Source organism: Gymnogyps californianus, chromosome 11 (assembly GCF_018139145.2).
Source record: "Gymnogyps californianus isolate 813 chromosome 11, ASM1813914v2, whole genome shotgun sequence".
Classification (NCBI taxonomy): Eukaryota; Metazoa; Chordata; class Aves; order Accipitriformes; family Cathartidae; genus Gymnogyps; species Gymnogyps californianus.
In genome coordinates, this window is record NC_059481.1 from 2,080,698 (window position 1) to 2,223,958 (window position 143,261).

Below are 143,261 nucleotides of genomic sequence, written 5' to 3' on the forward strand. Positions count from 1 at the left end.
TTAAACATATGAAATAATATATTTTTCTTTGTTTTACAAGAAACTCTCAGATTAATGCAGCCTACTCTTCTTTGCTTTTCAAAACCTTAAGAAACAACAGTCTTACAAAACTTACACCTGCTGGAGAAGAAAAGCTACAGATTGCATCACCCTGCTATGCTGCTTGAATGTAAATGAAAAGCCCAGACAGATTTAAAGGATCATTTCTTCTCAATATGGAGAGTGCTTAGCTTTACTTGCAAGCATATGAATCTGCACTTACACCAAAAAGCAAAGTATTCTCTGCTGTGCACTGTCCAGTAATACCTTTAAAATTGCCAAATACTCTCAAATTGCTTCTATGTTACTATTTTAAGTACTGAGCCTCTTTGGTATAATGGCTTTTACTCCGCTACTGAGATATCTACAAGCGGAAAAGACAGCACTCATGATGATATAAGCAGGGTCATCTTGCCCAGTACCTTCTATATGGCATTAAACTACCCTTAATACATACAGCTAGACTGGACCTTCATGGCCAGAAGCACAAATCCTAAAACAACTTTCAGGCTGTTACTACCAAGACAAATAGGCAAAGCTCACCAGCATGCCAGCAAGCTTCATTCTGTTTTCAAAGTAATTTAATGCAGTAGCCTTTATGATACCTTACTTCTAAGAGGTTTGCCTGACCACCCAGGGAGCATGAAGAAATCCATGGTGAAGGATATGTGGAAATCACACCAAGTTAATCTTTTTTTGGGAAGAAGTGCTGGAGTGGTAGAAAGTTTAAGTGATTTGTAGATTCTCTACAGCAGTGGCTTTCAATCAGAAAGTCACACTACACAGAATATGAAACAGACTCTGAGGCACTGGAAATGTTAGCACAATATAAAACCATTCTCTTCCAGTCCTTTACCCTTCAAGTTAAAATATTCTCTGTCAGCCTCTTGAAGCACAGACACAAAGCAATTATTTGACATTAGCACTGTTGTAATTAAGACATTTTTACATCTACCTTTGTAATGAATGTAATGAAAATGGTTTTTGGAAAGGGGCTGTTTTTGAAAAACATTGCTTTGCAGCATGTGAGGAGAAAAAGCACCTTGAGAATGATCTTCAACCTTCCATTGTGACCCTAAGCCTCACTTCTGTTCAGGTAGCAGAAATGTCTCTTAAAAATTACATTTTTCTTGATTAATGTGAGGGCTTATGTCAAATGACATCTGAGTTTTCCACTGACATCGGGCTGTTGTTAAACGTTAGCAAATGCCCTATCTCTGGAATGCTAAGATAGGAAAACAAAATATCTTCTATCACAAATCACAGTCCATCTATCACACTTGATTTTTTTTGCTGAGAATAACAACTAAGATTGTGTTTATTTGCGTCCCTGTCTATTCAGGTCTTGTGTAACAACAAATAAGACTGAGAGAGGCTCTCATTCCTACCTTCTGTCAAACAATATCAAGAAGAAATCAGCTGAAGCTGGCAAAACTGTTCTGCTGTGAATTTGCTGGACGATCAGAATCATACGCAGGTTCTGCAAAGAATGACAATAGATATCGCTCAGTTTTCATGCAGCAACTAAATTAGACTGAACTAAGCAGCTGCCTACTGTATTAAAGTTAACAAAAACGTAACTTAGGAGTACAGAGAAGACATTCCCTATTTATGAAATGGTGATGCTATGCTTGGCTCTATAAAAACATGGGAAAACAAAACCAGTTCTTGTCCAAGAGGTACTAAAGCAGGCTCAGAGATGAAAATGGGTTATTATAAAACTGTATCTTGAAGAAACGTCCAAAGCTTAACCATGCTTGCCTATTTGGCAAATGTCCCCAGTGAAATCAGGGACAATGGAGGAGAGTTATGTTTGGCCACCTGTATCATATGGGAGCATTAGAGACTGATATTTCCACTTATCACAACTTAACAGATTAATTTCTGATGATATACAGGAAGATAGCGCTCAAGAACAGGGAGATATCATATGCCTGACACTGATTCAGAAAAGATAATCTCATAGAATATTCCCTTATGCTCAATGTCTTTGAGTCAGTCAAACACTGAGAGACCGTAATGCTGTTTCAGCCTACTATTACCAGTGAGATTTCATCAATGTAGGCTAAAGGGAACCTGACCCAAAGTGCTGACAGGAAAAAATGATGAATCTCACATATTTTAATTAAAGAGAAAACAATAATGTACATTACAGTATAGCATAATTTCTACACTGCACCATAATCAATCCAATATCAAAGCAGAAGTCTTTGAGGGCTGGAGAAAGAACAGATCTTTAATTTTTGTTTTAGGCTATTAGAGCAAACAAAGATTTCCTGTGTAACACTGCATGCTTCTGATCAATATTCTTCTACACATACTGATTCTGTCATCTTTGGTGAGATGGGAATGTCTCCAGTATCTAATATGACACGATTTGGGGAAACTACAAATACTTGATATCCCATTCCCTGGCTCAGAGACTCCTGGCATAGAATATAACTAACTCTCATGGAAGTTACTTGTATCCTGCTGCAGGAGATTAAGACCTCCATTTTATGTGTGGTAAATATGAGTAACTACATTAACCTTAAGCTGAAGGAGAACATTTTGTTATATAAGCACATCCCTGCTCCTATAATGCTATTCATATTAATACAAAACACAGGGGAGATTAAGCAAGTAAATTGAATTTATTAGCATTCTGCTACTTGCTTCCTAAACAGTGTGGGATTCACGGGACTAGAGGCTCCTTCTCATGTGGCACATATTCCAGGTTATATGTCAGAGGGACAGCTGAATGTGGCAAGGTGGGTTTAAGTGTACCACAAATTATACTTTTTATTGGAAGGCATAGCAACTGTTCAGTTGTGTGTCAAAATCTCATTTCATTAACAGCTAGAAAAGATTTTTCTTTACTTTAAATGTCTATATATTTGGAACAGGATGCTTTGAGTCTTGGACCTATCTATCATTAAACTCTAAGTGGTTCTAATGTGGGTTGTTCCAACTGAAATATTCTATTCTATTCTCTTCTGGCATGGAGAAAGAGGCACAGATATATTACACTAGCTAGACATATTTAGAGTCCTCTATTCACCTGCTCCACTAAGTCCTAGGTTGAACACATGATAATCCAGTAGACTAGAAAGAGAATTCAGAATTAAGGTGGGTGATGGGGAGAGAATATCCTTCTTTGAGAGTGCACAAAAGTTCAAGACATATTTTCTTCCTTCTCAGCTTTGGGGTTGAGACTTAAAGAGAGAATCAAAGGGGTATTTTCCCCTAGAAGCTCGCTGCAAGAACTGCTAAAACCAGTTAAATGCAGCCTGAGGGGAAAAAAAAAAAAAAATCTTTTTTTTTTCTTTACAAAATCTCTTCATGGTCTGGTATATGTTTGGGCAGAAACAAACTTTGACAGAGTTGTGTACAAGTCAGAAGTCCCTTCCATTATTGCTGCATTTATAGCAGTATATACAGGCTTACCTTAGGAAACATCCAGAGTTAATCAGTGCAAGAGTTAAAAAAGCAGAGATAATTACAGCTCCTGTCCATATCCAAGACTATCAGGAATTCAGTTTACAATAATTACTCTAAGTCCAGACTCTTCTCTTCCTGCTAGGGTCACTATTTAACCAGCGGTTAAATGAAAAACACAGTTGATTGAGATGGGAAATCTTGGCAATGGCAAGGACTATTTCTTCTTCTACAATCCTCATCAAATGAGGGGCATACAACAAATTGCTTATCTCCAATCTGCAATTCTCCCCTCCACCCATCTGTAAATTTGAATTAATTAATAAACGCCCTTACATTTTCAAGGTCATGGAAAATGAAAAGCACTCAGCAAAATGGATGCTCTGACAGTGAAGGGTGTTTGTGGGTGGGGTTTTTTTATGTAAATGGAAAATCTGTGAGGCAGAAGCGCCTTCATCTGTGCCATGAGTGCTAAAGTTAGAAAACTTAAAAGGAAATCAAGGGAATGCAAATAAATTATGTTTTGAATAAATGTGACCTTCCCTAGAAAAAGTCTAAGGCGTTATGGAACAGTCTCAAAACACACAACGAGGCCAAAGACATCATTAAGTCAGGGGTCTTCATGCAAATTCAGTCATGCTGCCTTTTGTTTGTCCATGCTGACTGTGGACAATCTCTGCTTTCTATCAACACTGTCTGTTCACAAAAGAACTGGCACAGGACTCTTCCACTTGTTGCACACCAGCCACACAGACCTCATGTAGATAGACTTTTTTAACATCTATATCCACCTACCTATTTAAAACTTCTGACTCAATATGAAACACTCCAGCAAATCCCATGGCAGTGACAATTAAGATACACAAACCACAGAACTACCTGGCTACTTTTTTTGTCCCATAACTAAGTGTGCACATCAACATACACTGCTATATGAGCTTCCACAGCTTCCTTGTAAATCTCAAGCATCCTCACAAATAATATAATGTAGGGAGTAAGATGAAGGTGTCATTTAGGTATACAACACTTGACAAGTTAGGAATGTCACCATTAGATAAACAGAAACAATATGGAATCAATTTCTGGAGACACACTAAAGCTGAATAACTTCTGAAAAAAGGGATAATTGAAGACTTCATTGGAGAAAATGTTTTGACTTTGGAAAACGAGAAAGATCAGCTGCTTAAAATTCTGGAAGACACTGAGCCAAAAGGACCCTTTAATTCTTGTGGTGCTTACAGGGTGGATTCTCAATCCAATCTTAATCTTGATATGGCCATTGAAGAGAAAAGAGAGACTATGAAGTACAACTGCAAATTACAATTTGAGCCTAATGCCTAATACAAGTCATCAGACTTCACTCCTACCTTACAACAATACTTGAAGTACATTCAGTCAGAAATGCACTGATTTGGTTTCTGTTTTTCACTTAAAAATGTAAAGCTCATTGCAAGGGGTAGATTTTGGCAAGGAAAAAAGTGAAACAGGATAAAACTGATAAGTAAAATTCAGTGACTGCAGTTCACAACAGCTGGGGAATGAGGTCTCCTAATAGGTGTGTGAACGTCTGACACTCCTCAGGACAGCAGAGGCCATCATACCAGAGCCCAGAACACCACATGGTCCTTGGCTTCCAATTTCTGCGTAAGAAAACTCTGAGTACATGTCCCTCAATGCTGACATATGTTGACAGAACTGGATGAAGATATTTTTGTGATGCGTACAGAACTGCTATGCAATAATCAAATACTGAGATGCTGTAATTTCATTAGCACTGCAGGATCTGGGCAGTGAGGTTGCTGACTGTCAGATCACATTCAGATGAAAGTAGGTACAACTAACTATGCGAAACGTTGATTAATGGAATGAACCTGTCAGTTAATGAGGAAGTCTCACAACTACTGAAAAAGCAACTAAAGCATAAGGTAACACTGTTTATTACAAAAATGAAAGCAATAAATCAAGTATTCTGAATAGAACATTTTCACTAACCTGTTATTTATGCCACTGTTGAGTATTCCTATTTATCCCTTTAATACAGCTGGGTAGAAGCAGATGGTAAGTTGTCAGTACCACAGGAAAACTTCCAGAATTTCTAAAATGCACCTTTTGTTGCTTATCTTATCCATTTCATGCATCCGGTAGCCTCTATTTTGTTAATACATTATTTGTCCAATTTGTATAAGTTACTCCAGTCCATCCTTTGCACTTGTGGCAAATCTACACTCACACTTGACAATAAAGTTATGGTAATATGATTTTATTGTTGCTGTTCAGCACCACTGTTATTAAAAATCAGTAATGTAGATGGCTCAGCAAAATGCCTAGTACCAAAATCAACTGTTATACATATAACAATTAATAGCACATTATGAAATCCATATTGTGCAGGAGCAGAACGGATCTCTCTTCCTGCACGGATCTCTCTGCTTCTGGCAGAGTTTCTCTAACTTATTAACAGGACTACACACTTTTGCAGGGAGAGAATTAACTTTTACCACTGCAGTCTGTGAAGTCTCAAGCAAATCTGAAGTATACCACAATGATAAACCCTCGGCACATACATAGGATTTGCTATCTCATCTCTGATGAAACACATTTTAATCTGTCAGGCTCACCTACCAGTCTCCTTCTTCTACTTTCTATTCTGTAATTTAAAAAAAATTGGCAACCTCTGTAGCATTTTACAAAAAACCCCATTTTAACCATCTTCCTATGTCTGCTCTCTGAATACAGAACTAATCATGCAATTCCCCAAAGACATCAGAATCAGCGAGAGCTTGTGTATCGGTCTTAACACAATGCTCATTTCTCGTGGTTCAAACCTTACTTTATACACATGTAAAAGCATAATGCATTCATGTCCAAAAACTCAAAGCAAACTAGTAGATCCTAGTCAAGCAAAAACCTATGATCAGAAAATTAAAGGGTGCTAGAATCGTGTTTAAGGTTCAGCATCCAAAGTAAACATGGTTGTGATTGGTACGTCTAGATGAGGGTAGCATGAGATACTGCCCAATCACGGTTAAGTTGCACTGGCTGAGCTTCAGGTCTAAATAAACTGCAGGTACTGTATACGCTACTGAGGTGCCCTCACAAAGCTGTGAAGGAAAGAATTCGTATAGCCTTTTACACACTGCGACTGGCTTTATGTCGCCCTAATAACTCCTTCTTTTCATGTGTGATTTCAATAATACATTATTATTAAAGGATTTGATGGGAGTATCTGATGCTCTTAGTTTACTTCTGCCTCTTTCAAAACCGCCTTTTGAAATTTTTGTTTTGGTAAAAGATGGAGCTTTTGTTTTCCTCCTACAGAAGCCTTTAGCACGTTTGCCAGAAATCACTCTTGGAAACTAGACACTAGAAGATGCTGCAAACAAACCATTTTCCACAGAACTTCAGCTGAATTAGGGGAAAATAGATTCAATATATGTACTCATGCTATCTTTCTCTGACAATAATATTCAGCTGCTTCTGTAGTTTCCAAGAAAGTCCCAAGTCTACAGGCCAATTCTGAATGTTTGACAAGCGCAATTTGAGAAATCCTCCTGGGGAAGCAGTGATTAGAGAAGGCAACTGGCAGCTAGGATGCCCACGCTGTATTCCCTGTTTCATTACTGATTTTTCTGGATGACCTTGTCAAGTCATTTAATGCCTTTCTGCCTGTGTTTCCCTATCTGCAAAATGTTCAGATAAACACCTTCCTTTTGAAAACACTCTAAAATTGTTTATTATGGAAATAGTTCCTCAGATGTTAATCTGGTTGTCGGGGTGTAACATCAGATGAAAAACACAACTGCCACATGACATAAATGTCAATCTAATATTTTCTAACAGATTAAACCATCGCAGTTTAAGTAATAGGTTAACCTTGCACCTGAAGGTTTTATTACAGATGAGACAGTAGTTACTCATTCCATTTTAACCTTATTCGTATCAGCCAAGCCAGCATCACAAGTGCAAACCATAAAGGTAACAAAAAGCAAAAAAATTGGCATAAACTTCTTTGTTCCGCTCAATTTAAGAAGAGTGACTATTTAGCCAAGCTTTATCTTGGTCAAGTATGTGCTGCTGGCAGTAGGCAATGCTCAGAACTGGGATTAAAGCTACTGGCATAGTACCCTCAAGCATGCAGATGGTTTAACAGCAGCTAGTGGTGACTGGCACCCCTAAGTCCGTTCAGGTCAGTAGACTCTCATGCACATCTTCCTGAATGGTAACTGGCTCTTCCATGCCCCCTCAATGACCTTTACTGGCTAATGCACGTTTTTATTGATAATGGGCCAAGATACGTACTACAAATGGAATACCTAAGTGCAGTCTTATTATGAGTCATTTCACCATCACTCTTTTTCTAGAGAAAGTGTAGTATTACATAATTCCAGGAGGAACCTAATAGCAGAGAGGAAGCAAAATGGGAAGGGAGAGGAGTGCAATTCCGATTTATTAATCCAGCTGTACAAACCTGGGCTGGCTAACAACATGCAACACACACTGAAAAGAGAGTGCTTTTTGACACTGAACACAGATCCCACTTCAGGTATCACAAAAGCACTGTTGAAATTCTGTGAAGTAAGCACAGCACCTTGCACCAAGAAATGAAAAGGCACTTTAGAGTTTAGGACAGCTTTTCTACAGGGACTTGGAACACATTTCACCTGAGGAACGATGCATGCTGACATCGTGGCCGGCTTCCACAAGCATTTCACCGAGCGCAGCAACGGACCGCGGGCGGCTACACCGCCGCCTCCTTCTCGCTGCGCAGCCCTGGCCGTGCTCCCTCATCCCCCACAAAATGGCGGCCGGGCGCACCCCGGCGTCCGCGCTTCTGCCTCCCTCGGCAACGCCAGGCGGTCCCGCCACATCGGTACACCCGGAGGCTGTTGGGAGAAGGGGGAGGCAGTAGCCGCGCTCCCCTCGGAGAAGTAGCACGCTCGAAAGGAGACGGACGGCACGGGACGGCACGGGACGGCACGGGACGGCGACGGCACGGCACGGCACGGCACGGCGCTGAGGAGAGCGAAGCGACAGCACTGGGGCTCGTGCGACCGGTCGCTAGAAAAGGACCAGCGGGAGCCCGAGCGCGCTACCTCATTGGCTCTCGTTTCTCTGCCGCCCGCTGATTGGTGAACAATTCCCCCCACGCGCCCTCTCTTCCCTCCTATTGGCTCCTGCTTCCCGCTCAACTCCTGTGTGCCGGCCGCCAGCGCGATGCTTCTCCCTGTTGTGCACCGCGGTCCCCTCAGTGCGGGGATGGCGGTGGCGGGCGGGGGTCGCGGCTCCGAGCCGGGGCAGGCTTCTGCGCCGGGCGGCGCCGGCGACACCTCCCTCCTCGGCAGCGCCACAACGTGGCCCTTGAAGCGCTACGGCCGCTTCCTACCCCCGACGGATGGCGACGATGAAGGGCAAAACGCCTCCTCTTGGAAGGTGACGGGCGGCGCGGGGGCGGGGGGGGGCTGGCTGCTTGGTTTTGCTGTAACTGGCTCCAGTGGGGTCTAGGAGGCCGCTGTGTAGCAAGCAGTAATAAGTGAGGCCTTTGCGGGTATCTTTTTGCAAATCCAGAGTTAATGCAGGAATCAGGAACACCAACACATCAGTGACACCGTAGTTAGTGGCCCACTTTTTTTCATTCCTTCCTTCAGCAGTGACCTGTGGTATTAAAAACTATAGATCAAGTTGGAAGAGTCTAGATGGTTGTTTAAAGTAGTTAAATCTGTATATGGAGTTACAATTAGTAAAATATTCTTAAATGCGCCTCCTGTCTGTGGGAGTGAAGGGAAGTTGCGTTACTGAGAGGTAAATTATACACCTGACTTCTAGCACCAACCTTTGAAACCTTTTATTTTGCACTAGAAATGGAAAATGTAGGTTCTGTGCTTACAGGGCTAGATTTTTGTTTTGTCTATTTTTTTAAAGGTTTTTGAATCAAATGAAGAATCAGGCCATCTTATCCTTACCATTGTTGTATCTGGCCATTTCTTTATTTCCCAAGGGCGAACAGTACTGGTAAGTTTCTCATGTATAAAGAACATTTCTCCTTTCATGTTAGCATCAGTATTAACTTCGTTTCCCTTCTCAGCTTCGTGTTCTCTCCCACTGAAAGGAAATTGCCAATTTTATTTTGCTCATGGAAATTCTCATGTGCTGCTTTCTCTCTACGTTTATCAGACTAATACTAAATGCATTATTTCATACTGAGGAACAGTGTTTCTTCTGTGGTTCTAAAAATCTAGATTAAGATGTAATACTAAGTGCTGCTGATGTTGAAAGATACGTGGGTTTTTTTCATCATTCTTCTGCCTAAGAAAACAGAGAAAATACACTGTTAAGAGATAGATAAAAAGGTAACTATAATTTCCTATAAGATTTGTTATGTGATCCAGCTAGTTTCTTGCCAATGACCTGTTCATATTTTGGTTTTGATAATTTGGTTTATCAAAGGGTATTTTTTTTTTATGTTGGGTAATGTGATCTAACATACAGCTTCCATTCATGGAGACAAAATAACAACTTCGAAGTTGTGTCAACTGATTTTCCTGTAGCCTGTACTTGCTTAAGCGTGACCAGCTACTAAACTGTAAAGATTTCACAATGACACTGAAGAGGTTAAAAGAAACACTCCATCTAGAAGGAGTTGGTTTGATACTCATGACAGAGAAGGCCTGTGCTGGAAAGTGGAATCAAGTGTGTTCAGTGCATATCACTGATAGTCAGTGATGATAACAAGTAGGAATTGGCTGATAAATATATTAGAAAGCTATTGCAAACCACTGGAAGATGCTGCAGTATTAAGATAACAAAGATTTATATTTTTTAAATACAGAATGTATAAGAGAGTATGTTGTAGCTTTAAATAAGTATAAGCTTATACATTAGTTTTTACTGTGCCTCTTAAAAGGTCTTAAACTTACAGAAATGTCTTGCAAGTATAGGGGGACAACCAAGGATACCCTTGAATTTTTTTCGCCTGTGAGTGTGTTAAGAATATTGAATAGATAATGAATGAGCTAACAGAGAGCTGTCAGTCTGGATACCCCTCATACAAGACAAGGTATTTGGCTCACATACTTAGTGAGGACAAGTTGAATGTTCTTGGACACGGTAAAAATGGAACATGGAAAGTATTTTAGCAGTTGTGTTGAATAAGAAAAAGGGATGGAGTAATTGAAAGTCCAGATAGTTAAAAGAAACGCAACGGAAATGAGACTTGCTGCCATCTCTTACCAAATTCTGCTTGGAATGAATCAGTGCAGAATGCACCTCTCTTGGGGCTGGTCCTGTTTTCAATATTCTGATCAGACGGCTGTAACTGTTTAGTAACTAGTAGACTTACATTACTCTGTAGAATGTCCTTGAAATAACCATATGAAGGCTAACTGAAAGTAAGTTTTAATAACTAACTAAAGAGCAAAAAAGGCACAGACAAAAGCTGTAGCCCTTCAAAGACTGCGTCTGGCAAAGACTGAATCTGGCAAGTAACCATGGGCAGATAAAAGTGTGCTGTCGTAAGGGATGAGTGCAGGAAGTATAAGAAAAGCTTTATAAAGACTTGGCTGAGAAGAGCACTTTCTTGCAGCTCTTAGGTTTAGTGGCTAGTGAAGCTTTCAGGCAGCTGCCTTGCTTGAAATGCCAGATGAGGAATTTCTGAGATCTATCAGGTCTGTTTCAGCTTCTAAGAGACACTAAGATATTGCAGTAATGATCACAGCCTAAGAATAGTGCAGAATAGAGGTGGAACAGACATGCTTGGTAAATGTGACTGAAATATAATACTGAGAGTTTAAAAGAAAAAAAAAGTTGTTTGGTTTTTTTTAAAAAAAACATTTATTTTGGCGATGCTTCTATACCAACCTTAAGGCCAACACCAACAACATTTTATTAAGTGTTAGAGAAAAGTTATACAAAACTGGTGTCATATGCATTTTAAAACCTGACTGCCAATTCCTTTGGGTGCACTTCTTCGAGTACATGTAACTGGGATCATGCTGCAGGTGTCTTCTGTGCCTACAGAAGTAAACTAGTGTGAAATGCACTGGTGCAATATGCCCTATGCCTATTTATATTTCTCAGAGATTGGAGCAGTGGCAGTCCTCCCGCCGTTCCTCTTAAACGTACTTAATTCGCTGAAAAACCTAGCAAATACCCAATCCGCTAGTTCTGAATCGGGGCGGGCATCTGCAGAACTATGTTAGGTTTCCTGTTTACAAGGGATTTGTTCCAGCACATCTGGCTTCGTTTTACTGCTTAGGCTTGTTCCTTAGGCATATGCCCTCCCAGAAATGCGTCCCTTTTCCCAACACTATGCAAGACTGATAACGCAGTGATAAAATTCTTCTTCCTGGGACAATCCCAATCTACAGGTATCTTTTCAGTCTTTGAAGAACAGTCTGTGGACTCTCTTTAGTGAAGCAGCCAGTATCATCAAACAGGAAGGTGATGCACAGGGATTGTGCTGAAAAAGACAGCACAGGCAGTGACGCTCTTAGCCAGTAGCCGATAATAGCTTACAATGCAGTAGACTCAAAGCTAGCCAGAACTGCACAGGCCACTGGTGAAATTTTGCAAACTCCTTATTGAGATGCCATATAACAAAAAAAGTTGCAATACTGTGCAGTCTGTGTTATTGCTGTAGAAATAATCAGGCTGTAGAAATGGTTCATCTCACTGGTTCTATCTCCCTCTAGTCTCCAGCTCTCAGGAGTTGTCAGAAACCTGTCACAATATTTAAACAGGCTTTGCACGACTAAGTACATATAGTTCTTTTGAATCTGTCACAGACCAAATCCTCTCACTGGGGGTCCATTATAATGGACATTTTGTCACAGAGGATAACGCACAAGTTTCTGCTCCAGAGGGAACGTATCAAGTTTGATAGAACGCTGCAATTGTTAGAATGATTCAGCTCGTGGTTATACCGTGTACGCTCAGTTCTACTTGCTGGCCTGGGCTACTGAATATTTCCTTTTTATTGCCAAGGTGTTCTCCAACACGTACGTGCTGCCTTACTTGCATTGAAATTCCCTCTGATGTACTTCCAGAACTGTTTCTTGCTATGTAGTAACTGCATCCTTTAAGTTGCTGATGTCTAGTCTTTTGATCTATCTTCTAATCCCTACTTTTCAAACCTTTTGATGTACTACAGGCTCCTGGTTTTGAGGGAACTGGATAACAATTATCGTAGCTTTGTACCTTGTACCTCTGCATAGGAACACAGTGAGACACAAGATCTGTGTCACGGGGACACCATTTCCTTCTCAACTTGAATAACTGTATTGTATTTTTGTAAAATTTCCATGGATGAATAATAAAGGGATTTTTTTCCCCTCTAACAGTAATCCAAGAATGAACTGAACTGCTAACTAAATTCAGGAACTCATTCAGTGGTGAATGTTCCTAACTTTTTTTTTATTACTGCAGCAGTAATAGTAGAGCAGGAACCCTTGCCCCACCCCAAGAATTTTAACATGAACCATCCTAAGTAAGAGTTTAAAAAAAAAGAAAGTTTTCATCTAACATCTGTAACAAAGAAAACTTATTAATTGGATGTTTTTAAAATGGGTAATATTGTAGTATGATATATTCTTACCTCTTTGGTTTAAAATTGGCAAGGAATGTAGTAAAATCAGTGCATTAATAGATACAAACTATCTTGGTTTGTACCTTCTATTTTCTTTAGGAAGACAAAAGTCAGAGTGTATCTGTTCTTCAGTGGTGTGTACGTTTTACAAAAGCCAAAATGAAGCTTTTTAGCTGCCAGCAAGCTCTGTGTTATGCTGATACTACTGTGGGTGGATGCTTTTTAAAAAGTCCAGCAAAAAATCAAAGTCACATACTGAGAAGCGTGAACTTCCAGACTCCAGCTGTTTTGTATTTCACATAGAACTTTTCTTTGTTCATTCCTCTGCAGTGAACAGTGATGTTAACTGAACTGATGCTTGCCTGAACTCGGTGCTGATCAGCTTCATAGTTAGTTTTCCGCTTAACTAATCTTGGTTGGCCAACATGCTAGTGATAGCTCCCAACGTTTGCTCTCTTAGTGAGCATGGGCCCTACGCAAAGACCTTTTTTTGGATGAAGGCATATTTTGTTGCATTGCTTAGTGATTCTTTCATCAAACTTTTTTCATGTCAAGTGATGATTTATGAAATACTAAAATACATAAACTATTTTCTGTAACATATTCTCCTGTCAGTGTGAAAACAAGAGGAGATAGCTTTTGTGTGAGTTTACTTAGTGAATCCTCTTCTTTGGTGTCTACCTTTCGTCTATGTACAACATTCACTACAACTCCATTTGCACAAAACTGAAAGAGTTGTGTAGAAATGGAAATCTTTATTTCATTGATGGTTGGATTAACATGATTCATTCTAGGAAGAATATTCAAGTGTTCCTGACTTGATGTCAAAATATTTTCTCTATAATGGATGTATTTATGTATTCTCTTAGTCCTTTTTATTTTCTTAAAGCAAGAGTGTTAAGAAACATTTTCTTTTTCTTAAAAAATTGTAGCTATTTAGAGCCAAGTGAGACTGTGACACTTCTCTGATCCGTTTCTAAGAACAACATTTATAAAATAGTAATGAAATATTCACATATCCTAACAACTTTTTTTTTAATACATACAGAAGACTACAGAATTATTTTCATGAGCAATAAAATAGTAGAATACTTAATGAATTCTCTTCTAGCAGTCTTATCAGTAATGGAAGCGGAAATACTATTTTCTTGCCAAAAAGAATGCTACAATGTATACACTGAGTCTCAGCACTTTTAAACGAGGCAGATTAGTAAATACCTTGTGCTGCATACACTGCTATGTGGTAAGGTGCCATAGGTTTGAAACAATTGATTACACTGGCTGAGAACGCTCCAGAACCGGTCATTAAAGTACTTCCATGCTACTATAACAAATAATTGTGGACATGTTCAGTTCTTCCATCAGTTGCTCAAAGAAAACAAATTATTTATTTTAATGGGTAAGCTTCTGGGGAGTGGGTATGTGTTCAAGATCACTTTAAACATTCTTTAATGACGCTGCCAGAGACATATTTGAAACTATCTTAACAACTGCTTTCCTTTAAAAATGCAATCTACTTCTTGTGATCAGCCAAATGGAATGAAGAGGAGGGTAAATGGAACTTCAGAGCGTGGAACATAAAAATCTCTGATGTATAATGCAATTCAAAGGGTGTTTTGATTTGGTTTTTTTTTAAACAAAGTTCTTCATTTGGAATTAAATTACATAACATATTTTTAGGACCTTTTTTTTGCTGCAGTGTTGCCTAACAGACTGCATATTTTACGGTAGAAAAATCTCATTCTTGCATACTGTAGATAATGGAATTTTAACAGGAATATCTCAACAGCATCTCTGTCAATTTCTGGCCATACTCTCAGGATACATCATGTTCTGTTTACCACAACTCTTATTTCCTTTCCCTCCTTCGAATCAGCACATCATGAAAATTATATTTTGGTGTTTTATGCATTGCAATTAATTCCGGTGCTAGAATTCTTAATATCCTACAAATTAAAGAAATTGAAATTGTGAAGAGGACTCATTTAATAAGATAAAATTAATCCAGAGTAATTGATTTGTGACCTGATCTTTTAAAGTGTAGACTAAATGTCCTTAGTGCCCTCCTGGTCCCCTCATGACTTCTAATAAGCTAACAGTGCTTAGGATACAGTAGATTCTAACTCATTAATTAGGCAAGCATTCAGCAGATGTCTGATGTTCTTGATGCTCTCTTTGCAGTGCCTGAAACTTATGCACCAAATTTTTGAGATGATATTCACAACAGTGCCTTGGGTAGATGAAGGTCCCTGCGCAATAAATGAGGACATTTGATGGAAACCTAGGGAAGTGAGCAGGTTGCTAATGCTGCTTAGTGGTAGTACATTGCAAAGCTAGAGGAAGGTTGTTTTTTTAGTAAAGGTCCTATGATTGCTATTTGAAAGAGTAGAAGGAAACTCAGTTTTATTGACTTATTCAGTACCACAATCGTAGTTCAAAAATTTCCATTTTCGTTTGTTTATTTTAACATGTGCTGTTGACATGATTGTTTTGGACAACCTGAATATTTTTCTGCATTGGCTTCCCCATTTATGTTTCATATAATGATACATTCCTGTTGTATAATGATTATGTACTGGTGATAGGCAGCAGTAAAGAGTTTTAAGGGGTTCTGATCTTTATTTTTCTCTTGCCCCAATTCTTCTAAACCCAACTATTGGAATAGTTTTTAAAGATTAGTGACATCTATTATTTACCCTAAATTAGAGTTTAACGTATGGTATTGATCTAGGTAAGTATATATTTTGTATCAGGAATTAAAGAAGAAATAGCTTAACTTGACTTATCAATGGGATGCCCTGAAGAGCTTTAGCCAGCTAAACCCATGAACACCCAGTTCACCTCTCTAGGTCCCTGGTCAAGTGTCACTGTTCTAAAGTGTAGTTTAGGAAGAAAAAAATTTTCAGGTTCTCACTATGAAATATCAAGGTTTGTCCCAAGTTGGGGTTTATCTTTGCTCTCCACTCCTTCAAGGGGCTGCAGTTTGTACCCATCTGGGGGAACTCTTTCTAGAAAGCTGACACCTGGCAGCACATGCTCCTGCACCCACCTCTTTGTACTTTGGCCAAAGACATTCATCGATTGCTGAGTCCCCTGGGCATGGTTGTTTCAGGGGTGGCTGCGTGTGTCCTATATTTGCTACTTCATTTAGCTTTCCTGCCTCTGTAGAGACAGAGCACTCTGTTTAATGAGTTCAACCCTGATGTGTTCTTTTCCACAATCAAACAAGCTTAATAGCAAGATTTAAGATCCGGCTTCTAAGAGATTGGGGGTAAAAAAAAAAAAATTGCCTGCAAAAAGATAATGCAGAGCTTAACATCCTTTTGTTCCTTATTCCAGTTAGCTTGCTGTCTGTCTGTCTTGGTTGTGGGTTGTTTTTTTTTTTTGGCCTTTCACCTCTTTCCACTTCCTATTCTATATTCTGCAGATCTGTTTGAGACGGCTAATGCTTATACTAAGTTACATACAGCCTGTGAAGCACACGGTTTCTGCTGTGCTCTCATCTTCCCAACGATGCTATGCATGATGCATTTGGATACTGACATGTAGCTTGGAAATTTTTGCAGGGACAACTTTCTACTTCCCGCACTCTACAAGTTGTCATGTTTGGGGATTATTTTTTTTGTCACGTTGACACTCCTACTCTCGACTCAGTTTTCAAGACAGTTCATACCGCAGCAATAAAAACTAATGTATTTGGCCTTATTCAGATCTCAGAAAAAGATACAAGTAAGGAAAATGTCTACTTCTAGGTGTGTTACAAGGTAATAATTAAGATTTGATTGGAATTATGTTCAAAGTTTAATTTTCACAACTTCTAACTTTAAGCTGGAATTACACTTTTTATTCTACAGTCATTAATGAAAGGAAGACTTTTCAATTTTTTATGGAATAAGCAGTTTTCTAATTTAAAAAGTGTAAAATGGCAACTCATTCTCTTTTGGGAAGGCAATGAGTTAAAAATGGGTATTTTTCAGATATATGCAAGCGTTTGATTTACAATCTGTATGTCAAGTTTCAAGCATGCACAGTTTCTTCTATTATAATAACCTATTAATAACTAAATCCCTATCAAAGAGGTCACCATCGAAACACTTACTTGTAAACGTTTTCCAATTTCGCTTAAGTTTTCTGAAAGCATCTCAGTTTTGCCTATTCTTTAGTGTTCCGTATAATACTTTAACATAACTTACAAGCTTTTTCAGACTGTCTGCTCTCACATCCTTATTTTTACTGTCTCTTGAGATAAGGGTTAATAACAGTCTTCTCAACTATAATATTCCTGTTCTGTTGCAGACTTTTATCAGATGTGTTAACCACATTGTGTAGATACTTGGAAATAATATTACCATTTCTTTGTTGCCAAATGAGTCACTTCTAAGAATACGCAAGGTGTTATTCAGTATAAATGCTAAATAATAATAGTACCTATAATATTAGAGGTCAGAAATGTTGGTATTTGTAACAACAAATCACACTGTAAACCTAGATAGTGAATGTTATTTCTGAAAAGATTTCTCCCTGTACCTTACATCCTCAGTGTGGTGAGTAGACCTATGGTGTGGAGTTCTGGGTAGGATGACACAGTAACAGGGCAGTGCCTCCCTCCGTCTGGGAAAATGGCAGGTTATTTAAGCCTTCCCTGCTGGTTTTGTGCAGTGTTGCAGGAGCTTGCAGGTAGAATGCTCAGAGCAGCAGCAGATCTTACCCTTCCCCAGAAAAGTGCTTTCCCCAAATCTCTTCTTTCGCCCTGCAAAGGCACCACGAGGGGTACTGTGCTAGTTTTGCTGCCTAATTGTGTCTTGGTAGCTTACCTGGGGAAATGAACGGATTAAGGAACCGTCATGGGTGCCTCCCTGGAAACTGAGCGTGGCCTTTGCAAGTAGAAGATTGCTCTGTTTTCTGGGGAATTGTGTACCATTGTGCTGCCCAGCCTGAATCAGAATGGTGCAAGCGGGATGTTGTCTAAGGCCTTTAACTTTTCTCTTCTGCCATCTTGCTTCAGTAATCAGACAGGACCGCTCTGGCAGCTATGCACTGGGATAATGAAATTCCTTTGATGTCATGCTGAACTCATCATTTCTTGCAAATGCACATTCCCAGTCTGTAGGATACCCAGCTGACTCCTTAATCCATTACATTATATGATGCATACATTCATTCTGAACTGTGAACTCTGAGAACAAACTGTTTTATTTGCATTTCATGAGCCTGTTGTAAGGGGCAGCCAAAACTGATGAATGTGTGTCTGTGTGTGTGGCATTCTGGTTTTTGTTTGTCTTTTTTAATATTGGTTGTGATTTAAGGGCAGAGTATATAATGTTTCTGGCAAAAAGAAAGTTTTTCTTCCTAAGCTATTGTTTACACATAGTTCAGTTTCATTTGAAAACATCTGTCTCATGAATGAGTGAATCCAAACTAATTAGTGCAAGCCAGCATAGCTGAACTGTTACACAAATAACTAAAAATTAATATATATTTAAGAAAGGTTAAGACAGGGTTGCCTAAAGGCCTTGCAATCTAACATAAAATGGATAATCTGTTCCTGTGTTCCTACGTTGCTTAGCACCACAGGCTTTCTAGATGATACAATAATAAAAATATTCATAAATAACACGCAATACCTTCCAACATAGATCACAGGCCTCATTATCCAGCAGCTTTTTGAATGCTGAAATGTAAAAATCAGAACAAAAGTATTGCCCAATTAATGACGGACTAGATGGCTGTAAGGCTAGATCAGCATTACTGGCTTCTCTGTCTCATGTAAGGTGTGGTCGCATCTTGCCTGCTTCCAAAATATTTGGGAAATGTCTGTCTTTGTTTTCTGCTTCAGCTTAATTCCTCTCAGGGTCCTCGCTCTGAGACTTAGATTTTTGTCCGAGATGTATGAAACTTTTCCTTTAATACAGTGTTCTTACAAGTATGATCCTGGAGAATGACAGGAGTGTATGCATGAAAGTTAATGATCCAACTTAGAAAAGCGCTGCCACTTCTCTCTTCAAATTGTAAACATTTGAGGTCTTATGTTCCTGCCCAGTTCTAGGTTGCCTTTTCATCTATATTCCTGATTAATCTTATACTGCCATCTGTCTTTGCTCATGCCCAGTACTGCTCAGCGATGCCCAACTCTGAATGTAAAGCAGCTATGGATGTTGCCTGCTCAAGGGGAACAGTGACCACAGCTGCTTTGTTCTCTGTATTTCTGTCAGCATGGTGGCAGCAGCAATCTGGAGGCACTACTACTTTTTATTTTGTCAGTGCATGCGTCCAGAGCAGATTTAGAGTCAATTCATTGTCTCTAGAAAGGCACAAATGGACTATAATCTCAATATATTGCCATGCAGTTCCCAGGATCTACCCCATGCCTAGCTCCTGGATGTTGGCAGAGATCCTCTCGACTTCGAGCGATGGAACAAGGGACAGATTTAGTGTGGTCTTCCCTAACTTCATATGCAGATTCATAACTATTTCATTGTTGACAGAAGAGAGAATTGTCATTGTTAAGAAGGATCTTATTCTGTCTTAACTCAGGCAGCCTCAAATACAGTCTGTGCTGACTGAGGTAACATGGAACAGCCACGAGGAACAGAATAGACCTTAACATGGTGCAAAATCAGGCTTATTTGCTGCTTAGAACTGAGGAAAATCTAGAGGATCCTGACTGCAATGACAATTACTGATGTAAACAATTCAACAATGGAGTTCAGTCTGAGTAGTTCTGCAGACCCGAGTTTATCTAAAACATTCCCTCCCCTTTTTCAGGTAGCTTGCTTGTGCCAGATCAGGTCTGTTGTATTGCTGAAGTACTGCACTGAGTTTTTCTGTTTGGTTTAGCTATTCTTAATTATTTGTTTCTGCTTGGCAATATACAATTAACCAAAGGTGCAAGAGGAAAGGAAATACTTCCTGCTTTGTTCTTCAGTTAATTAAACTTGAAGTTAAATTTCAGTTAATCAAATTTTGGGGTTGGAGTTGAATAATTAGGAGTACATAAATAAAAATTCCAAATGCTGTTTTTTTCCAGCTCGCTTTACCTCAGAAACAGGACATATAAAAGGATGACAACCTGGGAAATGTCAATAAAATAGTTGGTAGGAAAGTTAAACATTGCCTCCCTTTTATGACTTCTTTGAAAACACTTACTATTTTAAGGAGACAACATTTGTTCAACCTACATCTTACAGTGAAAGGAAAAACACTATAAAAATAGACTTAATATGGGAACAGCTATATTTAAATAAACACAGTTGGTGTGTATCAAAACCAGTAACTATTTGAAATGAACAGAGTAAGCACAAGTGGTCACAAGTTAAATCAGCCTAGTGAAAGAATGGGATATTAGAATTGCTTCACTAACAGCATTTTGGGGCTTGGTAGTGGAATCAGAGGAAGACCAAGTGGCAGTGGAGAAATTCCCTATGGCAGGAAGCACTAAGCACGTAAGCACGAGCAGCCATCGTACTCCAACACAAAATCATTTCCTAGGCTGGTTGGTTGTCCAGGACTCAGCCTGGCTGCTTATCCAGAGTGAGCCGTTCTGAACTGGCCCGTGTGTTTTGAGAAGGTATGGATATTCCCCTCAATATATGCAAGTTAATAGATGTTCAACGTTTACAGCTTTAAATGAGAGAAATAAGTCCTTGTGCTGAGATGAAATTCACCTTATGTTAGTTTTTGTTTATTTCACAAAAATAAATATAAATGCACTTGGTCTACTGCATTCCAAACACTGAGAACACTTACTTTCAGATTATTTGTATAAACATCAAGAATATACCCTTTCTGGAAGGGACAGTTTAAAATATTTTTCGTGCTTTATATATTCCAGTTCTACATATCCCACCTTTCTCTCTGTTCTGACTTGAGAGCCTATCCCTTGCCCCATTCAAACTCTTCTGCACTATGTATGTTTTCTGCAACCAGTTGTTTCCCTTCTTGAATGCAGTTGGCTGTACCTTACTCCTCCAAATTCAATTCTGTTTTCCTTGCTTGCTTCCGTAGTAGATCCCTTCTAGCAACTATGGCAGCACGAGCACAGCACAAGCCGATAAGCATCATAGATGGATGTCACTCCATGTCTCCTCTAAAGTACTTCTCATGTACACGAAACAAATCTGCATTTTTGTTTTTTGTACAGCCACGTACTAAGACCTCTTTGCAATGCATATGCACAATTAATGCCGATATTTTGCTGTCGCAGATGCTGCTATTTCCATCAAGTTGGCATGACTGAAATTCTTGACTTTTGACATAACTTTCTGTTGTGCACAATCGCTAGCTTAACTTGCTGATGCTTTTCCATTTTCAGCATTAAACAGTATTTTGGGGCCAAACTCTGCACAGCCACGGATGTCCTTAGCCAAATTTCAAAGTAATATATTCTATGGTGCAATTGAAAATATGACATGTGAAGTGCTACTGATTATTCTAGAAGTGTTCTACCAGTGCTGTGTTCTTAGCCTATGAATCTCATTCCTCAGGCATTCTGCTCAGTATCTTCTCCCCCCCACCTCACCCCACCTTTAATGTCTGTATACTTGTTGGGCAGGTCTATCAATAGAGGCTAAAACTGCACACCCCAAAGGCAGGGGTGCTAAAATGTCAGGTGTACAGGGAAGTAAGGGTATTTCACAGGCTTCCTTTACTGTGTCAGGCATAAATTCAGACTATATGACAAACTGACCTTCTTCAGAGACTTCCTACTATTTGACATCAGAGAGGGTTTTGTCTGTTTGTGGAAGGAGGGTGCCCTCAGCATGCCGGACACAGCCTCCTGCTCCACTGCTTCAGCAGTCTAATTGCATCATGTAGTATGGCTGGAAAACACCGACTTACCAAATAAGATGCTCTTTTCTGTTGTGAGGTCTATCATTTGCAGTTTGTCCTTCTTCGGATCCAGATTCCTTTACTAATTCTTGTAAGAGTAGAGGATAGCTTGGTACTTCCCATTGGTCACAAAGTGAGGTCTTACTCTTTTGACCTTGAGGCCTTTCACACCTTAGCAAGTCCGGCCTTGAGGCATTTTGAGTGTGCTCAGTGCAAACAGGCATGCTGCAAGTGACTGGCCCGTCTTACCTGCTGTCGGTACCTGTTTTTACAGTGCAGCAGGAAATTCTTTTCTCCCTCTGGCCTCAAATCTTTTGGGAATGATACTTGCGTGCTGTCTTACCATTCTGGAGTCTATCATAGCAGGTGTCTGATCAGCTATGTGTCTGTGATCCAGTTTGCCTTGGGTTCAACTCTTCAATGCTTTCTAGACATTCCTCTCATAGAAGTTCAATTAAAAATCTACATGCAATTGCTGCATGAGACTGTAAAGCCAGTGCCAGCACATTAAAAGAGCAGTGTCTTACCGAGGTGACTTCTTGTACCAAAATAGAATGGCAGATGATTTCCCAGCCTGGACTTGCATAAGATGGAGAGTAACTCTGGCAAAAACACACTGCTGGCGGTCCAGGATGGACATGACTTGTGGTTCTTGACCCTTAGGACACCTATGAAAAGCAGCCTATACGAAAAGCCATGGTCATTGAAAGCATTATGAGTTCAGATAAAAACAGGTAGGTAATTTCCTCCCTGCCCTTAAATTTGTTTGGTTTTTTTCTCCCCGCTGGACTTTGCTAACTAATGACTATGTGGCAGTCTGTGGAAGGTACCTTGGGGGAGACAGTCCGTTGCCTGCCTTGCAACTTCTATATGATGTTTTCAGCTTCCTGGGGTATTTTTACAGAATGCTGAGCAGTCTGTCTTGTTTGAAGAGAGTGACAGTTAATGCAACTGGAGTATAAAAACATCTTTATCAAGTTATCAAAGCTGCTGCTTGTTTACCTGAATTCCATCTGGAGAAAATGCCTCTCTGGGCCTTAGATAAACCAACTGCTGTCCCATTCTTCAGGCTTGCCTGCCCTCTGCTGCCCTCTCAGGCAACTTCATGGGATGCGGAAGAATTTAAAGCTCTGTTGCAGCTGTTTTATTATGCATTTCATGGAGACTTTCATAACATGCACAAATACAAATGTAAACTATATATGGAAATTAGCATGTAGCTTGACATAGTGTTGTTACTGGAGCTACAGATTCAGATTTAATTCCTAGTGTGGTAACAATTCTGTATTGGCAGTTGTTTCACAGATACAAAGTTGCATGTATGCCGATGACTGATCTTCACTAGGGATTAAATTACATCATGTAACTTAAGTGTGTACTTGTGAGTGTTGCATGTTTGCTGTGCGAGTAGTTTGTGTTCTGCTTTATTTCAGGAAGGCTTTTCATTAATTGATTCCCACAAGTGGCTAAAGATAGTAAGAAGAGCAGACTGCCTGCTGCTTCGTGCACAGTCCAAGGTAAGTTGAGTTGCTTTTAATATTTCTAATAGCTAACACAGTTCTGTATAAGATTTCTTAATATTGGATAAATTAAACCAGAAGTTCTGAGATACTGTGAATTGTCTAGATAAATGAAAAGATTTCTTTTTTTACTCTAGATATTAAACAAGAATGGATTGAATCATCTTAATGTCTTTTGTAACTGCTAATATTCAGGTCTTTTGGACTGCTTTCTGAGAGCAGAGCTACCCATGAGTCACACTTCACTTTGGCAAACAAAGTATCTAAACAAAGAATTGTTTAGCCATTTTGTGGCCCCTGACACCTGGCACAGTAGTGGCAGGCTGGTTATTCACGCATGTGGTGTTCAAGGCAATGAAAGGGACCTAGGTTTCTGGTCTTCCCCTCTGATCTCATGAAAAGTGGTTGGTTAGCCTTTAAATAATTAAACGGCACTTGCTTGTTACCAACTTACGTATAAATCTCAGTTTTCTTGGTTCTTAGATGAACTCTGAGAAGTTTCTTACTCATCTACACTGAGCACTCACCAGGTTTTTCAGAAACAAAGCCTGTTTCAAAATGAGAAGAGCTCTCCCTTCTCCCCTGATAGTTTCTAGGCTTTGTTGTTTCAGCAGAAACGGCTGCCTCTAGTTTAACTATCTCTACTTGACAAGAGAATTCATCTCTAAGTTTGAAACAGGAATTCTGGAAAAAGATGATGAGCCCCTTGTTCAGCAGCTGCTGGAGACCAGTTTTAACTCTTTGCCCCGTTCACAGAGCTATCAAGGCATAAAAACATCAAGTATTCTGAGATGTTCTGGCATTCTTCCCCGACAGGAACTCTGGTACAGACTGGGTTATTGTAATTGCAGATAATAGCAACATCCAGAATAGCTGAAACCTGTAAAAATTCCTGTTTAGTTGTATTTCGATCTTTTATCTGATTTCTTTTATGAAAGACGCATAAATATTTCTTTATAGGATGTTACAAACCAAACAATATAGTTTGCAGAGGGGAGAATGCCTTGCTAATTGCAAGATAAAAGCAGATGGGAGGCCTAATAAACATCGCTTAAATATAAGGACTCATCTTGTTTCAGAAGAAGCCTAGCATAATGGTGGCACTAGGAACTGCATAAATAAGTATTTTAAACTGTTTTAAATTCATGGGTTATGCTTGCCTGAAATCAAAATACCTTTGCTCTCTGATTTTTGTCAGATTCTTATAAAACGTGGAGTATCACTGAAGAAGATTATCGAGCTGTTGCAGTAATTAGTTCTGATGCATCAGTAGATCATCAGTTTCCTTTGCAGTTAATAGAACCAGTTCCCCAGCACAGTGTTAAGGGATTCTGCCGCATCTCACAAGAAACACAAAATCAACATCACAATCACTTTGGGGCTTGAACAAAGCTCTGAGGGACAGTTCAGAAAAGGAGGAACATTAACATAGTCTTCAATGAATTTGGTGCATCTAAATGTTTACTTACCATAAATTCACATGACTTAAACTGGATTTAGTGGCACTGCAGTGGTCCTGTCATACAGTTTCTCTATATCCTAAATTGTAGCTGAAGCGATTCCTTAAATGCTGGCAGTGTATATAGCTTCCGTGCTAATCTTCAAAAATACTTAAAAAAAATTCAGGAAGCCAGCCACACTGTGTAAGGGGTTACGTCTCAACCCTGCTAGACCTAAGTAAGGAAAGAGTCAAGCAGAAGCCATTTAAGCAGAGGAAAGCAAGCTAGGTTTTCAAAAACCAGTTCTTGTATCTGAGTGCACAGGGCAACTAAGGAGCATGGGCAACTAAATATTACACTACCATTTCTGATTTATCTTGTACTCCTTGTTTTTTGTAAGTCATTAATATTGCGTTTACAGTGAAACTTACTCATTTCTTAAGAAATATGATTTTAATAGGGCACTGTAGACTCTCAGCTAGCAGAATGAGTTTCTAAACTGTATTTGGAGCAGCTTAATGTTAATATACTTGTAAGAACAGAGACACACAGAGAAGATATCTGTTGCGGATCACCACTGAAACTCAGCTGTACTAGTGGAAATTGTATTCAGTGAAGCACATGAGTGTCTAATGCGGAAGCTGTACCTGTCAGATGCACGCTTGTGTCTTACGCTTAGCTGAAAGAAACACCTGCGTGGCTGTGACTGCCCTTTACACAGCTCCATCTCTAGTAATCGCTTACATTAGTCTTTGATGTGCCTCTGTATAAAAGTTTTTATATGAAAATCTGTAAACAGTAGCAAGACAAATGTTCTTAATATTTCTGTAGTAAGTCATTTCCCTTCATACAGTTTTTATTGAGCTCACCCTCCCGCCCCAGCATGGGAAGAGGTGCAAATGTGATGATCCAAGTGACCTCAAGGTTCTTTAATACTTCAGCTCTGGTATGGTTCAGATGTTACTGCCCAGTACTCAGTTTATGTTAAAACTTGACATCACCTTAGCTGAATTGGAGTGCTCTCTCTCTTTCCATAAAGGAAAAAATGTTTAATAAAGGAAAAAAATGTTTAATTTACAAAGTCTATCATCGTTTATAAATGGCAATGTTAAGTATTTAACAGTCCTGAAAAAGCACAGGGCAATACAAATAGCTGACTGAAAATGGATGTGGGGATGGTAGGGGTAACTAAAACAAGTGTTCTTTGAAAGTCTCCAAAAGGAATTCAAATTAAGATGCAGGTTATTTCCCTTTATTGCAAGGGATTCCCTTTATTGCAAGATGCAAGTTATATCCCTTTCTGTCATTTTAATGAGAACTCACCTGTCTGGCATATCCACAAATCCGTTCTCAGTTATGCAAAGCTGACCCAGTTAAGTTGACATCTTAGTTAATTAGAGGAAATGTAACTGGGCACTGGTAAAATGAGTGCTACAGTTCAAATTATTTTGACGTTTTTCCCTTTAAAAGGCACTGACACAAGCTTTTTTGCTTACAACGCCCTAAAAATCATTTTATGCATCTTAAAATAACATGCATGTAAACATACAGGCTGTCATGAAGAGCTGGCTCATCTTTGAGACAAAAATCTTTAAAGTGAAAGATGTCCTTGCGTTCCTGTAATCAGCAGTCTAGCAGCATGTCTAGTCACTAAAAAAAATGGTTTTGACATTGAAATCTCAGAAAGATGAAGACTCAAATGAGCTAGGTTGGTCCAAGGAAAACTTGCTTCGAGTACTTGAACTGTGTTTTAAACTTGAAATTTCAAGATCAAACTGAAAGTCCCATTAATTCACTCCCTAAACAAGAGCATTCAGTATGTATCTGCCTTACGTCAGTTGAATGTGCTTAGGACAGGTTTATCATGCATGACAGACTCTTCAGTCCTCCATTTTCCGTGCAGTTTGCTGGACCTCATGTACTTAATTACTCTGTTATGGTACAGCCCGACAACCTATACTGGGGGTCACAGCTATCCAGTTTTGTTTTATTTTTAGTATTATTTCGCTATTTAAAGTAATGCATTTGAGTTTCTTGTACTCCTAATCAACTGTGTTAGCTTCTATTCAAGGCACAGCAGCATTCAGTTGGGAGTGCCAAACTGAATTTGCGTGTTTAGCTACACAGAGGCAGGCCAGGTAGGTAGGTAAGGCTGGGTTTGATGCAGACAGGAACATAAATCCTAAATGGCACAGAGTTCCCAGAACTTGTAGTTTAGATTCCAAAGTTAACTTCTGCTTACTTCAGTGTCATTTCAGTTTTTGTCACAAATAACTGTTCAGAGTGGGCATATCCTTATAGGATACTACTTGCAGCAATAGTAAGAACTTAATTTCCCTGCTATACGTCTAAACTATGTTGTCATGGCAAGGTTTGTTCACTTGGCTAAATCTTTAATTAGTTGACAAGTGGCCCTGCTCACTTACCATTTTCTTGGGGTTTTTTAACTGATTTTCGAACTGGGAATCATAGTCTTCTGGTTTAGCTGCTGGGAAAAATGAAGATACAGCAGGGAAAACTTGTTTCTTTAAGTTGGTGCAGTGATTCAAAGATGTATCGCCTTCTTCCTAACTTTAACAAATAGGAATTTAATTAAATCAAAACAGTTTGAGGGGATGCACAGTTAATTTAATTTCTCTTTGGGTTTTGAGCAGAATGAATGCCGCATGTTTCGTGTGCAGTTTGGTGGAGATTCAAAAGAACAGATGCTGGAACACTGCTGCGGTTGCGTTCAGAAACTTGCAGAGTACGTACCGGTTCAAGTAACTGATGAACAAAGCCAGCAGCTCTATCACAGTCTCAATCAGCTGGCTAATGGTGAAAATCAAGTGAAGGACACCGAACAAAATGCATCAGGACTACATATAGTAAGTAAGCAAGAACATAATAGACAGAAAAATAGAAAAATAATCAACTATTAGTGTTAGATCTGTAAATGACAGATTTTACTTCTGAAGAAAGTTTTTTGCAACTATGAGACCATCTATATGAAATACAATTTGGGAAACCCAAAGTTTAGTTTACATGCAGGGAAACCTAGTCAGTGAACAGGGCTAGAGTTATTCAGGTCATCAGCTGCTGCAGCTCGCTATCATCTTCCCATTTTCTTAGTGTACCTCAAAAAAAGTTAACAGAACAATGCTCAAAAAAGTGCTCCAAAGCTCCTCAAGCTTATTGTAACATCTCTCAGAGCAATCAGATGCCTTTGTTTTGGTCTCCAAGAGGTCACTAATAACCAAAATTAATATACATATTTCATGTGATCATAGGAAGAATATTAGCAAGCATATAGAATGAGATTTATAGGTGGGGAAAAAAAAGCTTTGCTCTGAGGTTTGAACTTTCCCTTAGCTAGGGAGCCTGGAAATGAAGAGAAGAATTTATGCAGGGCTCAGGCAAACACAGGAAGTTACTAACCGTTAAAAGAAATGGCAGCAAACGCTACAGCCAAGTGTTATTTACCAATTCCCAATCAGGTGGTGGTATGGTTTGGTGGAAGACTTAGATGGTTTCTGCTGAGGCTAATAAACAAGAAAAGAGGGCCGAAGATGAGAGCTGAATAGTTACCCAAACCCCATGTCTGCAATTTCATCAGTGTGGATTTCAGCTAAGACTGCTGGGAACCACCTGGCAGACTTTCAAATACATTATACAGGGTAAGAAAAGTGATCAGAGCCATTTAAGTAACCATGAATTGTGTTCTCCTTTTTGTGTTTACCTACTCCTGTTTTGCAGTGTTAATAATTGTAAATATGCACTTGTATCAATTTGAGCTTAACCCGACACATTTAAAAGCCATTTTGGGGTAGGAGCAGAATGTTTCCCCTCTCCAAGACAAAGACCTAAGGTAAATGGACAAGGCAAAGGCAGATAGTGTTTCTGAGGGTGACCAATTCTTAAATATACGCTCTCTTGGGTATCCAGAGGATCACATTTACCAGCTCTAAAAAACATCCCTGCAAGCTAAGTTAGTCAGGAAAGCTCTTGGGTACGTGATAAAAGTATCAGGATCAAGACTGAGCCCTGAAAAAGGAATGTCAAAGCTTTCAGCTACATCATTTTCATGATACAATCTAGGAAGGTCCTACTCTACTGGACAGTAGAATCATATTTGGTAGAGAAAGTGCGGGGGGAAAAAAAATACATTGCTAATTTGACTCACACCATTTCCAGGAAGGCATATGGGAGACCTTCAAACAGCTGATATTCAAGATTTATTGTTTGTTCTTGAAGCAGATTACCTACACTTTGGGCTTTGCTCATTTCCTGATAAGCTAAAAGCAAAGAATGAAACGTAAAGAAAGTATTTCATGGCAGAATGCTATTGAACACCAACAGTCAGTATGACTGTTGGTATTAATAATGCTCTTGCTCCAGAAGTTAGACTGGAAACTTCACTCAGAAAATGGAATTGACAGCTTAGACCGTCTTTTCAGTGATGTGACCCATGGGAAGGAAAAAAGCATGCTCCTGGTGAGCGTTCATACACAGCATTTTTTAAACTTACTTCCAGTAAGTAGTTTAAAAGTTATCTTAGTTTAGACATGACAGTTTAACTACAGGCCCATTACTTCACGTCTTTCATTTTTAAAGACTTGAGCAGATGTGCATTCAGGTTCCATAAAAAGATGCCTTTTTACTGCATAAGGTAGCTGAGCACATTCTCTTCCTGTTATCTCTAAAAATGGAACTACTTCCCTTCTTGCACATACCCACACTCTGCTTGGTAACAAGCCCTTATTTGCATTTGATATTTTCTAGCCAGATGAGCCTCTACCAGATTCCTGTACGAGCCTTGGAGAAAGAAGATCTGTAACACAGCTAGCGCAGGTAAAAAAAAAAAAAAAAAAAAATCTAGTATTTAGATCCTGTAACTGAATCTCTTGGGCACGGAGAGAGAGCAAGTCAGTAAACATCTGGTAAATGTCTTCACTGAACATCAGGATGCCATCATCTCTACCAACAAAAACACAGGATCTTGTGTAACGATCTGGAGCTAGGAAATAAGCTGCAAACCCAGGTATTTCATGGTGTAATTACCCCATTTGCCTAAGGACAAACCACGCACCGAGAGCAAACAAATACCCAGAGGTCACATCCAAATAAATGGCTTTGTCACTCTTTCGACTCTGCAGAAATGACTTCTGCAGTCATAGCTTAAGTCTCAAAATATCAGTCATCCTTGACCCACAGCAAAAGATCCCCTAATTCAATTGACAGCTTCACTGAGAAGTCCGGGGTAAAGCTGTACTTAAAAATAACTAATAACTGGAAGTTAACTGTTGCTTGTTTACTGTGAATTTGGGACAGTGCAGAATGAGATGACAGAGGAGAAAACTACTCTTTCCAACCTCTGGTTTTCTGCAGCTGCTACTATGGGTCTTTCTTACCCTTTTTCCGTATTCACAGGATGATCAAGTCAATGTTTCTTCACATCTGTGGTATAAGGGACAATTCTTATGCTCCCTATTACAAATCTATCATCTCTTAAGCCCAAAAAAGCCCTTTAAACACCTCCATTTTCAGAAAGCAGAGTTCCCTGTACTCTCCTCTCAGTGGCAGGAGCTGTATTACATGCCCTGCCGTTCCGATTCCCAACAGTTTTGTTATTGTCCTTGCACAATGCAGCCAGAGTGCATCACCGAGCAAGAGTGATCAAAACCAAGGCAGTTTGCCTTTAGCAACTGTATTTTTCATGACCAACCTCTACTTTAAGAGGTAATACTAGGAAATGTAAATTAACACCAATGTTATAAACAACTTTGCTTCTAAAAACTGCTGTTCTGTGGTCCCTGTATAATATAATATATATATATATACACACCCTGCTTCGAACAAAGCTTTCTGCCAGTGAGGCCTATATTCGCTGTACACATTCATCCATCTCTCCCTTGAATTACTAACAAATTCCCTGGCACAAGATGACTCCTTGATGGAGTAGTTTCCTACATCCTCCTCTACTCGCCCCTCTACTTTTTCGTCAGCTTAACACAACTGTGCTCTGAGCTGGCATCTCCCATGCCCTGGCTCACAGGCTTGCCATGCAAAGTCTGCTCAGGGCTGAATTTCTTTTCCCCACTTGAACTTCAGAAACGCCCTTTCAGCTGCTGCTCTGAAACACTCTGAAGTTAAATTTCTCCATTTCTGCCACTTCAGGAAGCTAGCAGAAACATTGGTTTTAAGCATTCTCTTGCAGATTTCTTTAAAAAGATACTCAACAATCTTTAAAGATATTTTTCTCTGCCAGGAAAAGAGCAATAGTGCAACGTGAACCAACAATAAGATCAGCAAAAAATATTAAGGGTGGTTTTGGTTTTTTTTTTTTCCTTCCTCACGAGTCAAACACAGCTACGCTCCAGCTGTCAGCGTGCCTGGTCCATCTGCCAGTTGTCTTGCACTGTTTCGGGTTCAAGCAGCAGAAGCTAGGGCCTGACGGAAGTTAACAGCAATTCTGCCTTTCCCAGATGGAGAGGCTTGGTTTAGCCTGTGCCGCTAGTATCAGCGCATCAAAAAAAAGAGGCCAAACTAGGCATTTGAAGTTTTTTAAAGCCAAATACAGACTAACTAGCATTAGGCATTTCCCCCCAGTAACAGAACCATTCACCTTGATCACCGGCTGCCTCTGCACGTCATGCTTACCTCACCATGAAAGTAACGCTTCAGCGATTTTCTTTCCTTCTGCTCTCCCATGCAAAGTATCCAAAAAGCATCCGTAACCGGTGCTGCACTTTCAGTGACTTCAGCACAGACGGGTAAAGCAAGCGAAAGGCTGAGTGGGTGGTGAGGTCTATAGAACAGTTGCAGCCTGAACGATGGAAAAATTTTGGTACAAACGCTCAGTCGGTAACACATACTACGAATAACGCGGTTTACGACGAGCAGCAGCAGCCCTGGCTGCAGTAGGGCCTTTGAACTGTGAAGTTACGATTTCTTTAACGTGGCTTACATCCAGCAGGAAAGCTGGCAGCCGGCCACGATGAAGTTTTAGTCGAGCTGCTTCAGCCTGTTGCCATAGGAACAGCAGCGCGGAAAGGGCTGGGGAGTTGCCCAGTAACCTACCGGTCCATTAGACTCCCGCATTTCTCCAGTGTATCTAATGGATGAGAGCGGCGGCGCCTATGGATGCTGGGAGGCAGTCAGGGCTTCCTCAACCTCGGCACGTGATGTTGGACATCTTCCGCTCTGCTGCCACTAGTTTTACACTGAAAAGCGACATGATGCACATAGCTCGCCCACCACCAAGGGGAAAAGCTGGGGGAGGGGGTTAAACGGGCATGAAAAGGGTGTTTTAACTCTTAAAAAGCCCCATAATTTACTTCTAAAAGACGTCTTGCTAAATTAAGAGCTTAGACCTGCATCCTTGGCTATCCTTACACAATTCAAGCGGCAGTACATATGCTTCATACAGGATCCTTTTCTCTTACACAGAATGGATATTCACGAGGAAGCCATGTTACGCAGGAAATTGGCATTTCTGAGATAAATAATTGCAAACGAATTCAAAGTTGCATAAAAGCTATATTGGAATCGAAGCTAGGTATCAGAGAAAAAAATTACACACAGAAATCGTATCTGACTGCAAGCATTCAAACAACATTAATAACAAGGCAGGTGCATCTTTATTAAATACCGAAGGAAAACTTCAACGTAGCTGCGTTGTTACAAAAAAAAACGTGTAACGTTACCTTTTATGTCCAAGATCAGTGCAACACCTTTGTTTTTTTTTTTTTACTTTCGCAGTCTGTGCTGGAAAAGCAGTTTGAGCTCCCCCTTGCGTATCGGCATTCAGCGTGGCGTGCGCAAGAGCTGGGGCCCTTCATTCGCTTATGTCTTATGGATCAGAATTTCCCAGCTTTTGTGGAAGATGTGGAGAAGGAATTGAAAAAACTCACAGAAGGTTGAGAAATACCAGCTTATGACCACTGGAATGCACGCTCCGGGATACCCAGCACTCGGGATACACAAGCTTAGGTGTGATTAAATATTTGAAAAAGCCTCACGTGTTTTTTTGGTCAGTGTTTTATTTTTAAAAACAGGTGAATCCACTTTTTATACATCATTGCACTTCAACAAATACACAGAACACAAGTTCATGCATCTACAGTTACGCACATCATGAGAACCCTGTTAGGTCTAGTTCTACAATCTTTAAATCATGAGAAATTACAGTGTCAAACTAAAGAGTATAACTAGTTGCATAGAATATCACCATGCTGTAACATTTCGTCATTTAAACAAACAAAAAAAAAATTATAAAAGTTTGCCTGAATTGAATGTACAAGAGTATGTTGAACACATCAGTGCAAAAGGATTTGAGAATTTACATGAGTTAACAAAAAAAAAAATCACTTAAAAAGCAATCATATATATATATTTATAAACTGAAGTTTTGTTTTTGTTTTCAACTGCATTCCACCACCACCACGTCGAACCGTTCCAGCTTTTGAAGTCTGATTATAGGACACCCAAGTCTCTCTATATAGGTTAAGCCCTTAAGATAATTTCGATTTATATTACTTCTCTAAGTACCAGAACAGTATAATTCTCTCATCTTTCAGACATACAGTAAGGAATGAATATCAGCAGCTTAAAAATGAAACACAATTACTGTATTTTGGTTTTTCCCCCTCCCCCAAAATATAAATATATACTGTATAGATTTTTAAGTTTTGCTGTACTTTACAAAAAGTATCACTAGATGGCAGCAGTGCGTTTTAGAGCTTTGCCAATTTTAACAGCTACAGGAAGTAAAAAATGGCGCATGCGTGAACCAACTTACTGCTTCTAATGTTTAAATAGATTAAGGAGGAAAAAAAACAAAAAAAAAGCAACATTCACAGCACATCAAGCCCAAAATAGTTTACACCTTCTACACTGAAGCATTATTAAAATTTATCTGGCTAGGTCATCCTTACAGGAGAGGCTAAATAAGGCATGCTTTAGACAGTCATATTGTTGCTCACTTGAAAAGGAGAAAAAAAAAAACCAAACAAAAACAAAAAAATCAGACAGAACTGGAGTTCTAGAACCAAGAGTTCCAACCCTTAAATTTAGCAGGTCATATTGCCATCAGTCTCTCAGAAACTTAAAGCTCTAAAAAAGAAACGAGAAAAGGTGCTAGTCAATGCCTGGCAGCATTTTCAACATCACGTGCCATAACAGCGTGCAATCAAAGCGCTTAACGTCCGTTTCGGTCTTAAATGAAGATAGAGGCTTCCCAACCAAGGTTAGCTTCCAGATTTTAAGACTGAATGAGGAAGGGTTTGGGGGCGGTTGTGTTTTTTTTTTTAATTAGCAATAGTAGTGATTACGTAGAGTTCAACAGCTACTGGGTCGTTAAACTACCTGCGTATTTTATGAAAAAAATCTTTAGATAACCCCCAGTGCTCTTTGAAGCGTGGCAGGAAGGCTAGTGCCATCCTCTGAGCAGCTGGGAACTGCTTAATACATGGAGCAAGTTATGTTTATGCACCCCAACCACTACAGAAAAAGGAGGACTTTAGCCTGACCGTTTCTGAGACGTGTGCAAGTCATACTTACATGATAAGCATTTTTAATTTGTGTTTCTCTGGCGTAAGTTTTTATCTTTATGATTGTTTGTAGAATTGGTTTTCCTGGAGAAAGAGAGAATAAAAGAAATGCACCCAAAACCAATCACAAGCATAAGGAAAAAGGTCTTTGTACACAGTAAGTTGAACAGCATTTCATTCTTCCTCCTCCTAAGTGGCTAAAGACAACACAACTTCTAGACTTCGTATCTTGCCACCTTCTTGCCCAGTGCAGCTCACCTCCTACATCTGTCATTTTGCTTCCTAGTTTTACTGCTTCCTTTTTACAACTGAAGCAGCTTTTTTGGTTTTTTTTTTTTTTGCTTATGATATTTGTCAAAAGTGTTCGGAAAATCGGCTACACCAGGCAGTCAGGGCGACCACACGGCGCTTCAGCACAAATACCTGTTTCTAACTCCTTCAGCAGTATTTGGTTTTCTAGCAAGAACCTTGCAGACACCACTTGTCTTTACTCCAATGCTAACAAACAACAAACCAGAGGGTCCACTACCGTTAGTAACGTCACACGTAACAGCAATCCTACGTACCGTAAACTCCCATAAACCCTCAGATTAAGCTCAGTAATATTTTTTTCTTAAAAGGCACTTACATTGGCCCAGCTGGTTCATCATCTGCAGCAAGAATTCCGATGCAATCCCGGGAAAGATAAGGAAAGGAAAGAAAAAGAGAGTCAGTCTTTGCACCGTACGCCGGCTGAACTGCAAACAGCAAACCGATCTATCTACAGCATTAAAGGCCATTCCACTTGGTAGTGCAAAGATTCATGGAGTTATTTTTCTGGATTCAAGTTTTAATGGCAGGTATGTTGCTTCAATGGTTTTAGTTAACACTTTGAATGCTTGTCATGAAGAACTGCAACTGTAGCGGACAGATTGTTGCAATATGGTCAGACTCATCTTGTCCCCAAGTTCCAGTGGTTCAATCTCATAAAAAATAGATGAGAAGACAAACCAACGTTTCAGTTGTAAAATCCTGCTGGTTGTTTTCTTGCATTGATTTTTTTTTTTTTTTAAAAATATATATTTTTTTTTTTTTAAGCCATGCTTCAACTGCTGATGGGTAATTACTGGTATATACACAACAGGGTATATACACCATATGCTAGTCTTCCCCCATGGATGATACAACCTCTACAGACTCCATTTTTCTCAACGTCTAATTAGAACGGACCAGGTTAGGAGGAGGTTGAAGGTGCAATACTTGCTTCAAGTACCCAAACGTAGTCCTTGGGCAGCAGCAGGCATTGTGTGTGCGTCCGATAGAGCCCAGGGCTCAGAACACCAGGAAAAGTCAGGGGTGTTGTAGGACCTCCAGACGCAACAGACTTCAGCTACAGAAGACCGAGAGCATCGTTCTGCCTGTCTCTCTTGGCAAAACTATTCTCTTTTAAGAATTGGAAAAAAAAAATCTGCCAATGAGTAATGTTTTGCATTCGCTCTTTCATGACCAATTGAACTTTTTTGGAATTATAAACCACCTTATTTTGCTCCCAAGCTGCAGTACAGAAGACAGAAGTGCATTTAAACAGCAGTACAAAAATCAATCCAGAAAGTTAACGCTCCTGTGGAAGTATTTTGGGGGGACCGATTCAGGACCTGCTGTTTTTGGCACTCAACAGTTGCCGTTCCCACCTCGTGCTAGAGGGGTTTTTTTCACTGAAGTCTTTAAGAAACTCTCAGCAGGATTCCACAAGGGTGCTTAGTGCACATGAAGCAGTTATGGAAATTACAGTCTTAACAGTGTAGGCATCCGCATGAGCACACGCTAGGAGTAATGTCGGTCAAAGGGGACATTACTCCACCTGTACCTTCAAGGCAACGGATAGGCAAAGCCACCGCTAGCACAGACAGTGACCGGAACAAAAAAAATATTTCAAAAAAATAAAGAACTAACCACAAACCAAGAGCTTTACAGCCAAAATAACACACTAGCGACACACCAGTGTCCACAGAAGTCCATTACCAGCAACAGTACACTATCGGACAAGATACAGAGAGAACTAGGACTAGTAAGGACAACCAGACATCAATGTGCTGTTGTATATACAGTGGAGATATACAGAGACACATCAGGTACTGAAACACAAAGCACAGTAGAGTAAATCTAGAACTTCCCTCCACAAACATCTTTTGATTCACAAAAGATCTTAAAGCAGGCTGCGCTACGCACTCCGCACGCTGGCTGGGAAGAGCCTCGGACAGACGGCAAAGCCCTTCGTTCCCCCCACCCCAGATCAGTACCGCTACCGATGCCGTTCTGCTTTAAGACTCGGTTATCTCAGCTGTCTAACAAGCATCATCGACATCTTTGAGAGTTTGTTTGGCTGGACTTCAGAAATATCAAACTGCACCGTTAAGATACAAGCTCTCTCTCGCTCTAAAATAACCGTTTCTCCTTCCCTGTTAAAATATTTAGATGCCTATTTCAGATAAGTAGTTTTGTGTGTTTAAAAACAAAAAAAGCTTCACATTTATAAAGGCTGCCATCGGCTGTTTTCCTAACAAAGATCCAACAAAAATGCCTATTAGAATACTTAAGATTATATGGTGGATCACCACCACTCGTCCCTTTCCCATCTATAACCTAAACGGAGATAAAGTAAGACCGAGGAAAATGTCTCTGTGCGTTACTATCCTGGTCAGCCATTTAACTGCTGGAAAAGCATCCCCAGTACAGTACAGACAAAGACCAAAACCTTAGCGAAATCAGGGGGCAACAGAACAACAGAAAAATAAGTACAAAATTAGACTAAATAAAGATTAAAACCAGCAAACTGAAATCCAAATTAGTTGTGAACGTGAATGAAGAAGTTTTAAGAAAAAGTGTTAACATTATGACTTGTGCATTGTATAGACTGAAGCGGAGATTAAACAAACTCCAAAGCATGCAGATCTCTCACTTACCACCATTTTTTTTAAGGGTATGATGCAATTGAAGGGGGGGAAAAAAAAAAAAAAAAAAAAAAGAAGTCATAGTAACCGACAAATATCAATGTAACTCAAAACCTTTATGCCAGAAGACCTGCTCTAGTAACTGATTGTCTCTAACAGTGTGTAAAACCTATGGCCATAGAGAACATCCTCCCAGTATGCCGCTTCATTCCATTCCGCACCCGTGGGGCTCCCGAAGCTGTAATTTTATAATTGACCACACTAAACCCCTCCTTTTGCAGGAATTTCCTTTTGAACGTGGATGGGATCTGCAGACTCCAAAAACCCCACTGTTTATATAATACAAGATTAAAAAAACCCCAACCAGCCAAGCCTTTCTTGTGGGTATAGTGATTATCTGCTTAGTGTTGCCCTGAAATAGCACTTTTCTGAACTGAAAGGTTAGAATTGCTGCTGTCTTTAACGCATCGTGTAACACGTGTAATCAATCCTTCCAGGCAAAAATATCTGGACATTAAAATTGCACGATGATGACAAACAGATTCGCTTTAGCTCCTCCACTTGTATTAACTGTCTGGGAATGTAACTCATGCTTCGGCAGTCTGAGAAGTGGGCTGTGTTTTGTGCCCCCCCTTTACTTTCAGCCTTAATTTATAAGGCATTTTAGATGTTACTCAGTTTCTTTTACCTCCTTTGGAAAGCTACAGTATTTATGTTTAATATCAAATTAATCGTGTGTAGCCTTTTATGACTGGTGGAAGCTAAAAATGAAACACTAACGGGTCCTTGAAGCACTAAGATCCAAATTTTTGCATCCAAAGGGACTCTACGTTTCTGCTCGTGCTTTAAAACTTGCAAAGAAATCTACAGAGAGAGGAGTCGAGACCAGCAGCTTCAGCAAGGGTTCTCGTACTGGCACGTGGCAACCCTCAGACCTGCCTTTTCATCAACAGTGAACTGGAGCATTATTAAAATGAAACTTATGTTCAATTTCTGTTCAAATGCTCAAAAGGAAAAGCCAGCGTCTCTGGCGGCTTCGGGGTCCTGTGTTACAACTTCTATGGTCTGCAAAGCAATTTGTTGGAACTATTACAGAGCCCGCTGGGGCATTTTTATATTTAAAAGCTAGCTTAAGATTTTGCTTTCTGGGAAGAGAAAATTCGACAGTGGCTTGAAAACGTTTAAGAACATTTATAAGAATTTAGATGTGTTTGCCCAAGTTGGAAAAATGACAATTTTTTTATAAATTTTTCAGTTCTTAACTCGTACAACATTCGGAAGGCTCCACATCGAGCACTCAAAGCAGTCCACAGCCAGGCAGGACCGTGATGCTTTCTCACAAGGTAGCTGTTCGCAGGGACGCAAGCATTACAACCTGCATTAACCATTTAGGGCTGTGGTTGCACGCAAAGATTCGAAGGCGGCGTTTACCACCAGGATGCACGTTCGGTTCGGAGCAACGCTCTTCTCCTTGGCTTCATTAACAGGAATATTTTGGAAGGAGGGGGAAGACGAGGTGAATGGAGACGCTCGTCTTGCTCCATAAAGCAAACCAATAAAAATAAAGCCGTTGCTCTGAAATGGAATGAAGGCACAAACGTATCGGCAACAGAGGCTCTCTGGCCAAGACTACTTACAGCAGACTGGAGGAATTCTGATCCTATAATAGCATCTAACAAATTAGTATATAAAGGCCCAGAGGAGCCAGGCTATTCGATTACCACTGTGATACAACGATGCTTGCTCTTAGGTATAGTTGGTAGCTACACAGTCTCGCAACGTGCCTGTCTGACAATTTTCTCCCCTCGATGAATTTTAAGCGTGGGAGAGAAAAGGTGCGGGTAATAGGAAAAAAACCCCCAAATTAATTTGTTACAAGGTAAACCGTTTCAGTGAAAACATTTTGTTCTTTAAATTACTTACAGTAATAGCAGGAACAGGGAAAGTCAAGAAAAAAAAAATGAGTATTAGAAAGAATGTGGGGATATGGATGGAGCTTCTGCAGAGCCGGAGCAGAAAAACATTTATGGAAAGTCTTTGTATTAAGCTGAGAAATGAGAAGGGAAGAATGAAAAAGGACATGTTATAACCCAGTCACTTCACGGCTTTGAACTAACGATCATGTAGAATATGGATTTTAAAGTAAAAACTGTTTACATTCCTACGGAGGAATGTAGCCAAGAAGTTTTTACTTTCTACTTACCCCAGAACACACCCTTTAAAACAGCGTCTTTGCTAATTTTAAGCTATATGATCCAACAACAACAGAAAAAACACTTCCTTTAGGAATCTTGGATATCCTGTATTCAGGTCACAATGGCTGATCGCTATGTCTATCAAAAATAAGCGGCTTAAGCTATACCACAGAGGAATAAAAAGCTATTTGCTTCCTTTTATTGTCAAGGGAAGTCCAAGCAACTTGCATTCTGAGCAAAATGCATCAGCAGTCCCCTGCTGAAACCGTTTCCCATTGTACATGCAGTGATGTGCCAGCGTCTCTGGCCTCGACATGCCACATTCATGCAGCTTTCATCACCAACAGCCACTGGAAGCTGCAGGTTATTCACCCACTCTTGATTTTACAAAACCTAGCCGCTTGCTGGAAAAGGCATGTGATCTGTATATTGCTTTACCACGTGTAAAGCAAGTCAAAACTCTCATTTTGAAAGGATGCAGAAATTGAAGCGCCATCTGCCCTCCCTTCCTCCTTCCAGCACATAATTTGGATGCAAGGGGGCTCGTACCTGCGGGCAGGTTACTGGGGGTACTCACTGCACTCACCTCCCCTCCCGGGAGGGTGAGAATGCCCCTAAATCCACAGGCACGACAGCAAGAACCTGCACTGGGCATCTGTTGGTGCCATCTTTGCACCATTTCTGGTGGAAATACAGATTTCATGGGTGCAAAGCTCCTTTGTCTGCTATACAGCAGCAGGGGGGGAAAAAAAGAAAGAAAAAAAAAAAGAACAAACTCACAAATCTGAATTATGTGAAGGAGGAAATATTAGCAAAGGAGCTACTGAGCAGCCCTGTTCCATGGCATAAAAAGCAATTCAACTAAACACAAAAAAGCAAGGTCCATGCAAAAAAACCCCTGCAGTCAGGAAATGCCAAAGTTAAAGGAGCGTCCTCGCTCTTGCAGCACGGCAGCGCTTCTAGACGGAGGTAACACCTTTCGTAAGGCCAGCGAATACGTTGGAAAAGTGTCTTGTAACACACAGCCCTTTAAGCCCCCAAAGTCTGAAACCTAAGCGGCCTCACTCTGCAGCTAAACAGTAAATGGAGAAGAACGGCTCCAAATTTAACCAGGTATCTGTCACTCTACCCATCCGCCAAGAGATGAGGTAGTTGGCACGCTAAGACAGGTAATTTTTAGCCTGTGGAACACGGAGATGAGAGAAAGGGAATGAATTCAATTGGCTTTGTTTTGGCTGGCCAGGTAGAGTTCCCAAGCGCTCTGGAAAGCATCCCAGACACCTTCCAGGACAGAGATAATGTTTCTCTCCAAACAGTCACATTCCCCACTAGCAACTGGGTGCTTCTGTTCAGCATCAGTTATCAAAAGTCCTTTTTGGCACTTCTTTGTTTAGACTCACCAAAAAGGTACAGCCCTCAAGCCTTGCTTATTTTTTTTGTTCAGGCTGACGCAGCTGTAAGACCACTCACTTTTCTATGAAGTTCTTACAAATATCCTCTTGTGCGCATACAAGTGCACTGCAAATACAAACACTGAAATTACGGATCTGGTTTGCAAAAGGGCTATATACTTCTGAGGTTCGCCTGAGAAACATCGTATTCCTCTAAAAACAGTTCTTCATCAGTCAGGGTGGAGTGGGGGGGACCCTCAGGATTTGCCATCTCACTACCTACGCTACATTGAATTGGAGGATTCTTTGGAGATGTGGAAATGCGAAATAGTTCAATACAGTTCTCAAAAACAGAGCAGCAAGATGAGCAGTTTCTGGAAAGTGGCACCTCACTGAAGGCAGGCTAGTACAGCTGACAAAGGTAAAAGAACTCAAATTAAGCGTGCCTGTTATTAGTGGAGTCTGGCGCAATCCTGCTCCCGCTTTCACTTGCGCTGGTTTCGTCTGAGGGGACAAACACAGCACACCCCGGAAGGGCTGCCTGTAACTCTTGTAGGCTCCCGCAAACCCGCCAAACTAAGCCAACCCTAGAAACGATGTCACCTGGGTACTGCACGAGGTGAGAGCTCAGCGTGGGTACCAGCATCTCCCAGCAAGGCCGAAGATAAATGCAGCTCAACTGCATTTCATCCTACACCGTTATCAGTCAGGCTCTGCACGGGCTGCAGGTGTACTTCTAGACTGTCGATTTAACAGTTCCTTCAGCTCCAGAAAGGCTTTGGTTTTTCTGTATACAGGGGAAGTTACCACGTTTAGCATCACTGTTTTTCTCCAAAACTTTTAAAGAAATCCTTAAATGTCCTGCATAAGTCATCTTTGCACTAGGTCTATGCAGAAATCCTCACTCCTGAGATCCTCTCAACAGGACAGACATTAGCCAATACATCAGAAGATTCTCAAGGGGAAAGAAAGCCTGAGTGAACATGGGAGACACCTCTCCCTCAGGTGGGATCTATGGCACCCCACAGGCCACCCCGAAGCATTGCAGAAGGGCGAGACTACAGGTACAAAGCTCGCACCCCAACATTTAGGCTGTTTACCAGTAGCAGACACCTTATCTGCAGGAACAGCCAGCCTGCAGCAGGAGGATGTGCCAAGCCGAACGATAACGATCCACTAGGCAGCGGTCCAAAGAAAGATGCAAAATGGCCATCCACCCTCCGACATGGCTGGGGTTTTTTGGCTGCTTCGACCTGCTACTCCAGAGCCAAGGAAGAACATCAGAGAAATCTGGTGACTAAGGAATGTCCAGAGTTATTCCGCCGTGGCAAGATGGGGAGTGAGTGATGGTGGGGAATATGAAGGAATCTCAATGTCTAAGGAAAAATTTGAGTGGTCCAAGGACAAAATTCACATCCCAGCAAGAAGGGCCATCAGTGAGGCTACTCTGCTGGTGAGGCTACCAGTTTTTTCCCCTGTTAGCAAGGAGGCACTAACAGCTCAATCATTATTGCTGCAGCAGCTTCATATGAAGATCTGGCACAACCACAACCCTTGTCCTTAAAGCTTAACACATCAAAACCAATACTAAAAAAAAAAAATTCAGAAAACCAGCTGAGAGAGATCAAATAGTTGAGAGAGACCACAGCTGTTGCCAAATAATATTTATATTAAGTAATACGGTGTTTAGACTAGTATCTGCATGAGTTGCTGGCTCAGCTATAGGCTCATTGATGTTACCCGCTACAGCTCACTGCAGCATGCGGAGGCGGACGTATGACTTTGGAAGCAGAGAGTTTAAATTCCAAATGATAAGCACGCCATTGCATTAAAACATTAACTTTGGCATTTCATAACAATGTATTTAAAATAATAAAATTAAGAATAAACTAAGTAAAACATCCAAGTGTGGAAATCAGCAGACTATCAACGATTTCTCACATATGCATTTGTAAAATGCCTCTGCTTATAGGGTGTTTCCCACCACGATATCACAGAAAGCTTCAAATGCCATTACAGAAAATGCAGCAATATCCAAGGGAACGTAGGACTCAAGTCGGCCTTTAGTTGAGAAGATGTTATGCCGATTGCGTCTCTTCATCCAGGCAAACCTAATACACAGGTATTGACTGTGATATTCAGTATGGGATTTTGTCCTCCAAGAAAGTGGACAGAGAAAACATTTGTCCACCACCAAGGTGCATCACTCTCCAGGACTCAAGCTTAGCTGCCCTTTACAATAATAGCAGACCGAGCAAGCAAATTTAGTAACCTCAGTTACTTGGCTCATCATCTTAGACACCTCCATCAGAGATGATGAGCCTGGATCCCTCAGGCATCTGAAGAGCAGCCAGACCAGCCAGGAAAACTTCAGCCTTTGAAACAAACAGGTAGGGAACTCTTCACCTCCAACACGCGCTTAATCGCCGCTAACATGGTGGTTGCGTTGCGATCTGGTCAAGTGAAAGCCGATTTCTGTTGGATTAAGTCCATTTGAGGCTGCTTGCAATGAATATTTACATATCAAATTACAATCTGGTATCTTGTTTCGGTCCTTGTGAAACTTCATCAACTGAAATTCTGAAACGCAGGGAACTATGAACAGCCACCAAAGAGGTGAGATTCTCCCTGGCCATCCCGACATCAAAGTTAGGCCAACGTGGCATAGCAATATGGGAGACGAGCAAGAGAACATTTAAACTGTCTTTTTCAAAGTTTTCTAGGCTGGTCGAGAGCCACTTTGAGGACAGACTGCTGGCAGTATAAACCCCTTAGCAACTGTGAAGCTGTTAGTTATGCAGAGGAACATGCACTACACAGTTTAAATTTTGTTGGATACACACCTAGACCAGTCTCAATGCATGCTCTACAATCAGTTAGTAAATGCTACTCAAGTGGTTAAGATCAAAAGCTAGTTTCCTCTAGGTATGCACTATTCAAGACAGTTTTGATCTGCTACAGAAGAGATCCAAGCCTCAGCCATTCTCAGAGTATTAACGTTTATCATCTGTTTCATAGGATTACTTTTTTTTCATTCTCTGAAACATAGCTCAGGAACCATGAAGTTGGTTTTGCCCAAACTTCACAAGCAGATCACTGTTTCAGCATCTATATTTTCATCTCAAAAAGGCAAGCGTCATGCTGCGTTGTTATCAATCCCTTGTGCAGCTCGACAACAACGAGTCGCTGCTGCACAAATACACCGCAGCTGCCTTTGGAAGTTATCTACCATGCTAGGGGGCTTGTCCAACCCAGGAAGACACTAATGACTCGGTGCTTCGCGTACCGATTCAGCATGTTGCCCTCCACGTACTCTAAAGCACCTGCTCCGTTACTTGGACACATCACGTTTCTACAGCACGATGGCATACCAGCCGCTTCTCACAAGGATTCCTTGGAGAGGTTTTCTTGATAAACACTGTAGTAAGCAGCTAGGTGCCACGTCAAAGCCTGTTTCTCGATGTGGCTCTTTCAAAAAACTCATTTTAGCCTCAAACTGCCCCTTCCCCCATCTTTTAAAGAGGAAGGTATGCAGAAGAAGCTCAAAGATGAAACAGTTACTACTTTTTTTGTATACCAAACACAGTTTAGCTAATTAGTGCTACCATCAAACCTGATAATAAAAACCTAGTCTTCAGAAAATATAACTCAGTGGCTATTACACTTAGATATAGTTTCCAGAGCATTCCTTAAATACAAATTCAGTTACACACTAAATAAGAGCCCTACCCCTACTCTTTTAACACTGAAAACATGTTTTATTTTTGAAGCATCTCTGCGGTCCCAAGCCCTTTAAGTGTACCGTTTCCTTCCAAACCTGCCCAGTGTCCAATCCAGACGCCACATGGAAGAGGGAGTGCCATCACAGATTAGCGTGTTTCCAGCTCTCCCCCTGTGCTGCCCTACGCTCCTTAGGGCTGACGTGCAGGATTTCTCAGGGCTACTACAGCAGGAAAGAGACGGGAGCGCTAGATCCCTTGTGCAACAAAAGCTTTAAAGATATTGAAATAACCGCCCTCCCACCCCATAGTCTGAGATCTTTGGGAAATCCAGCGTTAGGACTTCGCACAGCACTTGGACCTTCTGCGCTTGCGGGGCTTAATGTTTGGAGAGGGAACAGATGAGAAAACAGAGAGCTCAGAGCTGAACAAACTGGGCTGCTGATCCTTCCTGCCACAAAGCCCCGCTCCGTTCTGCTTCCACAAGTTCGCTTTGCCTTTCCCCCCCCCCCCCCCTCCTCCTTACAAGTGGCTTTGAGCACACTTACCGTCTGGGACTTCATCCGGCCGCTTCCTTTTCTCATAAACAACTATGATGACAACGAGGATAACGATTTCTGCCAAGATCCCCAAAAAGGGCCAGAGGGGAGCCAAGTGGCTGCGGACACGGAGGATGGTTGTGACCGAGACAGAGCCGACCTGGTTGGTTGCGTTGCATTGGTACTCGCCAGGATCCTCGTTTATCTGTAGGTTTGTGATGCTGAGCTCAGTGTAGTTGTCTTTATTTGAAATAAAGAATCTGCCGGAGGAGTTGTTGATGTCCTGATAAGAGGAGAAAGGTGGAAGAGGAAAAGAGCAAGAGCTTTAGTAAGTTCTGGTGCCTTTTCATTTCTGTCATGGACACTAGACAAGATTTGAGGGATTCCTGCAAAGAGGCTAGTTCCTTAACACAACAGAAAAGCCTGCTAGTAGTGTATATTCTCTGTCTCTCACTGAAGCGAACTATGCTTCAAAACAACAACAACAAAATGCCAGCTTAACTGACAACCTGTATTTTAATCCTACTTTAACAGTAACAGCCATGAAATGCCAGTCGTTGTGATCATGTAAGCTACCATGTTACGTTCTCAGTCTTTTGCTTCAAGAGAAACCATTACACTCCATTCACCAGTTAACAGCAATAAAATGAAAACAGGTCCACCTAAACAGATGAGACAAGTAACAGGAGAGAGGATACATTCCCCAGCAGGGGATAAAACAATTTCAATGTAGAGTGGAAAAAAAGAAAAAGCAGTACCAGTTAAGATTATTCTACACCGCATTGGACAGCGTTTTCTAACTATTTAAGGTATGATGGCCCTAATAAAATTTTGCCTTTGCTATGTTTTTAAAAGAAACACGCACTGCTCACAGATTTGTGGTCAGGGCAGCCTAAGCCACTGACTTCAGGAATATTTAGAGAATCTGGCATTCAAGGCACCATATTCTTTCTACATTTGAAAAAAGAGACTTCCAGAGTTGTTTAAAGAATTAAAAAGGGGCAAAACTTTGACAAAGTATGGGTGTTTGATCTTCCTGAAAGTTAATCTTGGATGGATTTATCAAATAACTTCACCAGAAAGACAGCGTGAAGGGAAAGCTGCACAACACCACAGAGGACTCGCAGCACTTGGTAAGTCACTCCTGTAGCACTGTCCCATAAAAATTTAAGCTTGCACTTAACAGTGAACAATCAACCCATACTGTTATTTGCTTAACATTTTTTCTTCATCTATCAGTCAAATTGCTACCTCTCTGGCAGATCATACAGCAACGTAAAAATGGGTGGGCTGAAGGATTTAGCAACTTCCAGCTTCTCTTCTGCTATTCCAATTGCTGGTCAAGTTTTCTTCCTCACTAGATCAGTTGCTACATGGAAAAAATATGATCATTTAAACACTGTCGTGGTTTAACCCCAGCCAGCAGCTCAGCACCACGCAGCCGCTCGCTCACCCCTCCCCCCTCGCAGTGGGATGGGGAGGAGAATCGAAAAAAAGAAGTAAAACTTGTGGGTTAAGAACAATTTAATAACTGAAGTAAAATAAAATATAACAACAACAACATCAGTGAAACCCAAGAAAAGACAAGTGATGCACAATGCAATTGCTCACCACCCGCTGACCGATGCCCCAGCAGCGATCCACCCATCCCAGCCAACTCCCCCCAGTTTATATACTGGGCATGACGTTCCATGGTATGGAATAGCCCTTTGGCTAGTTCGGGTCAGCTGTCCTGGCCATGCTCCCTCCCAGCTCCTTGCACACCTGCTTGCTGGCAGAGCATGGGAAACTGGAAAATCCTTAACTTAGGATAAGCACTACTTAGCAACAACGAAAACATCAGTGTGTTATCAACATTATTCTCACACTAAATCCAAAACCCAGCACTGTACCAGCTACTAAGAAGAAAATTAACTGTGTCCCAGCTGAAACCAGGACAAACACTAATAAGTATCATTGCCACATCCTCATATTAAGTCTTGTGAGCTCAACCAGTAAAACTGGAAAACAGTTTGAGAAATTTATAACCAAATGCATTTTTAAATCACATTTCATATGTCTTGCAAGTTGTAGCAGATACCCTGAACATCACATCTTTCTGGACAGTTCATAACTTTGCCCAGCAGCATTGCAATGAGCAACTCTGTTCACACAACAACAATATAAATACCCGTTTTATACTCACTGCTGCTGAAAAATGTCAGCTTCACTCACTAATGTACCAGACTTTTGAGGAACTGCGTTTCAAGAATTTATAAGGCACCCTAAATAATATATCCCTAAACCCAAGGTGCTCGTTTCCTTCCTTTCTGGGGGTTTTGGCAAGTTAACACATGCCTGACGCCCCAGTTTTCTTACCTCAAATACTCCATTGACCTTCTTGCGCCACACCCACTCGGGATGCGGGAAGCCCACAGACTTGCAGTACATGAGTGCCTCCTGCCCCTCATTTTTATTTTCACTTCGCTTGTGGCCAGTGATGTCAGGAATAGCTACGAAACAAAAGGAAAAACTCTGTGTTTACAAGCTGCTCGTTAAAGAGAGAGTTATTTCAAGCTCTGAGAATTTGAACATAAAATAAGTGACAAGTTCCCCGGAAGCTGTTCCTTTCCCACCACTGAGCCTATCTTAACAGAAGAAAAATTGTGATTCCCATGTCTCTCCAAGCAGCATCTCAACTGAAGATCTGCAAGAATGTCCTTGAGGCTTGGTTTGCCACACAAATTGACGGACAAGGGAGAAATCTCAACATCAAACTTGAGTTATCTACCAAAAACCTACAGAACTAAGATGGCCAAGCCATTCCCCAGCGCAGGAAGCTGCGAAACATCCACGTCTCCCTCCCCACTGCTAAGGAGGTCTCTGCGACTTTGCAGTACCTTCAGCTTTGAAATAGAGCTGTCAGAGATTCTGGTTACAACTTGCCCATCGCGTCAGGACTCTGAAACGATACTGTCTTAACACGAATTTCTGAAAGCTGAGTCAAGGTATTCGTCCTTGCGGCAAGATTTTAGATTTGGTCCACAGACATGCTGTGACTTGTTACACTTTATGTGTGTTAGACGTTACAGCGACGCTACTCCTGGCTACCACTGGGTATCTGTAATGCAGCAGAAGTCAAAATCCCTCCAACATAGAATCGTTTCATTTAGCCTGTACACAAATACATATATTCTAAGGAGGGTTGCAGGTGAAGCTGGGCAACCACAAGCAAAACACAGCCCTGAATATCAGCAGAGGGTCTTCTGAATGAATTTATCTATAAATAACGTCGCTGCTCTTTGCCACGTTTGTCACAGCAGCCTGCTGCAGCCTAATACCTCACGAGAGATTACGATGGATCAATGGACTGCCCGAGCTGAACCTTCGCTTAAGCAGATGGCTTTGGTGCCGTAGTGACCACCTTTAAAGCCCATTCGCTTTCTAGCTTGCTAATTATGTCACACGTGGCCTGCTGTGTGATCGCAGAACACTGATCTGTTAATCCAGTCAAAGTCCAATCTGAATACTCCAGGAAAAGACCCCCAGGCACTGGAAGGGTCTATTCAAGGCGAGTTCCCTTTACCACTAGCAACCCCTACCGACAGGTACAGAGAGGGAGCACAGGTTTGTGACAGCTTATCTGCACCTGCAAGCTAAAAGAATTAAGCAAACTTCACAGTTCTGATCAGTCGCAGCGAACAAAAAAATAAGCAGAACATCTTGTGCAACCAGACAGCATCAGCTGAACCTGCTCTTCCCAAAACTTACATCACAACTCTTTGGGAAAACGTTTGGCAAGTTTAAGTGCTAAAGGAATTATCATATTTCAAAGGCAAGGGCTTTCCAAATGCAGAAAGCAATCCACACCTTACTCCTGCAAGATTCTTTTCGGACAGTAACGCAGCTGACTGATAACGTTGTTAGAGGCAGAATTAAAATAAGCTTCTGAACAACAGAAAAATCATGGATTGTAAGAATACTTAAGCTACAGCGTTCCTTAGTATGTGCATATTCACCTGAAAAGACACCATCAGGAGAGGCTGATCGACCCAAGCTTTTCTCAAAATGCCTATGTAAATTCAAACAGGATTTCCAACACACGCGTGAGCTTTGCAGAAGTTCTGACCATTTGCCATGTAAAGAAACATGCACTTGCTGCTTACAGAATTATTAACTCTTAGTTGCATTTTCTAAGGCATGATTTGCTCCAACTCAGGAACAGAGGCGTCAGTATGCACTGACAGGCTGAAGAGATCCCTCCACGCTGGATGCTGCTGCAGAGGATGCAGAGGCCAGTATCCAGAGATACTGCCCACCAGAAATTAAAACTAACAGCAGGACTTCTGGTAGAACCCTTAAGGATGTTAGGCCATTTTAAAATACTTTAATGTGTTAAGCATGTTCTCTTTTTTTTTCTGATTTTTAAGTAAACATCTTTTCAGCAAGGAGCTGAAAAAGAGCTCATTACCTAACAAAAATACTATGATTGTATCATCCCATAGGGAAGAAGGTGAAGGAAGTACTTGATCAAAGTCTGCAAGTATCCACACAGGCAAATAATGACTTTGCTAACAATATTCAATATACACGATCATATAGCAAGACCAATGGATGAAGCTAGACACATGCCGACTAATTGCAAGATGATGCTAACCATAACCGTGGTATAGAAGAACAAGGCGCTAGGGGTTTTGTTTATCTTTAAGAAAAGTGATGCCTAAAATGTATCTTTACACATCAAACAAGAAAACACTTTGAGAGACATAAAACATGAAAACACCAGATCATAACAATTCTCTGGTCTTGTGCAAAAAGAGGCTGCCAGGTACAGAAACTGAAGCAAGCTGGAAAGGAAAGAACATTCCATACTTGCCAAGCGATCACATGCTACCTGTGCCTACAAGGGGCAATAATACTTGAAGGAAATTAAGTTTTCAAGCTGAAGGTCTCCAAGCAGAAAATAAATCAGCTTTAGGGTTGAGTGTGCTGCATTACATCTTCAGGATACTAAGCACCAATATGCACCTGCAACATCCTTTCAAACCACTGTCTGCGGCCTCAAAGAGGAATACAACACTGATTCCAAAAGATGGTGGTTCAACAAGAAGTGAATTTCATCTCGTGATCTAGTGAAAGGCGTCATCGCTTCCTTGCTAGGCTTGGAAAGTTCTCTTTTAGGCAGGAGCTAGGTAAGCCCAGTGACTTCCCTGCGGTTTTTGCTTGCTTGAGGATGATATGCAGAGATCTCATCCAACCTAATGAAAATGAAAGGCCAGCAGAAGCAGAGCACAAGAGACAGACTTAAGGTGGCAAGGCAACGGTCCCAAAACTTCCCCAAACTGACACCGACGGGCTGTCAAAAGCGATTGCAAATTACCCCCATTAGGAAAAGAAGAAATAGGATTCATCAGCTTAAAGTTGAAGCCCCACACAGTCTCCATCTGTCAGCACTTTGTTTTTCACTGCCGTCCACCAGCAGACAGCAAGTCAAAGCAGAACCTTGCAGGGGAGAAGGGTACAGTAAGTCAGCACTCTGCAGCTGGCCCATTTTTTCTATAAGGTTGCTGATAGATAAAGAAAGAACAAAAGAGGGAAAGCTTTCTAGGACACCTTAACTTCTACTGCAGGGTGACCTAGTGTTCTCCTCCAGCCAAGAGATAATTATATTTCTTTAAGAAGAGGACATCTTCACCAGGTTATCCCAATGAGAGTGTAAGTGACAAGAATACATTCTGCTCTTTTCTTGCTGGGCACAGTTACGCAGCAGCCATTTCCAGCTCTACTAGGACAGGGACTATTTTTGTACACAGTCGGAGGGAGCGCTACATGGAATATTAATATTTCAGGCCATGATGCTAGCCAGTTTCAAGCTACGGCTGAGACATTAATTCAGTACTTATTCTACCAAACTGTTTGGCTAATCGTGTTCTGCTGTACAAATTACAATTAAAATATGGCTGCAACTGACCTCAGTCACAGATTCAGCAACAGAGTGATGTTTTCCTGTGAAGCTTTTCAAGTCAAGATTTTTCTTACACCGTTCTGCTCCAGTGCCAGTAACAGATAAAGCACAGAATGAAGCAGGTTTTGTTCAGAAAGGATTTAGATTTCACTTCAGCTTTTAAGCAGCAGAATCCACATCTCTGTTCAGATACAGCTGGCTGTGGAGACGTGGGCACAACATGCTATGTCAGCTCCTACATCAGCGAAACCAAGATAATGCCCCTGATAAAAGAAAGCAAGTTTTTTATTCTTACATTGTGAAGCAGGAAAACTAAATACTGAAGGTTTGTTTGAAAGAGCATATGGAAGAGCAAAAAGAGGCAGGGCGAGTTTAAATTAATTGCTACCAAAAAAAACCCCCAAAAAACCAGATTTATCCATTCTTGACACAAGAATGAACTTCTGATAAGCATCATTCTTTTGATAGTTTTAAACTGAATCACAACAGAAAGGGGCTTTGTGCCAGAGTAAACATTGGACCTCCATGCTTCAAGTACCCAATAGGCACAAAATAGACCGTGCAGCAACTTTCTGAATGGTATGCTTTTAATACAGCCTGGGTTTTTCTTGTCACAGGGCATGCAATGTCATTTCTTGATACATAGGAGGTATTCAGCCCTTAATTTCCAGGTATTTTCAAGATATTTTACTAGCATTACTAAAAAGGAGAGGAGAACTAATATGCATAACACCTCCACCCATGTCCCAGTTAACAAAACCCCTTCAAGTTTTCCCATTAAGAGACAAAATTAAAGCAAGGGCAAAAGCACCTAAAAATATTTTTGCATGTAAAAACTATTATGTCTTATGGGTGACCTAGTAAAAGGGCTTTAGAAGATTTATTTTTCTGCATTACAATTCTAATCCATGTCTACCTTTATAGCCTGGGCAGAGAGCTAAGACACCAAAGGTAGTGCGAGAAGGGAGAACGTGACATGCATTTTCTGTGTAATGCTTAGGATCACTCTAAGATGCAGTTGTGCTAAAAGAATGCCTGATTTCTTAATTAATTTCTGGTACAGCATTGTGAAACTGCAGCAGAGGTTTCTTAAGACAGCCAGGAGTCAAGAAAGCAAGATCTTCCAAGGCTGCTGAAATAACCACTCATTTTCCAGCCTGCTGCTTGGGCTGGAGCCAGAGTGAAAGTGGAAGAGTAAGATTCTGAGTGCAGGTATTGCATGTGAAACAAGAGCCCCTGGCTCAGCTGAAGTTAGGGGGTATAATAAGCATTTTTCAAAAGTGGTTAAGTTTTATGTCTCTCAGAAGCAGCAAACGGGACTGGTCTGAGCACTTACTATTGGGAAATCAATAGCAACTGGGGAGGATAGAAGAGAAAGGTGCAAAATGAGCGAGGGATGAGGATGGAAGTCAGAAGAATCCCACTGATGAGATAACGGCAGAAAGGCCTTATAGGAAGAGGCATTAAAAAGCTCTACCTGTCCAGGTGCACGGAAAGAAGGGAGCCTTTGATGGGAAGGCAGGGCAGAGAGAACAGACAACCTCCATCAGTCATGCTACATACATCAGTATCTTTCTTGATGCTTGTGCTACTTCTGGGCAGCCAGAGGGAACTGGAAGCATGTTCTTCCCCATCTGGTTCTCATTGCTGCTGCTCTGCACCGGACGATGGTTTGGAGTATCAGCAGACAGGAACACAAACTTGTTTCCTCCTCCTTCTCCCAAGATCTTGATAAGAGCGGAAAGATTGCAGAGGCAGAATTCTTCAGGGTTGCAATTTGGTTTTGGGTTTGTTTTTTTTTTTTTTTTTCCTTTCTTTTAATCTTCAAGTTTTCAGAGCTCTAGCATCACAACACCACAGCAAAAGCACTGCAGGTATTTCCACCATGTGGCAACAGAGCAATTAAAAAAAGCCTACTTCCAGATGGGGAGTAGATAGCACACTGCATCTTGGCTAGTGCCTGGCAGGATCATCATCACTGTTCCTGCTGAAAATAACCACATCGTACATCACAGCCTGGTTACCTGCAACGCTCTCAGCCAGCTGACTTCACTGCAAAAGCAAAGGGTGGGAGAAGAGCCCTATTTCGAGGCAGAATCTTCCCAATATCAGCATTTGCTCAGCCTGTTGTTTCAGGCTTAGAGCTGCATTCACACAATGCCCTTAACAGCTCCGAGAATTTGAGCAAGAATACTCAAAGTCTCCACCAGACACTTCATCCAAAAGCCGACTGTACGAGGGAAGCCAGACTTACGCCATTCCTGGGAATTCCGAGAGACTGAGAAACCCAGTATTTTCAACTGTTGTTATACTAGTGCTGCCCTAGTAATTCTTTTACCCAGAAAATCTGCTTTAAATATGCAAGCACACCTAGCAATTCTAACAGCGATGCTCATTTTTCTGCATTTTTATCTTCTTACATAGCACATGTAGAGATTCAGGAAGAAAATAGGCAACATTACATAAAAGGCAAATGGCACTGGTATATCCTGGATTACATCTGCTGCGAGGCATTTGTTAAAGTTGTTCACAAGTTGTCAGAAAGTCACTATTTTGGTCCACAAGCACTTTCGTATTCAGAACCATCTTTTCTATGTGCATCAGCAGTTAAAAATTGCAATACAATTAGCAATTAAGCAATTAGATTTGTGTACAACTGCTTAACCACAAATACTATGACAGCACACATGCAGGTAAGCATTAAATTACAGCATCTGCACGGTCAAATAAGATTCATGCATCACTGATACATCACATACGCCCCAATTAACAACTAGGTAACATCTCTACACATGAAATAGTATCAAAAAATCTGTTTGCTTTGAAAACTAGAACTGCTTTGGCAGAATGTGTAGAATATTTACACCAAACTGCAGGAATCGCAGAGAATGCCTTCCTTTGCAAAGTAAAAAAAAAAGCCTGTGTATCCTTTGCAACTAGCATGGATATTATTCAGAGACATTTACATCCAAGAAAATATGTGCGATACTATACAAGTTTAGCTGTATGGCTCTTCCAGGAGCAGTAACTCAAACGAGTGCTCTGATCAGGGTGAATTTATGTACAGTGCTAGGACTGCAAGGAGACTGCAAAGTTCTCTAACTTCTGCTTTAAATGCAGTCCCAATTTATTACTACATAAGTCTCCTGTCTAACTCTGTTACTTGGAAAGTATCTTTTCAGTTTAGAAGTATACATGCGTTCCAATTTCCAATTTGCTTTGCAGAAGACTTGACAAGGTACTTCCCACCCTAGACAACCCCTGGTACTTCTCTCTGCCAAGGAGGAATTCGAGGCTCATCAGCCACTCTTGTGATGCTGTAAGGAGGAGCTGGAGAATAGGGTTACTGAGTCCTGGAATTGCGACTGCTGAGCAAGTTGCAGGTGTAATACCTCCCAAGAGGGGTGCTGGAGTCATTAACTTTTAACTGATGACTACTCATTTGTATTTCTATATAAATTACCTGTGAAAAGGTGTTAGTAGGATTAGTTATTCTCCCTCTGCCCTTTGTGCCAGTACTTCAATCAGATATATTGGCTTTTCTTTCTACAACGTTAAATCCTATGTCCCTATCCACCTCTCTGCCAAGTTCTCTTGGTGTCCCTGCCTGGCACCGGACAGCAGAGAAGCCCTAAGCCAAACGTTTCTAAAAGGTCTTTTAAGAGATTATACAAAGCTGAAAAAGGTCTTAATCTATTACCAAAGTTAAATTTCCTGTCTCTGGAAGTGGTTTGTCACCCAAAGCAGCCTAGGGAAGGCAGAAAGTACTTAAGATCTTAATTAAGATAATATTAGAAGATTTAGCAATTAGAGCGTAAGAGCAGAATGCAAAAAAAAAAAAAATCCCCCAAAACAAGAAAAAAACCCAACCCACACCTATGTACCTTTAACACCCAGAAGACAAGCTCACCAGAAGTACAACGTAAGTTTGAATTCAATTTGCCGTAAGCAAGGCAGTAATTACTTTTAGAGGTGCAGTCAGATTTTTTTAATCCTAGGCCAACAGGAACTTGTGCATTTGCATGAGCATATATTTTAAATTTCCTTTTTCCTTGCAGAGACAGCTTCTGCACCAGATTTGGTTAAATACTGGGTATATTTTGATAGATTGTTCTATGCAAGATCATTTAAAAAACCTTTTTAAACTGACAGAGGAAATCAGCAAGCTTTTCTTGGTACAATATCAGTCAGAATGCTTATTTATATGGCAATATCTCTCTTCCCCAGGAAACAGTTTGTATGGTTCAAAAGATGCTGTTCTCTAGAGAGGAAAGATGGTATTCAGGATAATACTGTGCATTTGTCATTTCACACAGACTGCTGAATTACTCCCACTTCCTCACTTCGGATTCAGGAACCTGACCATGCAGTCTTCAGTGAGGCACCAGAAATTCCCAGGAAAGAGGTCAGCTTTCAGCTTTTCGTACAGCTCTGTGGTACTTAATTTAAACAGTAATGATCACAATCTAGATCAGGATAAGCTGCATCACTGGTGCAGGGATGCTAAGAAACAGTGTGAAGCATCCTCCTTCCCATTCGCTATTTTCAAATGGCAGGAGAGGAAGCTCTACATTTAAGCTGGGGATGTAAGGAAGACGGTAAGTAACGCTAACTTAGATTTCAAACAAGTTTACAGTACACCTTCATAAAACAAGCATCAGTATAGTTCCAGACGTGCATAGGCTGGTTGCGAGACTTTTTAACACATTTTTGCATGAACTCATCTGCCTTTGACTAACAAAGCTGCGACAATGCATTAATTCCATGTTCTGCAGCACATAAGGGGCAAACCATGGCTACTGCAGAGCAGCGGACCAGTAATTTCCACAGTTATTCAATGAACAAACAACTGCATTGTGGCAGCAGTTTAACACTGTATAAAACACCACCATCTCCATGTTACCTCTGTGTTCTATGTCTAACAGAAACACTGTTCTTTTGTTCGACAACTACAGTAAAACTCGGTGCAAACCTTTCACGTTTTGCAGTTTCTATCCACGATTTTAGGGTCCTCAAGATATCAGAAGACTACTAACATGCATAAGACAGAAAAAAAAACTGGTGCATGAAAGTAGAAAACCCCAGTCTGGTACAGGGCATCTGTCCTAACCAGAACCCAGGCTTTCCCAGCAACTGAAATAGTCTCTGCAGACAACAAACAGTTCCAAGCTGCCACACGCGAGATGCTGGTTCTTACTTTTTTCCTATTCAGAACAGACAAATTCAAAGTACATTGAAAACATTCAGATGGCCTCATTTACTGTGAAACAGGGAGGAAACCACAGCTGTCTTTGCATGAGCACAGACATATTCTGCAGCAATCTTTATCCTGCTGGACAGGCACGTTCTCTCGTGATAGCCAGATTTACCAAAGGAGTGCAGAAGCGTGTGCTAGAAGGTGTTTTAGTACCCTCTGTATGGACCACAAGTGCAACGGTCATATTCCCGTATCTGTGAGATCTTTCCCCTACGACTGCGTGCAAGACTTCCCCTGAAATTATAACCAAGGATCGGACACAGGCTCTATTTCATGAGGAAAGGCCTCTTGAGTTAGCTCTCTTGTACAGACATTGAGCGAGATGGCAGAGGCAGTGAAAGCACTTCACTTTCAGGGAGAGGAAACAAAACAAAACAAAAAAGAGTACCTCTCACTTCTATAGTGGCGTTGGCTATAGGAGAGTTTGAAAACACAAACACGCACAAGTATTCCCCTGACTCTTCTGCTCTGGGCTTCAAAATCCTGCAGACAGGGAGAGAACACATGAGCCGTGTTAAGTACTGTGTTAGCAACCAAAAATGAGCAGGCTAGGAGTTTATTCCCCCTCCCCACTTTAATCTTTTAACTGAATTTCACAGCTATTACTTGTTAATTCAAGGTATGCTGTACAGATGTAGCTACTTGAAATAAAGGATGTTATTTGCCTAGAAAAAGGGTGAGTTCTAGTCTGGAAAGTCAGTACCAATTTACCTGGAGAAGCTGCATTTAGCTGAAAAGCAAAGAAGGAGCCCAACACCTGTTAATTATGCACTACAGTTAGTTTGATGCAAGTCATCCTCAAGTCACTAGCCCATCAGGCAGATATCACCTCCCATTGAGAGAGAAACATGATTTGTATGTACTATCTGCATTGAAAAAAAAAAAAAAATCAAACATGGCCAACTGGAAAGCGACAGACTACAAATACAATCAAGGCTGACACTGTCATCTCATAAGCTGTTTTCTTTTTTTCATAACAGATATGAGACTGGCCCATTAATAGTTTTCTCTGATTCAGACTGGATGTGGAAAAACTGCAAAAGCTGGTCAACTCATGAAGGAAGACACCACGCAGGAATCTGCTGCCACTTAAAATTAGGAAAGACTAATGCAATAACAACTAGTACAAGGAAAAACAGATGCAAGCCAGCCAGAAGAAAAATCAGAGCTGCAATCAATGCAAAAAAAAAAAAAAAAAAAAAAAAAAAATCAAGATGAATTTATACTCGAGATGGTGCTAACTTCAGGTCCACCAGCTTTTGCTGTCCTTTGAAAAGCTTTTGGATACAAATGACTTAAAAGCTCTACGCATATCTTCTTGAGATATTTACCTACAAAAGACATCTTAGACGAGAGAAGCATACGATGGTGTGACGCAGAATTTACACCTCCACAGAGCACAGAATAAGGTGGAGTTCTCCCCATCCCTCCCTCCCTCCACTGAAAGGTTTCTTGGCTTTCTTATTATTAATTTTTTTAAAACACATTAAGTAAATAGCATGCAGATGAACAGAAACCCTGCAGAAGAGCACTGTAATAAAGTAATTTAATTACACATGGAAACTGCTTAGACACATGGAAAAAGCTGCTCCGTTTAACACAATACTTTGACTCAAGTCTTCACTGTGTTTACAGCACTTACTTTCCAGCGTTGCCAGTCAAAGTCTGAAGTTAGTTATAAAGTTAGTATGTCTTTCAGATAAACGATAATATACCCACTTTTCACAGAGTTAAAATTAAAGATTATCTTAGTGACAGAAAGAATGATCATTTAGTATCAAACATCAAAGCGATAACTGTGTTTAAACTGTAGGCAGGTAAAGTATCCTGAGGAAGTACGCAGCAACCCTGAACGTTAGTGCCTGCTGACGCTGCTGGCAAAGGTGCAGTCCTCACCTAGCTGCAACGGGACAACTCCACCCAACTATTTCCATTACTAAGCTAGCCTAAGACTCTGCAATAGTGAGGGAAGGCAGAGAATATCTGGCTTTCGGTAATAGCATCTAGGACCTTCTGACCACTGCTTTTTATCCACTAGAGTCAATGCTTAAAAGGAAGGGTGGGAAAAAAGCAAGACATTGTATTCTTTCAGTTCTACATAAGCTTCTTTTTAAAGTGTGAAACTATGGCAGCCTCTACTAGAGTATTATTACCATAAATCATTAGAGCAAGCGTAAGTGGATATGGCTGCAGTTTTATAGACAAACAAGCACCTGAAACAAGTTTGCTTAGCCAACAACTTCCCTCAATAGTGTGGCTTTAGGAAGAGCCCAGCTTTTCATAGATGTAGACTTTTCAGCAGATATAAAACCACCCAAAACCCCATTTTCTTCAGTTTAGCTCAGTAACCTGCTACTCAACTCTGAATTAACTGACGAGGAATTCGCAAAGAAATCACTACTTTTCTCCTCCAAACTATGAATGTAGACTAGGGGACAGGTCTCCAGAATGAAAGCACAGGATGGCCAGAGCCACTTCCCGGCTCCTTCTCCTTGTAAAACGATACACTACAAATAATTCTTGCCCATTTTTAATTAAAATGATGAACTAAAACCTATACTTAACTCTGAGCTTTCTGACTATAGCTGCCTTCCAGCAAGAGCAGCTACATCAAGTTTGAATGAAGAATTAGGAAAGATGTGTTCGATTTCTCATGTTGTATGAAGCAGGATTTTTAAGGTACGTAGTTTACCTTACAAATTCTGAAACTTTCTGAACGGTAAAGAACACTGAACTTCAATAAACTAACTACATTTCATATCAAAACAACACATCTTAATGACTGAAACACCAAGAACCTGAAACATTTTTTATTTTTTTTAAGGAAAATAAATAGAATGAAAAAGACTAATCAATCATGGGAAAAAAGAAAGCTGAAGTTAAATAACCTCTTTTAACTGTAACTATGTTGATATTGCTTGCATGAATTTGGTAATTCTGGATCTAAAAAAAATAAGTAACCAAATCAAGCTAGACGTTAATGAACGGATCAAATGCAGTGTGACCACATGCAACGAAGAAATGCCACAAAAAGCCTGAAACCACAATATACAACAAAGCAGCTTATAAATGAGCAGGAATATGAGGTCTACATTACAAATGCAAATTTTCCCAAATTCTCAAGCTGTCCTGTGATTGCAGCATGTTCTACCAACCCTTCATTCACTGGGAACAAAGCGACTTCCTTACAGTCTGCCCACCTTACTTCTTCCTTCTCCAGGACGGTAAAACTGAAAGCAAGTTTAATTCTTCCTTTACTGAGGAATTTGAAAGGAAAAATCCACCCTAGCTTGGAATAGATTAGAGGAAAAAGTCAGCCTTGATACTTAGTTTCCTGAATAATAATGTGCAATTTTCAGTAATCTTGATGCAACGTACCTTTTGTACCACTCAAGCTGGTGCTTTTGGACAAGACTGCTCATCAAGTTAATTGCTAGATAAGAAAGCAGAGCCTTTAAAACTCAGCCCAGTGTTAAACATTGTACTGAGGAAATAACAGGATGTAATTATGGAACTAAATGAGACTTTTTTAACTGCAAAACTGAACAGATAACGCAAAGAGAGCTAAAGTGGAAAACAAAAAGAAAAACTTCAAACACATCTTTATCAGAATCAAACACAGCTTCCATAATCCTGTGGATGAAAGGATGCTTTTGCTAAGGCACTGAAAGCCTTGAATATTTCTTAATCCTGTGCCAGTAAGGACCAGTAGTGTGGTAAGAGCCCACAGTACTCTTCTAGAGACAGAAAAAAGCCAGTTGAGTGTGTAGGCATGTTTCCTAGCTTTAGTGGAGAGACAAGGCACAGTAAACCAGATGCACTGTAATACAGTGGGCCTTGCCCAGACATAACCACCTCTTTCTGACATAACAGCTAAGTAAGAGGGTCAGAAGTGGTCTAATGTCTCCAAAGAGTTAAGCCATTCCTTAAGCCATCTTCATCTTTGCTTAACACTAAACAAAAAGTTGTATTTGCTATCCATGCTGGCATCAAGAGAAGAAAATGGAGGGGGGGGGGGGGGGGGAGGGGTCGCGCGGGGAAGCAAGAAAATTACACATACAAAACAGATCTCTGATGGCATCACTAAGCAAGCTTCATATGCTCTCATCAAGTCCATGGCAAGAAAGCCCCATTTCAGGAATACAGAAACCCTCAAAGGATTTCTGCTCGATGCAAGCCACAGTGAAACGAAAGAGGTGGCTGTACACGTTCTGTTCTCCTTCACACCCTTAGATGGAAGGTACAAACAAAGCCAGAGCATGCGCAGGTGGAACAGAGTAATGCTGAAAATGTGGATGTACTGACAAGTAAGAAGCACAAGTGATACAGCTGTACTGGTTTAATCAAGACTTGGTATCATTTCATAGTAGTAGTCTGACAACTCATCAGTAACAACTCAGACAACGCCATCTTTCATCTCCCAAGGCCAGAAAATGACTAAAACAGCTGATTTCAGCAGTGATTTATGTGCTGCATTTCCCTGCATGATAAAAATGCGCAGCTGCAGATCCATCTATGTAGACATAAGCAAGACACAGACTGCACAATATACTCAGAAGAAAACTAGACTGTGTGTCTGTGCCTATGTCCACACATCATGTATACTCTAGAGAAGAACTAAATGAGTTCAGATTGAAAAGAGAAGTTCACAGTATGTTTTTGTTGACATTATGTTTACATGAGCTAGTTGGGACAGTTGTAGACAACAATTTTTCCAGAATCGTTCTTCTAACACTATTCACAGACGTACTTTTTGTGCAGCCTCTAATGTAGATCAACTCAATTTGTCAGACCACTGCGAAGCTGGGCCAGGGACCTTGGAGTCCCAACATCCCATCGTCTATTCCAAAGCCATACGTCTACCAGATTTGTCATTCTCCAGTGTAACATGAAGATTATTCCGAAGAGACTTACTTGTATTCTGTAGTGTTCGAAGATTTTCTAGTGCCAGGGATCTCCTCTCCGTTCTTCACCCAGTAACTGGCAGAAAGGGGGCTGGGACTTGTGGTGAGGTTACACTGCAATGTGACGGCTGGACCATACAGATGAATGACTACATCCTCGCTGGCGTTGATCCTGGGCTCTGAAACAAAGGACGCATTAAATAGCAACAAATCTTCACTGGCAATTGTGCCACACTAGTCTAAAATTCAAAGGGGAATGGGGAAGGGAAAAAGACTACACAAGGAATGTCACTGCACTAATTCGGGAGACATCAAGAAAGTCACAATAAAACAGCTGACCACTAGTGAAGGCAACACCTTATGGATCAGCACCCCTATATGGAAAAAAAGATTTATTTTAGATTGTTTATTTCAATATTTAACATCACTACAGTTTTCTATGTAACATCATTAATAATTTTTTTTTTTTTTTTTTTTTTTTTAAAAACACACTACTGGCCATAATGTGGGAAAACACTTGTCCTGTGACTATACATAAGAGATCAGCTGGTCCTTCGGAAGCAACTTCCTTCTGGCTATTACATGGTTCCTCTACTTACTTTGAGGTTTAAAACAAACCCATTTTCTATATAGAATAGCCCTCAAAGTTAGACAGTCTTCTGAATAATATTTCTGGACTTCCCCCTGCAAAAAGACTAATGTCTACCTAACGAAAATATCCTACGCACACAAGATATTTCAAATAGCACAACTTTTCTGATGTCTGAAATTCAAGCAAGCACCCAGTATGAATAAGGCACAAGTCTGACGAAGAATGACTGAAAACAGTCCTTAATGCTTAACAATAAAAAATAAGAATATATACCATGTTAAAATTAGAGTCGGGAACTATTTCATTTCTAAAGTAACCTTAAACAAAAACTTTTATGAAGGAAAAAAAAAAATGTAAGCCTCATTGCATAAACAGGCCAGAAGAGTTACATACTTTGCTGGTTGCATTAGGAACTGAACCCAGGCTGTTTCACATTACAGGCTTACCTGGTAACATCAAATTCATATTTTTTAGGGGAAAGCCCTAAAGAAGTGAAAAGATTAGCATGAGGGCACTGTCCTTACATTTGATAACCACGTTTTCTCAAGATCGTGCTGATGGCTATTACTCTCTAACAAATAAGGCTGCTGAATTTTTAGAATAGTCGGAGACAAGTTTTTTCCCAAACTTGGAAAAAAGACCTTTCTATTGCAGGTCTCATGGCTCACAGCTGGTTTCAAGTATTCTGTAAAAAAAAAAAACCCTAACACAGGATGACAGAACTTAAAGGAAATTTAAGAATTCTTGCTATTAGTCTTCCAAAAATATCTAGATTTAGTATTGGCTATAGTTGCAACTTGAATTAAAGGCCACAGCTATAGCAGTCTCTACCATGTAAATGCTGCTGCGTGTCCTCTGTCTTTGATGTATTTCCTTACTTTAAAGGGTGAAATGAATTCCAAAGAGGTAGCTGTTGCCAGCTGCTCATTTCACTGACCAGGCTCCCACAGCGCCAACCTCTCTGAATGCAAGGGCTGCCTCCTCTGCATTCTGGTCAGCAGCAAAGGGCAGGATGGTGAGGAAGTCAGTCAGTAATGAACATCTTCATGATTTTTGCAAGTCAGCAAAGGATTTTTAATCCTGTAAATTTTGTTATGCCTTGTGGTAACATATTTGGAATATAAATTTAGTCACATCCATGCAGTCTTTTGGATATTCATCTGCAAAGCACTTGGAACACAAATTATGAAACAGAATGAGGGGAAGTGGAAAATACCAGTACTGTCAGAAACGTTGCATTTTTCATCACATAAAAAAAATAGATATTTTTTTTCTCCCTGCCTCTCTGGGCAATAATCTATCTACTAACAACCTGACAAAGCCATTCGACTCCTGTATATCCTTTCCCCCTTTCTTCAGCAGGCTGGCTACATAGCTTCTTTTCACAGCTATTTAAAACTAGGACTATGATTTAACTGCAGCAAAACTGGCAAGCACTGTAGTAATGGAGGGTTTTTTGACACTTCTCATAGACACTTTGCTATTATCACACATTTTCGACTGTGTTTCTGCCTCATTGTTCCCATGCTGGGAATTTTAACCATGCAAGGATCTGTTTGGGTCCTATGGGGTACAAAATTGTTTTGTTAAAGTCATACCATTACTGGACTGCCCTATATGCTTCTCCATCCCCAACAAAAAGCTTGTGTGCATTCTCAGAAAAACACTAACAGAGCTCTGGAAATATTTTTAGTAATGTGTTTGAAATAGTAATTCAGTGTCAGAACACTGATCTAGAGAAATAACTTTTGCTAGAATTCACTGATCATACTGGGTTTTGTTTTAAATGTTTCTCTTTGATGATGAAAGCAGTGTCTTCAAATCTGTAGCCTGCGATATAAATGCAGTGTTTTCCTTTTAGAAGGAGGACGCTGGCAGGGCAGGCTTCAGGCTGCTGTAACAGAGACTGCAATGCATCTAGCGAGCCCTCTTATAACAGATGCTGATGCTGCCTGTGCTGTGCTGAGACGCAACCTAAAGCGGTGATCAGCCTGCAGCGATCCTGGAAACAGAAAGCATACATGCTGCCATCAGAAAGCATTACACAAATGCTAGCAACAGGAAAAAGTCACAAAAAAATTTGAATCTAGTCTCTACAGGAACCAGAAAGTTAAAGACTTAATCCAGAAGGGTTCTGACAGTGGCAATCTTCTGGCTTTCATATTCTGTTGATAATGGACTCTTCAGCCTCTAACACTGATGAACCAGAACATACAAAAAAAGCCTGCCTGGAGCTCTAATGACTACTTCTGCTAATTTACACCTATTCTTACCTACATCTCTGCTAAGCTGATATATCCAGAAAATACTTACAGCTGTCTCAAGCTTGCTTTGCTGCAGTTTGCTGGGGCCTTTTGTGTCTGACTTGCAACTTTTTAAGTTTTAGGTTAAGAAAATTAAAGCCAACTGCAGTCTCATTTACATCTTTTACCTGCATTTATGTTACTTTAATTTGTTTATTAAAAAAAGAAAAAAAAAGGCAATTGGGCAGTCCTAGCCTGATTTAATTCTAGAAGACAAACTGCAAGTGGAATACTACTGGGACAGCGACATCCAAAGAAGGATGTCCACTTGAAAGAGCAAGTTGCTGAAGAGTCTCTTTTTAGATATCACTTAAACTGCCCATTTTATGTAAGATCAGGTTTTAAAGTTAAAAACCAAACAAAACAACCCCAACCATCAATAAGTGAAAGTCTTTATCCAAATCAGGAATGAGATAGAAGCCAGATGCTAGTTCCTAGCTGCTAACTTTTAACAATCAAGTTGCACTTGACCTCTCTGCATTCAAGTTCTGGTATTTGAGACAAGCTGTGATTTAAAGGACAGTGAAAAGAGGTTGTGCTCTTTTGATACATTTGATGTTCCCTTTCAGTGATGTTGATGTCAAATAAGGCCAGCAGCAAAATGGCCACCATTAGCTGGAAACTCCAACAGTCAGAAAATTCCCATTTCAAAGACAAATTGTGTTCACACACGCAATACAGCAGCTGAGACATTTTGGGCAGCTTCAGATAAGATGGTCTCCACCTTCCAGGGATGGCTTGGAAACCTGCTTCCCCCCCTTATCTCTGTTTCCAGCATGGTCACGCAGGAGTTTGATGTCCAAGTAGTCTGTTTCCCAAGCAGTAGCTGGTCAGATCTCTTAACATACACAGTATTACAGAGTAAAAGCAGTAAAGTATTTGGTTCAACATTTCCCCCCGCCCCCCCCCCATGAGTAAAACACAAAAGCAGAAGAATTATTCCGGGCACAAGGCACTTAGCAATGAAGTCACGATACACACTCCAGAATTAGTAGCACCAGATGCAACAAGACGATGTTAACTGGGGAGGAAGACGAAAGGTTAAGCTGCAGTCCCCGGGGCAGGTTAGTATCAATGGCCTGAGAGAGGAAAAACCCACTTTCCATATGGAGACATCTTCACAGTAATTCATTCCCAAATGGTGACTTTTCATATGAAAAGGATTTTCTCCCTCAGTAGGTTACTAAAACTGACTGGACACAAACAGAGGAGCACAGGACCACCACAGACTTGCCACACTCAACAAAAACTAAAGGTCTTAACAGGGGCAGAGGGGATTTCCAGGGGACATTACTTCCTAGAAGACAAATTTTTCAGCTTTGTCTTAAGGTACTACCATTTCCTAAAGTTACACAGTTCTTGCTGTTGTAGGTCATGGAAGCAATCTACCCATTTGGGTAGATTGACCCGTTTGGGTCCATCTTTGGGACCTCAAAAGACAAAGGAGGAATCAAGCATTAGGACTGAAAGATGAGCAGGTTTGAGCTGAACGATCCAATGCCCCTTAAATTTTCAAGTCAATCTACACCATCGGGTTCACTGTCTGTTTTTCCACGTATATCAATGTTGTTTCCGTTTTCCAGAGGGAAGGTCTCTGATCCAGCCGTGCCGACTGCAGCACCACGCTTTAGGGAGAGTTTTGGTTGGGTTTTTTTTTTGTTTTTGTTTTTTTTTTTTTTAAGGTATCCAAAAACATAACTGAGACATAATTACAGAGTTTGACATTTTTGTACCCAGACAAAACTCAAAGTGGTACATAAAAGGTTTATTTATGCACAGAGCACAATAGCAAGACAACACCTACGCTCTACACTTCGCCACCTTAGGACACTGAGAAATCACGAAAAAAGCAAGTTCTCCTGTACCTCCATGCAGCAGGCTCACGTTGCAGATTTAATTCACTCTACCTATAACTCATCAGACATTTGCTTCATCTTGTTAGCAAATGCAAGAGTTTTGCATCTTACACAAAATGAAATAAAGTTCTTCTCTACTGACTCTGACAATATATAAATTTCCAAACTCGTCTGGGACTGCTTTAAAAGCGAGCCGAATGCATAAAAGTCTTCTAACAATAAAGAACAAAAAGCAATTCTGGGTCAACCATATTCTCTGCTTTTGAAAGCTTTTCTGCTGCCAAAAGTTGCATTCTCAGATGAAAGTCATTTAGCTAAAGTTATTAGTTCAACATTGGGGGAAGATATTCCCCCCCACCCCTTTCATAGACTGGATTAGGAATAGCTGCATCAGTTCAGCGCTGCTGCATCGGAGAACTCATTAGGAACATGCTGCTGTTCAGAAAGGAAAAGAAACACCACGGCTTCATGGAAAAATCTGAACATTAAAGGTCACATGTAACTGAAAGGGAAGGGTTTGTACAGAAGCATATATGCAACTAAAACCATGTGAGAAGGCATTCAGAGAAATTCCAAGAGAACAGAAGAAATAAAAATAAAACAGTTAGACCTGGGAAGAACACAGAAACAAAATATAAAGGCACTCACGGAGAAGCCAGCATTAGGGTGGCTGGAAACCTACTACAAAACTAAAGAGGGTAGGGAAAAAACACAAATTCAACACTAGGCTTGTTTTCACACAGAAGCTATAGAACAGATCCACAGATTTTCCCAAGTCCTTTGATCCTAAGGAGAAGAGACAGAGATGGCAGACAACGTCAGCACTACAGGTGGAGCAGCAGTCTCAGGTTCAAAACAACAGGACAAGGTAGCAAAGGGTTTTGTCGGAGTAACGGGAGGGTAAGGGTCACTAGACTGCCTCTAGATACTACAGTACTACTACTGTAGGGTGCCGGACTCACTCTGAAGGACGCTTATAGTAGCCTGGGCTCGAATCCACGTTATGGAGGGATTTTGCCTCAAGTCATTCCTCCTGGGATCGTTGCTGGCCCTGCACTCGTAAGTCCCAGAGTCTTCCAAGGTAAGGCGGGTTATTCTCAGCACACTCACCCCATTCGCCCCGTAGGCAGTGTTAATGGTGACACGGCGCTTCCGAGCGCCATCCCACAGCTGTTTGAAAGACTCAGCCCGGTTGACTTCAGCATACCACCACTGGATCTCTGGAGTGGGGTTCCCAACCACATCACAGTACAGTTCAAAGGCGTCCCCCGTGAGTTTAGTTTCTGACATGGGCGACTTGACAAACCCAGCTAGAGGGAGGGGCAGCAGAAACGTAGTGACAGAGCGGCAGAAAACAAAAGATCTTACAAAGAACAAGCAATGAGGTGCAGAAAACAGAGTTAGATAAGACATTAGCATCTCCAATAACACAACTTTCATAGAAAAAGCACAACACTAAGCACTTGCGGATGGAGGCCGATAGTTTGAGAGCAGCGCACTCCCACTCAGAGTGTTCATGGGAGGCACGGCTTCACGGCATGAAGTGCTTATCCTCACCACTCCAGCGGATCCATCCGTGGCAGCTGTACTTGGGAAGCCACGGGCTGCAACGCACACCAGCTAGGAGATACCTCCAAGCCGCAGAGCGGACTGACGGGGTTTCAAGCCTTTTTCAGTTGCGTGGACCTTGTAATTGGCAAGTGTTAAGTGTTCATGGCCAGATGTCTTTTCTGTGAAGAGTTTTCTTGCTTTATATGACCTATCTACAGGGGAAAAAAGGGTAAAACCCTAACCTTCTGCCCTATGCAGCTCGCAATTGTGAACTCTGCTTTGACCTCTTCCTCCATCTATTTTGGACTTCCGAGGCAGGGAATTCCCCAAGATACAAGTGACCTACTTTCCTGAAGTAGCTGGACCACCACAGCTCCAGGAGTCTCACAACCTTCTAAGGTAAAGGGAATTTCAATGGTATATACACACACAGGCCAAAAGATCATTTGGTTCGTTAGGAAACAGACAGCATCAAAGGTACTTCAACAGACCACACGATTTTTGCCTTCTGAAACAAGATGCTGTGCTGACATTTGTGATCAGGCCAAAATATCCTTATTATGGCACGAAATCCTTCAATACTTACCAGCTTCAGAGCTGTGTTAAGAGCACAGACATACTAAATTGTCCTTCAATCCTATTTGCAAAGGTATCTATTGAAAGCAGTGTTGCCTTAAAGCTAGTCTCTTCCCCCGCCAGGCCCCCCTCCAAAACTAAAAGATTAGAATACAGCTGGCCAGACAGATTATGCAGCAAAACCCATCATACTGCTGTGTTCCCTGGGCAGCAGGACTTCTCATCAGCAAGCAGAGTTAGAGTGCCACACAGCTGATAAAACTCAGATTGTTTCATCCCTCTCCTCAAATTCACAGCTTATTTTCAGGAAGAGGATTGAAACACAATTCAACGGATTTTAGAAAACGGAAAGGTGGACTTAAAGCCTTGGAAAAATTTCTGATGCGCGCTCATTAAATAGCATTCCCCCCCACCATCGTTTGACCACGCTCATCAAACAGTGAAACAAACAGTACATTGACAGACAGTTACATGGGAAGTTTGCACTGTAGATGCATCTCTAAAGAATCATCTGAGCAAGAAAACAAGACCAAGAGTCTCTAGAGCACACACAGAAACTGTTCCTTGCTGGCACAGTCCTGTCTGAAGAGCAACTGTGCCATAGCTGCATGTAACAGCTACAAGAACACTCAAAAATAAAAAATATTAACCTCAGAAATTGTTTCAATTACAAACTCATTTGACAAGGATTCTCCAGCCTTGTACTCCAGCACTAAAGGAGGTGAGCTCTACGCTCAGTACAAATACTACAGCAAGTAATCCATTGCTGCAGGGAAAGAGGGGAAAAGCTATTGCACTAGAAGTGCCCTAATTACTAGCTGTTACAAACTGCACTAAGACCACTGTTGTTGTTTCTTGAGGTTAACAAGGATCACACGGTTTTCACACTGCTGCTTGAGGTAACAAAGGGGTTATGATCTTGCTCTGCTGGACTGTCGCCATTTCAAGGGATGCTGAACGAGGAAGACTTTGTATTCCCATAGAGGCATAAATCAAACAGTGAGACTGGCATCTATCTCAATGTGGTTTACTAGACGCAATAGGCTAAAGCAGTAGCATATGGCACAGGCTAGCTTCTTTCCAAATCTTAGTGGTTCTCTCTCCTATACTATAGCCTTTTTTCCCTACCTTCCACCATAATATTGAAACGCCACTCACAGCCAAAGAGATGACAGTAGCTCAGGGAAGACTGCTCAGAAAGTGATCCCCCTTCTACAGGTTCCCAGTTTCCACTAAAACACTGATGCACAAAGATGATGAACTCCTCTGTCGAGAAATGCATCCCTGAAGTCAAAGGCCAAGTGACTCAAAACCCTAAAGCTGCAATTCAATCCTACTTCTCCCGGCTACTAAGCAACCATTTCTGCAAGAAAGGCTTCTTACCTAGTCTTTGTGGCAGGGATGAAGGGGTGTAATTGTATATTTTAAAATAACTGTGAGCCGCACTGCTGCTGCGGCTACACAATAGACATATGTGGTATGAAAGAGTACTGTAAATCCTCTTATTAAAAGCAGTATCAGTAATTTGAATAAAACAAGCCGTCAAAAGCTTTCGGTTTTAAATCTGATTCTGCATTCGCTAAGCTGTTAAAAGTATTATAACTTTTGCACAAAGCCTAAAAATAATTTAAAAAGATTAAACTGGACAACTGCATCAAAAGGTCTCTTTAGTAAATATTCTCTGGGTTTAAGTTTTAAACCCTACATTTCCATCGGTTTCAAATCCTCTTGAAAAACAACGTCTCAGATTATGATATATTTCAATGCAACACACTCTTCATCTGAGTAACCATGTCATCAGCACAGATAACTCCATAATGATGGCAAAGAAAAAACACAAACTGGATTTGGTGCCCCCACCCCACCAAGAGATAAAAGTGCTCTTTAAAAAGGCATTCCAGTTTAGAGTAAAATCCTGGAAGGACAAATGGGAATGAAGGTGGTAGAAAAGCATCCATATACAAATTAATAAAAACTTTGCATTACAAAGGACTGGCAGCGCTATTAAAAACTCTACACAACAGTCTCAGGTTAATGTTTTGCATTTTCAGTCGTTCAGAAACAGCAAAGGCAATACATCAAACAGCATCAGTAAGTTGAGGCGATGCTTCCAGCTACTGTACATCTGCCAGAGGGCCATTTCCGATTAAGATACCTAGGCAGAAGCTGCAAAAAGAGCTGAAATCCACCAGTACCAAGCAGACATGTTAAAAACAAAAAAACAAAAAAACAAAAAAAAAAAGGAAAGAGCCAAAAAAGGCTAAATATTAAAGAGAATGCTCCCTGTTAACACAACAGCAGTCTGGAAACCGAGGTACTCCTGCTTTTTGGCAGTTGTCAGTGATTTCCATAATTGTTCAAAACCAAACAGAGAATGACACTATACAGATTTCATTGCTTACATAAGAGGCTTTCGGAGCCCAACAGTTTCCTTACTTGGTCTTCTCCAAGCACAGTACTCGCTGCTTTGTTATTACCATGTTCTGCACAATTCTAGAGCCAGGAGCATCAAAAGAACAAATACGTACCAAAATACAAACAGATCAAGCCAAGAGGTCAAGGTTTTGTTGAAGTGATTATACTATATCTGTTTAAAACTGAAAACCTGCCCTTATTTGTAATTTATAGCTGTCTTCTTTCCAAAGTGTAAACTGTAGGAAGCACTGGTTGCAAGAATAATTTTCAGCTTACAAGTGTCAGCCCTGTACAGAATAGCAGAGCAAAACTGCAGCCAACATTCAAAAGCTCACAAAGGTCAGGGCTCTTGGGAGGGTGGAGGAAGGAGGCAATAAGCCATAGATCATACCTTAAGATCTTACAGACCCATGGGAAGTAGCAGAATAGCCCAAATCTTAAGTGAATCCTTAATGTCAAATACAATAGGAATAAGCACCTTCAAGTGCTTACAAGAAAATATTCTTACGAAGTTTTGATACTGTAAATTTTCATTGTATTATTTCATTATAGTCATAAATGAGTTATTCTGCTACACAGTGAGTTTTCCTCATTAAAAGAAAAAGGTGTTTGAGTGGGAGGGTTGTGCAGGGTTTGGATATTTTTAAAGCTAACTGCTATCATGCATAAAAGACCAAGGGAAAACCTCCTGTTAAATATCCCTCACGAGGTCTTTACAAGTCTTCATGATATACCAGAATGCAAGAAAAATAACGCACCATGGTCCAGAAGGTGTAGCTATTCAAGTACACTATTATGTTTCCAACCAATTTTTTTTTTTTTTATTAATTGATGGTTAACTGCCTGAAGGACAGAATGAAGAACAAGTGGCAATAATATTAAATCACTTCTGAACTGATGTTTGTCTATCGAAGATTTGATCTCATCCACCAGTTGTGAGGATGAAGGTGAGGAAAGCAATGGACTAATGCTCTAAAACTAGAGAAACAAATCAGCCTCCACATACAATTCTGCCAAAGACTAATGAGATCCAGTGCGCAGCAGGGCTTTTCACATTTGCAACTCTGTATGTTAAAATTTGTATTGTAGTGAAGAACCACTAAATCCAGATTAAGAAAAAATGCATTCTGAAAGACAGGTGCACTTGAACTGGGACTGAGGGAGAAGCTAAGAGCTATTCAAAAGGGCAGCCAAAAATTTCCATATGCAGTAAGAGAAACATGTACAACAGACTCCCTGAGCCAGAAAGCTGGAAAAGCTCCATATTAGACAAATGTAGAGTTCAGAAGAGGAGAGTGGACAAGAAGCCTAAAGATGGAGAGTTTCAATGAGCGTAAAAGCTTAACTTCACTGCTCCTGAGCAACCTGTTTTCATTAATGAGGCTTTATCAATGAAAGACACCTTTTCAGATTAATTTTTCTTCTGCCAATATTTATGAGCTACCTGTTGGCCAAAAGCAAGCGAGGCCAAGCCAAGCTACATTCCAGCTTTGGCATATAATGAATCACAGCTTTACATACTAGCAATACCCCTTCCAACTTCACACGGCAGCAGCACCCTTTCCAACTGCAGCTATTTCCCTCATTGACAGAAGCCAGAGAAGAGTCGGTAACCAAGTATCTCTGGAAGAGGTGCGGGTGGGAGAACAAGGCTCAGCCTCTTGCTGACATGATCATGTAACTGTAGGATTAAATACAGCATACAACTATTTAACAGTAATTTTGACCAACTTCTGAAGCCTGTAGAGCAGCTTGTGTTCTACCTTGGCAGGAGCCCCCTGAATAGCTTAAAACCAGTGCTGCAATGACCAAAAAGCTTCCCAACCTCCTCGCCTGCTAGAATGAACACACAAAATAGGATCTTGATAGAGAGATCAACAATTATTATAAAATATGCTAGTGATCTACCAGTCTAAGAATATACAGAGAGCAGGACCTGACAAAATCATCCTTGAGTTGCAGAAATGACTGCGCTATTGATTTAAATATCTTCTTGTTACTGAAATTTAACACAAGATGCACTAAGCTGCAAAAGAATCAATGACAATGGAACTGGAGAAGCAAAGCAGGGAGAATATTGATCTTCCCAAGTTAAAGTCTAGTCTAAAGAAAGGGGTTTAAAAAAATAAAGCTACGTTTTGCCTTAAGAAAATGTAGGTAGGTGCCAGCTGAGGAAAGGAAATGTTAAACCAGTCCCAGCAAAGACAGAAACAACCAGGTTTAAATGAAATGCAGGTATTGCAAAGAGCCCTAACAACATAGAACAAACTAACTTCTCTTGGTTTTATGTATATCAAGCATGAAGATTAAAGCTGAAAACAAGCACAAGACCATCAACATCAAACAGGAAGAGGAGACCGTCTCAGAGCCTGCAAAGATAGGGAAACAAGAAGCTACGAAGCCCAAGAGCACAAGGGGCTGTTCGGAGAGGTTCAAAGCAGGACACACACACAAGAACATACAAAGGTGACCCAAATGAAGGAAATGCAATGTATTTCCAAGGACATTTTCAACCACAAGGAATATAGCTGTTACAAAGCAATTTTATAGTCGGGGGCAAAGCAGTGCACATCTCCATCAAGCAAGATAATGCTCCGATCTTATCCTGACCTTATCTTTATCTTGTGGTGAATTCCACTTACATGAAGAAAGAAAACACGGTTCAAAGCTCAAAAAAGAGAGTTTGCAAAGCTAGTGCAAAAATAAACCCCATTTTCAGTATGAACCCACAATACACAGATAAAACGTAGACTGCTTAGGGACTGAATGCTTTACAGATTGTCTATATTTACAGTGAAAACCATCATGTAAACAGCAAGAGGCTGATGTTTCCTATTTGTCCTATTAGCCCACCACATGGCTGTATTTCACTGCTTCTCCACTGCTCTCAGGCCTTTAGCACAGTTCTGGAGATTTTATTTCTGTGCATTGGTTGAGAGCTTTGCCTGCAATTCCACTTATTTATAGACTGAATAAAGTAGAGCTAAGCTAGCCCTTTTTTGTTTCCCTTTGTCTCTGAAAACCCATTAAAAAATTTCCTTATTAATACAGTGTAATTTATTTTTTTAAATACATGCGTTCAGGACTGCCTTTCCTAAACGGAATAGCAAAAAGCCAAATAACTTTGCCAAAGTGAAGCTTTGTAAGTTCCATAGACCAGCATTATCTCACCTGGAGCATTTGGATATCAATATGTTACTCCTGGCAAATGCCATCACCCTTGGCACAGAAGTTCTGCCACCAAAAATAGGCATTCGGGTTGAAGATTTCAGTGCGGTCTCTTCATTAAACTGCTGTCACACCTTTTTCCTAATTGGTATTCTGGATTATGCAGTCTGATTTTTTAAATTAAAATAAAAATCTTCCAACTTTTCCAAGTACCCTAGGCTCTGCACAGGTAAAATGAAACAAAGCTTCACCACCACTGGCACATGCTTCAGAGCAACTAGATAAATCGCTTGATCTTCCATAGTGGAATTAAGAAAAAAATGCAGTTATGAGGATTCAAAAGTGAAGAATATAATATAACCAGATGCAAACACTTCACATGCTCCTGAAATGCTGCATTTGTACTGTCTCGGAGACAACCACCTCCTTCCAAGGGAAGCGTGGTCCTGACACCAGGACTCAGGGGTTCAAAGTGTGGCTGGAGCTCTGCAGACAGATTGCAGTTTCAGGAAAGGGGATGAAATTAAGTGCTAGCTGTAAAGACTTCATTAAAATATGAAAGCATAGACGATCTTGGGCAGTCCACAAAGCACTTCTCAGCTGGCTTTGCTCTGCCCTCACTTTAGCTTATTTTCACCTTTATTACAGGGCACCAGTCTCACTTATCACTTGCATCAGAATACCAAAGAAAACTACAATACGAAGCTGCCCTCCTCCTCTCTCCTCTCCATTTTCCTACTGCACCCATCATCCAGGCTTTGAAAACCCGAGCACCAGGTGTCTGCTACTTAAACTGGTACTCTGTCTAATTAACACCTTTTTCTTCTTCACTGAAGGGTGTTAATTAAGCGATAGCTTTTTTGAGGGCAGAAAAAAAACCACCATCACTTTGTCAAATTATTGCATTTTTACTTCATTTAGGATGGAAAAAAGGCAACCTAATTAATGTTTAGTTTCTTTCCAATGCTCACCTTTACTAAACCAAAGTATTTGAAATTACTCAAATCTACAAAAAAGTGACAGCCAGCACACACCAGCTGGAGGAGAAGGGTGAAGATACCTCAATTCCATGGGAAGCACTAAAGCATCCTGCGTGTTTTCACCTATCATCTAGTAGGTTTGATCATTTCCCATTCTTTTATCACTAGAGAGCATGGTTTTTAATCATACCACTGATAAGAAATGGGTTTGGTCTTAATCACTTCACTGATAAGAGATGTGTTTAAGTTTTACAGCGCAATCCCTGTCCTCTTTGCCGAGCATGACTCACCAGCCTCTGTAGCACCGGTACACATTATGTGCCGCGTCAACCTTTGGCTATAGTCTCCTAAATGCACCGCACCAGTTCCATAAACTAAAAAACTGGCATTAATTTTCTTGGTCTGTTTTCCCCTGTTCTTTAGCCAACTACAGAAGCAGCTTTAAAAACAGCACTTTGACATGCGTATCAGATATCCAGATGAGCCTATACCATCTCTAAGCATATGAGAACTGGAGCAATATGTGAAATTAATTCCTGCAATCTCATCTTGCAGCTTTATATAGCTGAAGCTAGATTATGACTTGCTACAGAGGAAAACATTACCCAGAGAGCATCATATAAAATGCATGAGCCCATGATGTAGCGTTAGATTCATTTCTCAGAGAGAGAAACCTGAGGATTACTTTCTCCAGGTCCACAGACACGAGGATTAACATCTTCTGGATTCAGACCAACGTTCCTCATTTCTCTGTGCATTAGAAAACCTTCCTTAGTTTGACGTGCAAAGAAATTTATGGACAAACTAATTTCATTTGTTTGCTGAAGTAAAATTCAGAGACTCCTTAAGTAAATGGTTTCAGAGCCTTCGCTGTTGTGAGGCCATCCTGGGAATATGCCCCATGTAGCCAAGAGACACTTCTCTGCACAGATGGATGGAGAAAGGACACAGTGACCAGCTTCTGGGTTATAAATAAGAGAATTCAGACTGGAAAGGATTTCTGAAGGTTCTCTGGTCCAACTGCCTCCCCCAAATGTAAAACCCTTAGATCATGTTGAGGCCCTCAAGCTGCCCATTCATCTTCTCCCACATACATTCACACCATGGATGCTTTTATTCAAGAGTTTCCTCGGAATAAAAAAAGCAATGCTTAATTTCACACCGCAATGACTTTCAAGTGCAACTATTATTTTACGGTCACTTTTATCATACAAAAACTGATCTCAGTAACCATAATTCACTGAAAAAACGCATCAAAGCACAGTGCATAGAAACACTACTGGGTAGAAAAGACACTGGCGTGTCATAGCAATTACAGCTACGCACTTCCAATTTCAGGGAATTACTTTCACCCCAAATACTTTCTCATTATATAAACTGTCTGTGTTCAGAAACCTCTGGACATCTCTCTCATATTCACACACCATTTCATGAGTTGTGGACAGTGTTTACAATTCTTCTACTTTTGCAACAACCCCCATACCTGTATGTTTGATATCATAAGGTAGGAGACGTGAAAATAGATTCAAGTCTGGAATATCCGGCAAGAGAAGAATAGTCAGAACAAGAAATTAATATCTCCTCCCTCATTTTGGCTCCATATTGATGTCAGCCTGCTGGCCACAGTCACATTTGAAGTGTATGAGTTCGCAGATCTTTTTTCCTAGTTCTTTAGCTGGCAAGAACAAAGTTCTTCTAGTTCTCTGGTACTATAAAAAAGCATAGTCTGAAGAAGTAATGGGACTCTGACTTAGGTCTTTCACAAACAACCAGGAAACTTTGTATTTCACTTTGTTACTGGAAAAACGATGGAACAAAACTGAAATACATTCCACTTTAAAACAGTAAGCAAAGCTTGATATCAACATTTAATTGTTCTCTTTGTTAAGGATCTCTAACTTGCCAATTATTATATTTTTCTGCAAAGGACTTCAAAGGGCTGATAACTAAAGCAGTGGTTTACATGTATAAACTAACTACTCAGATGACACACGAGGAGCAGACATGAGGTAAAAAGATGCTATTTTTGCACAAGCTTGTCCCTAAAGTGTGTTCTGCAGTCTCTGTCATAGCTCATTTTCTACTGAGTGCAAGCTCTATCTTCAATTTATAGCTTCTTCCTTATCAAAGTCTGCTTTTTGTTTCAAGCCCATCTGCTTAGAGGTGTTGAAGGAGTATAAACTAGAAAGCTCCAAGCCTCTCTGCCCTGTGAGTTTCTGTATTAAAGCGATTCTCTCTGCTTTGGACATCCTGGTTGGAGAGACATTTTTAAATATCACTGCAGATAGGATATTAAAGCATTCACTTCTATAGGAAGTATAGAAAAATCTCTCTCATTTGCTTATAACGCTCAGACCAACGCTCTCCAAATAAACAATAGATCGACAGAGACATTATGAAGCCAGCTCTGATCAATCTGAAGCACGTATTAACTTGCCTGTGAAACAGTTAATGGTGTCCGGATCAACAGCAAGTCCATGCATTTGTTCAGTGCCTTAAAAAGCACATTTCTTCATATTATAAAGAAAATATTAAAGGACATCAGTCAAGAACTACTCCTAGCCATCTTTGAAGTAGCTCACATACACCTCAAGTAGCACAGAAGACAACATCCTAAACAGAATTATATTTAGCTATGTCGCATTTCAATCACGTGCTTTAAAAAAGGCAAGTCTGGGTAACTTCATTTGGCAGTTCATGTAGACCAACAACTTACATAACACCAATTAAATAAATGTGGATGACAAAGCCATTTGAGCGATTCCAGGAAAATGGCAAGTTGTTCCTCACAGAGGACACGCATCTCAATTCTGGGCAACGCCAGCAGAACACAAGCCAGTCAATATTAAAATATCTTAAAATCCCAAAGAGCTTGTCATCATCGCGTTCCTGAATGCTACATGCACGACTAGAAAACGTTCCCCTGGGCTGACTACAAACTGAAGGGCTCGGCGTTGGAGGATTGATGCAAGAGTCAAGTGACTTAAAGCAGTTTTCATTCTCTAGTCAACTGATTAGGGATTCAAAGCAGACATATAAGTGGTAATCAGGTTCACTAGGTATCCACGCTCTCCCTCTAGTAAGACCTTCAGCTATAAACTATTCTAATCTGAAGGCAAAAAATTTCCTTACCTACAGACACTTACAGAACAAGCACTCAAACTGGCTGTTGGTATCAGGCGCCCAACCTGATCACCTGAAGGAGCTGGGACTGTTGCTTGCCTGATGCTGGCATAGCGCAGGATGCCACACCAAGCCTTTTTAAAACTATGTAACTGTGTAGCAAATGCTGCTTTTGCATGCCTGGTTGTTCTAAAGAGTGCACGCTGTCAGGAAGCTGGTTTGAACGCATCAAGAAGCATTTATCACGAGAGATTTCCTTCCACGGCAAATTTGTAGACTAGTTTCTCAAAGGTTTTTCCAAAGATTAAACTTGCATCATCCTCAGAAAAGGCAGGCATTATTCTCCTGTTCTTTCCATTCATGCTTCTCCCTGGCACAACTTAGGGACAAAAAGACTTACAATGATCCGTGCACGGAGAAAAAGAAAAAAAAAAAGCAAGCCAGCATTTATTAGTTTTAATTCCTTTTTTTAAGTCACTACAGAAATATTATTGTTGCAGCTAAGGAATATACAAGAATCTCTCTAAAGCAGAAAGGCTCCTGTATATTGCCAAAAAATAATTGTTAACAACTAGGAACCCACTCCCTGGAAATAAATGGGAAGGAATTCAGCTTCACAATGCAGAAGAGCAGAGTTACAGTAGACAGCAATTTAAATTTGTTCAGTGCTCACATGTAACACAGCAACTGGAGCCTGCATGCTAAAGATCTCAACAATTTTTAAGACCACTAGCTTTGCATCAGATATTGAAAACACTATAAAATGTTGGTGAGGATAACAGAAAACATCTTGTGTTCAGATTAGTTATTTCAAATCCTCAGGCTATGCCATTAGAGGGCTAAAGGTTTAAAGTGCTCCTCAATTTTGCTTTGACCTTTCCTGATCCAACAAACGTGTGTTTGAAAGGAGACTGATCGCCTCTCTCTTTAGCATGAAGGAAGCACATACTGAATGGCAAACCTCTTTTTTCCCTTTTATGCATTCCACAGAAGTATGAGGTGCTCCATCTCATCTGTGATGGAGAAGCAGGACATTTTAATACACTGACCTTTTAAAAGAGATGCCCTTTGCAGAATTGTTGGATTATGTAACAGGTCACGCAATCTGAGGCAGGGCTGAGAACAAGTCATTCAGGGAAAAAAAAAAAAAAAAAAAAATTCCTCTATGTGCACAAGAAATGCTATTAGCAGAAGGTATAATACATTTTAGGTACAATACATTTTAAAATGTAAATTGGAGTTCAACTTCTAACAGAGCAAGATCTGCCTAATAACAATATGTAAAATACTGGCCCCATTGCAGGAGATGGGGTTAGAGGAGGGATGCTTTATGTACTTCAAAAGTTTATGCTCTCTGTAGCCAGAGGGAATTACTGCCTACTAACTGCTAACTTCAGAGTAACACGCGTCTAGCAGGTCAGGTCTTGATCTCCCTTGTCAGACAAGCTATGCAGCGTATACAAGCAGCAGTGGACAGCCCAAAGACAGGCTATTCTCCAGGAGAACACCGTTACAGTATTCCAGTTACAGGGAAGAAGAAGGCAGGAAGGAAATGTATTAGAAAGTTAGGAGAGATGCCACAATTGTTTGTTCGCCAGATTTACACTCCTTAGCAAACTGAGATATGCTTGTTCCAAGTTGCATTTTTGAATAATAGTTTTCCCCAAGCCATTTCTACAGCACAGTTCAGCTGTTCCCTATTTTGACACCTCTGTCACTCTAAAAACATGCCTTTGACCACAGGAAGGCTTTGCTAACTCAAGACATCCACATCAAGCTGTCTACCAACACTTACTGTTTGTATATAGAACGTGCCAATAGAAATAACCTTGCCCTTCCCACCGCTTTGTGCCGGTACACGCAGCTGCATTAGGGTTATGTCATAAATTGGATCCTTCCTTGGACCACGGCTTGGAATGGATCTTACATGGCCTACTGACACCGCTTACATTAGTACAAAAATAAACTTCTGAGGGCAGCTCCTCTACAGCAAATATCACTGTTTATGAGATGAAATTCAAGTTCAGTATCAGCCAAGATTAATGCAAGCCTAACTGGTGACAACCCACACTACGCATCCTAATCCACACGCAGAAATCACCTTCCTGCAGCCAAAGGCTGCTCATCACAGGGAACTGAGCCACTCGGCTGTCCTGACTTCATCCTCACGCCTCACACAAATTAGGTGCTGAAGGGCAACAAAACCCTCAAAAATGCCAGTTGTGGTTAAAGGGGTCCATTTTTGAGCGTCTGGGTTTTCCAGCTAAGAGAGTCAGCCTTACAGCTTTAAACACAGCCTAGAGCCCTCTTGGGTAGGCTCCCCTACTCCTATTTCTTTTGCAGCAAAAGCAGCAATCCAATTAAGGGCCAAGCAGATTTGGACTCTTCAAGTAGGCAGCATAAAAGGGAGCTGACATAAAATACTGAGAGAAACCTGTTCCTTTGTTCAGTATAAAGAAGAAAATCTACAAACCAACAACACCGTGCCACCAATACTAATTACAGGGGAGAACACTCCCCCAAAACTGTATCTGCTATAAGGCTTCTGCAAGAATGAAAGAAGTGAAGCCCCCTAACAGTTCACTGAGCAGTCTTTAAACATTAATTCGGAAAATCTTCTGATTTTTTGAACTCAGCAGCAGACCACATCACCGATACAATGCATTTACGCGGATAGCTTGATGGGAGTAAAAACTAGAAGCTGGAAAGGCAAGGGTTTGAGATGACTTCACTATAAAACTGATGAGATATGAAAGAAAAAAGTAGTACACAGAAGCCAGTGGCAAGATCTGAACCATCAGCAGAACTCAAGTCCAGCCTACTCAAGATACCAGGGAATGCAGGCCCACAGCTGAGATATACTTAAAAGAGTGTTTAACTACATTTTAGAGATTTTTTTGGTGTTTGAGTATAAACGGTGACCTAAACAATTTGGTTAAAATCTAATTTGAATCATCTCCCTAAACTCAAGTGAAAAAGCTACTACTTCTAATTTATTTCACAGCACCATTGAAGAGCTGTCGTACTTAACAACATGATGACAACACTAAGAAGTCTTTCACATGCTCTTGGCCCAAAGACCACATTCAATTGTGCAGTCATTTTACAACAGTATTAAAAGATTTTTTTAAAATACCTTACTAGAGACCAGACAAAAGCACTGAAAGAATTTACCCTGTAGCAGGCCTTTAACAGAGGTGGTCATGGCAAGAATGTAAGAACAGGCCAAAGGTGTAGTGATCTTCTGCCAACCTTCAAGAGTTTGCTGCTGAGGGTTTTCCTAAACCAAAGGTGATGTTTTCATTGCCATCTTAGAGCAAGTTTACATTTCCACAAAGAAATCAAAAAGCTTTATTTAGTAGTTTTCCATCTGAGAGGCAAGAGCTCCGTTTCAGTTTGCAAAAAGGAGGACAACAGCGTAATATTTGGAAAACCCTCTGGGAATTATAAATCCACTTCATTTTGCCACACTGAGGCCCCAAAACAGGAGCGCAGCAAATTAGGACAAGGCACTCTCATACTGGTACTGACTGGGCAGCCAATGTCAGGTTAACATTTGGTAGGTGCTGTTAAAAGGATAAATCATCTCTGCAGTTAGTTTGCTGCCTAGAAGAGGCATAAATAAAGGGATGTTCTGGTTTCACTGGGACAGAGTTAACTTTCTTCCTAGTAGCTGGTACAGTGCTGTGTTTTGGATTTAGTGTGAGAATACTGTTGATAACACACTGATGTTTTCGTTGTTGCTAAGTAGCGCTTATCCTAAGTTAAGGACTTTTCAGTTTCCCATGCTCTGCCAGCAAGCAGGTGTGCAAGAAGCTGGGAGGGAGCATGGCCAGGACAGCTGACCCGAACTAGCCAAAGGGGTATTCCATACCATGGAACATCATGCCCAGTATATAAACTGGGGGGAGCTGGCCGGGATGGGTAGATCACTGCTGGGGCATCGGTCAGCGGGTGGTGAGCAATTGCATTGTGCATCACTTGTCTTTTCTTGGGTTTCATTCATCTTTTTTTGTTGTTGTTATATTCGTTTTCATCACAATTATTATTATTTATTATTATTGTTATTATTATTTTACTTTAGTTATTAAACCATTCTTATCTCAACCCATGAGTTTTACTACTTTTTTTTTTATTCTCTTTCCCATCCCACTGGGAGAGGGGAAGAGTGAGCGACCGGCTGTGTGGTGCTTAGTTGCTCGCTGGGGTTAAACCACGACAAGGGACAACAATATAGGCCACTGGCAAAAAACTATAACTCCCAGACGCTTACTGTGTACCAAAAAGCCACGTACCTTATTGTATCTACTTAAAGCAAGATTTGAGAAGATGAAGATGGAGGTACAGGGAAAGAGAATACTCTAAACAGTACTGTATTCATGCATGCCCATTTACAGTTCCTGCCCTAGCTGTTATTTATAGCTCCTTAAAAGCTATTTCTCTCTGTCCTGTCATTTTTGCTCCATTGTCCCAACTAATTCCCTTCCTAGAAACCAAAACTGACTTTTTTTTTTTTCCTTCTTACTCCATATGGCTCAAGATTGGGGTCACTAATCGATCCTGGTATTGCTAAAAATAGGAGTTTCAGGAGTCTGAGACCCAAAACATTCAGCCTTGCTAAAAACTATCTTTATACCCTTAAGTGAGACCGTAAGTTGCTGCTGAGCACTACAGAACTTGCAGCAAAGTGGTGAAAAACCTGTCAGTTAAAAATTTAACAAATTAAGTCTGAAAGTAAACCATCGATACTGTATATCTAAGTCTCATATTAGGTTCAGTACCCTCAAAACCGGGGAGAGATGCAAACTGTCCCGTCTACATCAAGCAGTTTGTTTCTGGAAGTAAACAGCCAAGAAGAGAACGCTGCATTACCACACGCTGTCCTCTCTGCCAAAGTTACAGGGGAAAAAACAGGGAGAGTTGCACTGTAACCAACCTAAACACAAATACACAATAGAAGGAAATGAAAACATTTATACTACCATCATGTTTGACAACAAGCAGAAAAGCTCTCACAGTACCTAATGGCTACAGCCATGTAGTCAAGCATCATTCCATTTTGCATAATGAAAGAATTGGCACAAGTAGGATAAAGCTCAAATACTGCCAAAAATACAAGGGTCAGAGGTGATAGCACGCACGCTGGAAGGGGAAATCCAAAGGTGAACGTGGTATGATGGGTGCTAGTCATCAACAGAAACACAAACCCAAATATAGTAGAAAGGAGTGAAGACAATTTTGTGAAATGTAACTTTTTTGGCAGTTCTTAAAACACTGGTGTCAGACCAGAGACCGATGGTCATCCCCAGGCCTGCGCAAAGGGGCAAAGCTTGTAAGAGCAAAAAGGCAGTATCCCGAATGAAACAAGATAAACAGAAATAAGTGGCAGTGTCAGTTTCTAGATTATGGGGACCAAACAGGCACCAAATATACCACTTCTTAAAGTGAAATGAAGGACAAAGGGAGTGGCAACCTGAATGTATTAGTGCAGATGTAGAGCAATTGTACAAAAGCAAAGCTCTCCAAGTATAACTAAAATGTCTACTTGTTCAAATAACTGCCAAAGACAATCCTTTCACCTGCAATTTGTAAGTATCTGCACCAAGTCCTCCAGTATGCCTGAGACATACTCAGATTTTACCATTACATTAAAAATGCCTTGTTTCTAATGGGATGGGTCATATACAGTGTAGCAGACAGTAACAGCTCTGCTCACTTTGTCAGATTTTTTTTTTTCTTCTCCCCCCAGCATGAAAATGCAGTGGGGTGGGGGGAAGCCAGACCAGGCAAGCCCTAGCTTTCCAAATATATATATAACTAGGGAAGAGTCCATCCAGAGGAGAATTCCAAAGACCGGGTGCAGACTGGCCCCGAGTCACAAAACCAAGACGTTCAGCTGCTTCAGGATTTTGAAAACACTTCCCCAAGGCAACTCTCTTCTAGCGAAGTGGTAAGCCTCAACAGCAGCTAACTGCTGAACTCACTGTTTATGTAGCCTGGCAGTCATATGAAGAGGAAGAAGTTAGCTGCAGAACTTGTCTTACCATATGCAAACACTGAATAAAATGGTATCTCCAAACAATGAGCTTCCTATTTATTTCCTAGAGTCATTAAGGTAATCTATCACAAGTGTAAACTAAGCTGCCTGATAGAGTCTACATTGCAAGTCTTCAGCTACAAACTTGAGAAACAGGATAATGCCTCACGCTCAGTATAAAAGTTTGTTTATTTAGTGACCATCTGGCTTAAAACTGCAATTTGTACATCCTGTTACCACATTTCTTACTATGCTAAATCCAGCAGACTTGCTTTATATATATATATCTTTCTTTCCTCCATATCATTCATTCCTGGCTTTGTTTGATGTCAGCCTCTTAACTCTCTCCTCAAACCTCACTGGAATAGTTTTCCATCTTTTTCTGCTATAGCCTCCCCTTTCGAAATAAAGATTACACGGAACTGCACAGAGTAAGAATCAGTGCAGAACTAAGAAACATTTGAAGTTACATACTGTGATGTAAGTTTTTCCCATGTCAAACTAGACCCCCAAAACATGAATTAATATGTCATCACACTTCTATAAAAATCATACAGATACATAATACTATAAAATGTGAGAGTGGGAATCAGCTGCTTGCAACCTTGGACACTGAAAGCAAAGGAGAGAGGACGAAATAATATTAAGTTCCCTGCGAAAGTCTGCTTTAGGTAAACTATCTGTATATACAGGTTAGAATACCTCAAACAGAAATTAACCAAAGTATAACAAACAGAAATTTGCTGCCCTTGCTTGAAGATACATAGAAGACAACATCAACAATATACTGCAAAACTGTATGTTATGGATTTTCTAATTCTTTGTTCTGTCAGCCTGCATTACCTCCTGGTAACAATGATTCTAACTTGCTCAAACAGGGAATTAAAATCGGTCCATCTTCTGTAACACCATGGATTTTTAGCACCAGGCTACCGTCATCCCACCAATAATTCAGGGGAAAAGATAATCCTTGCACACACAGTAGCCTGGCTAATATTGTCAGTCTTGTGCCCAAGACAAGAGACCAGCTTTCATGGTGCCATGGAAAGCTATGTATCACACATCAAAGTAATCCCTACGTAGCATTTATTTTGTCCTTCTCAACTACAGTTCTATTAATTATCCTTTACTGTACTGAGAATTAAAAAAAAAAAAAAAACCAAAACCACACACCACAAAAAAACCAAACAGAAAACAAAAACACCCATATCCAATTCTCATGATGTCTTCCACAATCTCAAATCCTGTATGAAGGCACCTTCCGTTCCTTTCCAAGCCAAGCAACCCTAACTTACACAATCATCTCTGGAGCAATCTTCACTGCTCTTTTAAGCTCTGGACTGTAATATTAATTTTTGATTTTCCTCAAGCAAGAAGGTATCACGTAATATTTTGAACACTTATGTCAGTCATTACATACTATGTTTAGCATCACAGAAAGACAAGAGCTTCTTAACATTACAACACTTGCACCAATTTAAAAGACTAACAGAAACAGTGCAGCTGAACTCCAATTTATAACTGCATTGAAACCAGTTTAGCATCACTTAATTACTAGGAGTTTTGAATGAATGTGACAGGAATTAAAATACTTCTACATTTACAACTTGAACCTGCTAAGGTAGATTATCCTAGTTAACTACCACAAAGCTTTTCTAACAAACTACGCCAAAAAAAAAGATCCAAGAGTGATCAGTCAATATGGTATCTACTCGGTTTTTAAAAATGCACTCAAGCATCTGTTTTTTCAAACTCCTGCTGTACGCCTTCACCGAATTATTTCAGTCTGCCTTTGGTCTGCCATGATGTCTGTTGGGAGCCTACCGCGTTGCCAAAATCCTTGTCAAGCTCTTTTCTAGGCATTTAAGTTCAATTTTCTCTTTTTTAATTTAAAATATATTCTTTGTCAGTTTTACCAACCTCCCAGAATTAAATCCTTTTTTCACCCACTTTTACTGCTGAAGATTTGGACTGATTGCATCTTTTCATGCCTTCCCTTTTCTAGTCCATTATATTCCCCTTCCTCTTATTTTCTCATGTCTTCAATATGCCTGTTAGAAAATGCATTTAGTTTAGGTTTCCAAACAAACGCACAAGCTATAGGGAGAGCCACCATGATTCCTATGTGTACTCGAAGCTAGCAATAACTCACAAAATGTGGGAAATAGTAAGTAGCTACACTACTTAGCTACAGTAAGTAGCACTTTGGCTCAATAGATTTGTTAATGTGGCATTTTAAAACATGTAATGTAAAACAAGCCTATATCAGTTAGAGCAATCTAAGACCTTCTTTTTTTCTTTATTCAAACCAGAACAGGACATTCTGATCTAATTTTCCTCTACAAAAAGGTCTCACAATTCAAATCCATTTAACTAGTCACCTACTGTCTTGGGCACTTCCCTCCTCCTCATCTGGAAAATTTGTTCTTTCAGAACGTCCCTGCCCCTGCTTTTTCTTTCATATACCAAAAGGCTTCCAACCTGATATCAAAAGCTAACACAGTTGAGATAAACATTGTGTCCCTGAGACTCCATCTTACATACTGAAGTTCCAACTACACCTCCAAAGAGCAGAAGACAGACACGATGCCTCTTCCTCCCTCCTTCAAAAGCAGCTGCAAAGCAGAGATCTCTGCTATCCTACCCCATTTCAACATCAAAGCCATTGAAGGCCCTCCTATCCTACAGCTCTTCAACAGTGTGCCATTTGGGGTCATATTTACTCAACATCTGCTTCCCAGGATCAGAGCCCACTGTTCATACTTTCCCCCACGCATACACACCTTCCAGCAGCCTAAATACCACGCGGACGTGATGGTGCTGTTTTCCACTGCATTCTGAATCGGAATGGTGGAAAAAAAAAAACCACCCCGTCTTGCTCTCAAAAACCTTCTAATTCTTAATTATAGCAGAGATCTACAGCTTCTGAGACCATATGATGAACCCTTCACAGTTTCAAAAGTTACTGTCTTTTTTCTTGAATGAGTTTGCGTCAGTGCATAAGTGGTGACTTCAACCACACGGATGACCCAAATAAGCTTCAAGCTTATCAACAGGGCACGACTTTTTAGAAGTCTACAGTAGTTATCTTACTAGGGGATAAATACTTCCAAGTTTTGACACAGATACAGACATTCAATCCAGGCTTAAATTGTATTTAGTTTAGACTCAGACTCCTTCAACGCCAAAAAAAAGACCATGCAGTACAAGACATCAGAAAAGTGTTTACCTTATACAGTGAAAATAAATTTAACGTATCAAGTAAGATTTTTAAAGGCACGCAAATAATGTTTCAGATAATTATCACAATTTGAACAACTGGATATTACATTTGATATGGAGCTTTGATAACTCCCGAGTTATGTTTTAACAGCCATTCTCCCTTCTCCAACTTTATACAAGTCAGGTTGCATACTCTACAGTTAGCTGGGAAAAATGACAAGCCACTAGAATCATTACGAAATACTGATAAGCAGTTTGTTTTAAGAAGTTTGAACACATAAAGGCTGTTCTCAAGCATCTAATGGACTGTGTGCAGGATCAGATACTAAATCTGCACATTCAGCCCCCGGCTCTGGCAGCAGGAGCAGCACCTTAACCACTGGTGGGTTTCTGCGAACAATCTCAGCACAACTTTGGCGTGGGCAGAAGGCTCAGGTGCATGGAAAAGACTGGAAGGAGATCCTGCCATCACATATGCCATTCAAAACAAAGCATGATCATAGCGATAAAGAGCCTCGGGGAAGAGCTCTAAAACCAGATTACAGGTTGCTTTGGAAAGTTTGGGGGTGTGAAGCTGCTGGGTTTAATTCAACTCCTTCTGCAGTACTTGTGGAAGATGGGTGAACGGGAAAAGGCAGACAGTGCCCATGTTTAAAACATTAAAATGGAAAGATCATGGAAACGTGGACCAGTCAATCCAATTTCAGTCTCCAGAAAGAACAGAAGAAATCTGCTTGGAAGTGCTCAAAAACGGAGAAGGGCTTGGCAGAGGGAAGAACCAAGCTGTATTGCCTACCTGTGGTTTGATACAGCTTGCCCATGACAACCTGACCTCCTACTACAGTTAATAAAAACCAAAGGTGACTCCAGAGGAGAAAGAACAGACACAGTTCTCCTAATTTTAGTAAAGCTTTTAATACTGCCCTATACAAGAGCCTCATAACCAAAAATAAAATCTCATTAATGTAGCTTGATGTACCATGCGCATGTTTTTTATGAGACACAGTACATGAACAAGTAGATGGAAAACAATGAAATAAGACCGATGATGGGCTAGAGGGTCTCTTAAGCTGATAAAACCAAAGCAAGCTAAAGTAGGGGTGCACGCTCAAGAAGATAAAACAGGACTTTTGACAAATGGGGGAAGACATTAGAAGTAGGCGAGATGCCACTGAATAAGAACATCTAAGAACTACTTGGTTTAGGCAGTAAAGGAATGCAAAGTAGCAGTCCTGCAACGTAAGATCCGACCACCATAAAGGATCCCACTGGACATGAGTCAAAAATATTTTACTGTAAGAAACCATTTGTTTTGTGATGCAAACGGGAATGCCATATGCAAGACACATTGAGCGATCCTTCCACTCCACTGAATCTTGGTCTGGTCCCAACTGCAAGCGTGTCCACTTTTATGGACATCACACTCCAGAAAACGTGACTGAAGAAAATGCACAGAAAAGGACCAGGAACAGCCAGGAAAATACAACTTACCGAGAACGACCACGACAATTAACCTGGAGAAGTACAGGAAGTAATTGCTGATGAGAAGGTAACACCCTCCTCCCCACTCTAAATTGCATGGATAAAAAGAATAAAAAGCCTAAAACGACAGGAAAGCAGGTTTAGGTTAGATTTACAGAAGAACTTTCCAGCTAATAGATAAGCAGAAACAGTTTATCTAACTTTCAGTCTTAACAGTGGGAGCTGCAGCACCTCCAGCACTTGAAGATAAGAAGAGTTTGAACACTCTGGCTTTACAACCCAAGGATGAATCACAGGCTAGCACTGTCCTTTACAATGCAAGTTTTTACAATTGCCTCCTCTAAAGTAGTACTTAAAGCAAAAGAAACAGCTCATTGTGAAGGAGAGAATGCTCCTCATTCATGAATTTAACAAGAAGTAGTCTTCATACAGTAAGGACAGTTAACACTCTCAGTGTATTTCATCATTGAAAAGTAGTTCCACTGAGTCCCTCCCTTTGAACTGTTTCTCAACATAATTAAAACTATTGTTTGAAATGTCAGTACTAGCCGTTATTGCTTCTCTACCCGTTAGCTGAGATCTGTCAGAATTCGGTGCAATTTTCGAGTGTATACACGTTAGTCATATTGCTTGTATTTAAGTTTCCTACGCGGGAGTTGTAGGAGGAAGGAGAATAGCAATGGTGGGAAAGAGAACAGAACTTCAAATGTTTTCCTCAATGCTCAGCCCACACTCAGGCTCCATAAACGCGGTATGAAACTGTTTCTCAGTTTTATCTGGGGACCATTAAAATCATGTCAGCATACAATCAGTGCAAAATGGATGAGAATCGGCAGTCAGAAATAGCATTACAAGGATAAAAGGAAGGTTTTTCACTTGCTCTTTTAAGAGGAAACTTATTTTAAGAAGCTACTCTTTCCTGATTTTATGGTCATTTCTACACCGGTTTCTGCCAACAGAAAAGCCACATTCTATTTTTAGCCAGCTAGTTAGTTCCTTCTCATTCAACCAAACAGAGGATGAAGAGAGCAGAGCTAAACAAGTACCACCTACCTTAATTTGGTTTTATTTCCACTTATGTCTAGCTTTGAATAACCCAAGTAATTTTACTAAGTCAGCTTTCAGTTTTAAAAATGTGATGATGTTTAAGAATTCCCTCCTCTACACAATACACGATAAAGTCTGGTTTTAAGCGCACTTTGCCAGACCAAAGCTCTGAAATGGGAAGAACTTGAATAACTGCTAGCAGTTCAACTCACATGTTGGCGTGCTGAAGAAACACTGCGGATTTCATGGGGGCAGTCCAAGCATCTATTTTAGACAACAGTAAAAATACAGCCATGCTCCTTTAAATCCAAACACTCTAAGGTGAAAGTATTAGTACACTGAAGTCTTTATTTTTAACCAAGCAGCTGGGGAAACAAAGGTATTGCAAAGGTGAAAAAACAGCAACTGGAAAAGGCCTGTTACTCATCACCAAACAGCAAGTCAAGCACCATTCCATAAGGAGGATGTTGTCTGTTTCAAAGCGCTAAAGTGATTTGCCAATAAATACCAGTTGGAAACTACAGGTTTAACACAGATCTTCTTGACAGACTGGCTTTTTCCAGCTGTTCCTCCTCATGCTTCCTCATCTCTCTTCTAACTCTCTGTCACTTCATCTAAACTATGCTCTGGATACAAGTGACGAGCTAGCGTGCATCAGAAATGCAGCCTCGAAGAACCTGACAAGTTTCTCAGAAGAATAGTCAGGAAAAGTTAAATTTCTGACATGCAAATTCTTCTGTGATCTTTAGGTGTTTATGCAAGAGCTTTAAAAATAATCCATACAAGTGTCAAAAATCTACTTCTAGTTTTAGTAAGCTTAAATCTATAGGTGAGTGATTCAAGATATTCTGAATTACATTAATTCTGGAAAAATCACTGGCAATTCAACAGTGATCTCCTGTCAGAAGCAGAAAAAAGGCTGCTTCCACAGACACTCAGGATTCCACTGGGCATTTTCTGTCCCAGGTGAGCAGTGACCTGCCCTGCAGTTTCAACAAGTACGTTACCACTCCTTTATCGTCCTTAACTCACTCCTTTATCGTCCTTAACTCACGTGGTGTTACTGTACTTTCAACAGCACTTGGACTATCACCTTTCACTACACTGACGGCTCCATATCAGTAACAGATAACGCGGTTCTTGCATATACACTTTGGGATCCTTCCGTATACCTTCAAAGCACACACCTGTGTGTTAAATAGGTTTTGTTTTTAAAGGAGTTGTCACTGACATACTTGCACATACCCGTTCAAACCACAACATAATTTTTCTAATAACTTACGAGGAGTATACACAATTCAGGAAATGGCTGTACTTATTCTTCATGCCAAAGCAAAAAAGGAATTGTTCTGTTTCATGAAGCATCTCATTGGCCATTATTTGAAAAGAAAGAAAATTATTATTATTATTTGAAAGAAAATAGTTCCTCTGTGGCAGGGCCTACAATCTTTAAATTTGTTTCCCTCTGTTACAACAGCATTCGAATTGGGGTAAAAATTCAACAGCAGCAATAAACCTTATTCAGAAGGATTTCCACCTTTCACTTGGCTTGAAAGTGCTCTACTCCTTTCCAAGAAGATTTTCACTCACCTCTGTAAACTCCAACAGCAGTACAGATACTCAGAGTCTCCCTTACCATTTAATTGCTTGGATGACCCTAGTTAACCAAATAAAAATTAATGAGCTTTCAGGATACACCTGGGGTCTGCAGTCTTACCTCATGCCAAGATCTGCTACTGCTTGGGTAGCTTCATGTCACGAATGGAAGTCATAATTAAGACACTGAAAGGCTAAAGCCTTCCATCTATCCCCAAAATTTATTTCATTGTTGACCTCCAGACATATAACTACTGTCAAACACCAAATGTTTGCGCTGCCTACCAGCTATTTGGAATTATTATACCAGCTGCCGGCATCTGACATCTTGCCTGCTAACTCTGCGCAGGAACAGCTTCAGGCACACGACCCATTTAACTTGCTTGTCAGAAGGCTGCTCACCTCGCTCCACGCAAATACAAGGGGAAACACAGCACAGGCAGATTAACCCTGCCACGATGATGCTCAGATAGCACAGCTATCGCAGGAAGCAGACAGCATCTCTGCAACAGAGAACCAGACTTTATCCACAACTCAGCCCAACTAGCACGTTCCTGGGAGCTCACGGAAGTCAGGTCCCTAATTCCCACTGAACTCCAGCGGAATTTACCCAAACTCTTTTAGGCTCCACAAAAAGTCCCTCATATTCCAGAAAGCCTACAGTTTTCATTCATATAGTGCGGATGCCAAAGCTGCTTCTGTTTGGTTAACAGAGACAGACATGAGGCTCAGTTCTGGTTTCAGACTGCAAAATCTGCACATACCGAGGCAGTAATTCTGATCTGGGATCTCTGAGACATTATTTCTTTCATCTACATCTCTCCTATCATTGTCAAATATGCTGAAAGCCTCAATGTTTCTTCTAGAGCAAACAGCCAATGAAGCTGACTACATGCTGCAAGGCAAAATTCACCTCAATAGAGGGAAAACGCTAGGACTGAATAACAGAAAGGAAACAGCAGAAAGGAAGGAGAGAGAAAGAAGGCTGAAACGATGAAAACTTGTATGGGACTTGTACACTAGTAAGGTATCCCTTCCTTCTAGGTAAATTTTTCCCAATGCACATAGACCGGAGTCTCTTGTGAGCAAAGATCCCTGCCCTTCACAGCATTTACAGGCCTGACATTGGCTTCACCATGATGCTGCATAAGAAGCCGCTCCAGAAAGACTGTGCTTGGGCAATTCTGGAGCAGACAAAACCTGCCTTCACAGCTCGCTCTTCCATTCGGATGGCACAGTAAGACACACGTTTTTATAAGCGCTGCAGGACCTTCCTTCAAGCAGGAGGCTCACACTTGGTTAGGCCAGGCTCTTGGCCCCGCTTCGTTCTGCCACTAATTGTCATGCACTTGGCTGCAAACTCATCGGGGAGGAGGCATGCCGTGCCAGATTTAGCTCATGCTCTCCTACAAGGAAGAAAGAAGGGGTTTTTTTCTGCTTTTACACTCCTATCAGAGGACCTCTTTAGTTGCTAAGGAACTACGGTTTTATTGCATTATAAATGATTTAAGGCAGCCCCGCAGATGCAGGTTTAGTAGGCGGGAGGAGATGTTCCATTTTACCGGCAGCACGAGACGCCTCAGGAGAAGCGGGGGGGGGGAACCTCCGCGGCGCGGCCCTGTCAGCCCCCCTTCCCCTGACGGATCCGAAAACATGGGGGGGTTCCCCCTCAAACCCGGGGTCGGGTCGTGTGTGTGTGTGTGTGTCCCGGGCTCAGGGGACGGCCACAGAGGCCAGGGCCCCCCCCCCCCCGCTTGACCCTCGTCCCCCACCGTAGCCGCCCCCGTAGCAACCAGCCGCCCCCATAGCAACGAGGGCCCCCCCCCCGCCCCACCCCACCGCCCTCACCGTTCTGCGCCGCGGCGGGTCCCGGCAGGAGCGCGGCCGTCGCCAGCAACAGCGAGAGGGCGGCGGGGAGCGGCCCGGAGCGCGGCATCCTCCTGTTCCGCGGCCGGGGAGGGGGAAGCAGGAGGAGGAAGGGGGCGGCGGGGTGAGGCGGGCGGCGGCGGGAGCGAAGCGGCTCCGGCTCCGTCCTTCTCCGCCGACCTCCTACCGCAGCGCAGCGCCCGCTCTCGCGACGCTGCCGCCACCTCTCGCGAGATTTGAAAGGGGGGGGGGGGGGGGGGCGGTACCGCGCGGGGCGGAGGGGCGACGCGCGCGCGGCGCCGGGTGGGTGTGTGTGTGGGGTGTCACGCGTCACGCCGCCCGCCCGCCCCCCCCCCCCCCAGCCGCCATGTTGCCGCCGTTCCCCCCCCCGGCGGGCGGCCCCGGCCTCCAGCCCGTGTCCTCCCCTCCTGAGGCTCCCCGGGCCGGCGGCGGGCTGCCCGGGCCTCGCACCGGCGCTGAGGGCCCCGCCTGAGGCTGTGGTCCCCTCAGGGACGCTGCGGGTGGGATGAGGGAGTCCCTCCTGCTGCCCGGAACGCTGCGGTGTGAGGAGCACCGCAGGCCTCCTCCCTTCTGTTCTTCATGGGCTGACAACAGCGGCAGATACGGAGGAAGGCAGGCCAGGAGCCAGTACTCTGGCTCTGGTCATAGTCACAAGGGTAATTTAGGGGTTTTACGTGCCATTCTGTAGGGGTGTCAGAGGAACGCAAAATCCACTCCAAAGAGCTCAGCTTTAGGTCCGCGCACCCATGAAAGACCAGAATTATTTTAAACACCATTTTATCAATCCCCGCTACTCATTTATATTAAAAAAAAAAGTGTTTTTTCAAGGGCCCTGTCCTTTTTGCACAAGTAGGAAACCGAGGCTGCAAGAAGCAAAGGTGTTCGCCCCAGGTGAGTGGCAGAGTTGGGGGCAGAAAGCACAAAAGCTCACTCCCGGCTCACCGGACCTGCCAGGCGTCCTGAAAAGTGACCGCTGGTGAGCTGCTGTCTGTAAAACACGGATACCAGGTGAGATCTGTTCCTTCCACGGTGGTTGCTTTGTACCGCACTGGTGACCCCAGGCAATGGTAAGCCCAGCGTAGCTATTTAAGCCAGATTTCTGACGGCTCTCCCTCATGGGATGGCACAAACTGCTGGAGCCTGCTGCTGAACGTGAGCTCGTCGTTCTAACGCACACCCAAAGTGGGGAGATAGAAGAGTTGCAGGAGACGGTAGGACAGACCAGCAGAGAAGGATGCTGGAAAAAAAAAAAGGCAGAAAATCCCTCAAAAATAGATTTTCTGCTTTCTGCCAAGTCCTCTGTATCCAGTCTTCTGCAGGCATTGGTGAACTCACAACGCGATGGACTGGGGGAGCAGGTGCAGCACCCGCTCGCCTTGCGGTGGTAACATCCAAACCAGTCGTAATTGCTCGCACCCGCTCTACCGTGGCAGCGAGAACTTGTTTGCCCAGGGCACAGCCTGCAGCGGCTGCACAGATCGTGCCCTTGCTCCCCCGCCTCTTCCCTCAAAGCAGCCGCTTGACTTTGCATCCCTCATCCTTTACCCCGACCTGGTTATTCTCAGCTGATCGTTAGCAAACAGACTCCTTCTGCAACAGAGTCCTTTTGTTGTTGGTGTGACTCAAAGACTGAAAAGGAGGATCGGACACACCTTTTTCATGAAAACCCTGCTGCTCGCTTGAAGCCAGTGAAATCGCTGCTTGAGCGCTTCAGGACTTTGATGACGATCGCGGGCTCAGTGACGGCAGCTTCACAGGGCTGAGGTCCCACGTGAGAAACATTAGGGCATGTGCTAGTGCTGTACTAATCCTGGCTGCCCCTAACTCTCAAAGGATGCCGTGGTGCTAGATTTGATGTGCATCAGATATTCCATTGTGCCGTGTATCCTGCGCTGGAGAATTTCCATGGTGCATTTCCATGACTCACTGTTCATGCCAGCTGAATCATCTGTGACACTACTATTTGTTTTCTTGCCATGGTGCAGAAACATCCTCTTTTTCCCCCTCTGTGGAACAGTTCTGACAGCAGCCCTTGCAAACCAGAATAGGCAAAAAGATCCAGAAATCAAGGTTTCACACGGTGGTGGTGTTCTTTCTGCTCTTTGCGTGCTGTTTTGCCTGCTGAATATTAGCTCCAGAGGATTTTGCTGTAACTCTCCTTTTTGCAAACACCCACTCGGTATTAGGCCTTACCTACACTCGACTGTTTTCCAAGTTTGGAACTAGTTAGCGATGTACTTGCCTCTGAGCATGGTTTGTATCTGCACAGTAATACTTGTTTCGTAACCATGGCAGCTCACAGTGACTCATGCTGCCAGAGGCCTGGACCGAAGTTAGCAGAAGGCTGTTTTGTTTTTTTTTTTTTTTCCTCTGTAACCAGCTCAGCACACTGTTGTTTTGCTAGATCTTCTCCCCACAATTGCATAACTCACCCGTCACGTTTGCATTCCTCTGGCTCCATCCTGGGGACAACCCCGGGACACGCTGTCCTGCTTGCCACTGGTTTCACCCTGGTGCGTGCGCTCGCTGGGAGCTTTGCTCTGCCGGAACGTGGAGCTGCGGCTGCCGGGGGTTTCCCTCGAAGGCTCTGATTGGAGATGGTTACCCAGAGTGGTTAACGAAGATGCTGCACAGACTGAGCTAACCTGTGGGTTTGTGGTTGACGCAGAAGTGCTGTGAACATACAACACAAGAAAGCAAAGCAGAAGATTGCCATGGCCAGAAGAGGACTGTGCTGACATACCTGATCTGAAGCTTGCTGTTGCCTTCAAGAGTCTTGGGGGACATCAACAGGGTTCCTAGAGATCCCTGATATATATAGCGAGATCTATTCCTGCCATACTCGGGTATCCAGCCATGGCTAGTATATGGTAAAAACCTACCATGCACGAGTGCACCCTCTTGCAACAGGTTGCACTTACAGTGGAGTGGAGAAAAAGAGGATTTGCCAGCAATGGATTCAACATAGTGGCTTGGTAGCGAGGAAAGCTGTTTCTTACAAAGGCTGGTATTCCACCAGATTGAGTCTTCGCAGGCTTATGGCTGCTGTGTTTTGCTTGTGTGGCTATGGTGATTCCTGACCTCATGAGTGGCAGGGGGAACTCAGACATGTCAAAGTTTCCAAATACAGTAAAACTCAAAATCCCTGCAGTTTCCCTTCAATTAAGACCCATCTTCTTTTCACCTGGGATCTTTCAGTTTTGATTATTCACTGATTATTCCTTAGGACTTCAGCAAAAGCAGGACAGAAAATCTTGGATTCGAAACAAGCAAAGAGGAAGAAAAAAGCCATCATCCTCAGCAAATTCAGGAAAGAGTTTCAATTCTTCTCACATTGCAGAACAGCAAAGAGGCATCATCCCTTTTTTCTGTATAATCTTTGAGCCTGTCTTCTTGCAACTGGAAGCATTTAAGAGATCCTTGTCATTTTGATGTATTTATTGATACGCTTTGGCACTTGAAGAAAGCTTTGCCTCTAGAAGTCTCACTTGCAGTCACCTTCTTTTGACTCTATTATTGGCACGTTGAAACTGTAGGGTAGAGCATGAAACGCTCGCTGACGTCTAGCAGTGAAACTCAGCTATTGCAGCTGTTCTCAGGGCTGAGAAACGCTGAATAACATCGGTTAATACTTTGAGGGCGACATGCTAGGGAAAAACACAGATCCATATCCAACAGGCTCAAATCAGCTTGCAGACAGACACACGCACGCGGTGTATTTGCAAACCGGAATGCCTTGGCACTGTAAGACTGCATTGTTAAGTGCATGATCAAGATAACGCACCCACCGTGTTTGTTTTGTGCGTGCGGGGGAGAGGTGAATGAGCAAACACAATGCAATACATGTGTGCATGTATATACATTATATAAGGCCAACCAGACTCAAACTCCAGCTGCCAGCCTCCTCGCCTGCCTTGCAGCGGGGCAGAGGCGTGCAGCTCTGCAGCGAGCAGTACTGCTGGAGGTAAAGCATCCCAAAAGGTAGCTCTGGCCTTTGGGTTATACATATGATTAATGTATATTAATCTCCCCAAAGGCACAACGGCAAGCGGGGAACACCATTAACCTAATCAGATAACAGAATGGAGCCACCAGACAGAGGTGACACCCATCCCAGTGAGTGACCAGAAAGGCTCTCCGGCTCTTCTTACAGACAGGGGGGTGCTGCGCAGGGGACTCCTTACAAGCTTTCATCCTAAATAGCCGGAGAAAGATTGAACTGAAAAAGTAGTGCTCTGAGGAATGAGAGGCAAAGGAAAAGCTCATAAAATCATAGAGAAACATGCTCTGAGGAATGAGAGTCAAAAGAAAGGCTTCTAAAATCATAAGTGGGCTTTCTGAAAAAAAGAGGAAAGATCCCAGGGTAGTAATAAGAAGAGAATATAGATGTGCTTTCTTATTTTGCAGCAAGCTGGCTTTACACATCTCAACCCCACTGGGTAATGGCAGTTTGGTTATTTCGAGTAATCTCCCATCCTCCTACATGTTCAAATGTTCCTGTCAGAACCGGTCAAAATGTTTTAACTGATTTTTTTTTGCTGAGAAGAAATGTCTTTTCACGCAAAACAAACATTGTGACAGAAAGGGTAATTTTGGTCAGAATGATTCGTAATGTAAACAAAGAGTCCAATGAGAAATACTGGCATATTTGATTTCATCTTTGTTATGACAAAGATCTGAAGTTTGTCTAACCTTATTTTCTGCAGAAAAGGAGCAAGAAGGACAATAAGAAAGGAAAGTGGTTTTTTTGCCCTCTCTCTGACCCAACCCCAAAGTTTTTTATCTCAATTGCAAATTTTTCATCCAGCTCAGCCATGCAGTAATGTTTTTCTCCACCCAGTTTTTTAGGGAACTGGGTCCAATAGCTTAGTTTCCAGTTACAGACATGCAGGAGCTACTCCCTGACCTCATTATCCCGAGGAAAGGGATAACGTTATCCTCCTGCTCTCGTTTGGAGCAGCTCCATCCAGCCACAGGCAGGATGCATGGGGACAGCCATGCTGCACCCCAACTTGCTCTTGCAGGCTATGGGTCCCAGCGAGAGGCCTCCGAGAAGGCACAGGGGAAAAACCCTAAACATCTGGAGCAATTTGCATGAGGCAAAGGTGAAGTTGTGGGTGATGCCGGCAGAAGTAGACAGCAGGTGGCACCCATGGATTAGCGCAGGGCTTGCTCGAGGTGAGCCGAACCAGGCTGGGCAACGCCTGCAGCTAGGGTTTAGCTTCATCTCCTTGAAGGAGAGCAGAGAAATGGGCTCTTTTTGATTGCATGCAGGGATATCTCTGTGTCCTGTGTGGGGTGGCCTGGGGCTATTTGCCACAGGCCACTCAAGCTATTCCCATCACATTTTGTTAGCCTGAGGGACTAGGCTTGGCTTTGGTCCAGGGGTACCCACAGCAGGCAGGGGTGTTGTGCCAGGGAGCAGCAAGGGCACTGGTCCCTAAAGGATAGGGAAGCAAGGGGGACACCGTGGCTGGCAGGGAAGGACCAGCCCCAAGGTACCTGAGTAAGGAGAGCAGGAGGCAGCCAGGGTCAGCCAAGAGACCCAATCATCAGGTGTGTTCACAGCAATAAGGTAGGCTTGAGAACAAGCTGAGAAATCAATCCACAAGTCAGGATTAACCTTGGTGAGGGCAACCAGGGTCAGACATAGCCAGGTGATCCCCAGCCAGGTCCAAGGTGACAAAACAGACCTGAGTTCAAGCTGGGAAGTCAGTTTGGATCAGGAGTCAGAGCAACAGGGCCTAGAGTTAGCTACAAGTATAGCTGGGGCTGAACTAGAGACCAGCACCCCAGGGGCACAGCTCAAACAAGGACTGAGGGGCCCTGGGCTGAGCTTAAATGGGCTCCCAAGCCTATGGGCAGGTGTGGGTGGGAGTCCCGGGTGGGGCTGCTCAGGGCCGTTAGTGCCCCCAGGACCTGTCACCCAGCCTGCAGGCGTAGGTTGCTCAAGAGGTAGAAGAGCTTGTGCCATCCCCAAAGCGCTGCACACTGTTTGTTCCATCAAGGGACACCTCAGTGAGCCACGTGGTCCCTCATCTCCTCGTCAGGGCTGTATTTGGCCGTGCCACCCTGGCTCTCTGCTCTTCCCTCCTGGGCTCATGGTTCCCGGTCCCAGCTCCCCCACGACGTGCGTCTCTTCCTAAAGGAGCACCCTCATACGGGTGTCCCTGTCGGGGTGCTCAAGCCTGGTTTGGGGGGCCGGAGGCAGCCCAGTGACCCAAATGTCGATGACAGCTGTGCTATCATGGCTTCGCATCGACCGCAGTCCTCTCACTGCTTCCCCCTGGGTCCCAGCCGTGCGCAGCCAACCAGGCAGAAACGCCGATACATTTGACTAAACGCTGATGATTAAAATGAAATGAAGACGATCAGGCTTGGATCATTGTGGGGATGACGGAGGGAACAGCCTGGCCGGGAGTTCATTACCGAGCTGACAAACAACAGCCTGTGGCAGCACAGATTGCTCGTGATGGTGGGCAGTGGGGGACCACACGTGTCGCGTGTGCTGGTTATCGTATATATTGTACATGATGCTTATTTTCAGCATCCCCTGCAGGTCATCCTTTACCAGCTAAATCAAAATTAAAGGTATTAGCTGGCCTTTACAGTATGGTAAATGATATAATTAGATACAATTTTCCTAATCCTGTGTGATGCAGGTCAGATTAGGCATATAGGTTTTTCTAGCCTTAATGGCTCTCTTGGCTTTCTCTGGTCAGGCTTTCTGAGATGGGGCTGTCTGTGCTGGCCTGGGGCGCATTGATTTTAGCCAGTGATGCAATGGTTTAATAAAAGTCATTTGATGAAACCTGAGGCTTCTTTCTCCCTTGAGAGTATGACACCTAAAATAAATACCAGTCGTGAGAAATAATTGGGTCCAGCCATGCTGGCGCTAATAGGCTTTAATGGCCTTGAGCAGCTTCACTTGGGACCCCCACTCACCCACCCTCTGCCCATTGCTCCATATAAGCTCAGAGCCAGGTAATTGCTCTTGGTTTGAGCTGGAGTGTGGGTGAGTCTGTCCTAGCTTGGGCTCCTGGACTGGCCTTTCTGGGGTGGGCTCTAGATATCTCTTGTTGGTAGCCCTATCTTCTGTCTTGCTGCTCCTGGATGGACCCCCAAGACAGGCATCTTCTCTGGGGCTGCTTGGATCCTGTGGGATGTTCCCTCTTGGTGAGGTTCCTGCCTGTGCTGTGGTTGCCTTTGTCTCTTGGTTCAATCCCACTCCTGTTCCTCACTGGCACTTGGGGAAGGTGGTGGGTCTGTTGTCATTCAAAGGCCAGCTTCTCCTCTGCATGGGCACCCCTTGGTGTGGGGTCTGGGGGGCTGTCAGTAGCCTGAACCCTCGTGTCTGAGACAGGAGCTTTTCCTTGAACTTGACTTTTTTTGCCTGAGCAGTGAGGAGGAATATGCTGGTGGCTGAAATGGGGGTTTGCATGTCTCCTCCTAGCAGGTAGGGTCTTGCTAGCATCCTGCCCTGGGGCAGTGCCAGGTCTGTCTCTTGGTCTGCAAGCTGTGCCCCGCAATATAGCTGCAAGGGGCCCATTGTGCCCCTTCCCCTGGAGGTGGGAGCTCGGGCTCCCCATCGCAGCAAGCATGAGCTCACCCAGTGAGACCCCAAGGCATCGTCAGGGCAGCGAAAAGGGCCTTCTTCATGATGCGTTTGGCTGTCCCTCCTTGGGAGCTGGGAGAGGAGGGATGGAGCATAGGGCAGCTGAAAACCTTCCAGAAACTCAGGTGTGATGCACTATCCAGAAACCTTCTCCCAGGTGGCTGGGGATAGCCAAAGTCCTTGAATCACCTAGAGTAGCCAAAAAGTTATTTTTATAACCCCCGAGAACTGGATTCAGAGCTGGGGCTCTGTTGGTCAGTGCCATGCCCTGCTAAGGCCTGGAAATGAGCTAAATTGGGAGAGTCAGGGATTTCTCGTGGAGGCTTTAGGCTGCGTGTGTGTTGGGGATAATGTTTGGGCTTCAGACTTTTTTGCACCTTTGAGAAACAAAAGCAACTGAGGAAGCTGCGGTGGAGAGGGCTTGGGAAAACCACCTGGATGCAAATGCAAAGAGAGACACAATTTCCGAGCAGAAGAATTTTTTATCAATAGGAGAAAATGAACAATGGGGGATAGCAGTGAGTGACCACCAGCTCGGCTGAATATCTTCAGTATCTCACCTACAAAAGCTTGGAGGAGTGTCAATAGGGGAGGTTTAATTGATGGCAAACGTTATGGCTGGTACAGAATTAGAGATGCTCCAGACTGAGCAGGGGGAACTTTTATAGCAGTGAACAGATGAGCATTGTGAAAGATGACTATGATTCTTTGGGCGTTTCTGGGTTAGATAGCAGTGAAATTGCAGCAAAAAGCAATTTTGCTTTAATCAACTATGTAACAAAGCCCCAACATAGTAAAGAGCAGAAGGCATCAGAAGATAGGAAATTGTCAGCATTGCTGGAGCTGAAAGATAAGATTGTACTCCCTACAGCTACACTAAAAGGAGATAAATTATCCATAGGGGCAATTCAGAAAGAAAATAATGTACAATTAAAGTTGTTTGAATTACAGTTTTAGGGAAGCACAAGTGGAGGAAAAAGCCAGTTTCAGTGGAAAGTCTGAAACCTCCTTCCCGTGTGCTTTTAGAAAGCAGAACTAGTTTTGGAAAAAAAGATGATAAACTGGGCAGGGCAACCCCTAAAGAAGAGTAAAGGATGTGTTAAAAGGGACCTTATAGAGAGGTGCTAAGCCTGGGGGATGTATGCATGGAAATGGAACCAGCTCTGAGCTTGCCAGGAGCAAGAGGCAAGTCTGGGAAAAGCTGAAGAGTGGCAGGAAGGCTGGAAATCTCATCTCCGGAGGTCCTTGCCAGCAGTCCTGGCTGGTTTGCCTCTCAAAGCCTGTGGTTGGGTGGGTGGTGGAGGATGGCTGTGCTCCGGCAAGGCTGGGGTGCTAGAGACAGAGGTGGATGCTTGTGCAGCTTGCAACCAGAGGCATCTCTTCAGCCTCCATCCCCTCCCCAGGGTCTCCAGGCTCCAGCATGTGGCATTGATGCTGGTGGGCTTTGGGAATGGTTCCCAAACTTCAGATAAACCTCGGTCCCGAGGCCATGTGGCCTCTGGAAAAAGCAGATGAGGAAGGTGCAGAGGTATGTGGTCATTTCAGGTTTCTGCTGACATCTGCCCTTCTTTGGGCTAGATTTGAGCACAGTGCAAACAAACCACAGGGTAAAGGTTAAAAAAAAAAAAAGAATGCTGCTAGAGGAGTGTGTTTGCATGAGCTCAAATAACTATCCTGAAGCTAGCTGTATTCCTGAGGGGGCTTTGCCTGGGCAGTTTGCTCAGGGCAGGCAGGACCTGTGGCCACATCCCTAGGTGGGCCCTGCTGCGGGCCAAGGGGGTCTGTGCTGCAAACCTCCCCCGAGGCCCATCAAGCTGCTGCAAAAGTGTGGGGGAACCAACAGCTGATCTTCAGTTTGTTGTGACAATGTCTTTGCCTGGCTTCGTGAGCGGGAATCTCCTTGTGGGACTGTTCCTAAGCAGGCAGCAGGATATTTGGGAGAAAGTCGGTGTATCCCGTGCTGCAAGATCCCCTAAAAAGCTGACGGTTCCTCTTGCCGTCCCACCAGCCACCTGTCGAGGGGGCCCAGCTCCAAACAGATGGCAGTGGGGAGGACTGCGATGGGGATAATGGTGCGAACGTGGCATCTTGTGCATGATACATTTGACAAGTTGCCATGGGACAGCTGCAATTTATAAGCCTAAAGCATCAGCTGCAGACAAGCTTCGTAGTGACTTCTGCAGTTGCCATATTCCCTTCCTTGATGGCAGCTGCCTCTGAGGAAGAGGAGAACGAGGAGGAGGAGGATGATGGTGCTGAGATGGAGGAGCTGCTTTGGGAAGGGCTTTTCTTGGAAAGAGCTCTGTTCTGTGCAGCACAAGGTGGGCTCCAAAAATGTGTGGGTGAGTCTGGAAATGTGGTGCACTAGCGCTTGGCTTCCTGAAATCAGCTGCTGCGGGAGAGGCGGTGTGGGGGTTATTCCCTCTCAAGGCTTCATTTTCCTTTGGATCATCCCTTACCCACTGCTGTAATAACTCCTTCTCCCCTGTGACCTCTTGGGACAGCACAGATTATGGCTAGGATGGAGCAGCTGATGGGCAGCCAGGACATGTGCTGCAATGCCAGCTGGCTGCCACCCCGGGCTGCGTGTGTTGCTCTGACTCCTTCTGCTGAATTTCTACCCAAGCTGGAAGGAACCAAACCACCCCTTAGGCTTCGACCTCATTTCAGACTTAGGTAAAGTTTGCTAGTGCTTTCCTGGGGAGAAGAGGGACGGCCAGCAATGTGATCAGCACTTAGTTTCCCTAGGAAACTGGGCTTAAAAGGGATATTTGGTGTGTCTAACAGCAGGGACACTAGTGGCATCATGGTCCCTTTACTTTAGGGATGCTGCTGTGCCGTGGAGGTTTTTGCTGGAGAGGTGGGGATGCTGCGCAGGAGAGGTCCGGGCTGTGTGTCCGTCTGCAGGCTGACAGCAGGCTCTGCCTTAAGAGCTCGCACAGCAGATGGTGAGCAACGACCGGGTGGTGGAGGCTGCCAAGTGAGACCATGGCTCTGCCAGGTCCTGCATGGTCTCTGGTGGGCATCTCCCAGGCAGGAGCCAAAGTCCAAAGAGGGATATTAGGATGTAATGCAGCCTCAGACTCCCCACTGTTTACATCAAGTCAGCCCCATGGACGATTAAGGTTATATTTTGTGGGGGAATAGCATAAAGCTTTGCATTAGCTCAGTCACGCCCTGCTATAAGGTTTGGCTAACTTCACATACCTTGTAATTGTAAATAGAAGTGTTGAGTCAACCATTAAGAGTTTGCATTAAGAGTCTGTGCAGCTTTTAGGCGAACCTGGTATTTGGGTGCACACAAACTGGGAGCAGCATGTATCCTTTGCAGCTTATCTTGTGTGTAAGCGGGTTGAGTACCTAATGGCCCAGGCATGGTTTGTTCTTCACCGCTGCGAGATCTTTTGAAGTTCTGCATGGCTGGACTGTCGTGTCACCACTTTCCTTGGGACATGGTGATCTTGTCCTGCAGTGCTGCGGCTCCACTTTGGCACTGCCCAGGTATTTATTCTGCTTGATTTCCCTTGCGTGTGCACTTGAGGTTGGCTGTGCTGTTGCTGCTGTGCTGCCTACGTGGAGTTTGCTTATTGTTGCAATGTGGGTTTTTGAGTTTATTGAAGAAAACACCTTAAGGAAAGGCTTTAGAGATAAAACTTTTTTTTTCAAATCATGAATTGATGAAAGCCATAGTAAAAGTAATCTTGTTACTGGGGAAAAGAAAAGCCTTGTGACTTTTCTCTGATAAGAAAATACCTTACTAATATTTACAGATAGCTAGCCTGCTCTGAACTGAATTAATTTCCTGGGAGATCAAAATGCAGTACATGCTTTGTAACTGAACCAGAAAATGCTGTGCTCCCGTCTGCTTTTCTGTGCATGGGCAATTCGTCTGGTGTGGTCAGGAGACGGAGCCCATGATGCAGTGATGATGGGTATGGGGACACCGGGTAAATGTGCTTGCTAGGGATGATGGCAAGCAGGTAGGAGGTGGCCACGTGGCAGTGTTTGGAAAGCTGCATCTGGTGGTTGTCATCAGAAAGTAATGAAAGCTGTGGGGGCTAATGGGAGTATCCATCAGGTAAGAGGGGGAAATGCATGGATGTGACCTTTGAGATATCCCTGCTGTGAAATTCCTCCTGCTTCTGCGATGTGAAATTTGGGAGGGAGCTGTCAGTGCTATGGGACCTTCACCCCATGTTAGGGTGGACTCTGCAGCTTCCCATTTCTGCCCCCACCTCCGGCTCAGTCTACATTAAAGAGGACACATAGCAGGACCAGAGCTGGGGTGTCCAGTGGTCCCGGTCACTTGCAGGACAAGGGAGATGCCTTTTGCAAAGCTATCGGTGCTGGACTCAGGGCATTTCTCTGACCTCAGGTTTTGCAAGTGCAATGCTCCTGCCTGCTCCCTTCCAGGCTGGCACCCACAGCCTGGCTGAAGGAGGATGAGGGGGGACAGGCCCTGGCTATCCTGCTATGAGTGTGGCTCTGGGACAGCAGAGGATGATGTGGGGACAGATGAAGGCTCTGGCGATGCCTGGAGCTGAGCACAGAGGGGCAATGCCTTTGGGGGAGCAGTTCTCATATTTCTTAGATTTGGGAAAAAAAACCTTTTTTCCTTCTTCATACTGTCCTTGCTAGCTGTTTGGATGAATCCCAGCCTCCCGTAGTCCAGTGGGACTGCCAGAGAGCAGAGGTGGTGGCTGCAGGAGAGGTGCTTCATGCTGTAGATGCTGATGGCCGCAAGGCTGGGTGGAAGGACCGGGGGCTGCCTGGGAAGGATGTGGAAACAAAGGGGGAGGAAAGGAGGAGGGAAAAAAAGCCTCATTTTCTATGTCGGGGGAGGGGAAGTCCTCTCCAAGGGCCTGGTGCACAGCTCAGCCTAACAGCTTGCTCTTCATCCCTGTGTGCCTCAAAGGCAATGCAGCTGAAACAAAGAGGAGCCTTTTCATCCTGCAGTGTCTGCTCCAAGGCAAGCTGCAGGAAAACCTCTGCAAACAGGGCAGCTTCATCTTCCTGCTCCTGAGAGGCCCTGTGTGAAGTGAGGAGGCAGGGAGTGATGTGGTTTCAGGGTGTCGATGGCAGACAGAAATCCCTGGAGCCCAGATCTGGGCAAAAACCCCTTAACGTGCTCCGGCTCTGCTCTGGGGAATGGCCGGTCCCACCAAGGATCTTGCCTGAGCTGTGCCCAGCAGAGCAGAGGCAAGGTCTAGTGAAGGGATCCAGTGCAAGGATTGCTTCCACCACTGTTGCAAATTTAATGCCATTTTAAAAAATAAATACCCTTGGGCCTGTGACTGGGAAGGCTGCGTGGGCTTGGCTGACTGCCGGGCACAGCAGGCAGATACCTGCCCTTGGCACGCACATGTGTTGGGAGGGTTCTCCTGATACGGGCTTTCGTAAGCATTTTCTGGGGGGTGCAGACCCCCGTGTTGTGCGGTAACCCTGTGCTCACTCTCCCTCATTACCCCTTGCAGATCCCTCAGGGCAATTTCACAAGAGTTTGGGCAAAACTAAGTAAAGGTTGTTGCAGTGCTGGCGCCTTCCCGACTCCCCAGGGCATGCTCCCATCCCTTCCCTTGCACTGGGGCTCCCCAGTGTGAATTTGGGGTGCTGATCCCAATAAATCGTTAACTTTTATTTGAAAAGTCAGCAAGATTGGTTCATCTACAGTTGTGGGAGCATCAGCACTGGCAACCCAGACCTCTAGCACTTTCAGCTGTTGCCATCCTGGGTCCCATCCAGATTTTAGGACAGATAAAGCCCCCCTGAATTTAGGGGGGGAACCATTTGTGGTAGCTGGTCTGAACTGAAGGACAGATGAAGGCTCTGGGCCTCCATTTTGAGCATCTCCTGGTGGTGGGGACTTGCTGGGTCTGTACTTGGGAAGGAGAGGTGACAGGGCTGGTGCGTACCTGCGTGCCACCCAGGTGCAGGATCAGGGCTTGGCCAGGCGTGCACCCGCATCTGGGAACTCATCCCATTTTTGCTAGCATCCCAGTGGGGTAGTTCTGCATCTGGAGTCCATTGCTGGGCTCTCTGCTTATGAATGACCATTGTGTGATGCAAAAATGCTGAGCTCTCTCCAAAGCAGCCTCCTGCCACACGCACTGACCTAAAACATCTGCGCTTGGGCGGTGGCGAGTGACTCACCGTCCCCAGCCCCGACCCTGCATCTCGGGACGGCCACATCCAAAGTGTTTCAGCTCTGTTCCCGCTGAGTGAGCGGGATTGAGATTATCCAGATGCAGCCTCATCAAAAAAGGCTCGGGAGTCCCAGGTTAGCATTGTGGTGATTGTTTTCTCTTGGGACTGGCTTGTTGCTCTGCCTCTTGGTTCAAAGCAGCCTCAAAACCCCCTTCCTGCTCCTCCAGATCCTTTGCTTTTTGCCACCGTGGTGTTCCTTGCACTTGTTTGAGGCTGCAGTGAGAGGAGCCAGAGCTGTTTTCCATATGTCCAAGGATCCTGCAGTAGAGTAGCTGCAGCCGCGCACCCACAGAGATAATGCAGTTACCACTCTGTGGATCCAGCTGATGTTCAGTTCCAAAGTGCTCCAAAATGGATGATCTTGGCAGCTTTGGGGGATAGAAATCTGCACGTAGCCATGGTGGGATTCACCCTCCACCCCATGCCTTGTACTGATTCAATCATGAAGACGTGTGCTAGATCTCCTGTGCCTCAAGGAAATACAGGAGATCCTCCTGGGCATCACGTATTTGATTTCTACATTGTTAGCAGTGGGAAACTGCTGGTGCTGTGCAGTATTTCCATGCTGTTGATGGGAAGGAGAAGCAGCCATGCAAGCCTCCCTGGGATGTGCAGAGCTGACCTGCATGCTGCGGACACCTTGTCGGGAGGCTCTGGATTTGCGCCGGCACCTCCGTCCATCCTCTCTGGTTATCCCTCCTCCCCTTGATCAAATTCTGGCTGAGCATGAAATTAAACTTGCAAATTGCAGCCCTTTTCTTTGCCTTTCTGGTTTTTTTTTGTCATTATTATGCACATTTCTTATGCACATACCTTGGGTACTGCAGGGTTTGAGGAAGGAAAATTAGCCAAAAATAATCATTTGGGATGGAGAACATCTACTATTAAAATTCCTCCCCGGAAGCCCTTTCATTGTTAATTATGAGCAGACTTGCAAGCAGCATGGATTTTAATTTTTAGCTAGTTTTGATGTTGAGAAATCTGCCTTTGTTTCCAAGCTCCTTAGTTTTTACTTTTTTGTGTGTGTGTGTTTCTATTTAACACTAAGAAAGCTCCCAGTGCCGAGATGCTCACTTTGTACCTTCAAAGACTAACAGGAGCAGAGTTGCACTCGCAGTTAAGATATCAAAGCTGCGATGCTGCTTTTATCATGTGAACTGTTGGGAGAAGGGACAAAGTGATGAAGCTGTGATGGTGTGAAGCCCTGCCCTGGGCAGTGCTGGGAGTTTGTGTCTCTTTTGGAGGGAGTCTTTGTGAAACCCTTGGGTTCCACCTGCATTTGTGGGTTGCTGAGCTTTGATGCTGGAGATGCCTATGGACCTATTGCTCCTGGGAGAGGGAATCATCTCATGCAGAAGGTCCCTGCAACCCACCCCTGTCTCCCTGCTGCAGCACTGGGGGCTGATGGCTGCATCTTCTCCATCAGCCCCCAAAAAAGGATGGGGACAATGTGCTAATGGGGTTGACATGGCTCATGTCTGGTCTGCAGGAGCTCCTCAGCCAGAGCTAGCATGCTCTGGGATCACACAGCCGCTCTGCACATCCAGCACTACCCACGCCAGGCTGGGCACGGGGGGGAAAAAAAATCCTCTTGATTTGCAGGGCACATCTGCGAATCGAGCACAGGGCTCCCGATTTAGTTGCAAGCTTTTGAAGTAATTGGCTTCATCCTTTCTTGTTCTGGCTGCTGTCACCCATGGTGCCTGGGTCAAGGCGTGCAGCCTTATTACCAGCTCTGTTGCTGCAAAATCCTTCCTTGCCTGCAAGAGGGGGAAAAAAAAATCAAATGGTTTTAAATATAGCATGTTTCGGGTTATTTTTATTTGCCTTTTAATTTTAAGCTCTCCAGGTTTGGTTGTTCCAGCTTTCCTCTGTAATCAAAAGGGAGAGGAGCAATTTTGCTCTGGAGCAATGAAAGACCCAAACCTCCCACGTGGGCACCTGGCTCTGGGGCACAGCCTGCAGCCTCTGCCACCGGAGCCTCGGGGACACAGCGAGAGCTGCTGGTGCCGAGGGGCCCTCTGTGAAAAACAGGTTACAAACAAGAAGCTGCTTCCTTTGGGGAAACATCTGTTGTGCGTGCATTGTGTGTGCTGCTGAAAAATCGCCCTTGCAAAGAGCCTGGCTCCCTCCCAGTGCCCTGCTCTTCCTCCTCCTCTTCCTCCTTTCCTGCTGCGCTCCCTTCCCCGGTTTCAATCCTGATGCATTCCCCCCGTGCGTGTCGGGAGCGGTGCTGGGTGCCTGCCTGCCCGAGGCTGTATAAAAGGAGACATTGTGTGCGGGAGCATGGGAGGAAGCTCAGTGCTGCAGCCCTGCCCCGGCCAAAAGCAACCCGATGGGTTGTGGGAGCGATGGTGGTGTCCCCCTGCGAGCCCAGCTGGGCTGCACCCCCAGAAAACCAAACTCCAAAAGGCAATGAGATGGGTTTTCCAAGAAAACTGTGGTCCCTTTGGGTGGTTGATGCAGGAGGGAGGCTGCCCCGATGCCTTGTGCATCTGAGGTCTTGCTCTTCTAGATGGGGGACCGTCATGGGTGTCCCCTTCCAGCACCATGGCTACCAACTATTTGGGGGTCCCCCTCTAGCCTCCAGCAGTGTTTTCCACCGAGCACAGCATGGGGTTGCTGATGCCTCTGGGTAGCTGGTGTGGGTAAACCATTAGCCAGGTTTTTCCCCAGGAAGCGGTGGGTGTCTCCACAAGGGAAACTCCAGCTGCCTTTTGTTTTCCCCGGAGGAGATGGCTCAGCCCTCCTGCCTCGCTACAGCCCAGCTCCATGTACCCCAGTCCCCTGAATTTGAGGGCTCCAAAGCCCCAGCTCTGTGCACCCCGAGGTACGAGTGCTCCAATCCCCTGGCTCTGTGCACCCAGTCCCCCTGCTTTGAGGTCTCTGAAATCCCTGGCTCCGTGCACCCCAATCCCCCGGCTCAGTGCACTCCAGTCCCTTGGGTCTGCATCTCTGCATCTCCCAGCTTTGAGGGCTTCACGCCCTGGCTCTGTACAGCTGAGCCCCGCCAGGCTCTGTGCCCCCCAATCTTCTGGATTGGTTTGTCCTGGTTCCCCAGCTCTGTGCACCCCAACATCCCCTGGCTTGGTGCGCTCTGGTTCCCTGGCTCTGTGCACCCCAATCTGCTGGCTTAATGCACCCTGGCGCCTGGCTCTGTGCACCCCAATGCCCAGGCCCAGTGTGTACCCCAGTCCCCTGGCTCTGTGCACCCCAATGCCAAGGCCCAGTGTATAGCCCAATCCCCTGGCTCCGTGAATGCTAGTCCCCAGGCTCAGTGTGGACCCCGGCTCTGTGCACCCCAATCCCTCAGCTCTGTGCACTCCAGTCCCCCAGCTCTATGCACCCCAATTCCCCTGGCTTGGTGCACCCCAGTCCCCCAGCTCTGTGCACCCCAATTCCCCTGGCTTGGTGCTTCCCAGCACCCCGGCTCTGTGCACCCCAATTCGCCTGGCTCGGTGTTTCCCAGCACCCAGGCTCTGTGCACCCCAATCCCTCAGCTCTGTGCACCCCAATTCACCTGGCTCAGTGTTTCCCAGCACCCCAGCTCTGTGCACCCCAATTTGCCTGGCTCAGTGTTTCCCAGCACCCCAGCTCTATGCACCCCAGTTCCCCTGGCTCGGTGTTTCCCAGCACCCAGGCTCTGTGCACCCCAATCCCTCAGCTCCGTGCACCCCAGTCCCCAGCTCTGTGCACCCCAATTCCCCTGGCTTAGTGTTTCCCAGCACCCCAGCTCTGTGCACCCCAATTTGCCTGGCTCGGTGTTTCCCAGCACCCCAGCTCTGTGCACCCCAATTCCCCTGGCTCGGTGTTTCCCAGCCCCCCAGCTCTGTGCATCCCAATTCCCCCGGCTCGGTGTTTCCCAGCACCCCGGCTCTGTGCACCCCAATCCCCCTGGCTCGGCTCGGTGTTTCCCAGCACCCCGGCTCTGTGCACCCCAATCCCCCTGGCTCGGTGTTTCCCAGCACCCAGGCTCTGTGCACCCCAATTCCTCTGGCTTGGTGTTTCCCAGCACCCCGGCTCTGTGCACCCCAATCCCCCAGCTCTGTGCACCCCAATTCCCCTGGCTCGGTGTTTCCTAGCACCCCGGCTCTGTGCACCCCAATCCCTCAGCTCCGTGCACCCCAATCCCCCAGCTCTGTGCACCCCAATTCCCCTGGCTCGGTGTTTCCCAGCCCCCCGGCTCTGTGCACCCCAATCCCAGCTGCCCCCCCCCCCGCAGCCGCGCCGCCGCCGCCCCCCCCCCGCCGCCGGTCCCCGGCGCGGCCCCTCCTCCTCCGCCGGCGGCGGGACCCCGGCAGGAAGCGGCCGCAGCCAATCAGGGCCGGGGCCGCCGCCCCGGGACCGGCCCGCCCGCGGCGGAGCGCGCGCTCCCGCCCGTCCCGCGCCGCCTTCCCGGTAAGTGCCCGCGCTCGGCCCGGCCCGGCCCGGCGGGGGGCGGCGCTGGGGACGTGGCGGGGAGCGGTGGCCCGGGGCTCTCGGGGGGTGCCAACCGGGGAGCGGGGCCGCGCTGCAGCGCTCGGCGGGAGGAGCCGCCGCTCCCGTTTCCCCTCCCGCGGGACGGGGCTCGGAAACCGGGGCGTTGTTCCGGGAGGGCGAAATGAATGAGGCTCCCCCCTACCCCGAGCCGTGCCCCGCCGGGGCGGCATGGAGCAGCAGGGCAGAGCCGGTGCCGGGGGCTCGGCGAGCCCCGGCGGGTGTTGGGGGGGGGGGTGTGTCGGGGGTCCCCTCCTCTTGCTGCGGGGGGGGGGTGCGGGGGGCTCTCGGGGTGCAGGCGGTGTCCCCACCGTTTCCCGTGCGGATGCAGGGAAGGCAGCATCCCCGGATGCTTATAAATCCGTCCGATTTAAAATGCCATATTTAATGTATAGAGCTAAAACCCACCCCATGCGTGGGACCAAAAAACCGAGTGGAAGTGATTGTTCCCCTTTTCCTCGAGATGAGCAAAAGGATAACCCGTCCCTTCCTTTCTACCGCCAAATATCGCACCCCAAATCCCCGCCTGGGATTTAGGGGTTGCACCCCATCTTTCCACTCCTCCTTTGCAGGCCGTGCCCCCCTTCCCCGCACAGTCCTGCTTTGCAAGTGGGGAGCTTTTGCTGCACACCGAGAAGTTAAGCGGGGCTAAAAATAGCCTAGATCAGAGCTGGGCTCTTCGCTGGCACAAACCCTGGGTAGGAGAGGAGCAAAGCGGGGGGCTCAGCCCAGGCACCCGCAAAAGCTGGGACCGACCTGGACCGGTGGGTGAGGACTTCTTCTCCCTGGACCAGCAAGATGTTTTCTTTACACCTCCACTCATCTCAGGGTGATAATTTGGCAGCTGATAATCTGGGTATTATAAAAAAGCAGCGTTTTGGCTGCATGATAGTTAATATTAAGTGGGGAACGGGTGACGTATGGTCCTCTGGGTCCCGCTGCAACAGGGGATTTAATTATTCCTTGGGCTTCTGGAGGGCTCAGCCATCCTGGCTTGCCGTGCATGAGGGCATCCCTCTTCCAAGAGACGTGTTTGTGGGGTTCGTTATATCCCGACTTGTGACGAAAGCTCAGGTCCGGGGCAGAGCCCATCCTTTGGCCAGGGCTCGCACCGCGGGGCTGGGGCAACTGAGTCACGGAAAGGCGAGACACCCACCGAAAGAGTGCTGACTGCAGAAGGAGGGTTGGGGACATGGGTGTCCCCTTCCTGTGACACCTCTGAGATGGTCCGCAGGACTCGTAGGTCACGAAACCTATAAAATATAATTTATTTTAGCATCACCAGGAAAAGCAAAGAGCTCCAAGGGGGAGCGTGAGGGAGATGAGTCACAGTTTCCCTTGCCCGGGCAGCTGAGTGGTGCCCGTCAACCTCTCCCACCACAGCTCCCTCCCTTCCTGGCTGCCTGGGGTTTGGCACCGGGCTGGCTCCGGGCTCGTCCGCTTGGGAAAAGGCGAGAGTCAGGGATATGGTTTAAGAAAAAAAGTTGGATAATTTGTTTTCTCCAAAGGAGCCTCGTGCTCGGGAGGGAAGGAGAGGAGATGCTCCCTCAGAGCTGTTGGGGCAGAGCCGTGCCTCAGTTTCCCCCCTCCCCGCGCCTCAGTTTCCCCAATGGGAGCTGAGCTGAGCAGAGCTTTGGGGCTGCCTTTTCCCCAATTAAAGGGGGTTTAAGGAGGAAGGTGCCAGTGGCTGAAGTTGTTCCTGCTGCGCCCCAGGAAACCGGTGCCACGACACCGATTTATTGTGAATACGGCTATCGCGCCAAAAACCGTCGGCGCTAAAGGCTCCGGGAGGAGTGGCGGGGCTCTGGGATGTGCTGGGACAGGGATGGGACACGGCAGCGGCGACGCTGGCTGCGATATCTGGGGCTCATTTATGCTACGAGGGAGGAACGCGGGTCACGAGGGGCCTGGCGAGCTCTTGGCACAGCCGGGGAGGGATGCTCAGGAAGCGAGCCACGGTAGCCAGCAGTGCCGGGCAGCTTGCCCTCGCCTCTCCCCACATCCCGCTCTGAGATGCTCTGGTTTTATTCCCCATTTTTCGGGGCAACCTCATGCCAGAGACTTTCCTGCTGCAAGCGGGGATGAACCTCGCAGCCCTTGAGCTGCTGGCGGAGCTGGGAATCTGCAAACATCTTATGTTTGGTTTTTAGCCATTTTGGACATCGGCAGCGAGTTGCCTCCTCTTGGAGGACAGGGATGTAACAGCCCAACGCTGCGGGGAAAAGCTGGGAAAGAGAGAAACAAAAGGGGAGGAGAAGCAGTGAGGAGGGGAAGAGGCTCATGTGGCTTCCCTGGGCACCAGCCAGCGCCTCCAGCACAAGAGCTGCCTCCGGGTCCGTCACGTCCCCGATGCAGGGGATGCACCGGTGCCGGGCTGGAGGCAAACCCCCTCCTGCGTTTTACGACGGGGTGGGTGCTCCGGTTGCTGCATCGCAGCCAGAGGGGACGGCTGGCATGGGATCCTGATCCCTGGGATGCCGGTCTGCTGCCCTCTCCTGCTCTCTGCCCCTGGTTCCCTGCACCATCTTAGCGTTTTCTTCTATTTTTCACCAGCTCAGGGCACTTGCTGCGAGAGAAAAGACTTCCCGTGAGAAGGACGCCCGGGGCTGTGCTCGCTTCTGCTTTCTTGCCCAGGCTTTGCTCACGCCAAGGATGCTCTGCCCGCTGCTTGCCCTGGGAGCGCTGGCGCTCAGCCTGGCAGGTGAGCGGGGCTGGGGGGGGGTTTGGGCTTGGCGTGATCTGCATGTCACCACCCCGAAGGAGATGTCCTGAATGCCACGTTCATCCCGACAAAGCTGCCTTTGACCTGTGGTTCCTGGTGGCAGTGCCCACAAGGTGGTTCTCCTGGTTTCGTGGTCCTCCAGCTGCCCAGGGCATCACCCCGTGGGTATGATGGTTTCTGGTTGCACGTGGGCCACCCTCGTAGCAGGGGACACCACCTCCCGCGTGCTACAGCTGAATGGCGAAGCCACGGGAGGACTAAATCCTGAAGGTTTCTGACTTACCTGGGTCTGTCCCCATGCGCTGCAGCTCCTGGCCCCCCAGGTTGCAGCACCTCAACCTGGGAGAGACATCAGGACTGAATCCTTTTGGGATGCTCAGCAGCGGTTCTGACCAGGCTGGGTAGTGTTCCTAAAACCCGCTGGCGTTTATTATTAGCCGGAGGGAGAAGTGATGCTCTCGAGTCTGCCAAGAGTCAGGCGAGCTGCCCGAACGCTCTTCTCCTGCCTGTCTGCCCGTCTGCGGCCCCTGGCAGGTCTCCTCCAGCCCGGCTCCTTCCGCAGCTCCTCATCTCCCCGCTCGGGCTCTTGCTTCAAATTTAATGTCTCGTTGCTTCCCTCGTCCCCAGGGAGGGATTTGCTGCGGGTGACGGCTTTGCTGTGTTCTGCAATGGTGTTGAGGTTGGAATATAAAGTAAATCCTTGGTCCGAGGCGAGATTTTTCCCCTTTTCCTCCCCGTTTTGGGGTTGGGGGGAATTGGTGAAAGAAGCGCTGATAGTGCCCTGGATCTGCTTTGGGGGACGTCGCTGCTTGCTGCCAGCGGGCACCCCAGGACCAGCTCCGAGCACAGAGGGTCCGGCAGCCCTGGCATGGTTGGCATTGCTCCCTGACGCAAGGGCAGGGTTGGCATCCCGACGTGGTTGGCATCGTGCCGTGGCACTGGGACGAGGTTGGCATCTTGCCGTGGCATGCCGGTTGGCATCGCGCTGGAGCACTGGTGCCATCTAGCGCCTGCCAGCCCGGCCACTGTGCTGCCCCGAGCTGGCTCATCCTGGGGACACGAGACTGTGTCCCTGCTGCTGTCGCCCACCGACCTCCTCTCCCCGCGGGGAGAAACTGGGCTGCGTGTCCCGGGGCAGGGGGTGCAGGTTTGGGTGCCTGCAGCCGCAGCTGGCAGCTGAGGGCAGTGGTGCCCCCGGTTTGGCGCTGGATGTGGGGCTGTCTCCCTGCTGCAGGGTGGGCTTGGCTGGGGGTCGGTGCTGGGGAGGGTCCTGAGATGCCACCTGCCCACGGGTCCCTCCCGTGGGCATCCCTCAATTTCCTTAGATGTTATCCAGATGGAGAATTAAGGAGGTGCTTCAGCAGGATCTTACCACCATGTGCTTTTGCCCTCACCACCCTCCCGCAGGTGCCATGGAGATCCAGGTCCCGGATGAGCCCGTGGTGGCTCTTTTTGGCCAAGATGCCACCCTGTGCTGCTCCTTCTCCCCCGAGGCCAACTTCAGCCTTGACGACCTGAGCCTCATCTGGCAGCTGACGGACACCAAGCGCTTGGTCCACAGCTTCTCCGGTGGCCGGGACCAGCTGGCGGACCAGGGTGGGGGCTACGCCAACCGTACGGCTCTCTTCTACGACCAGCTGGCCCGGGGCAACGTCTCGCTGCTCCTCCGACGCGTGGAGATCTCAGATGAGGGCAGCTTCACCTGCTTTGTCCGGGTCCGGGACTACAGCAGTGCGGCTGTGACGTTGCAGGTGGCAGGTGAGAGATGGAGAGTTGGGGTGTCCCTACGTGTCTCCCCAAAGAGAAGGGTTCTCCATCATGCTTTGCTCCTCTGTGGAGCCTCTTTCTCTCTCCACCCTTGCCGTGGTCTTCCCCTGAAGTCAGGTCTCTGTTAGAGACCAACCAGCTGCATCTCCCCCAAATACTGCTGGTGGGGGATGCGGTCCCTTCCCTGCCATGATGGAGAGCCTCTCAGTTGAGAGGCCACCTGGAAGCATGGCCATAAATGAACCAAAGCTGGGGAAGCTTCAGCTGGTTGGTCTTATCAGCTGGAAGAGTCTGTCCTGGGGCTTGCCCAACCTCATTGGGTTGCTCCAGATCCTGATCCTTTGGTCTTCTCCATTGCGTCATGCCGGCTGTCCTCTCCCTTGCAGCTCCCTACTCCAAGCCCAACATGAACCTGGAGCCCAACAAGGACTTGAAGCCAGGAGATCTGGCAGCTGTGACTTGCCATGCTTCCCGTGGCTACCCCGAGGCCAGCGTCCTTTGGCAGGACAGCCAGGGCAGCAACATCACCGAAAACATCACCACATCCCAGGTGGCCAACGAGGAAGGTCTCTTTGACGTGCACAGTGTCCTCCAGGTGCTGGTGGAGCCAAGCAGCACCTACTCTTGCCTGGTGCGAAACCCGGTGCTGCAACAGGAGACCCAAGCCTCCGTCACCATCACGGGTGAGCCAGCGAGGGCCAAAATTGGGGGAAGGAAGGGATGGGCTCTGTCTGAAGAAGGTGACCCTGGTGGCACTGGGATCCCTACTGTGGCCCAGAGCCACCCTGGGGGTTGCTACCCTGTATCTCTGCTCTACCTCTCTCCCCATGGACCTACAAGGGTGTCTTGAGGCTGTGCTGTCTTCCCCTGTCACCCCACGCCAGCGTCCCAGCTAGAACCAGCATCCTTAGTTCTTAGTCTCTAGCTTTGCTAGTTGCCCTGTCCCAGTCTAAACCACCTCAGAAAGCCAGCACAGGGCACGGTAGTTGTCTTCTCCTTAGCACGTGGCCATGGGATGCTCTTGATTTGGGGTTCTCCATCCCAGCTGCAACACTCCTGCTTCAAAAATACAGGCTGGAGGAGTTCATCAAGCACATTCAGCCTCGCTGCTTTGCTCCGAGCTCCTCCTGCTGCCCTCCCAGAGCTCTTTATATACCTTGTGCGCTCCCCGGTAGCATTAATTAGCGTTTAATTACCCTTGGTACGGCACTTGCTGGGTTGGGAAGCTGGGTCCCTGGTGGAGCATCAACTTTTTGGCTGGATGCGCCAAACTCTGGCAGGAAAACTTGTGTGGATGCTGCTGGCTGGGGACAGAGGGGTGGCTTTTGCATGGGCTCCCAAGCACGTGGGCAAAGAGTCAGCCTTGGGGTGACGCCTGTGGAGGGGCAGGGTTTGGGGCAAGACTTTATTTGAAGAAGGAGCAATATTATGGGGAAAAATCGGACTCCCAGCCCTCCGGAAGATATCCCCCAAGCCCTGGTGGTCCCTGCCAGGCCATCCCAGACCCTGGGGAAGGTGTCCCCATCCTTCCCGGCCCCGTGGCGTGAGATGAGAGGGGAAAGGGAGCAGGTCCAGCATCGTCTAATACTTCTTTTGAGCTTCTTAGTAACTGAAGGGTCAGCCTGCCATTTGAATTTATTAGTGCAATTATTTAAAGGTTAACGGAGTATTTTAGGGAGTAACTAAACCTGCTGCTTCCCTGCCTGGATCCAGACCTGCTGGGGGAGGCCATGATTAGAGGCACCGATGGGTTTACTTCCAAAGCCACCCCTTGTGCCACCGACTCCCTCCGTGGGGATGTGCCCCTGCCACCGCGGGTCCTGGATGCCGGGCACGTGTCCCTGAGGTCGGGCAGCGATGTTCACCGTGGTGGTATTGCTCTTTCCTCCCCCTGCAAGGCCAACATCTCGCCTTCCCCGCCGTGGCTCTCTGGGTGACGTGGGACTCGCCATCTGCGTCGTGGGGCTGCTCGCCGTCCTGGCGTACGTGTGTCAGAAGAAAATCCGCCAGAGCTGTGAGGAAGAGGAGGAAAACGCAGGTAATGTGGCAGCTACACCCGCTAAAAGGGATGAGGTTTGCAGGGGGTGGTGGATGGAGGGTGACGGATGGGGGGAGCTGGGGCAAATTTTAACTGGCGTGGGTTTGCCTTGGCGGTGGCATCTTTTAAAGGATGAAGGGATGTTCGGGGCTGCTGGGTTTGGCGGGCACCGGCAGATCCATACCGGAGAGCCTGTGCTGGCTGCGTGTGTAGCTCCAGGTGGCTCTTTCAAACATCCACCTGGTTTTCCTGCCACCCAACGTGTCTCTGTCATTCACCTTCCTGCTCCGAGCATCCTCTGCATGTCTGGTACCCACAACCGGGTGTGCATGGAACATCTCCTCCGAGAAGGTGCCCGCTTGTCACCGTGGAAATGCCAAGCACTTTGACACGTGGAAATAGTATGAGAGAGATGCTCCATGCTCTTGTTTTCTGCATCCTTCTCCTGTTTGTGGGTTTTTTGTTTTTTTAAATTATGGAGAGGTGTTTGCACAAAAAGAAGGCTTTGTTGCTTTAAAAAAAGCTGCTGTGCTCCGAAAATGGCTGCAGAAGCAGCTTTGCTGGCGTTCCCCATTTGTTTTCTCTCGCTCCCTCCCGAGGCGTTCGCTCTGCCAAAGCTTTTCCCTGCCAGCATCGTGCTGCGGGGCCAGGACCCGCAGCCTCCCTCCCCGGGGGCTCCCGCTTCGCTCCTCCTCTCTCTGCCGAGGAGGACGTCGGTGCCGGTGCCACCACGATGCCTGGCTGTCAGGTGTCCCCGGTGGTGGGGACTGAGAGGGGTTTTCCCCCAGCGGATCCCAGGGATTCGTCTGCAGGAGATATATATAAAAAATATATATATTTGGGTTTTTTTCCCCTCTGTAACAGGGTATTTTCTCCTCGGCCAGGGGATTTACAGTGCCGTGACGCTCAGCCGTGGCCCCAGGCCAGCTGACCTCAGTCCTTTAGCATCAAGACACAGCTCCCAGCCCGTGATGTTTTGCACCGACGGCTGCGTGCCCTTAGCAATAACCTTTTGCTGTGGCTCTTGATCAGCCAGAAACCGGGCAGGGACCCTGCCCGCGAGCCTGGCAGCCACGGGAGGCAGGAGCGGCGATTTTTGCTGGTCTTTCTGGCTGGGAACAGCATCGTGGCAAGTCTTACCCGTGGGGTGCAAAGCTCCCGGGCTCCAAGACAGGGTGGCAACCTGGTGGGTGCTGCGGGAGGGAGAAAGGGATGCTCGTCCCTCGGTGCCGATGGGGTGTCCCGGAGGGGTTGGGGGATCCGTCGTCTCCCTGCTAAGCCCCTTGCCGAGTGCCTCTCCAGATGGCGGCTGTGCTATAAATAGGGAGGTGAGTGGCTGCACTGCATCGCCCGGAGCTGTGGCTTTTTCTGCTTTGCTTGTAGGGGATGTGCCACCCCGGCACAGCCTTGTGCTGGGGGAAATACCCCCCGCAGGGTGCTGGAGGGGGGTGCTGGGTGCAGGTGGGTACCAGTTACCTCCTCCCCGAGCATCGCCAGCGGCTCGGCAGCGCCTGATCCCGAGCAGAGCCCGGGATATGCAGTGACGGTGGGCGGCTCCGAGCAGCCGGGGACGGCAGCGATCCAAGGGGCATCCACCAAACCCAGCTGCCCGGGGAGGTGGGGTTCAGGGTGGGTGCTGGGGTGGAGGTCGGCAGATGCTTCACACGCTCTGGCTTGCTCTTTTGCAGGGACGGAGGAGCAGGACGAGGAGGGGGAAGAACCCAAGACAGGTGGGTGTACGATGCTTCCTTATTATATACGTGAGAGCGTTATAGCGTGTGCTCGTGCCGCTGTCCCCTACGCAAGCAAACACCCTGGCGTGCTTTGCACCCTCCATTGGTGCTCAGCCCCCACCGTGCTCGCCTGCTCTTCGATACACCCCCTCAGGCTGGCAGCTCCTTGATAAGCCACCCTATCTCTTAATAAAAAAACACTCGTGGTGCTCTGCTGTCATCAAACGGGTTAATTATATGCCTGGTGATTGCCTTTATCTGCTGGCACAGGAGCAAGCCTGCTTGGAATGCCGGCTCCTTCGCTGCCGGGGAGATTTAGGGGCCAGGGGTTGGTTTGCAATGGAAATTGGTGGGTGCAATTATTGGGGTGGCTTCCCCAAAATGAGGCCTTTACCTGTTTCCTCCGGGGAGGTGTTTCCTTGCAAGCCCCCCGTCCCACGCGGCGGAGTCTGACCCATGCTGTTTTGCTTTTCGCAGCCCTGCAGCCGCTGAAGAGCACGGAGAGCAAAGACGGTGAGTGCGTTTGCCGGGCAGCACCGTAGAACCACAAGCTGGTGCATGATGAAGGTTTCTTGCTAAGCACATGGGAGATGATGCTCAGATCAAAGTGTAAAGCATCTATTGCATCTCCATCATCCATCACTGGGATTTGTTTTGGTTTGGGTTTTTCCTCCATTTTTTTCAATTTTTTTTCTTTTTTTCCCCCAGTTTTCAATCAAATTTTCCTAGATCAATTATTTCCCAGCACCTATTTCCACTCCAATTTGGGCTGCGCTTGCTCTGGCCGCTGCTCGTATCTCCCAGCAGCGACGGAGCGATGCGGCCGATAGCTTCGATGTGGTGTTTCTTCTCTTATCCTTCCTTTTCTTGGGCACCTTGGGGCCGAGGACAGCCTTCTGCCGCCAACCTGGGTCATTGCGAGGAATTTGGGTCTTTTTTTGAGTGTTGCCATCGGTTTGCTAAGAGGAGGGGAATTGCTGGGGTCCATCCGTGCCTTGCGGAGAGGGAGGCATGAGCTTCATCCCTCCCCATGCAGAATTCCCCACCAGCAGCCCAGTACCAAATTTCTGGTGGAAATTCATGAGAATTAGAGTCCCAGCTCCTGTTTCTGCCTTTCAGTATCTTCTCTCCACCTCTCGGCTCGATGCTGTCAACAGCCCATCACCCATCCCAGCCCGGTGATGGGCTCTGGCACTTTCCGTGCCTGATCAGCCCCGCTCCTCCCCAACTCATCCTCATCCCAAGATCTCAATCTTTTAATTTATTTCCTTTCTTATTAAAGGCAGAGGCTTGGCCTCTGCTGCTGGTGACTCACTGGTACTTTAACCCTCCCTTCCTCTTTTATTAACAGCCCTGTTTTTTCTCTAACGCCATTTTCCCCCCACCCCGATAGGTTTATAAAAGCCTTTTCTCCCTTCCCCTTCACACCTTTAGCGAAGCATCAACCAAGTCCGTTTTTCCTCAGTTTTTTCCTCCTCTCTGCCCTTATCTCCCCCTCGCAAACCACCACAGCCCGCGCTCGGCTTCCGAGCCCCTTGGCTTTTCATCGCCAATGCAACCTGTTTGCTTAACCCCATGTGCGAGACATCTCCCGCTTGCTCCTCGACCACTTTTTCAGCAGAAACGAAGCTTGAATAATAATACCTCCTAGGGTTTGCCAGCTGGGGGGGTGTTTCTAGCCAGGAGGAGGAGTGGAGGGATAAAAATGCACCTACATGTGCCTGGTCGTATTTGCCTGGGGCTGACATCAGCCCTGGGAGTGGGGAGGATTGCTGGGCGATCCTGGTTTTCCAGGGCAAGGAGAAGCGGGAGCTGCCAGCGACCAAATTAACTCATTAATTTGGACCTGTGGATTATTATTCTTTTTTAATGTCTTTGCCAATTTTTATTTAGTCTTTTTTTTTTTTTTTCCTCCCCAGATAACGAGCAAGAAATTGATTGATGGGAGCTGGGACACCCCCAAGCAGCACCCTGTGCCCTGGACCAGCCGAGATGTCCCCAGTGGGGACAAGCTCCAGGTCCCCTGGGGAGGGCACAGACCTGCTGTCACCCCTCGTCCCGGACCCCGTCACCCTCCTCCTTCCCCGGCCGTGTCTTCGGGGCGCCCTGGGGCTGGAGAGAGGCTGTGCCTCTTTATCCCCGGTGAGCCCCGAAAACCGGTGCATCCTTCCCGGAGACGGTGTACGTGGGGTGGAGGGTCTTCCCTGTCCGTCTGTCCATCCCCACGTGGGGCTGAGAGCAACCGGGGTTGACCATTCCCCCCCTGCACCCTCTGTGCCTGCTCCCGCATCGCCGCAGCCGAGCCAGCCGCCTTCCAGGTGCCTTCCAGGGCAACTTTTGGTGCCCTTTCCAAGCCCAGAGGCCTCCAGAGGTATAATGGGCTCAGCGAGGTCCCTGGGAGTGACCGACGGAGCCCCGGAGGCTCCGGGAAGATGGATGGGACCTGCGGAACGTCCAGGCACGGGGGGACAGAGCTGGTGCTCTCTGCCCTGATGGATGCACCGCTCCGGGGACGTATGGGGACGATTATTTTTTCACGTTGCACCACTGTGGTTCCCGTTGGACTTTTATTTTTGCCTTAAATGCAAAATCCCATCGGGGTGGCTATCCCCTGCCTCAAATTAACCCAGGGGATTTTTTGAGGGGGGGGTCGAAAGGCAGGGCTTGGGGGGGACCTGCCGGCCAGGTGAAGCCCCCCTGTCCTCCCCGTGGTGACAAAGCCGATGCTTTGGGGGCTAAAGCGCTGGTGGGGACGAACCTGGCTGGTGCGTGGGGTCGAGCCCTCGTGTTTCCCATGGGATCGAGGGTCTTTGCCCCTGTGTGTGTCTTGGGGGTCCTCCCTCTGCTGCTGGGTACCTGCAGGGTGCCTGGGGGCACCCAAGCTGCCGGGGTGAACAGGGTGGCATGTCCCTGGTCCTGCTCTGGTGGGTGAAGTCCTCGCCGTGCCCCTCGATGGCTCTTCTGCTGGTTTTCGTCGTTATTTAAAATCCAGAATCTGAAGGGAATTTTTGTGCCTTGACAAATAAATTCGGGGGTTGTTTTGGACAATGCTTTCTGGGCTCGGCATGGTCTCCGGGATGCAGCTTTGGCCATAATTAGTTTAAATATTGAAATTCCCAGAGCAAAACCTTTATGTCCCCCCGTCAGCTCAGCCCCGTCTGTCCCTCAGTCCCTTGCTGCCACTGCAGCACCTCGCACCGTGCCACCCTCATCCATCACCCAGCGCGGGGAGAAAACCACTCCAGCGATGGAGAGGTGCCTGCCCTCATCCCTCTTTTTTATTTTAATACCTCGAGCAGCAGAACGAAGAGCAAAATCCCGAAGGGACATCGTCATCCGTCTGAGATCACTCTGAAGTTCGGGCTGGTTAGTCCCACCGATGGGATGGGATGCAAGCGGGGTCTGATGGGGGCTGGCGGGGAAGGGACCTTCCTCAGTCACCCACGGAGGATTATTTTTAGCTGTCCTTCCCCGGGCGTGAAGCCAGGCTCTGCATTTCAATAGAAAAATATTTCTAAAAGCGAGAGAAGGGAAAGCGTGCTGGTATCAGACTCGGGAGGGGATGGATGGTGATTTCATTTAGGGGCTTTGATGTACAGCCTGAATTAAGTTCCGGTGCAATTTTTAATGAGGTGCCAGGAGGTACCATTAATATTATTTAGCACCCAGACGCTGGGCTGGGGGAATGAAGCCATTAGCCACCCCCAGCTCCTTGGCGGGCAGAGGAATGAGTTGTCCCCACGTCCAGGACATCTTTAAAGGTGCTGAGGTGGTGCCAGCATCCCTGGGGATGTCTCCTCTAGCCGGGAGCTTTCTGGGGCATTTCTTTGGACAGATTTGAGGGTTTTTTTGGCAAAATGCAGCCTGGGCCTTGCAGGGAGGGGAGATCTTGAGGGTGGCGAGGGAGAAAATCATAATTAAGCTGTGGCAGCCCAGGGAAAATATTGCTTAGGTGGCTCAGGCTGATGAGCTGTCCCAAACTGTGAGCTTCTGCTCAGGGCTGAGCTGCTCACTGCTGTCCCCAGGAGGATGCGCTGTGCTTTGGCAAGGGATAAAGCACCCCAGGAGGAGCTTAGTTGTCCCCCTTGTCCCCAAGTGCCATCCTGCTTTTGGGGCTGTCCAGGTGATGGGTCTTTTTGGGGGGGGAAACCATCCATCCTCTTCTTCAAGGTCTCCTTAATCTGACGCGCTGGTTTATGGGTGCTGTGGATGAGACCCAGGCAGGGACGAGGCTGGTCGGCCGCAATGCCGTGGCTCTGAGGGTTTTTTTCCATTCCCCCGAAACCCCAACATCCTTCTCCATCTGCTCCCAGAAAACAGTGAACCTGGCAGCCAGGAAAGTGGGATTTTACAGGGATGCAGAGCACGAAGGACCCGGCACTGAGAGCTGGCTGCAGCTCAGCTGCCGGAGCTCGCTCGTGTTTGCTCTCATCCCTCCCGGGAGCAGGCGAGGCTGCGAGTTCATCCAAACCCTCTCGAAGGGTAAAAAACAACAAAAAAATCACATTTGGCAAGTTATTTCAGAAAGCACCGGGGCGAGTCTCTCCCCAGCGCTGATCGATGGCGGCATTGATTTTTCCCGTCAATAATAAATAACGGGCTCCTGCTTCTTCTATTGACCTAATTCTGGAGGGAGGGAAGATAGAGATGCTGAGCCTTGTTGCTGCCTCCCCCCGAGGACTGCATGTGCTGAATGATAGACGATGGGATGGGATGGGATGGGATGGGATGGGATGGGATGGGATGGGATGGGATGGGATGGATGACGCCCCTGCAGTGCTGGGGCAGCGTTGCTGCCTGTCCCTGTTGTCCCCTTGTCCTGCCCTGGTTCACGGATGGGGCAGTGTCCCTGCAGGCAGCAGGGATGCTCTGGAAACCCTGCGAGGTGGGTCAGACCCAAGAGCTGCCCGGCACCCATGGGTCCCCCTGCCCTGCGGTGTGGGTCGGTGTTGTTTTCCAGAGATGAAGGATTTGCAAGAAGCACCATTTTCTACACGGGTTTGTTTCTGTGGGGTGATGTGCCTTTCATCAAGATGAGCAGGATCCAGCTCCTACACTGCCCCCAAATACCCAATTCTTGGCCTCAAAATTGCCAGGCCAGACCCAAATTCAGATGGAAAGCTCCGAGCAACGTGGCTGAGCTTCTTTCTGATTTTAAGGCCGTTGCAAACATAATATCTGACTTTCCCAGGGAAAGCAAAGCCCAGAAACGGCCCGGGGCTGGATCTTCCTGCCGCTCAGCTGATGAAGGCGAGGAGCAAAGCCCCGAGGCCAGGGCTGTGAGCCTGCGGGGGAGCTCATCTTAGGGAGAGGGCATTTCAAAAATCACTTTCTACCTCTGCTCCTAGCTTTTCCTGGGGAGCAACATCCAAAAAAGATTTAAATCGGTCTAAAAATCCAGGATTTGTTGTGCACAACCGGTTTTTACTTTATTTCCCTTTTGTTTCCTCCCAGTGCAACAACTGGGACGGAGAAACCACTCAGCTCCATGCCGGCTCTGCTCGGGGAATTTGCTTTCCATGAGCAAGTCGGAGCCAATGCAAAGCGCTGGCACACCCAAAAGCTCCTTTTTGGCAAAAAAAGGCCTTGAAAAACTCTCCACTTGTCTCATCAATCCTGGTACCCAAATCCTTTTGATGAGGGATGAGGAGCGCCATGGTATTCCCGAGGGAACTGCATGGAGTCGGCACTTTCCGAGGCAGTTTCTCCCTCCCAGGACCCATTTTTCAGAGCCCAATCCCAAGTGGGTTATTCCCTGCAGCCACAATGCATCTGGTCCCGCTAAGTCAGAGTTAATGGAGGAGTTGAGAGACATTTTAATTACGGATTTGGCTATCCTGTGTGATTTATCCCAGGTAACTCGAGCAATTTATCCATCAGCAGTTATAAGGGATCTGAAGCAGAAAGAAAGCGCAGGGAGTATTTATCGCAGTGACTCAGAAGTTGTTTAAGAGAGATTTGAAACGAAATGGTGATGTTGCTTAAAAAACCCCTACCTGGCATTAAGAAGTTGTCTCCAGCCAGGAAAATTAATGAGCGATATCATTTTCAAACTCCAATTCTCCTCTTTTCCTGCATTAGCCAAGCAGGGTTCGTTTCTCTTTGGGATGCGCAGCCGAAGCGTGGCGTGGGGACGAGGGAATTGGGGTGATGTTTCAATGTCATTTTACGATCGGGTGGCATTTCAATGTCATTTTACGATCATTACTCACGGTGGGTGAGACAAACCCCCCCGGCAATGCTTTTGCAAGCGGGATCTGAGCCGGCACGCTGCAGGCTCGGTGATAGCATCCTTTTCTCGGGGACTGGCGAAGAGAGGTTGGTGTTGCTTAATGAGCCTTAGAGAAGCATGTGGTGTCTCAGGTCAGGAGATGTTGCTTAAACAGTGCCAGAGAAGTGTTCAATTCCCCTATTAATACAGTATTTAACAGTCCAGTGAAAAAGCACCCTGGTAAATAAACAGATGCCTTTGGATGAGCCATCTAGAAAAAAAGTGCTGACAGTGCAGTTCTTTTCCATGCCCGACACAGAAATGATTTTTCTCATCTCAGGTGGTGAAGTCGTGTATAAAAATGAAAAATTCAGGAGGAGATCCATCCCAAAGGGAGGATGTGGTATTGCTTCCTACAGCACGGATCAAAGACTTCCACCGTGGGACTCGTCCTGCTCAACCAAAGGCTTTCCAAGGAGCATGGATGGGGCGTACGCAACCGTTGGCCTTCCCCTTCTAGCAGGGGCTCAGTAAAGACCCTGAGCTCCTGTTAGCCCAGGGAAGGACAGACCACCGTGGCAAAAAGGACGTGGCCCCCAATATCCTTCATTCCCGGAGAAAATCTATAGTCAGAGGACTTTGCAGATGGAAAGGGCTCTTCCTTCAGAGCTATTAAATACAGATTACAGCAATGGATGTGGCACTCGCTGTGGCGCGAGAGCGGGGAGGTGGTGGATGGGCCGGGGGGGGTTTGCTGCCTATCGATCTCTTTTGCACCCAAATGAGAATAAAAGCTGTTCCTCACCCGACAGGTTCAGGCTTTTAATCTCCCATCCCTGTTTCATCCCAGATGCCTGAATTTATTTCCCACCATCCCGCTCCTGGTCCTTCGACCTGCCAACCTTTGGGTGGAGCTATGGCAAGGGGTGAGAAACCCACCTTCGAGCAGAGAAACTTTGGGCTGTGTTAGCGTGAGACACAGGGCTCAGGCTGTACGTGGCTCCTTGGGTTTCTAGATGAGCTGCATCTCTCCCTTTGGAACACGAGCAGAGGTGCGTGGGGTGCAGGCACCCATCCATGTAGACCTGGTTCCCCATAGAGGTGGTCTGCAGGAGGTTGGGTGAATCAACCCCTGGACCTTCAGTGCCATGTCCTGCTGCCGGGCTGGGTGATGGGGCTGCGGGCAGCACGAGCATCACCTCCCATCCTCCTAGATGCTTTCGGCTGCAGGAGCCCCCCCAAGCAAACCCAGCTTGCGGGGTAAAAGACACCAACCTAGCACAGGGATGAGCTGGGTTTGGAGATGACCCACTGCTTGCTAAATTAATAAAGAGGGCCTGAGCTGCCGGAGAGGTTTTTCTTGTTGTATCATTTATTCATCACTCATAAAAATATCAGGGGCAAGGCTGGGACACGGAGATCATGCTAGAAAAGGATGGTGTGCGTGTGTGTGGCATTATTCATGCTTCGGGGAGACAATAGCCAATGCCTCATGCATGTGCCAGCAAGGGAAGGGGATCCCACCAGGAATTTGGGTGCACCCCCATGGTCTTGGTGGGAGCTTTGCTCATCCAGCTCATCACTACGGTCTCCCCTGCAAGCAAACGGTGCAGGTCACCCCACCCCAAATCCATCCCACAGATCCTAGCAGACCAGGACAAAGACGCTTCAGCCGATAAACCCCACCTCCCTGGGCACCCATCTAGAGCAGCATTAGAAACGCACCACGAATGCAACCACTCAGGCTAAAAAAACCCTCCTGGCTTGTTCAGCCGCACCGTTGAAGAGCGGGTGTGCGCAGGGCATCACCCCCATGTCAAGGGGACCCCACTCACCAGGCTCTGCCACTGCAACAAGCAGCTTTGAGTGACCCCCAACCTCTTCATCCAGCTCGGTGATGTAGAGCCATTAGTCATCGTACTGTACACATGAGCAGCTGTGCCAATTAGCATAATTAACACACGATGGCCAATTAATCTCTTGATTATGCCTGCCATTCACTTATCAGCTGCTATTATGGGAAGATCGGCTTTTGTACCTCTGCTTTCTATGCAAATAAGCCGGTTATGATGCCTTCATTACTCGATATACAATTACCCAGCGCAGATACCCATGAAATCGAGCACGGACAGATTGCCAACACACGCGGGCCAGAGCCCAGGTGGATTTTGCAGTTCAAGTCCTCTCCATTTCTGAACGTGCTACCTCGAGTGGTGCTCCAGGACCTGAGTTTTGGGGAATTGCTGATGCTGATGATGTAGGGGAGACCGGGGGAGAAATGCTTGCGGGAGCGTGACCGAGCCCTTGCCATGCTGGTGGCCAAAATTGGCTCCATCTCATATAGCGAGAAGGACACGGGCAGAGGACTTGTAGCCAGTTGGCCACTGAGGTGGCAGCAGCTGATGCCACCCCAAACAGGCAAGACAGAGGGACATGGGACAAACTGCTTCAGGGCAATTCTCAGCGGCAGGTCCAGGGAAATCACCTTCCGTGCCCTGAGAGGGAGGGATGGTCCCAGCTGGATCCCATTGCCCTGGGCTGCTCCTGGCTGGGTGGGGGCCTGCCTGCAGCCCCCAGGTGTGCCCCGTCTGGGCTGGGCTGCTGGGAGTGCTGGTATAAAAGGCTCCTGAGCAGCATCTTCTTCATGAGCTGGTTTTCCTGGGGTCAGGATGGGGTCTGGAGGCAGCCTGGGTGTTGCTCTCTTATGCTGGGTGCTGGCTGCAGCAGCATCTTACAGCCCTTGGGGTTTCCCTCAAAGGGACTTGGGGGTCTTGAGGGTCCGGGGGGACTCCTCTTGGAGTTGGCCCCATGTGCCTTCCTTCTCCCAGCCCTCCCCCTGGGCATGGGTGGATGTCTCCCAGCTCCAGGCTGCTGCCCCGCTGCACCCCGTGGCCGTGCAGTGCCAGGAGGCGCAGGTGGTGGTCACGGTGCACAGGGACCTCTTTGGCACGGGGCGCCTGGTCAAGGCTGCGGACCTGACCCTGGGCTCGGCCGCTTGCTTGCCTGTGGCCCAGAGCGCTGCTGAGAGCACGGTGACCTTCGTGGCTGGGCTGCATGAGTGTGGCAGCACCCTGCAGGTGAGGTGGGATGCTGGAGTGAGGGGCTGCTCCATCCCTGGTAATGCTGCGTAGGGAATGGACCTTTGCTGGGCTTTGACCAGCACTGGGTGGGTAAAGAGGAATTATTGTAGACAGCTTAACTGCTAAAGAGCAGTTGTGCTGTCACACTGCCTAATTCATCTCGGCAAAGGTCTCGGTCCTAGAAGTGACCTGGTGAAGGTGATGTCAGGGTTTGGGGTGAGGAGGTGCTCATCTGGTTGCAGCAGTTCTCCAGTGAGGGGTGGTGTGACCATAGCAGAGCTAGTTTTTGGAGCATGGGTACCATCCTCAAGCCCTAGATGAGGTGCACACTCAACAGCAAGCAAGGCTTGTAGTGGTTTTGTGACTCAGACAGATGCAACTGGATGCATGAGTATATGGGGGAACTGGGCATAGCTTGAAACCCCAGTGACTGTCACTGGGGAATCAGGGAAAGGAACTTGCTGACCTCCTCGGCAGGAGAGGAGAAGGGCTGCCTGGAGCTGGTGTGCTCCACTTAACCTGGGGGCAGGAGGTTTGCGGACCTACTGTCCTACAGCCCCTGCCCACCTGATGCTGGAGTGCCAAAGTCCTTGAGGCTGACCTCCTGCAGGGCTAGCACCCTTATTCTCCTGTGTTGGCGTGCCAGTACAAAGCTTCATGGCATCCTATATGCACTGGACTGGGAATGTGGAGGACAGCCTGTGCCTTTACAGCTGATGGACCTGTGTGTCCTACCCAGCACTGACTGTGCTATCTGACGATGCTGAGCTTCTCGTTGACTAGTTTGTTTTACTGACTTATTAGCTCTCCCAAATGTCCTTTCCAGATGACCCCAGACTCCCTGATCTACAAAACAAGTTTGTCCTACAAACCTACTCCTTCTGGCAACCTGGTCATCGTAAGGACCAATGCAGCTGTGGTTCCTATTGAGTGTCACTATCCCAGGTGAGTAAACAGGGGCTGTGTCTCTGCTCCTATGGACCTGAGGTGATGGTGGCATCTTTGTTAACATGCGTCTTCCATTTAGGAAGAGCAACGTGAGCAGTAATGCCATCCGGCCCACGTGGGTTCCCTTCCGCTCCACCCTGTCGGCGGAGGAGAGGCTGACGTTCTCCCTGCGCCTCATGAATGGTGGGTGCAGACCTGGCAGCCCCGTTTCCCTCGAGTCCCTACTCCTGCCAGCTCTTGGCCACACGCTGAGAGCCCAAACAGAGCTGTAATCTGGGCTGAAATCCAGTCTTGCAGAAGTGATGCATAGGGTTGCTGCTCAGTTAAGAGGTCCCATGTGCAAGGGAGGGCAATGTGCTTTTCTCCAAATTGACCTGTAACCTTGAATCTCAGATGACTGGAGCAGTGAGAGGCTCTCCAATGGCTTCCAGCTGGGGGAAAGCCTGCACCTCCAGGCTGATGTTGCTTCTGGGCACCATGTACCTCTAAGGCTCTTTGTGGATGACTGTGTTGCTACTCTGAGTCCAGACAGGAACTCTTCTCCCCGATACGCCTTGATTGACCTCAGCGGGTAAGGGGTGCAGTGCTCTCTGGGTGGTACTGCTGTAGCTGGCTGGGATGTCCCTTACTTCTGACCCTTGTCCAGGTGCTTGGTGGATGGGAGATCAGACGACACCACTTCAGCCTTCATCTCTCCAAGGCCGAGGCAGGAAACGCTGCAGTTCGTGGTTGATGCGTTCAAGTTTGCAGGAGATGACAGAAACTTGGTGAGATGTGGTGCCCACCCCGCCTCCCCCAGTGGGTTCAGAAGCTGTGCTGTTCTGCATGAACAGGTTTAATTAACCTTGGATGTTGGTTTAATTTCCCTTCCAGATCTACATCACCTGCCACCTGAAGGTCTCCCCAGCTGACCAAGCCCCAAATCCATTGAACAAGGCCTGTTCCTTCAACAAAGCCAGCAGCCTGTGAGTAGCTGGTGCATGTAGGGAGGGGACCAGTCTGGAGAAGAGGGCTTACAGGTAATTCTGTTTCAGTTGGGCTCCTGTGGAGGGTACTGGAGACATCTGCAGCTGCTGTGAGACCGGCAACTGTCCATTGTATGGAGGATACTCTCGGAGAATTAACCCTCCAGCCAGATGGCTAGGGAGGCGCTTGAAGAGAGACATCGCTTCCAGGCAAGGTAGGGCTCTGTGTGACCAAAAGGTACCCCCAAGGCAGGGTGACCCTCCAGGCTGGGGTGGTCAAGATGCTGGAAGGTCTTTAGCAAATGCATTTCATCTTAAGGACAAACCTAGCTCTTCTCCAGTGTCCCTGGGCAAGTGACTGTGTCTGTGTCCTTATATTTAAAACTACTAGAAAGCTGCTCTTGCAGGGTCCACCTTTCTGTAAGCCCTGAAATCCAGACTAAGCAGGAATTACCTCTCCTGTGAACTCATTCATGTCTCTTTCTTCTTAGGTGGGTCCTCTAGGGCAGCAGAGGCTGAAGTCTCAGTTGGACCACTATTAATCCTTGATTCAGCTCAAGGATTATGGAGTTCCTCAGGAGGCCTTGCACCAGCAGGGAAGACCCCACATGGTATGTGGGGTTTTTGTTTGACTGTGTCTTCAGGTCTCAATTGAAGGTGACTCCAGGTTGATCTAGTCATGAATCCCCCATGATTTCACACCTGGACAGAGATGTTCTAGTATAATCACCAAAAGACAGTCTGGGGGACTTCTTCCCAAAGCTGCCTGAAAGTTCATCCACTGACAGATGGTGGAAAGCCATTAAATGTGTAGTAAGTGGCTCTTGTCTCTTCCAGGTGCTGCTGAAGGACTTCCTATGCTGGTTCAAGTTGCCATGCTCACAGCAGCCACTGTGCTGAGCTTAACTGCTCTTGGACTGTTTCTTGTGTGCAGAAAATGTAGTTGCCCTCCTGGAGTGTCATTGTAACTTCCCAACCCTAATAAAGAGAAATGTTTCTGTCCTCCCCCTGTGTCCTCAGTGGGGAGGAGGGACAGCAGTTAGCCTTTGCTCTGGTCTGCTCGGATGGGAGTCGGGGCTGTGCTCATGCACCATCCTCCAGGTAAGCCATCTCCTGGGGGGGCCACAAGCTCTTGGGAAGCCACCAATGAACCAATGGTGGGACCAAAGATGTGGAGAGCTGTTGCCACCTGAAAGCATCTCCCAAACCACAGCACTTTGAGGTGGAAGGTGCCTCTCTGCAGGAGGACTTGCCAAATGGCCGGTGCTGCTGTTGAGGCTCCCTGTACGTTGTATGCTTGGCATGCACCAGCAAGGAATCCTAAATACTGGCTGCAGGCAAAGCATGGCTCCTATTTTCAGGCAAATGAGGGAAGAATTGATGCTGCTAACAGATGCTAAATGGATTCTTGACTCCAGAAGTCCTGTTTGCTCTTCCTTAGCAGGGGTGATACTGGAGGATGTGATAACTGCAGCTCTGTCTTGGGCTTGGTGTGAGGTGTTGCAGCCTGGGGGAGGAGGCACTACCTCCTGAAGGATACAACAGCAGCTCTAACTCTGGGATTTTTGTGGGTGCCAGGGCTGCATATGGCTTCTGCTGCTGGGAGAACTGGGGAAAAACTTGGTGTTGGGGATGAATGAGGGCTGAAGATTGGTGTTGCTTCTAGCTGGTATGCCTCAGCTGCATGGAGAGCAGGGAGCAATGGTTGGATGGGAAGGTGGAACTGGTGACTTTGTAATTAAGAGAAAGGGGACAAATAGGGAAAGCTACTGGTCCACCCACTCTAAACAGATCTCTTTTAAAATATAAAGGGTGGGGGGGAACCCTCAGCCATTAGGTCTGCCCAGATTATAATCACTTCTCCTTGCAGCAGCCTTGGGGACTCTGTCCCTGCTGTGCCGGAGGAGCTGTGCTATAGGGCACAGGAGTCTTCATCACACAAATTGAGTCAATATGCACCAGACAGGCCTTAAAGCTATGTTAAATTGCTCTCCTTGCTCTGTGGCTTTCCCTTCTACACAGCACAGGCTTATCCTGACTTCTTGGCTTAGGCTGCTGAAGGCCTGAGGTGTCTTCTGCCTGGTGGAATTCAAGCTGGGTATGAGCTCTTGGTGTCTCGACGCCTAATGTGGCGAGTTGAACACCAGTTGCACTTCTCAGGAGCTTGACTAACACAAATATTTTTCAGAAGTGGTTTTCTTACCCTGGGCTGTGTGCCACTTGCAGCCATGTGCCCCAGGGAGCAGTGGTCACCTCCAGTCCAACCTGGAGGCTGTGGGATTTCCATATCCCATGGCTGGAGGGCCGTGTGCTTTGAGGTGCTACCTGGTATAAAGATCGTAGCTCTGCATCAGGTGAATGAATCACCTTGTTTTGGGTAGTGTGGGACCCTGTGCTCCTGCATGAGCACAGCAATGGGGTCAGATTCCTTGAAGCGTGAATGTGCCTTGGCTGGTGCTGGTGACCCTTGTGCGCTTTGCAGGGAGAATCTCCAAACCTGTTGACTCCCCTCCGTCCTTCTGGTCTGAATGACTTTATGCCTCATGTTCTTGCTTTCTATATCCTGGGAGAAGTCAAAGACCTAACGCTTGCAACAGCCTTTTCTGAGCTGAGGAAACTACTTTTGGCCCTGGATAAAGAGTAAAAAGGGGCAAAGCAGCAAGACTGCCTCAGAGCAATGCCAGCAGCCCCAGTTCTCAGATGTTTGGTCCTTGGCTTTTGCTAGCGCCTTCTGAAAACTGCTGCTATTAAAGGCATTACCTAAATTTGGCAGCTGAAGGCTGGAAACACACTTCAGCCCTGAAGCTCCTGGGCTGCAATCCCCTGGCCATTAGCAATCTAGTGATGCTGATTCTCCTTACAACATACTCCAACAAAGCCTGAGCGCAGCTACAGCTCTGCCAATGAGCCTTCCCTAACACTGAGAAATCAGCTTGGCACTTGTGCTCCGTGGGCTCGGCAGGGTGTGGAGCAGGAACCCCGGCCCCAGGCAAGCTCGGTTTGAAAGCCCAGGGATGATGTGCTTAGGGTAAATGTTTCCTGCTTCTGTTTTCAATGAATTAAGCAGCTGAGCTGAAATAATCAGGTGGAAAAATGAGGCAGCCATGTAAGTTTTTTTTTTTTTGGCTGAAGTCTTCCCAGATCAGGCTGTCAGCCTTCATGTTTTATGCACAAGCTCCTTCCTGAAGGAGCTACAGAAGATTAAAACTCCCTTTTTTCTTAATTTTTACCTTGACAGGGTGACATATACTGTGAGGCTGGGCTGAGTGTGTGGCCAGGCTGTGATGCTACCCTTCCAAAAGGGTGTTGGTGCTCCTCCCGAGGGCATAGAGACCTAGCTGTGTCCTCTGGGTGAGAGCTGGAGGTTGTCCTTCACAGGCAGTCCCATGTGCGTGGTCCTCTTCTAACCATCTGTCTTAAGGCTCCTCATTCATCCATAAAGCCACTTTCTTCCCACCCTCCAAAGAAATCTGCCACTGAGCAGGAGGACCTGCTGCTCTTGTCACTGTAGGCCTATGCCACAGGGGTTTGATGGAGACCTGTGCTCCTCTGGGTGTCATGTCTCTCCTGCAAGCTCTTCCAGCTGTGAAAACCCAGTCCTGTGCTGGGCAGGTGCTGCCAGCACCACCTCCCTTCCCAGACCCATCAAGAGCTTAATAAACAAGCCAAGCTTTGTGGTGATTTCTTCTTCATTCAAGGTGTGGACTTGTGACCTCCTCTGGTGCAGGCTCTAAGGAGGTAGCCATCGGCATGGGACTTCTCTCCTCTCTAAGGGCTTCAGCATCCAGGCTAGGAAATGAGGAGGAAATCTGCCTGGATTTTTTGAGTTATGGCATGGGAGTCCTCCTTTGCTATGGTGGTCTCCCAGAAACACTATGTGCAGGGAGCACTCGAGGAGCTGCTAGGCCGATGCCAGCGTGGAAAGGGATTGCTCCAAGCTGTGCTAAGTGTGGGGCTGCACGTGTTGCTTGTTGACTCGTACGTTGAATTTGGTTACTGTTGGAAATGCCTTCCTGAGTTACCCTTTTAGCTATGATGGAGAGAAACCTTCATTAGTGAGCTGGCAGGTAACCCGTGCACAAAGCCTGAATCCTCTTCGCCTTTTGATGACCTGTGCCCGTGATGCCGGCAGCAGCCAAAGTGGCTGGGCATCATGTGGGGAGAAGAGCCTGATTTTTTGGGCTCTGAGCTCTGTCGGCTCTGATCCTATTAGTGCTAATCCCTCAGCCTGTGCTCAGAGCCTCTTTTGAGGCCTGTCTTCAGCAGGAAGGACTTGTGCTGGGAGATGCTGGGCTTCGGGCTGGCCTAATCTCCTGCCAACCCCCTTCCCAGCCCAGGAGGGGCTGCACATCACCTTCTGTTGCTTATAACACTCTTGGCTTCCCCTGTGATAGCCAGCACATCTGTGGATTTTAGTATTATAATTTAACACAGCTATTAATTCTTTAATAAACTAATTCCAAACCAATCCCTTTTTTTCCCTGTTTACCAGGAAAAAAACTTGATAGGAGGGCTGAGGAGGAGAAGGGCTTGGTGGAGAAATGGCTCCCAGAAATCCAGCCCCGAGCTAAGGCTCCCAAAGCCAGGATTGCTGTAGGTGGATTGAGGAGCTGGGGAGGCGAAGGTGTCTCATGGAGGATGACGGAGTGTTTATCTGATTAGGGACCAGGCAGGAATTTGGAACTGGATGCTCTTAAGAGTTGGACGGTGCCAGATGCTGCTCCACTGTCCTCAAAGGCACCGAGACCTCTTGCTGGAGCTGTAGTAGGTGACATTGCTGGTCCATTTTTCCTGTCTGGTTTAACACAGCCCTGTGCAATTGCTTGGTGGATGAAGAGAGAAAGTGCATGGCATGTGCTGGTGGTGATGCCCAACTCACCTGCTCTTCCCCACCTGTGAGCCCCATCAACCCCAGTCCTATACCTGCTGCTTCTGGACTTCATTAGCATTCATTTCTCTTGCACACAGGAGCATATGAGCAAAGACTTAATTAGAAAGCTGTAAGATGCTGGCAGAACAATCAATTTGTGGGAATTAATAATGTGAACGAGGATGCATTGTGGTTATTCGCATGTGTCTCCAGCTTGCTGCAAGTGCCCCGCTGTATGGAGATGTTGGTGACAGGCTCTAAGTGGCCTTCAAGGCAATTAATTAAAAGAAAAATAATTTATCATGTAGGAGAACAACCAAGTGGTACTTACAGGAATTTCAGGGTAAAAGTGAGCTTCTTGGTATGTTTGTTTGCAAATTTCCACTGTCCTGTGGAAGTGGTGTGAGCATCAATGCTTGTCTCCCTTCTGCACAGCAGCAGCTGCTCTGTCCTCTCCCTCCCTGGGCATGGCCCATCTGTTATTAGACAGCAAGAACAATTAAAGACAGGGTAAAATAATTAAGGGAAGACTTTCCCAAGAAGTGAGTTGTAGCAACTCACTTTTGCAAGCCTGCAGGGAGTCTGGGTGGATTTGGAGGTCCTGTTGCCTGTGCCTTGGTGGGTGGCCTGGCCACATCCCCATGAGGTTGATCTTGGAGAGACAGCAGCAGCCCTGGACCAGCCTGGATGCCGGGACTTGGACGACCAGGGAAGGGTGCACAAGCTTTTTACACCGCTGTGGCATCTGAGGGCAGGCTGGAGGTGACCTCCTTGGAGATGCAGTAGCAACCTGGGAAAGGGAAAATTGAGGGGAAAGGAGGAAATGTTCATTTTAGCCGTTCCTTAATGTCTTGTTACAGTACCCAAAGAGTCTGCATGGCCAGGCATCCTTCTCTGACTATGGTTCACCCTTATCCTCCAACTCAAGGGGCTGCAGTTTATTTTTAAGCAGGATATTTGACATGGCAAGACTCGAGGTGCTTCAGTTCATCCCACGGGACTACCCCCTTCATGGCACTATCTGTCCTACAGCAGAAGGGACCTTTCTGCAAAACATTCCTGGTCTGGAAGGTAGATAGCTTAAAAGAAAAGCAGTGAAAATTTCCAAACCTGATTGAAACCTCCAGGTCGCTGCAGCCAGGGTGTCATTTCAGGGATTTATTTTCTAGTTCCGAAAGGAAGGAGCCTCCCCTGTTATCCCTGAGCTGCCTGCCTTGCGATTAAACACAACCAGAACCTGGTTCGTGGAGCTCTGCAGCCACAGGGAGGTATATCTGCCCAGCCCAAGGACTTCCCAGCCTTATTTATTGCCTTTTCCCCCAAGCCAAGAGCCCTCTTGCCTTAACTACTGCATGTGTATCACTGCAGACCCAGTCATTTAAATAGGAGGCTGCAGGCACCCATGCCCCGTGGTGCAAAGGGTTCCTTTCCACCCTCGTTTTACCCCTGTGAATAAGCTCCCTGACGTCCCAAGGATCCTGTTTCTGCCCCGAATGTCTTCTGGATCTCACCCTGCTTTTTTTGGCTGGGCTTTGACTGCAGCTCAGGGGATTTAGCCATGCTCTCCTACTGCAGAGGTGTCCCTGCATCAGCAGCTCCTGGAGTCCTGTGAACGCATGGGAAGCTCATTAAAAATAAATAAATATTCCCTGTACTAAAAAAAAAAAAGCAAAAAAAAAAATACCCTCTTTAAAAGTTATGTTCTATTTTTTCTTTTTAAAGCTAAGAGGTTTGGGAAGAGGGGACCTGCGAGAGGGGCTTTTCCATTGCTCGTGAGCTGGCTCGTGCACCAGCCCAGACGTGATGGGCTTAGATATGAAGGGTCTAGGGATTTATTTCCTGAGTCATGTCAGGCTGAGGACATGACATGAGTTGTGTCCTTTCTCAGCCCTCTGCATCCAGACATTAAAGAGGCCATTAAACTTTGCTGCCCAAATTTATGCGTTAAGCATGTACAAACTGGCAGCTGAGAATCAGGGCTAATTTCCCGATGAGGTACATTATTAATGCCCTGCCTGTACATGTTCAAGGAAATTGCTACACATTTTTAATTCCTTTTTCCCTTTCCGTGATGATCAGCAAAGCTGAACGTTATTCTAAGCCTTGGGATGCTGCTGGTGGAGCTTTTACAGGCACTGACCTTTGCAACAGTGTTTCCTGAGCACTTAAGTTGTTTATTGTAAATAATATCCACTTTCCCCGTGCAGACCTGGAGAAGAAGCCAAAAAGGAAAATTTCTGGTATCTCTTATGGGTATTTATTCCCATCAGAGACAAAAGCATTTCCCCAAGGAACTGGAGTTAATTCACTTCTCGTGTTTTTGCTGCCAGAAAAAACATGCCACGGTATAAATGGAGACAAAGGAGAAAAAGCCATTCGAAAACACTGCCGGTAAATTAAAGTTTTGCTGTATTTGCTGAGATAATTTAGCGTAATTCCCTGCTAATGAATTAATGCACCACTTCTTGTTCATTATAGCTTTCCTAATTTGATTGGAGCTCTAAGTGCTAGCTAGCTTCATTACTGGCAAATATTCAGGTAAGAAAGTGGATTTTGGTGGAGTCCTTTGTTCCCAGAGAGCTTTGTACCCAGGTGATGTGCTGGGGGAGGGCTGGGGGGAGGAGGAGGAGGAAGGTCAGGGATGCTGCCCACCAGTGAGGCTTTACGGGTCCCCATCAGCTTTGGGGTGAGCAGCATCATCTCTCGGTGGCCACATCCAAGGGCCATGGGGTTGCCCAGTCCTTGGCAGAAAACACCCCGTTTCCCTGCAGCATCGCAGCCTTACAGGGAGGAAAACTGGAAGCTAAAAATATGGTCGTTGCATTAAATCTGTCATTAACTGTTGGCTCGTTGGCAGGGTGAGGGGAGCAGCTCCATCCCACCACAGCCCTGGCTTTGCTTTTTAATAAATATAGCTTGCTCTTTAATTAAATACATTGTAGGAAAGGTAAAGAAGAAGAAAGTGTAGTGCAGGTGACATTTGTTTCTGAAGACTGGTACCCAAGTGGCTTCGATGGCCACACAGGGGAAAACATCACTCTGCAGCCCCTCATACTTCTTTTTTCATCTTCTTCCCCCCCATAAACTCACACCAGAGGCTTTGGCCAAGGCTGATGCCGGAATGGGGGGATGTGCAATCCCAAGGAGCCTTCCCACCATCCTGCCTGCGTGGCCGGGAGCCGGGAGGGACAGGACCGGCTCTGCCTCACTCGTGTTCTTTGATGCAAATGGCTCCATGCATAATTTAAGCTCCATGTCGCTTACACTGAATAATCATCTCTGCTCCGGCTAAGAGGGGATGGGGAGGGAGAGCTTTCTTTTTTCAAGTCTTTTTTTGTTGTTGTTGTTGTTGTTGTTTTCTCCCAAAAGTGTTTCCTAAGTGCTGGGTGAACAGATTTTCCTGTGCTGCATCAGGCAGCTGCCGAGATCTGGGCATCGTCCAGCATCCCAAAGGTGACTGTGGATGATGTCCCAGGGCACTGCATGAGCCAACCAGTGGGGAAATAATTTTTTTTAATCCATCGTTTGAGTCCATAGGTGCTAGTTGTGAAAAGACACATTTTAACGTAAAGCTGAGATGGAGATGTAATATCACGACTCTGGGTATGAGGTTACGAGGTCCCAAACCTCATCCTGATGCCTCTTGGGACTTTGGGCACAGATTTTGATGAACTTGTTGGGTCCTACCTGGCTCAGGTGGCCTTGGGGACACAGCTCTACTCTCCCCCGAGACCAGGGCATCATTGGACCCAGCGACAGTGCTCCTTACTATGGGCTGGCGCCGATGCCTTTGATTTTTCCTGGTTTTTTTTTTTCCCTTCTAAGAGGCCCAACGTTTTAATTATTTATTTGGAGCGTGATTAATGGTTTGTCTGACGTTGTTCCGCCAGGGGAGCCCCGGTACATTTTGGTTTAGCGAGATCTAATTAAGAAGTCCCATCAAGCATGTCATCCCTTGTCTTACAAGTACCTCCAGGGCTCCCCCGGCGCTGCTGCGTTTCGGCAGGCTCAGCTGGACCCGATGGCTCTGGGGGGCCTGGGGCTCTTCTGGGGGGGTGCTGCCCTACAAATGGGGGGTGCTCCAGCCAAGCACCTCTTGTCCCAGGGTCAAGGCAAGACCCAGATTGCTGCTGCCTCCAGAGTATGGAGGTAAGAAGCACTTTTGGTCTCAAATTTGCCCTTTCTGGCTGAATTTTGGGGGGGGGATGCTCTCCTCCTGAGAGCAGGAGGCGGCCAGACTGAAGCTGCCAAGTGCCCATGTCCCCACCGGGGACGAAGCATGGGGTGATGACAACATTCACCCACGGAGGTGACGTGACACGGGGCCACCACGGCATCGGCGCCCGGCACAGGTCTCCAAAAGGGCGGCGAGGATGGAGGCAGCCTCTGCGTGGGGCACACGTGGACGTGTGTGTGCCCACTGCCACCCAGTGGTGGGAGAGCACCCAGCCATCGCGCAGCAAAATGCATTTTATTAGGTAAGATAATGTAATAAATAAATATACGTTTCCTATTGGCGTAGCACGGGCCGTATCCAGGTACCAGAGGGTCGAGCTCCAGGAGCGGTGGCCACTGGAGAAGGGGGTTTTGCTGGGCTGGAGGTGATGGTGGAGCTGCTGGCTCAGCTCAGCATGTCAGGCAGAGGCCCTCGCCTCAAGCCTGGCCTCCCACTGCCCTGGGGGCATTAAATGGCCTGGGCAGCCTCACCTGGGACCCCCACCAGCACCCTGCCCGTCGCCCCAGGACCCCATTTAAGCTCAGCCTGGGGTTATCAGTCCCTGCTTGAGCTGTGCTGCGGGGATGCTGCTCTCCAGCCGTGCCCATTGACCACAAACTTATTCCCACCTTGCCTCGGACTTGCCTCATCCTCACTACCTTGCCTGATGCTCTGAGCTCCCTGTTGACACCAGCGGCCCCCTCATCCCCCCCTTGCTCCCTTGCTGGGGTGGGATGACAGCTCCTGCCCCACCGCCAGGTATCCATCCCAGCTCCCCGTCCCTCTCTTTCCCTCTCCTGGCAGAGCAGGAGGTTTTCTTCAGGTGTCTAGCCGACACCGCTCCATCCTTGGGTTATCAGCTCTGGAGAAGCTTGGAGCCCACCGCTCCATCTGTGAGCACAGGGAAGCTGCCCCGGCCACGGAGCGACTGGCAGCCGTCCCGTGGTGTGGAGGCCTCCAGCAAGCTGTGAAATTACAGGCTGGCAAGTGCCAGGCACAAATGAGGATTAATTAGCATGCCATGGCCATGAGCACCCATTTCAGGCCCATGTCTGGCTGAGCTTGGCTTATACATCTCCATCCCATGGCAGCCGGGAGGGCTCGGCTGGCAGAGCCCGGAGAGGAGCGTGAGCAGGGGAGCTGCTCTGGTTGGGGTTTTAGTGCCAAATTGCATCGGGGTGAATTTGTAACCCAGCGTTGAGTCACTGAGTGCCCCGATTCATGGCTTGGGGGTGCCCCTGAACCTGTCTTTCTCCTCTGACGGGGCTGCCCTGGGCTGGAGGTGAGAAGGCGAAGGGATGCAGGGTGCTGCAGGATGCTGCGATAACGCCCCGGGGAGAGAGGGCTGGGTTTGTGCTCGGAATGGGCCCAGTTTTGAGATGCTGTGAGCAGCGTGGGTACGCTCTGCTTGGTGCAGGGCTCCTTGCCTCCTCCCCATGCAGCCTTTTCTTGTGAGAAGATAACCGCCGCCAGCGAGTTATCTGGCACTGAGGCTGGAGATAAGCAGAGGCGGGGAGGATGCGACCCTCGGCTCGCTGCACTGTGGAACAAAATCAAGCCAGGAAGATGCAGCCGAGCTGCACCGGCCCATGGGGACGGTAGCTTTTGGGAGAATGCTCCTTTTCTCCCCGTGGAGCAGAGCACCCTGGCCAGAGGGGTGAAGATGAGGAGGGAAGAGCCTTCACGGTTCCCTCACAGGGCACAAGATGGCTTTAACTCCCGAAACCTGGAAAGCGAGGATGAAGGAGTGCTCCTCTTGCAGCTATAAAGAAGCAGCGTCGTACGAAGCGCTGGTACATCACTTGCAGTAATTCAGCAGTGGAACAGCGAGGAAAAAAATAAGACAAGATGCTGTACGTTAGCAGAGGCAGGAGGCATAGACTCTCCCTTCGAAAACAAAGCATTTGTCTTCCAGCCGCAGTGAGCAACCAGCCCCGAGCGGTGCGGGGGGGGGGGCAGCTAAAACCCAGGGATGCTTTTACCAGCTGATGAGCTACAAGGGGGCTGGTTGTAGCCTGGTGTGAGCCAGGGCTACGCGAAATAAAGCCCACCTCTGCGGGGGAGTGATTGCTGCAGTCCCCTGAGAGCGGATCGTAATAGATTTGAGCAAAAAACCTGCATCTATGTATGGGGACAGCTTGGTTTTTGGCTTCCCAGGGGTGGTTGGAATGAGCACAGGGACACCCATGGGTGCAGTTTGGGCTCCCATACCCTGCAGAACTGGCCTTCCCAAAGCCCGAACCCAAGCCGGAGCTCTTCTTTAGGCTGGAAAATATCCCGTTATCCACTTTGATGGCTGCCTTTCATGTCAGCGAGCTCAGAAGTGAAGTCTCCGGGCAGTTGGGGGCTATTTTCAGCCCTCCCCATAGCAAGATGTCTCCTTCTGGGGGGAAACTTTCCAGCTGGATTTCGCCAGCCAGAGGGATTGGGTGAGCTCAGAGGAGTTTGTTCAAAACACAAACCCCAGCAGAGCCTCGTGTAATTCAGGTCAACTCAAATAGGAGCCATGGGGAGGGTCAGAGCTGGAGGATTTGAACGCGAAGCTGAAATTCTGCTTTAAACCCCATCAAACCCTGGCTCCGGCTGGAGCAGCCGCCAAGCATCCTTCCCGGCCAAAAATCAGCAGGATGCATGGCAGAGGTATCCGCCGTTCTGGGTTGCTGGCCAGTCTGTGTCCTCGTTTTATTTGCTGATGGTTTCTTTATTGCTTCTTGGAGGAAACACTAGCCCTTTGCCCCTTCCTTTGCCGTCTCTGGCAACTCTCTGGTTGCTGTTTCAGATGTTCCCGAACAGGTTTTGGGGGCCAGGGAGGGGTTGGGGATGGAGGACAGGGACATTGCCAGGGTGCTGTGGGGGAAAGGCTCGTTAATTTGTTAATATATGATGTCAAGAGAAAGACAAGGTGTTTTCCCAGTCCAGCTCTGGCTGCGTCCCCCATCGCCCTCCCCATGGCCACGGGCTAACCCCGATGAGCTGGATTTTGTCCCTGCAAGAGCAAAGTCCATTAATTCAACACAGTTAATAACTAGGTTGGTGGTGCAATTAATAACATCATTAATAACTTTGTTACTGGTGTAACAAAGCCATTTTTACTAGTTTGAATGGTTTCTCTATATTTGTCTTAATAATCATCCCCATCCTCTTGAATTTTATCCTAAATAAACCCCAAACCAGCAGGTTTTCCTGCTAAATAATAACAGCAAAACCCCTCTGGGTGTGCAGAGGAGCAGCAAGGACATCGCTCGTGGTTCTCCATATATCAGTGGTGGCTTTTATTACCCCTTACCCCAAGCAAAGGGGAGCGGAGGAATTGCCCCTGTCTCTGTTTACCCCTGTTTTATGGAGGTT

General features: G+C 45.4%; 4 protein-coding genes across 4 annotated transcripts; 3 read left to right on the plus strand and 1 right to left on the minus strand.

Annotated features, from left to right (window-relative positions):
• Positions 1–8,712: 8,712 nt before the first annotated feature.
• Positions 8,713–32,726, plus strand: REC114 (REC114 meiotic recombination protein). The gene is made up of 6 exons (XM_050903222.1): positions 8,713–8,886; positions 9,376–9,465; positions 23,299–23,382; positions 27,479–27,673; positions 29,586–29,654; positions 32,565–32,726. Exons 1-6 carry the CDS (start codon positions 8,713–8,715, stop codon positions 32,724–32,726), a joined length of 774 nt encoding a protein of 257 aa, XP_050759179.1.
• Positions 32,727–32,790: 64 nt separating this feature from the next.
• Positions 32,791–93,172, minus strand: NPTN (neuroplastin). The gene is made up of 8 exons (XM_050903221.1): positions 93,030–93,172; positions 61,244–61,412; positions 56,718–56,812; positions 47,487–47,620; positions 45,138–45,411; positions 34,983–35,004; positions 34,365–34,438; positions 32,791–33,917 (listed from the first exon to the last, which is right to left on the minus strand). Exons 1-7 carry the CDS (start codon positions 93,115–93,117, stop codon positions 34,378–34,380), a joined length of 843 nt encoding a protein of 280 aa, XP_050759178.1. The 5' UTR covers positions 93,118–93,172; the 3' UTR covers positions 32,791–33,917; positions 34,365–34,377.
• Positions 93,173–113,972: 20,800 nt separating this feature from the next.
• CD276 (CD276 molecule) lies at positions 113,973–122,287 on the plus strand. The gene is given in 8 exon segments (XM_050903408.1): positions 113,973–114,064; positions 115,493–115,843; positions 116,239–116,535; positions 117,751–117,789; positions 117,792–117,890; positions 119,579–119,620; positions 120,101–120,136; positions 121,543–122,287. Coding segments are annotated over 8 exon segments (936 nt in total). The 5' UTR covers positions 113,973–114,015; the 3' UTR covers positions 121,566–122,287.
• A 6,216-nt stretch (positions 122,288–128,503) lies between these two features.
• LOC127020549 (zona pellucida sperm-binding protein 3-like) lies at positions 128,504–131,832 on the plus strand. The gene is made up of 9 exons (XM_050903224.1): positions 128,504–128,911; positions 129,741–129,859; positions 129,942–130,045; positions 130,256–130,433; positions 130,509–130,629; positions 130,736–130,827; positions 130,897–131,042; positions 131,319–131,438; positions 131,665–131,832. Exons 1-9 carry the CDS (start codon positions 128,504–128,506, stop codon positions 131,793–131,795), a joined length of 1,419 nt encoding a protein of 472 aa, XP_050759181.1. The 3' UTR covers positions 131,796–131,832.
• Positions 131,833–143,261: the final 11,429 nt, after the last annotated feature.

Excerpts from the sequence above, each read along its gene's own strand:
- REC114 (XM_050903222.1), top strand. The coding sequence starts at position 8,713 with ATGGCGGTGGCGGGCGGGGGTCGCGGCTCCGAGCCGGGGCAGGCTTCT. Across the intron at positions 23,383-27,478 it reads TGCTTCGTGCACAGTCCAAG|AATGAATGCCGCATGTTTCG; the intron begins GTAAGTTGAGTT and ends GGTTTTGAGCAG. Across the intron at positions 29,655-32,564 it reads CTGTAACACAGCTAGCGCAG|TCTGTGCTGGAAAAGCAGTT; the intron begins GTAAAAAAAAAA and ends TTACTTTCGCAG.
- NPTN (XM_050903221.1), bottom strand. The coding sequence starts at position 93,117 with ATGCCGCGCTCCGGGCCGCTCCCCGCCGCCCTCTCGCTGTTGCTGGCG. Across the intron at positions 45,412-47,486 it reads AGGTCAATGGAGTATTTGAG|GACATCAACAACTCCTCCGG; the intron begins GTAAGAAAACTG and ends TCCTCTTATCAG. Across the intron at positions 35,005-45,137 it reads GCCGGATGAAGTCCCAGACG|ATGATGAACCAGCTGGGCCA; the intron begins GTAAGTGTGCTC and ends TTCTTGCTGCAG.
- LOC127020549 (XM_050903224.1), top strand. The coding sequence starts at position 128,504 with ATGGGGTCTGGAGGCAGCCTGGGTGTTGCTCTCTTATGCTGGGTGCTG. Across the intron at positions 130,046-130,255 it reads CTCCCTGCGCCTCATGAATG|ATGACTGGAGCAGTGAGAGG; the intron begins GTGGGTGCAGAC and ends CTTGAATCTCAG. Across the intron at positions 130,434-130,508 it reads GCCTTGATTGACCTCAGCGG|GTGCTTGGTGGATGGGAGAT; the intron begins GTAAGGGGTGCA and ends ACCCTTGTCCAG.